The 144,179-nt window shown below is 36.2% G+C and overlaps 1 protein-coding gene and 1 pseudogene across 3 annotated transcripts; both read right to left on the bottom strand.

The window, feature by feature from the left end:
- Positions 1-11,753: 11,753 nt before the first annotated feature.
- On the bottom strand, positions 11,754-13,418 carry LOC308562064 (60 kDa heat shock protein, mitochondrial pseudogene; annotated as a pseudogene). The gene has a single exon. The product of its transcript is annotated as a 60 kDa heat shock protein, mitochondrial pseudogene (transcript).
- Positions 13,419-44,754: 31,336 nt separating this feature from the next.
- ASZ1 (ankyrin repeat, SAM and basic leucine zipper domain containing 1) lies at positions 44,755-140,630 on the bottom strand (the record flags this gene model as incomplete). Of its 2 annotated transcripts, none has more annotated exons than XM_081146829.1 (13): positions 44,755-44,907; positions 48,220-48,333; positions 63,029-63,134; positions 76,864-76,973; positions 77,937-77,993; positions 79,236-79,311; positions 80,073-80,197; positions 82,268-82,402; positions 82,933-83,044; positions 134,283-134,394; positions 136,260-136,382; positions 140,052-140,151; positions 140,514-140,630. In XM_081146829.1, the coding sequence occupies 13 exons, from the start codon at positions 140,628-140,630 to the stop codon at positions 44,755-44,757; spliced, it is 1,440 nt and encodes a 479-aa protein (XP_081002955.1). The 2 variants fall into 2 exon arrangements, with proteins under 2 accessions (XP_081002955.1, XP_081002956.1); XM_081146830.1 differs by having other exon boundaries at positions 48,220-48,306; positions 140,514-140,618.
- Between the last annotated feature and the right edge of the window lie 3,549 nt (positions 140,631-144,179).

Here is a 144,179-nt window from a genome sequence, read left to right as displayed (position 1 = left end):
AAAGCACACTGAAGTCTGCCTCTGCCTACAGGCGGATTGATCTGATTCTCTTAATGAGCTTTAGGTATAGAAACTTCACAGGGTGGGGCAGCTGATTGTTTTGAGTCTCTTCATGAGTCTTAGGCTATAGAAACTCCAAGGGGTAGGGCTGGAGGTTTTCCAGCTGGGTGGGCAATTGCTTCTCCCTCAGGCAAAAGCTGCTTGGAAGGTAAATGTCTGCCTCTGCAGTATGGGGGAATGACTCAGCATAGGAATTCAGAGGGGTGCCCCCTGAGCTCTATCTCCGGATCCCACAACCCCAGGTTCTCCCCACACAGCACCAGTCCTCTTTGCCCTCCCTCTGCTTGAACCCAAGGTGAGTGGTTGCACATGAAACTTTGTGTGTTGGCTTTTTAAGAGCTGTATTTCCAGCCATCTCTCCCTGGCAGACAGAACCCCGGCTGTTTTTCACAGCCAGATATTAGGTGGGCACCCTTCTCAGTTCTGGTGCTCTTGGCCTTGAAGCCCAGCTTGAGATTTAGGCCCCAGAGTCCTTAGTGGGAACCACCCACAGCTGATATATCCCTCAGGAACTTCAGTTGCTGCCTGTGGGACCCCAGCCATCCCTCTCGTGCCTCCACACTTGCTACCAGTCTCTATGTGGTCTCCACTTTTCCTCCTTGCTTATGAGGCTGCTCTCCAGCTCGTCTTCAATTGCAGTTGATTATTCAGGATGTTTTTTCTATATTTTAGTTGTAATTCCAGTTTGGTCCTAGGAGAGTGTCAGTGTAGCTTCCACTCAATTTGCTGCCATCTTTAATTTTCCTATATATTTATTGATTTTAGAGAGAGAGAAATATAGATTGGTTGCCTCCCATACACACCCCTAGCAGGGACCAAACCCACAACCTATGTATGTGTCCTGATTTGGAATTGAGCTCACAGTCTCTTTTTTTTTTACTTTTTAAGTCATAATCTTTTTTTTTTTTTAATTTAATTTAATTTAATTTAATTTTTGGAACTCACAACCTTTTATGTGTACAGGATGATCCTCCAACCAACTGATCCACCCAGCTAGGGAGGGAATTTCTTTTTACAGTCCTTCATTTTCAGCCCGTGTTTGTCCTTAAAGCTGAAGTGAGTCTCTTGGAGGCAGCATATATCATTGGGTCTTAAGAAAAATATAATAAAATAATCCGTTCAGCCACTTTACTTCTTTTGCTGGAGAATTTAGTCAATTTACATTAAAAGTAATTATTGATAGGTATGTGTATTTACTGCCATTTTGTTCAGTGTTTTCTGACTGTTTTGAAATTCCTTTGTCCTTTCTTCTTCTCTTGCTCTCTTCCTTTGTGATTTGATGATTTTCTATAGTGGCATGTTTAAATTCCTTTCTCTTTACCTTTTGTGTACCTACTACTACAGGTTTTTGCATTGTGGTTACTATGAGGCTTACATAAAACATATATTTAACAGTCTATTTTAAGTTGATAACAACAAGTTCAAATGCATCATAAAGCTCTATATTTTTCTTCTCTTTCACCCATGTTATGCTTTTTATGTCACAATTTATAGCTTTTTATCTTGTGTATCTATTAATAAATTATTGAAGTTATAGTTATTTTTACTACTTTTATCTTTTAACCTTCATACTAAATTAATAAGTAATTAACCCACAACTATTGCATTAGATTATTCTGAATTTAACTGTATATTAACCTTTACAAATGATATTTATACTTTCATATGTTTTCCTGTTACAAATTAGCACCATTTCATTTCAGCTTAAAGAAGTCCCTTTAACATTTTTTGTAAGGCCAGCCTAGTAGTGCTGAATTCTTTTAAGTTTTGCTTCTCTGGAAAATTTGTTGTTCCTCTAATTCTAAACAGTAACTTTGTTGGGTATAATATTTTTGTTGGCAGTGTTCCCCCTCCCCTTCAGCCCTCCAGCAGTTTGAATATATTGTGTCACTCCTGGCCTGCAAAGTTTCTGCTGAAAAATCTTCTGATAGTCTTATGGGGGTTCCCTTTTATGTAACACATTGTATCTCTCTTGCTTTTAAGTTTCTCTCCTAGTGTTTAACTTTTGATAATTTAATTATAATATACCCTTGTGTTAGTCTCCTTGAATTCCTTTTATTTGGAACGCTCTAGGCTTCCTGTATCCAGATATTGGTTTCCTTTCCCAGGTTAGGAAAGTTTTCAGCCAATATTTCCTCAAAAAGTGTTCTGACCCCTTCTCTCTCTTCTCCTTTTTGGACCCCTATACTGTAAATGTTGGTCCCCCTAATGTTGTCTCATAAATCCTTTAAGTTATCATCACTATTTTTCATTCTTTTTATTTTATTTTATTATTATTTATTTTAGAGAAAGAGGAAGGGAGAGGGAGAGGGAGATAGAAACATTGATAACAGAGAAACATTGACTCTCTCTTACATGCCCCCTACCAGGGATCCAGCCCACAACCTCGATATGTGCCCTGACCGAAATCAAACTGGCAACCTCTTGGTGCATGGGACATCAGATCAACCACTGAGCCATGCAAGCTGGGCTCCCATATGACTCACATGTCTGGCATCTCTGTAATCATCTATGTGGCCTGGACTATGTATATACTGGCTTAGGGCTCCAAGTCAGAAGAAGTAAAAGTTATCAACCCAGTTAAGAACTACTTCAAGTCTTACCAAAGCAGTCACAGGACCCACCCAGATTCTAGAGCATTAGAAATAGACTCCATTTCTTCATAGGAGAATAACAAGGTAATAATACATAAGAACATGTGACAGGAGTTGATACTGTAGCCATCTCTGGAAAATATAATCTTTCACAGTCTTCCCTATGGCCGCAATTCATATTCCTTCTGCATGCAAAAACAAACAAACACAAACAAAATCTCTCTCATCCACAAGTTCTCCAAAGTCTCATCCCATTATGGTAATGGCTTGAAGTCTAGGACCTTATCATATAAATCAGTTCCATGCAGATAAGGCTCCTCAGTGCTGACTCTATAATGTATATGAAAATCCAACAGGCTTAAAACAGTCATGACAATTTTGTCCAGTTGAAAGATTTACACTATAAGATACCATCTTACTATTGTAAATAATGCGGCAATGAACATAGGGGTACATATACTCTTTTGAATAGTGTTTTGGGTTTCTTTAGATAAATTCCCAGAAGGGGGATTGCTGGGTCATAAGGCAATTCCATTTTTAATTTGTTGAGGGAACTCCATACTGCTTTCCACAGTGGCTGTACCAATTTGCATTCCTACCAACACTTGGTGTTGGTTGATTTATTGATGATAGCCATTCTGACAAGAATCAGGTGATATCTTATTGTGGTTTTAATTCACATTTCTCTGGTGGTTATTGATGTTGAACATCTTTTCATATGTCTATTGGCCTGTATGTTCTCTTTGGAGATTGTCTATTCAGGTATTTTGCCGATTTTTTAATTGGATTGTTTGTTTTTTTGGCTTTGAGTTTTATAAGTTGTTTATAGATTTTGGGTATTAACCCCTTATCAGATCTATCATTGGTGAATATGTTCTCTTATTCAGTGGGAAGGTTTAGAAGCAGCTCATGTCCATCAGTAGATGGGTGGACAAAAACTGTGGTACTTTTACACAATGGAATATTACTGTGCTGCAAAAAGGAAGAAAATTTTACCCTTTACAATAGCATGGATGACCTGGAGAATAGTATGCTAAGTAAAATAAGCTAGAGGAAGATGAGTATCATATGATTGTACTCATCTGTGGAATTTTATGAACAAACAGAACTACCAATCAAAATAGAGACAGACTTATAGATAGAGAGCAGGCAAACAGCTATGGGATGCTGGGGGTATGGAGGGGTTGAGCAAAAAAGAACAAAAATAGAGAGAGAACTCATGGACATAGACTATAGTATGGTGATTGTGGGAGGGGGAGTGAGTGGGTGGAGGGGGAGGAGGGCAGAGAGAGGATAAATGCTGATGGAAAAAGAAAATAAATTTAAATGAATAAATATGTACTATATATAAATAAATATGTAAGTATATATGTATTAAGTAAGTTTATATATATCTATATTTATATCTATAAACAACACAAATCTATAATAGGGCAATGTTATATTGTTTATGAATAGTCAAACAGACAAATTTAACATAATACAGAGTTTAAACATAGAACCCTACTTATAGAGCCAACTTGATTTTCGACAAAGGTGAAAAACAATTGAATGGGAAAGAAAGGTTCTTTCAATATTTGGTGATAGACAATATGGATACTTGAATAGACAAAATTAATCTAAGCACTACCTCCCATAATATGGAAAATTATTTGAGATGGATCATAAATCTAAATGTGAAAGCTAGAAAACAATAAAGCTGCATGAATAAATCACAGAACAACACCTTAATCAACTTTGCATAAGCAAAGATTTCTTAAACAGAACATAAAAAGCACTGTGAAGCGAAAAAGAAACATATTAAACTTATTTAAAATTAATAACTTCTGTTAATCAAATATACCATTAAGAAAGTGAAACAACAAACCCTAAACTGAGAGAGAATACCTGCAATACATATATTCAATAAAGGACTTTTATCCTCAATACTTAAAAAATTCCTACCAAATAGAAAAAAGGTAGACATTCCAATCATAAAATGGACAAAAGACTCGAATAATTACTTCATAAAATAGGATATCCAATTGTCTAATAAGCATACGAACAGTGCTAAGTAAAACAAAAGGAGAATAATCAGAGTTAAGGTTTTCTGGATTCTAATTTTAAGGGAAAAATAGAGCTACTGGTTCTCTTTAGCCTTTCCATCTGGCATTATGTTAAAAATTTAAGGATAATCACTATAAAGAATAAAAAAAAAGAATGTACAATGTACAATCTAGTAGGGAAAGAGGGGGATTAAGAAAACTTCATAAATTACTGGACGGTAGAAAGGAGAAAAGCTTTTAAAAAGCAGAAGGGATGGTAGAAATAAATACAAATATACCAATAATCACAATAAATGTAAATGAGCTAAATTTTCCATCTCTTTTTAAAGACAGAGATTGGCAGATTCATTTCCTTTTAGGGCACAGAAAGAATGAAAGTATAAGGATGGTAAAGGACATAACAGGGAAATAATATATATATTTAAAATTATATCTCTATTAGTTCCAGTCAAATTAGATTTTTTAAGGCAGAAACATTAGGGATAAGAAAGTTGATTACAGGGGGTGGGCGAAGGTAGAGGAGGGTATAGAAGGGATAAATGGTGATGGAGAATAATAAAAAGTAGCTGTTAAAAAGATTTTTTAAAGGTTGATTACATATTGGTGAAAGATACAATCCAACTGGAAGGCAACAATAATTTTGCTTAAATTCACCAACAATATATTCTCAAAACTTCATAGCAAAAATTAATAGAAGTACTAGGTTATACTGACAAATACATACTCAGACATTCTAACCCATCTCTCTCAGTAGTTGTAAAATTTGCTTTTGTTGTGTATCACCTAGCTTAAAACAACCACTAAAATTTAGACGCTTAAAATAACAGCCATGTATTAATTCACTACTTTGTGGACCAGCAATTTAAATTGCATTCACCAGTGCATTTGTTGTGTGCCTAGCATAGTCTCAATTGGGGTCATACACATCTGATGGCTTCACTCACATACTATAAATATACTGGAATGAGGGATAACTTGGCCAAGTTTATCTCATCATCTTCTATATTTTCCTGAACTTGTTCGTGTGACAGAATATCAGAAAAGCAGCAAGAGAGCAAACCCTAATGCATAAGTATTATTCAAGCCTTTGCTTGCATCACATTTGCTAATGTCCCATTGGACCAAAAAAAAAAAAAGTTACTTGTCCAATCTGAACACAGGGATTAGGAAAAGAGACTCCACTTTTTTGATGGACATGCTGTCTCACTGCCAGGGCATGGATGCGAGGAAGATAATATTTTGTGGCTATTTTTACAATCTATACATTGATAGAACAAGAAGACAAAGATCATTAAGGTTATAAGATTTGAATAATACAGAAGTTTTATATGATTGATATTTAAAAACTTGTAGTCAGTTTAAAAATACCAAATCTTTTAAAAATTTTTTTACTGTAGAATTTTAAACTTGTTTTATTATTTTTTATTATTTTTTGTCTCTTTATTGTTGAAAATATTACAGATGTCCCCTTTTTACCCCCATTGATCCCCTCCACCCCTCATCCACCCCACCTCAGGCCTTCCCCAGACCAGTGTCTGTGTCCACGGGTTATGCTTATAAACATCTAAGTTCTTTGATTAATCTCTCCCTGTCCACTCTCCCCTCCCCACCTTCCCTCTGAGATCCCTAAGTCTGTTCCGTGCTTCTATGCCTCTGGATCCATTTTGTTCATCAGTTAAATTTGTTTATTATATTTCACATATAATTGAGATCATGTGGTAGCTGTCTTTCTCTGACTGGCTTATGATTCACCAAATCTTTTAAAGCAAATGTGATACACTTACAAAAATCAATCACATACAATGTTACAAAACTAGTCTCAACAGAAAAACTAAGAACTGTCTTTTATAAACCTCATTTTCAGGTCAAAATTCAATAAGCTAATTTTTCCAAGGACATGCTTGGAGATTTAAAAATGTTTCTAAATAATTCACTGATTAAAGAATAGTTCATAGATATTAGAAAATATTTTGAATGGAATAACAAATACTATGACATAACTTATGAGATGTAGCTAACATGATATTTAGATGAAAACTTTAGATTTAAATGCATATATTATAAAAGAAGAATTATGTTAAGTAATGATCTCTATCGGTGTCCTCAAATTAGTAAAAGAATGACAGAATTAACTCAGAGAAAGCAGAAGGAAAGGAATATAAACTAATGAAATAGAAAACATGGGTTAATTAGAAAGGTTCAGCAAAAGCAAATGCTAGTTCTGTAAAAAGATTATAAAATAGACAAGTCTATTTCAAGATGGACCTCCCCCCCAAAAGACAAAAGCATATGCTATTTTGGAAAAAAGGGGAGATAATATCAGATTCAGCAAGATTTTTAAAATAGAGAACTAGAACTATTTTTTAAAACTTTTTAATCCTCACCCAAGGATATGTTTTTATTGATTTTTGAGAGGGGGGAGAAACATCGATGTGAGAGCAAAACATGGATCAGTTGTCTCCTGCAGGTGCCCCAACTGAAACCACATCCTAGGTATGTGCCCTGACCTGGAGTCAAACCTGCAACTTTGTGGTGTATGGAATGACAATACAACTAACGGAGCCACAACTCACATTTTCAAAACGATGTTATTGATTTTTACAGAGAAAAGAAGGGAGAGAAAGATAGAAACATCGGTGTGAGAGGTGAAACATTGATTGGCTGCCTCTTGCACACCCCCTACTGGGGATCAAGCCCACAACCCAGGCATATGCAGTGACCCGGAATCAAACTGGCAACCCTTCAGTGCACAGGATGACACCCAACCAACTGAGCCACACCAGCCAAGGCTACAACTCATTTTTATGAGGCAACTGTAACCTTGATAACAAAACTAGTTGGGAGCAATACAAGAAAGGAACTAATGTTAATATCACTTATGAATATAGATGTAAATAGCATAAATAAAATATTAATGTGTGTCTGTAAATCATAACCAATAAATGCAAGAATACTTCAATATTTTAGAGAACTGTCAATGTAATTAACCACATTAACACATGAAATGGAAAATACAGGATTATCACAAAATAAGCAGAATTTTTTTTTTATAAAATTCAACAGTTGACATGAATTATATTGAATAAAGCTTTTTTATACAAGAGCAGTAGGAGAAAATTTTTTTAACTAATTGAAAAGAATCTACTAGACCTACAGCAAATATATCATATTTAATAATGAAATAGTAGTAATCCCCAAAGTAACAAAACAAGAACATCTATTTTCACTATTATTAACCATGAGACTGAAGTCTAAAATGTTCTGATAAGATAAGAAAATAAGAAGTATAGGGCCCAGCTGGGTGTGGCTCAGCGGTTGAGCATCGACCTAGGATCCAGGAGATCAGGGCTCGATTCCCAGTCAGGGCACATGCCCGGGTTGCGGGCTGCAGCCAATCAATGACTTTCTCATCATTGATGTTTCTGTCTGTCTGTCTCTCCCTCTCCTTTCCTCTCTCTGAAATCAATAAAGATATATTTTTTTAAAAAAAGGTATAGGAAATGGAAAAAAAGAGATGAAATTTTCATTATTTGCGGATCTACATAAAAAATCTAAGACTATCAATGGAAAAAACTATTAGAATGAATATGACAGTTAAGCAATTTGGACTCTTATCTAAATTCATGACCAAATACAGAATTAACTTATATTTCTAAGTCAGCAAAAAAACAAATTAAAATGTAATACTAATTACTATTATGCTACTAGACATATTATGAAGTCCTAGTATTTACAACAGTGTGGTATTGGCCATAAACAGATAAATAGAATAGCACACGAAAGTCAGATCCTTAAGATCATTAAAAATTAGGCATGAAAATACGCAGCATTTGAAATCAAGAAAAACATTATAGATTGTTGAATAATTGTACTGTGAAAACTGTTTCACTATAAGGAAAGAGATGCTGTTAGACTCCTATTTCACATTGTGTACAAAAACAATTATCAGTTATATTAAAGACTAAAATATGGAAAAACTAAAACAGAAGAAAATATAGGTAGATTTTTAAATGGTAGTGAAGAACACCATAGACAAAAGACAAGCAATAGGTAGGAGATAGTCCAGCATGTTACAGTTAAAGAATTAGTATTTCAAATATTTAAAGGGCTATAAGTCAAGAAAAAGATAGCCTAGTAGAAAAATAGGGAAATGATAATAAAAAAACAACTTATAGGGAGAAAAAATGGCCCATAGACATAAACAGGTGCTCAATTTCACTAGTTATCAGAGAAGTACAAAATAAAATAAAAACAATTCTATTGAATCCATCAGATAAGAGAAAATATATGTCAGTTCATATTAAGCACTAGTAAGGCTGTGGGGTAATGAACACTCATGCATTGCTGATAGGTCTGTAAATTAATATAGGCTCCTTGAAGAGCAGGATAGCAGTGATTCAGTCAGGCTGTTACCTGGAAAAAGATGGCAGGATAATTCAAGGAGTTTGATTTATAAAGAGACTATTTTTGAAGGTGTGGGCAAAGGAGCTATTACCCAGCCCCCAACAAACTGGAAGGGACAGAGGGACAGAGTAAAGGTTCCTGGGACCCAGAAGAAACAAATCTTGTAGAGGTTGTCTTGAGAGGAGGCGTGTCCTTCATTTGAGGAACACATGTATCAATCTTGCAGAGAGTAGAGCACGGGAATACCTGGATCTCAGGCTCCCTCAGATATTCTGTTGGGGCTCCCTATTGGATACATCCTCTCAGGAGCTGCAGGATCCATTGATCTAGTTCATAATTTCAGCTTCCCAGGGAGTAGTTGGGTGGAGAGGGGATCTTGAGGGGGGGGGGGGGGGGTAGGTGCACAAACAGAAATATCTCACACATCAATAGTTAATGAAATTGAAAATATTTGTGTCCTACAACTAGCTATTCCATTGCTAAATATAAAGAAAATTTGTCACATGTACACACGGACAAAAGTACAAGTATGTACAGTGCAATATTATTGAGGAGAATAAGTCAGAAATAACTCAACATTTTATCAGTGGGAAAACAGGCAGGTAAAATGTGGGATGGACATATGACAGAATATTATAGATTAGTTAAAAGGAATTAGTTACCTCTTTACTTTTTAACCTGAATGCATCTGAAAACAGTGTTGAAGGGAAAGAGCAAATTGCAAAATGAGGCAATAGAACTCTATACTAGTTGGGAATGCCTCTGGCACCATAAGCAGAAAACCCAAGCATAGTGGTTTAAATGAAACAGGGGTTTGTTTTTCTCATATGGTAGAGTTAGACAATCCAGAGCTGGTGCAGCTGCTCCAAGATATATACAAGCAGGGTTCTTTCACTGTTCTTCATGTATAGTTCCATCTATGGTTTTCATGTATTTGTAGCAACCCCCTTCTGTGATTAAAATTGAATTACTTCAGGTTATTTAGCAATTCAGTTAACACTGACTTTCCATCCCTAACTTTAGTACTAGTTCTAGTGTACATGCCGTAGATAAATATTTTTTAAAACCAGAGGAATTTAATGAATAAAAAGCTGAGAAAATGTGTACCTGCCAGATGGATAAACTCTGGTGCTCCACATGTTGTGTAAAACATTTCAGGGAGATGAGGTCCTCTCTGTGACTTGAGGAGGTGAGAGTGTATTAGGGAGGTTATCAGCAGAGAGTCTGACCAAGATTGAGTCACACACCTCCTAACACCACCACCAGTCTTCTTCTATGGAACAATTAGAATGCAAACTCTAGCTTTCTGCACTACCACATGCGTGTTTAATAAGTCTGACTTTATAGACAAGTGGTTTCTGCTTCTAACCTGTGGCTGATTGCACATCTCTGCATTTGAGTGTGGTACATACAAGCTGTTAAAAAGGGAGAGGAAAAATAGAGGGAGCCTTATCAAATATTTATTGTCTGCTTGACCTGGTAACTCTTCTTACCTTAGGGATTGTGAATACATCTGTTTCAGGTTAGAGAATTTAAGTATTTTTGTGTCATTACACAATAGAAAATATTACCCTTAAAATACAGTCCTGGCAATTAGAAACATCTGACTTTTTTCTCATGTAGAGTATCATTTTTGGTGCAAGGCACTGTAATACATGTTTTATGATGAATAACAACAATAAAAATTATATACTGGCTACAATTTATTCAGTGTATGCCACATACAAGACATTGTAGAAAACTTTTTATGCCTTAGTTCACTTAATCCTTGTAACAACCTTATAGATTTGATTAAATTTATTCATTAGAACATTGGTTTTGTTGGACTAACTAAATAACTGGCATACAGTAAATGCCCCATTAAAGATAATTATTTGTAGTATGATTATCATTGTTATTTTCATATTATAGATGAAGAGGCAGAGTGTGCTTAGGTCTAAAATCTGCACAGCTAATAAATGGCAGAACTAAAATTAGATCTTAGGTCTGTCTGGCCACGAGTCTGCATTAATTATAAAACTCTATAACCATTTCTAAGTCATTGCATTTAACACTCTAACTAAAACCCAATCTCAGGATGATTTTTATCTTTCAGATTAGGATACTTAATTAGGATACTAATTAAGTTTCAGAGAAAATTATTATTAATAATAATCATATATTTCAAGACTTTTGTTTTTTAACTTTAACCAAATTTTTATTACACAAAGGTCATGTAATTAGATATTTCTCTACTTTGTACACAATTATTCTTACTCTCCACAGAGAGGCTGCTTCTTAACTTCTCATTCAGTGATGGCAAGCACTAAAATCCTGATTTTAACAAAATAGTAGTAAAAATGTTTCAGTGGTTTAAGTTGAAAGCAGTACATTGGTACATGACTCTTGCAGTTATCAGGAATGTACAAATGTATTTTTATTCAAAAATACAAAATAAATTATCTGTAGGCATGGACAATAACAGCAATAAACCATTGTATGTTGTCAACTGAAACCAGTAACTGATGGTTGTGGTGATTTTCTTGAACACCAGGCAGCCTTTTCTTCAGTCATCTCCTTCACTTGACTTCTCTGAAGTTATAGGTGAGGAGCACTGCCTTGGGCTTCCTCTCACAGTTCTCATTAATAATGGTAAAGCACTATTCTAGGATTAGAACATGCCACCTCCCATACCACCTCCCATTCCACCCATCCTGCCTATCCCAGAGTCTTTCTCTTCTTTAGAAATTTCTGTGACTACAACTTCTGCTGTTGTTAACACAGAGGCTACTCCAGCAGCATACAATAAAGCAGTTCTTAAAACCTTAGTCAGATCAATGATTCCTTTATCCACCATATTCACAAAATCTCCAAGCACAGCATCATAACCAACTTCTGAGGAACTTTGCATAATTTTCTCAACTATCAATAATCTCTCAACACCTGCATTCTTAGCAATGGTCACTGCAAGAATTTTGTGTGCTTTTAAAATAATTTCTATACCAATTTTTTAATCTTCATTAGCTGGAGTTAATGAGTCCAAGGCTGGAATGCACTGCAGCTGGGCACAACCCCTCCCAGAACAACGCCTTTCTCAACAGCAGCTTGTGTAGCATTGAGGGCATCTGTTACTCTGTCTTTTCATTCACTTCCACATCACTTGTCTCACCAACCTTCAGCAGAGCTACTCCATGTGAGAGTTTTGCCAGACATTAATTTAGTTTTATCTTTTTAATAGTCACTAATTGCGATATCTAATTGCTTGATGATTTTCTAAATACGTTTTTAAATTTAGAGCCTTGTCACCTTTTCCTTTCAAGACCATGGCATCATCTTTGGTCACAATGACCTCTCCAACTTTTCCTGTCATGAGGCTGAACATCTTCAAGATCTAGAATCAATCCTTCTTCTCCAAACACTGCACCACCAGTAGCAATAGCCATGTCTTTAAGCTGGTTCTTTCTATTTTCACCAAAATCTGGAGCTTTGACTGTTACAACCTGAAGATCAACTGTTAGCCTATTCAAAATGAGTGTACTTAGAGCTTCTCCATCAACATCTCCAGCAATTATGACCAAGGGCTTACCGTGAGCAATGGCAATTTCAAGAGTACGTACAATGGACTCAACACTAGAAATTTTCTTTTCACTCAATAGAACATAGGCATCTTGGAATCCACATTTCTGTATTAATAAAGTATGGATAAACATAACCTTGATCAAACTTCATGCTTTCAATAATTTCTAATTCATCATTCAGTGTTTTTCCATCCTTTATTGTGATGAGCCCTTTCTTCCCTTTTCATTGCATCAAAAATTATGTTGCCAATTTCTTTGTCTCCATGTGCAGAAAATATAGCAACCTGAGTTATTTTTTCAGGGGTTGTCATAGGTTTAGACTGCTTCTTAACACCACACCTCTCCTGATTTCCACTGGATTAGCACCTTTAATCTTCTCAAAGCCTTCCTTGGCAATAGAGTGTGCTAGAACAGTAGCAGTGGTGGTACCATCCCCAGCCTCTTCATTTGTATTGTTGGCAACATCTTGAACGAGTTTAGCACCAATATTTTTATATTTACCTTTTAAGTCAATGGATTTTGCAATGGTCACACCATCTTTTGTTACTTTGGGACTTCCCTAGCTCTGTTCAATAATCACGGTTTTTCCCTTTGGCCACCTAGTAATGGCTACAGTATCAGCTAAAAGGTCTACACCTTGAAGCATCAAGGCTCAGGCATCTGCACCAAATTTTATATCTTTGGCGTAAGCCTGAGATGAGGACTGGTGCCCTGGACACTGGCCTAATCCGGCGAAGGACTTTGTATAATTGAAACATATTTGTGGGTCAGCAGCAGGGCATGTGAGCAATGAGGCAGGCCATCAGTGGTGAGTGAGGGCTATTTTGTGTCTCTTAAAGGGCTGCTGGTAAGGGACAGAGGTAGCTTCCCTGAGAAGCAAGTACAGAGATTAAGATTAGCATGCGGGATAATTATTAAGGAGTGCTCTGGATAGCAACACCTGTGCAAGGAAACGGAAGGAAGCAGGATTGGGCAGGGGGAGAAGATGGGCTGTGATACACTGTCAGTGAAGGCCTCAGCCAGTCCCACCAGGAGCTCTGAAGCAGGATGGTCTTCCAGAGTTATTGTGCGTTGGGAGAATGGCCCCTAAAATTGGGACCTTTAAATTCCTATATTAATTAGTCATTACTGGGAATAGGATATGATTTTGGGAAAGCAGCTTTCTTTAGTAGAGAAATTGCACGAAGAGTGCTGTCTGATAGGTGCACTTCCAGCAGCCGGGGGAATAAGTTCTTTATTCCTGAAGGGAGATCTGGGAGCCACATCACAGCATCCACTTCAGGATACAAAACCTTACTAAGAAGAAAATTCACAATTTTTCTTTCATTCTGTGATGCCATTCCTTTTATATTTTATCTAGAAACTGATTTATGGACTTTGCATAATAACTAATCTTTCATTTCCACATTTTAAATTCACTCTTGGTAAGCCAAGCTAACCATGAGTTCTATTGTAATATTGCCACCAACATGACAATTAATTGAAATATTACCACTAACACAATGGTTAATTGTAATAGTACCACTAACTGGATAGCAACAGTATTACTGAAAAAAGTTCTAGGTGTCTTATTTTAACACCTTACATTGGGGGCAGGAGAAATTGTACATATGCAACTCCAAAAATTGGTTTAACACTAGTAAACCTTGAATCCATGATAAGTAGTTTACTTTAAATCTTGTCTAAATTTCTTCTAAAAGATTTTGCACATTAGGAACTTTGTCAGTTTTCCTTTTGTAGCTGTCTTTTTGTAGAAGGCATTGGTTGAGGTTGAGTCCTATTCCCACAAGGAAAGATAAGTGACTATCTCAGCACTCTCAACTGTAGAAAAAATTTTAAACTGCTCAACCACACCCTGACCTATGAAAGTCTTAAAAGTGGTTTCACCAAAAAAAACCAAACACAACCCCACCTCCCTGTCAGGAATCCCATTTCCTTTCTTAACAGTAGCCAAAATATTTAGGTTTTCTAATCTCAAATAAAATAAATAATGTATGGGTATAGTCTCTTAAGTACAGGGTTTGGCAAAAGTAGGTTTATGGTTGTGAGTGCACAAGACACAGTCTATTCTTGCATTATTATTTATTAATTATTGTGTTATATATTTGTATTACAAACATAAACTTACTTTTGCTCACTCCTATATACTAAGCACTTAGTAACTGTTTTTTAAATGTATCTTAATTGTTGAAAGTATTACAGATGTCCCTTTTTCCCCCCACTAACCCCCTCTAGCCTGCATCCACCCCCAGACCTTCCCCATACTATCGTCTGTGCCCATGGGTTATGCATATATGCACGAGTTCTTTGTTGAATCTCTCCCCACCCACTCCCCCACCTCACCTTCCCTCTGAGATTTGTCAGTCTGTTCCATGCTTCTATGTCTCTGGATCTATTTTGATCACCAATTTATTTTGTTCATTATATTCCACATATGAGAGATCATGCTATACTTGTCTTTCTCTGACTGGCTTATTTTGCTTAGCATACTAGTCTCCAGTTCCATCCATGCTGTCACAAAGGGTAAGATATCCTTATTTTTACAGCTGCATAGTATTCCATGGTGTAAATTACCACAGCTTTTTTATTTACCATCTACTGATGGGCATTTGGGCTGTTTTCAGATCTTAGCTACTGTAAATTGCGCAGCTATGAACATAGGGTTGAGTATATTCTTTCTGATTGGTGATTCGGGTTCCTTAGGATAGATTCCTAGAAGTGGGATCACTGGGTCAAATGGCAGTTCCATACTTAAATTTTTGAGGAAACCCCATACTGTTTTCCACAGCGGCTGCAACAGTCTGCATTCCCACCAGCAGTGTACTAGGGTGCCCTTTTCTCCACATCCTCACCAGCACTTGTTGATTTGCTGATGGTGACCATTCCAACAGGTGTGAAGTGATACCTCATTGTGGTTTTAATTTGTATCTCTCTGATGATTAGTGATTTGAGCATTTTTTAATACGTCTCTTGGCCATCTGTATGTCCACTTTGGAGTAGTGTCTATTTGTGTTCTTTGTCCATTTTTTAATTGGATTGTTTGTCTTCCTTTTGTTAAGTTGTATGAATTCCTTATATATTTTGGATATTAACCCCTTATCAGATGTACCATTGGCAAATATGTTCTCCTATACAGTGGGCTCCCTTTTTGTTTTGTTGATGGTTTCTTTTGCTATGCAGAAGCTATTTTTAAAAAATACATTTTTATTGATTTCAGAGAGAGGAAGAGAAAGGGAGAAAGACAAAAACCTCAATGATGAGAGTCATTGATCAACTCCCTCCTGCACCCTCCCCACTGAGGATCAAGTAACCAGGGCATGTGCCCTGATGGGATCGATCCTCAATCTCCTACATCATCGGTTGATGCTCAACAGCTGATCAACGCTGGCAGGGCATGTGCACAAGCTTCGAATTTTGATATAGTCCCATTTGTTTATCTTCTTCTTTGTTTTCTTTGCCCTAAGAGATGATGTATTGGCAAACTATTGCTATGAGAGATGTCTGAGATTTTGCTGCCTATGTTTTCTCCAAGGATTTTTATGGTTTCATGACTTAAAGTCTTTGATCCATTTTGAATTTATTCTTGTGTATGGTGTAAGTTGGTGGTCTAGTTTCATGTTTTTGCATGTACCTGTCCAATTTTTCACAACACCATTTATTGAAAAGACTGTCTTTACCCCATTGTATATTCTTGTCTCCTTTGTCAAATATTAATTAAGCGTAATGGCTTGGGTCGATTTCTGGGTTCTCTGTCCTGTTCCATTGATCTATATGCCTGTTCTTGTGCCAGTACCAGACTGTTTTGATTACAGTGGCTTTGTAGTGTAACTTGATATCTGTATTGTGATCCCTCCAACTTTGTTCTTCTTTCCCAAGATTGCTGAGGCTATTTGGGGTTTTTTTTGGTTCCATATAAATTTTTGGAGTATTTGGTCTAGATCTGTGAAATATGCCATTGGTATTTTAATTGGGATTGTATTGACCTCTAGATCGCTTTGGGTAGTATGGACATTTTAATAATGTTAATTCTTTCAATCCATGAACACAATATATTCTTCCACTTGTTTATATCTTCCTCCATCTCTTTTTTCAATGTCCTGTAGTTTTCCAAGTACAGGTTTTTTACCTCCCTGGTTAAGTTTATTAATTATCTTAAAGTTTTTTGTTGCAATGGTAAATGAGATTGTTTATTTAGCTTCTCTTTCTTACCGGTGTATAAAAATGCCATTGATTTCTGGGTGTTAATTTTATATCCTGCTACAGTGCCGAATTCATTTATTAAATCTAGTAGTTTTTCGGTGGAGTCTTTAGGATTTTCTATGTACAATATCATGTCATCCGCAAATAATGACAGTTTTACTTCCTCCTTTCCAAATTGGATGCCTTTTATGTTTCCTTTTTGTCTAATTACTGTGGCTAAGACTTCTAGTACTATGTTGAATAGGAGTAATGAAAGCAGACACCCCTCTCTTGTTCCTGTTTTTAAGAGAAATGGTTTTAGTTTTTGACCATTGAGTATGATGTTGGCTTTAGGTTAGTCATATATGGCCTTTATTATGTTCAGGTATGATCCTTCTATCCCCACCTTGCTGAGAGTTTTTATCAAAAATGAGTGTTGAATTTTGTTGAATGCTTTTTCTGTGTCTATTGGTAGAATCGTATGATTTTTGTCTTTCGATTTGTTTATGTGATGTATCACACTTATTGATTTGCAAATATTGAACCAGTCTTGCATCCCTGGTATAAATTTCACTTGTTCAGGATGTATGATCTTTTTAATGTATTGCTGAATCCGATTTGCTACTATTTTGTTGAGGATTTTAAGATCTATTTTCATCAAGTATTTTGGCCTCTAATTCTCTCTCTAGTGTCATTATCTGGGTTTGGAATTAGGCTAATGCTGGCCTTATAAAAAAAGCTTGTAAGTGTTCCTTCCTCTTGGATTTTTTGGAATAGTTTGAGGAGGATAGGTGTTAGTTCTTCTTTGAATAATTGTTATAACTCCCCTGTGAAGCTGTCTTGTCTGGCCCAGGGCATTTGTCTGGAGTTTTTTTCTGTTACTACTTTAATTTTATTAGCTGTTATTGTGCCATTCAGGTTCTCTGATTCTTCCCAACTCAACTTTGGAAGATTATATTTTCCTAAGAATTTGTCATTTTTATTCAGGCTGTCCAGGTGTTTGCAAATAATTGTTCACGGCATTTTCCTACAATTTTTGTATTTCTGTTTTATCAGTTACTGCACCTCTTTTGTTTCTGACTTTATTTATTTGTGTCCTCTCTGTTTCTTAATGAGTCTGGCTAAAGTTGCATCAATCTTGTTTATCTTTTCAAAGTACCAGCTCTTGGTTTCATTGATCTTTTGTATTTTATTGAGTCTCTATGTCATTTATTTCCACTCTAATCTTTATTTTATTCTTCCTTCTACTTATCTGGGTTTTTATTGTTCTCTTTCTAAGTCTTAAGATGTAGGGTTAGTTTATTAAAAGTTTTTCTTGTTTTTTCATATAGGCCTGTAGTGTTATAAACTTCCCTCTCAGGATTGCTTTCTCTGTATATCATAGATTTGGGGTTGTTATGTGTTTATTTTCATTTGTTTCCAGGACTTTTTAATTTCTTCTCTGATCTCATTGGTAACCAATTCATTGTTTAGTGTCAATAGTGAAAAAAAATGGACATCAGTAACATTTTGAACAATAAAAAATAAATAAATAAATAATAAATAAATAAAAACATGCTATTTAATTACCATGTGTTTGAATGATTTGGGGTGTTTTTATTGTAGTTGATTTCTAGTTTCATGCCATTATGATCTGAGAAGATGCTTGATATGATTTCAATCTTCTTGAATGTGTAGTCACTTAGTTTGTATCCTAACATGTGGTCTAGCTTTGAGAATCTCTCATGTGCATTTGAGAAGAATGTATATTCTGCAGCTTTGATGTGAAAAGTTCTGTAAATGTCAATTAAATACATCTGAACTACTGTGTCATTTAGGGTCGCTGTTTCCATGTTGATTTTTTTTTTTAAATCTAAAAGCTCTATCTTGTGATGTCAGTGGGTGTTAAAGTCCCCTACTATGATTATATTGCTGCCAATCTCTCCCTTAAAGTCCTCCAGATGTATTTTTATATACTTGGGTGCTCCTATATTGGGTTCATATATGTTTACCAGGGTTATACACTCTTGTTGGATTGATCCTTTTAGTATTCTGTAGTTACCTTTATTGTCTCTTGCTATGGCCTTCAGTGTGAAGTCTACTTTGTCAGATATGAGTATTGCTACCATAGCTTTTTTTTTTTTTCATTTCCATTTTCATGAAAAATTATTTTCCATCCCTTCATTCTCATGCTGTGTGAGTCTTCTGAGATAGGTCTCTTGGAGACAGTCTACATTTGCGCCATGCTTTCTTATCCATTTAGCTACCCCCCATGCCTTTTGATTGGAGCATTTGATCCATTTAAGGTTATTATTGACAGCTGCTTTATGTATTGCCATTTTAATTCTTTATGCCTATGTTTCTCTCTCTCTATATATATTTCTACTTCTTATTACTGCAGCCCCTTTAACATTTTTTTGCCAAGCTGGTTTTGTGGTGATAAACTCCTTTAGCCTTTCGTTGTCTGGAAACCTCTTTATTTCACTGTCTATTTTGAATGATAGCCTTGCTGGATTGAGTCGTCTTGGTTTCAGATAGTTGTTTTGCATTACCTTGAATACTTCATGCCATTCCCTTCTGGCCTGTAGAGTTTCTGATGAGCAATCAGCTGACAGCCTTATGGGAGCTCCTTTGTAGGTAACAGATTGCTTTTCTCTTGCTGCCTTTAAAATTTTCTGTCTCGAATTTTTGGCATTTTAATTATGATGTGTCTGAGCATGGGCCTCTTTGGATTCTTCTTGGGAATCTCTGTGTCTCCTGAGTTTGTGTGAATTTTTTCTTCAGCAGGTTAGGGAAGTTTTCTGCCATTATTTCTTCAAACATGTTCTCTATCCTTTGCTTACTTTCTACAACTTCTGGTACTCCTATATGGTGAATACTGTTACATTTCATGTTGTCCCACAGCTCCCTTAGACTGTCCTCATGTTTTTAAATTGGTTTTTCTTTTTGTATTTCTGATTGATTTTTTTCTACCCTGTCTTCTAATTCACTGATCTGATCCTCAGCTTCCATTAATCTGCTGTTTATCCTTTCCAATGTATTATTTCTGCTATGTAATTCTTTTAAATATATATATGTATATATGTGTGTGTGTATATATATATATATATATATGCACACATATATATATATATATTGATTTCAGAGAGAGGAAGAGAGAGAGAGAGAAACATCAATGACTAGAGAGTTGTCATTGATTGGCTGCCTCCTGCACATCCCACTGGGGATTGAGACCTCAACCCAGGCATGTACCCTGACCAGGAATCGAACCACAATCTCCTGGATCCTAGGTTGATGCTCACCTGCTGATCCCTGCCCTGCCAGGGGTGCTATGTCATTCTTAATTTCCTTCATAGTTTCCACATCTTTTTTCATACACTGGAGCAACCTTACAGTCAGTATTCAGAACTATAGATCTGAGAGAATGCTCATCTCCATTTCATTTAGCTCTTCTTTTGGGTAATTCTTTTTATTTATTTACTTGGGGCTTGTTTTTTTCTTTTCCTATTTTGGCTGCCTATTTGGGCTTGTTTCTATATAGTAAATGGATCTGCTGGGACTCTCAGTCTTTTTGGAGGATCTCTGGTGCAGGCCAATATCAGATGCTCTGTCTGACTGGCCTTGAGTACTCTGTTTGGACCTTCTGACAATCCACATCTTGTGGCTCCCTCTGCTGAGGTTGGTTGTGTTTGGAAAGGACCAAGATGCACACCAAAGTCTGCTTTTCCATGCCCCAGTTCCAGGAGCAGATTAGGCGAAGACTCAAAGCACACAGTTATCCACCTATGCTTGCAGGCTAGTTAATCTGAGTCTCTTAATGAGCCTCAGGCTGTAGACCACAGCAAGCCACAAACTCCACAGGGTGGGGTGAGAGGTTTTCCAAAGGATGGGCAACTGCTTTCACCGAAGGCAAAAGCTGCCTGACTGACAAAGGTCTGCCTGAGAAAGATATTCTCTGTAGTATGAGGGAATGATTCAGCACAGGAATCCAGTTGCTGCCCTCTGAGCTCTAATCTGAAAGCCAGCACACCCTTGCATTCTCCTCATACAGCTCTAGTCCCCTTTGCCTCCCTCTGCTGGAGCCCAATGTGAGTGGCTACACATGAAAATTTCTGCCTAGGCTCTTTAAGAGTTTGCCTTCATTTCCAGTCACCTCTTCCTGGCTGACAGAAACCCTGCTGCTTTTCACAGCCAGACATTAATGTGGGCATCTTTCTCAGTTCTGATGCTCTGGGCTGGGGAGCTCAGATTGGGGTTTAGACCCCAGAGTTCTCAGTGGAAACCCCCACAGCTGAGATATCCCTCAGGAACTTCAGCCGCTGCCTGTTGGAGACCAGCCAGCCTTCTTGTGTCTCTGTACTTCATACCAGTCTCTATGAGGTCTCCACTTTTTGTCCTTGGTTATGAGGGTGCTTTCCAACTAGTCTTCAGTTGATATTCAGTATGGTTTTTCTATATTATAGTTATAATTCCAGTTGTTCCTGAGTGTCAGTATAGCTTCCACTTAATCTGCCATCATATCACAGTAATTATTTAATGAGTTGAAATGTTATTACTAGAAAGTTTCCCAAAACATTAGAAAATATTGGCACTAACTGAACATTAAGAACAGTTCTCTCCCAGCCGGGTGTGGCTTAGCAGTTGAGCATCAACTTAGGATCCAGATCACGGTTCGATTCCCGGTCAGGGCACATGCCCGGGCTGCAGGCAGCCGATCAGTGACGACTCTCTCATCATTGATGTTTCTATCTCTCTATCCCTCTCCTTTCGTCTCTCTGAAATCAATAAAGATATATTAAAAAAACAAAAGAACAGTTCTCTTGTTAGATCTCCGAATGTGAAAGCAAAGACAAAACCACATAATGAGGGATAAACTTGTCTAGCAAGCACTGATGCTCTTACATAAAGCTCCTAAGGTTTTGTTCCAGTTTCAGAATTCCAAATTGGATCCATTTCTGAAGATGGCATTATTCTGATTGATTAAGTCTTAGAGATAATGTATTTTTCAGAAGAGGATGTGCAAGTTATTGACAGCAAGGCTAGAACCTAGCTACCTTCTGCTCTATCTGTCAGCAGAGAGGTGAAGGGCAGATTAGGGATAGAGAGGGAAAAGATTCATGTAACAGTAGACACAAACTTCAAACTGAAAATAAGATAATTAAAGTGTTAGAAAGATTCCAAGAAGGAAGAAAATTCATGGAAACAATTATGAAAGATCAGTTGAGAATAAAATGGTGAATAATACTGTCTTATTGAGATAAGTCCAGAGATGGTGTGTCTCCTGAAAATGTCCTTATTTTATTTACTCCTGCCAAAAAATGTTATACAGTAATAAAAATGTTCATTTTGTTTAGAATTTTCATATGATTATATAACCTTACAGGTAGAGAAATATAATAGAGCACTGCTCAAATGTTTTAGAATTAGTGTTTCTAATAACTAACAAATGTGTCATATAAATCCAGTATAATATTTTTATTGGCACTTGAAATAAATGCATTACTCACTAGTAGATGTGCCAAAAGGAAAATCCCCACCCTATTTCCACCCCATAAAGCTACAAATGATTATTTATTAAGTAGTGACAGAATGACTTGTACTGCAAAACAGAAGTCATCATGGTTATCTGTGTTCTAAATTATTAACTTTTGCTGTGTTAAGATTAAAAAAAGGTTGGCAATATAAAATAATCCCATAAAAAAACCTCAGTTTTGATCTGGTGCTTAAAATTGTAGCTGGGTTAATTTTTGAATGATATCTTTTTATACTTATAAATATCCTATTTTCCATATTTAATAAATAGAAATAATTAAAATTAAGTGTCAGCTGAAACACCTTCCACATAAAAGCTTTCAAAATTAAGAGTGTAGCCTTGCTTTACCCATCATTTATTTAGTCCTAATATACCCTGGTCTAACCTAGGTGGTTTTTGCCTTTTGTTTCTAATAGACATTAGTTAATCTTAGAATTTCAACATCCTATGATATTAAGCTTGAGCTAGGTAATGCTTACATGAAAAGTATTTACCTAATGATTCTAGTTTTAAAAAAGTCTTGCACTGTTCTGGACCAAGCACTACACTAAGCACATAGCATCTACCCTAGACATATTGGTTAAGGAGTTTCACTGCCAGAATGAAAGTGTGAGGAACTCCATGAATTACTATCTAGAGAAACAAGCAAAGTTAGAGACTCGTATAAAAATAAAACTTTTGAGGAGTGATGTCAGAAGAATGGCAGTGGGAGAGATCCCCTTGGCCTCTCCTCCCGAAATTTCAACAACTTAACCAACTATAATTCAATAAAGAATTCCATGGTGAGAGACAAGAGCACTGAAACATCTAAAGGTGGGCAACTGTTAATAAGCAGGAAGACAAGAAGGAAAGAAAGCTCAGACAGCCCTCAGACTCAGCCCTGAAGCTGAGAGCTTGGGAAGCAGCTGGAAGGGGGGGGGGGTACACTTCCTTCAGCCAGTCAGAAGGAACAGAGAGATGCAGGGGGCAGTTCACCAGGGTGAACAGAGCCAGCAGTGACTGAGCCAGCAGACACCTAACTGAGTGCAGGATTCAGCCATATGAATATCCACTGTCAGGCAGTGATGTTTCTGACAAAGAAATGGAACCACAGAGCCCTGTTCTTACCCCTGGACTCCCAAACTCACCTCTCATTGCCCTCAGTGTTGGGACAAGGAGCATATTATCTGTAAACCAAGAGCTACTGCAGTAGAACCACTGCTACCCTCTGTGACTGATCCCTAGGATTAGTGCTTGAGGTGGGACCCCATGGAGCTCAGGGTTACCATTACAGTGAGGGCAAGACAAACCCCACCCACAAGCCTCGAGGTTATACAGTCTTTCAGAAGCCATGGAGGTCAAGTCTGGGAGATCAAACAGGTAAAAAAATCTTGTGATTCAGTGCCATCTACTGGAAAATAGTAGAAAGATCTCTTCAGAGAATGCTGCTATAGAACTATTAATGCCTAGACAAAGAAGAGTAGCAAATACCATAAACAACCATGATAATGAGGATGATCAAAAAGAAAATGAAAAATTCCCAGAAAGCAAGCTGGAACATATGGAAATATGTGATATAAATGAGAGAGATTTCAAGATTGCAGTTCTGAAAATACTCAATGAGATGCGAGGAAATAAAGAAGTCAATTCAGTGCACACTGAAAACAAATCAAGGAACAAAACAAGTACGTTACCAAAGAGATTGAAATTTTAAAAAAGAGGCAGTCAGAAATTCTGGAAATGAAGCATGCAATTAAGGAAATTAGGAATGAGCTACTGAGCATAGAAAACAAACCCAACCAGATGGAGGAAAGAATTAGTGATATCAAAGATAGGAATCCAGAAATGACACAGAGAGAAAAGGACACCTAAGCATAAAGAAAAGTGAAAGAGCTCTACAAGAAATATCTGACTCCATCAGAAAAAGCAATATTAAAATAATAGTATTTCTGGAAGAAGAAGAGAGGGAGAATGGAACAGAGAGTTTATTCAAACAAATAGTGGATGGGAACTTCCCAACCTTATAGAAAGAACTAGATCCTCAAATACAAGAAGCAAACAGAACACCTAGTTACCTCAATCCAAAGAGGCCTTCTCCAGGGCACATTGTATTAAAATTGTCAAAAATTAATGACAAAGAAAAAAATTCTCAAAGCAGCCAAGGAAAAGAAAGAAGTGACCTACAAAGGAAAACCCATCAGAATTTTATCTGACTTCTCAGCAGAAACTCTACAAGCCAGAAGAGAGTGGAACCAAATATTCAAATTAATGAAAGAGAGAAACTACCAGCCATGAATAATATATCCAGAAAAATTATCCTTTAAATATGAAGAAGAAATAAAGATGTTCCAAGACATACAGAAGCTGAGATATTTTATCACCAGAAAACCTTCACTGCAGAAAATATTCAAGGGAGTTATTCTACCTGAAACAAGGAACAAAAGGTAACAACATTCAAGGAAAGTCACCAAAAAATGTATAGCATAAGTGGATAATTTGTGACAGCAAAAACATAAAGGGGAGGGGGTAAAGTTCTGAACTGGCAAAGGAGGATGAACATCAGGTGCATGCAAAAGAAAAACAACTATTGTATATATACAACTTTATTTTTAAAAAATCTAGTGGTAACCATACACAAAAATCCCCAAACTGGACACATAGCTTAAAAAAGAGGGCACAGAGGAAAGAAGTGTGGGATACCACCAAACAAAAATAGCAGGCAGAAGGTCAAAGGAAAATAATCAATGGATACACAGAGCCACCAGAAAGCAGAAGATAAAATGCCTATAGGAAATCCTCATACATCAATAATTATCCTAAATGTAAGTGGTCTGAATTCACCAAGAAAGAAGCACAGCATAGCAGAGTGGATCAAAAAACAAAATCCAACCATATGCTACAGTACTACAAGAGACACATCTAAGTTGCAAAGACAAAGTAAAAGGATGGAAAATTATTCTCCAAGCAAATAACATCCACTGAAAACCAGGTGTAGCCATACTTATATCTGAAAAAATAGATTTCAAGATAACAAAGATAACAAGAAACAAAGATAGACACTTTATAATGATAAAAGGGACACTACATCAAGAAAACATAACACTTCTCAATATATATGCATCCAACCAGGGAGCACCAAAATATATAAAGCAATTACAGAACTAAAGGGAGAAACAGATCAAAACACAATCATAGTTGGAGACCTGAATACTCTATTGACAGCTCTGGACAGATCAACCAAACAGAAAATCAATAAAGAAATATCAGCTTAAATGAAATGCTAGACCAAATGGACATAATTGACATTTACAGAGCCTTTCATCCCAGAACATCAAATTATACATTCTTCTCTAGTGCACATGGAACATTCTCAAGGATAGACCATATGTTGAGGCACAGAACTAGCATCAACAAATTAAAAAATACTGAAATTACACCGAGCATGTTCTCTGACAACGATGCCTTGAAGTTAGAAATCAACTGCAAAAAGGAAGTGAAGAAACCCACAAACATGGAGATTAAACAATATACTACTAAAAAATGACTGGGTCAAAAAATAAATACATAAAAGATGTGATCAAAAGATATATAGAAACATGACATGAGAATGACACTAAAACATGTTAAAACTTTGGGGATGCAGCAAAAGCAATAATAAGAGGGAAGTTTATATCATTATAGATATATCTCAAGAAGTATGAGAAATCCCAAGTAAATAACCTAACATCACATCTTAAAGAATTAGAAAAAGAAGAACAAAAGCAACCTAAAATCAGCAGAAGAAAGGAAATCATGAAAATTAGAGCAGAATTGAAGGAAATAGAGAACAAAAAGACTATACAAAATTTTAATAAAATAGCAGGTTCTTTGAAAAGATTAATAAAATTGACAAACCCCTGGCTAGACTCAATAGGGATAAAGGGAAAAGACCCATATAAACAAAATCAGGAATGAGAGAGAAGAAGTCACCACAGACATCACAGATATACAAAGGATCATATTAGAACATTATGAAAGTCCATATGCCACCAAATTCAATAATTAGGAAGAAATGGATAAGTTTCTAGAAATATATAACCTTCCCTAGACTAAATCATGAAGAATTAGAAAACCTAAATAGACTGATCAGCTGCGAGGAAATTGAAACAACCATCAAAAATAAAAGTCCAGGACCAGATGGCTTCACCAGTGAATTTTACCAAATGTTCAAAGAAATTTAAAACCTATTCTTCTCTAACTCTTCCAAAAAACTGAAGAAGAGGCAATACTTCCTAACACATTTTATGAGGTCAATATAACACTGTATCAAATCCTGTCAGGGACAACACAAAAAAAGAAAACTACAGACCAGTATCTCTGATGAATGCAGATGCAAAAATCCTAAACAAAATACTAGCAAATCGAATACAGCATTATATCAAGAAAACAATACATTATGACCAAGTGGGGTTCATTCCAGGGGCACAAAGATGGTTCAATGTATGTAAATCAATCAATGTAATACACCACATTAACAAAAGAAATGATAAAAATAGTATGATCTTATCAATAGATGCAGAAAAAGCATTTGATAAAATACCCATTTATGATTAAGACATTCAATAAAATAGGAATGGAAGGAAAGTATCTCAACATAATAAAGGTCATATATGATAAACCCTGAGGTAGTATCATACTCAATGGTAAAAAACTGAAACATTTTCCTTTAAGGAACAAGACAAAGATGTCCACTCTCACCGCTCTTATTCAACATAGTTCTGGAAGTCCTAGTAAGACACTAAGGCATGAGAAAGAAATAAAAGGCATCAAAATAAGAAAACTTGGTGGCAGACTAAGTGGAAGCTACATTGACACTCTCCCAGTACCAAACTGGAATTACAACTAAAATACAGAAAAACCATCCTGAATAATCAGCTGCAACTGAAGACGAGCTGGAGAGCACCCTCATAACCAAGGAGGAAAAGTGGAGACCACATAGAGACTGGTAGGAAGTGTGGAGGCATGAGAGGGCTGGCTGGGGTTCCACAGGCAGCAGCTGAAGGTCTGGAGGGATATCTCAGCTGTGGGAGGTTCCCAAAGAGAACTCTGGGGCCTAACCCTCAAGCTGGGCTTCCCAGCCAAGAGCACCAGAACTGAGAAAGTTATCCACATAACATCTGGCTGTGAAAAGCAGCAGGGTTTCTGTCTGCCATGAAGAGATGGCTGGAAATACAGACACCCTCTTAAAGAGCCAACACACAAAGTTTCATGTGCAGCTAATCGCCTTGGGCTCCAGCAGTGGGAGGGCATGGTGCACTGGAGCTGTGTGAGGAGAGTCAAGTGTGGTAGGCTCTGGAGATAGAGCTCAGAGGGCACCCCTCTGGATTCCTGTGCTGAGTCTTCCTCCATACTGCAGAAACAGACAATTACCTTCCAAGCAGCTTTTGCCTGAGGGGGAAGCAAATGTCCTACCCTGCTGGAAAACATCTAACCTTACCCTGTGGAGTTTCTATAGCCTGAGGCTCATTAAGAGAATCAGATTAATCTGCCTGTAGGCAGAGGCAGACTTCAGAGTGCTTTGAGTCTTTGCCTGAACTGCTTCTGACCTCGGAAAATCATGCTTTAGTGTGCATCTTGGTCCTGTCCAAGTGCACCCAGCCCCAACAGAGGGGACCTCAAGCCATGGGTTGTTGGTAGCTCCAAACAGGGTACTCAAGGGCAATTACAAAAAGTGTCTGATATTGGCCTGCACCAGAGACCATCCAAAAAGACTGAGAGTTCTAGCAAGCCTACCTTATACATAGAAACAAACCCAAACAGGCAGCCAAAATGAGGAGACAAAAAATAAGCCCCAAATGAAAGAACAAGGGAAGTTTCTAGAAAAAGAGCTAAATGAAATGGAGATAATCTATCAGATATAGCATTCAGAATACTGATTGTAAGGGTGCTCAACAGCATGAAAAAAGATATGGAAACTATGAAGGATGACATAGCAGAAATAAAGAATACACTGGAAGGAACAAACAGCAGATTAGAGGAATCTGAGGATTGGATCAGTGAATTAGAAGACAGAGTAGAAAAAAATCACTCAATCATAGATCCAAAGAGAAAAAACAATTAAAAAACATGAGAACAGTCTAAGGGAGCTGTGAGACAACATGAAATGTAACAATATTCACATCACAGGAGTGCCAGAGGAGGTTGAAAGTACACAAAGGTTAGAGAACCTGTTTGAAAAAATAATGGCAGAAAATCTCCTTAACCTAGTGAAGGAAAAAGTCACACAAGGTCAGGAGGCACAGAGAGTCCAAAACAAGAAGAATCCAAAGAAGCCCATGCCTAGACACATCATAATTAAAATCCCAAAAATTCAAGACAAAGAGAGAATTTTAAAGGCAGCAAGAGAAAAGCAATCTGTTACCAACAAAGGAGCTTCCATAAGGCTGTCATTCTACTGCTCATTAGAAACTCTACAGGCCACTCGAGAATGGCATTAAGTATTCAAGGTAATGCAAAACAACTATCTGAAACCAAGACTACTCTATCCAGCAAGGCTATCATTCAAAATAGACAGTGAAATAAAGAGGTTTCCAGACAACAAAGGCTAAAGGAATTTATCACCACCAAACCAGTATTGCATAAAATGTTAAAGGGACAGCTGTAATAATAAGAAGAAATAGAGAGAGAAACATAGGAATGAAGAATTAAAATGGCAATAAATAAAGACCTATCAATAATAACCTTAAAGACTTTAAAGGAGAGATCAACAGCTATGCAGTTGTTGTCGTGGAACTGAACAGCCCACTGAATTCACTGGATAGATTTTCCACACAAAAAGTCAACACAGAAACAGTGACTCTAAATGGCACAGTAGGTCAGATGGATTTAACTGATATTTATAGAACATTTTATCCCAAAGCTGCAGAGTATATGTTCCTCTCACATGCACATGGGTCATTCTCAAAGATAGACAACATGTTAGGACACAAAACAAGTCCCTACAGGTTCAAGAAGATTGAAATCATATCAAGCATCTCAGATCACAAGGATATGAAATCAGAAATCAACTACAGTAAAAACACTCAAGAACATTCAAACACATGGAGGCTAAATACCATGTTATTAACCAATGAATGGGTTACCAATAAGATCAAGAAATAAATAAAAAGCTTCCTGGAAATAAATGAAAATGAACATACAACAACCCAAAATCTATGGAACACAGTGAAAGTAGTCCTAAGAGAGAAGTTCATAGCACTGCAGGCCTATCTCAAAAACCAAGAAAAATTTTTAGCAAACTATCTCACCCGACAACCTAAAGAATTAAAAAGCTCCCCAGTGAAGCTGTCCAGATCAGGGTTTTTGTTTGCTGGGAGTTTTTTATTACTCCTTCAATTCCATCAGTTGTTATTAGCCTATTCAGGTTTTCTGATTCTTCCTGGTTCAGTTATACATGATCTCACTCATATGTGGAATCTAGTAAACAAAATAAAATGATAAACAAATAGATCCAGAGACATAGAAGCATGGAACAAACTGATGAATCTCAGTGGGAAGGTGGGGGTGGGGAGTGGGTAGGGAGAAATTAAGCAAAGAAATTATATACATATATACATAACCCATGGACACAGACAGTAGTGTGGTGAAGGTCTTGGGTGGGGGAGGGTTGGATGTGGGGTGGAGGGGATATCTGTAATACTTTCAGCAATAAAGATAAATTAGAAATAAAATAAAATAAGATAAAATAATAAAATAAAATAAAAGGCATCCAAATAAGGAACCAAGAAATAAAACTGTCACTTTTTGCAGATGACATGATTCTGTATATAGAAAACTCTGAATACTCCAAAATCCACTAGAAACAATAAAAAAAAAATACATTAAATTTGTAGGATACAAAATCAATATACAAAAATCTATTGACTTTCTGTATACTAACAACAAAACTTAAGAGAAAGAAATGAAAAAATAATTCCTTTTGCAATTGCAACCAAAAGAATAAAATACTTAGGAATAAATTTAACAAAGACCGAAAGATCTACAATTCTAAAAATTGTAAAGCATTATTAAAGAGATTGAAAAAAAAACACAACAAGATGAAATAATGTCCTGTGTTCATGGATTGGAAGAATCAACATAGTTAAAATATTACCCAAAGCAATGTACAATTTAATGCAATCCCCATCAAAATCCCAATATCATTTTTAAAAGAAATAGTACAAGAAATCTTCAGGTTTGTATGGAATCACAAAAAAAACCTCAAACAGCCAAAGCAATCCTGAGAAAAAAGAATAAAGCTAGTGGTATTATGCTCTCTGACTCCAAATTATACTACAAAGCTACTACAATCAAAACAGCATGGTACTGACACAGAATCAGAGACACAGATCAGTGGAACAGAATAGAAAACCCAGCTATAAAACCACAAGTATATGGGCAGATAATTTTCGATAAAGTAGCCAGAAACACACAATGGAGTAAAAACAGTCTCTTCAATAAATGGTGCTGGGAAAACTGTAAAGTAACATGCAAAAGAATGAAACTGGATTACAGTTTGTCCCCAGGTACAAAAATTAACTCAAAATGGATCAAAGATCTTAACGTAAAACCTGAAACAATAAGTTACATTGAGGAAAACATGGGTACCACACTTGTGGATCTTGTTCTAGAGAGCATTTTATTAACTTGCCCCAAAGTCAAGGTAAGTAAAGGTACAAATAAATGAATGGGACCATGTCAAACTAAAAAGCTTCTACACAGTAAAAGAAACTGGCAACAAAGCAAAGAGGAAGCCAACCAGATGGGAGATGATATTTTCAAACAGTAACTTCAACAAATGTTTAATTTCCAAAATTTATAAAGAACTCATAAAACTCAACACCAAACAAAAAACCTAATCAAATAGCGGGCAGAGAACCTGAGCAGACGCCTGTCCCAAGAAGACATACTGACAGCCAACAGATATATAAAAAGATGTTCAACCTCACTAACAATTAGGGATATGCAAATCAAAACTACAATGAGGTACAACCTCACAGCTGTTAAAGTGGCTAATATCAACAAGACAGGCAATAACAAGTGTTGGAGAGGTTGTGGTGAAAAGGGAACCCTCATTCACTGCTGATGGGAATGTAGACTAGTACAACCACTATGGTAAACAGTCTGGTGATTTCTCAAAAAATTAAGAACAGATCTACCATATGACCCAGAAATTCCTCTCATGGCTATATCCCCAAAAACATGTATTTGCAAAGATATATGCACCCCTATGTTCATTGAAGCATTATTTATGGTGGCCAAGACATGGAAACAACCAAAGTGTCCTGTGACAGAGGACTGGGTAAAGAAGATGTGGTATATGTATACAATGGAATACTACTCAGCCATAAGAAAGGATGAAACACTAGCATTTGAACAACATGGACAGACCTTGAAAATATTTTGCTAAGTGAAATAACTCAGTCAGAAAAAGCTAAGGACCATATGATTTCACTCATGTGTGGGATATAAAACTGAAACTTGTGGACACAAACAGCAGTGTGATGGTTGCCAGAGGGAAGGGGGTGGTGGGTGAAGGGGGTCTTAATATATGGTGATGGGAGAAGATATGACTTTGGGTGGTGGGTACACAGTACAATATACAGATCTTGTAACATAGAAACCCACACCTGAAATCTATATATTCATATTAGCCATTGTTACTCCAATAAATTTAATAATTAAAAAAAAAATTAAAGGCAAAACCAAAAAAAAATACAACTTTCACTTAAAGTGTCTGGAAAGACTCCTAATGGCTCAGAAACACACACACACACACACACACACACACACACAGAGTTATTCAAGAACATTTACTAATACTGAGCCATGATCCATTTCCTCCCTCACTGCCAGCCAGCCCTCCACCTCCAATCCAAACCTGGCTCAGCTTCGCAGAAGCTCCATTCTGGGCATAATATGGTCAATAATATGGTGTTCCCTCTCCCCTCAAGTCCCAAACAAGGGTTATCATAGCTCATCTGAAGGGCAAGCAGAGAGCACTTCATATCTCTCCCAAGCTTACATGGCTGAATTTTGGTGACTGTGTCTGAGAGGTAAAGGTCTCCTTCCACTGAGCCCATTAGGATGAGGGCTACCCAGGAATGGCAGGCCAGGATACTGGACCCTGACCTCCTTCATCCCAGTCCACTCAGTGAGAAGCAAACCCAGGGCACAGCAGTGAGAAACAAATGCAGAAGATCAGAGGCTACTGCCCTACCTAGAACCCAGAGTAGTGGTTCAGAGATTTTTCCCATAGTGAGAAGCAGCTCATGAAAAAGGAGAGCATGTAAGTTCTCCCCAAAGGAACTGACTGTTTTTGAAAAAGAATGTGAAGAAAATTAAACCTAAGGGCTCACTTGGAGACAAATCTTTTAATTAGGAGCAACAAGCTAAACTATAGGTCAATTAGTTTGCCAGAGAAAATCAGGAAAAGAGACAGCTAAGAAGGATCCTCCCCTGGTCAGAATAAACCTCAAAAAGTAGCCTCACACAGCCAGTGTAGTATAGTATTTGAGAGTCAACCCATGCATCAAGAGGCCGCTGGTTGGGTGGTTGGATTCCCAGTCAGGGCACATGCCAGGGTTATTGGCTCAATCCCCAGCAGGGGATGTGCTAGACAGCCAATCGATGTTTCTCTCTCATTGATGTTTCTCTCTCTTTCTCTCTCTCTCTCTAAAATCAATAAAACATTTTTTTAAAGGTCACCTTAAAAATAACCCCTACCAAAATTTAATTCTATCAGACTGCTGAGCAATTCATGCCAAAAACAATGTCAAAAACAATAAAGCAAGTAATCAGTAATTAGTGGAACTAGAGGGTGGGGTGTAATACCAAATGAGGCAAACAGCCTTCCAAAGAGATCAGGGAAAATATAGTTAAAAATAGTCCTATTAAAATCACTATCACCCAGCCCAGTGTGGCTCAGTGGTTAAGCATCGACCTAGGATCCAGTAGATCACAGTTTGATTCCTGGTCAGGGCACATGCCTGGGTTGCAGGCTCCTCGATCCCTGGTCCAGGGCTTTGCGGGAGGCAGCTAATCAATGGCTCTCTCATCAATGACTCTCTCCTCCTTTCCTTTTTGAAACCAATAAAGATATATTTAATAAATAAATGAATAAATAATAAAAAATAAAATCACTATCATCCCAGTATGACTGTGTGCTTACCCAAGAGTATACCCTCTGAGAAATGACATCAGGCTCTTTATATTTTAGGGGAAACAGACTTTACTATAATAGTCCAGCCACGTCATTCAACAAATAAATGTGCAAACAACAATAAACATGCCTTGGGGGGAGGAATAGAGAAGTCACTTTCCTATCCCTTTGACTAGAAGTCACTTTGCTATATTATCTAAAATATCTAGTTTTTAACAAAAAGTTATAAGATATGCAAAGAAACAGGAAAGTGTGATCCATACACAAGGAAAAGAGCAGGTAACAGAAACTAACTGTAAGAACACCAGATATCATATTTAATGAATTCTTCAAAGAAGCCATAATAAATATGTTCAAAGGCCAAAAGTAAACCATGCTTAAAGAAGGAGGTACGAAGAAAATGTCTCATCATAGAGAATATCTATAGATAGAAATTATGAAAAAAGAACTAAAAGGAAATTCTGTAGTTGAAAATTACAATAACTAAAATTTAAAAATCCATTACAGTGGCTCAGTAGGTTTGCATTGGCAGAAAAAAGAGTCAATGAATTTGAAGGTTTTTTTAAAAAAAGGAATAGAAAACACATGCAAAGAAATAATGGCTGAAAATTTCCCACATTTGATGAAAAATCTTAATGTACATATATCTAAGAAGCTATATGAAATTCAAGTAAGATAAGGACAGAGATCCACATCCAGACAGGGGATGGTAAGAATGCTGAGAGACAAAAGACAAAGAGGAGATCTTTAGAGCAGCAAAATAACTTGTCATGTACAAGGGAACCCCAATGAAGTCAGCAGCTGAATTCTCATAAAAACATGGAGACTAGAAAGCAGTAGGATGGCATATTTAAAGTACTGAGAGAATAAAAAACTGTTAACTTAGTATTTTATATTTAGCAAAATTTTCTTTAAAAACGAAGGCTAAATGAAAAAGAAATTTTCAGATAAAAATATACAAAATTGCTAGCAGATGCACCTTACAAGAAATACAAAATAAAGTTCTTTAGACAGAAAGGAAGTAAACCTAGATGGAAATCTAAATACACACATACACACACAGCAGTGGTAAATGTAATTAGGTAATTATGAAAGAATATGAATGTATCATCTCCTGCTTATATATATGATTGTATTGTAGGGCTTATGACTGATAGAAATGTATTATATTTTAGAATAACAGCAGGGGATTCCAAGATGACAGAAGTTTAGGTGGAAGCTACACTGACCTACTCCCAGGACCAAAGCTTTACCATCCAGGCAGCATTAGCCTGGGGGGAAGCAACAGCTCCAGACATTGGAATCCCTTTCACTCCCCATTATGGAGCTTATACCCTGCTGAGGACTACAGCTGGAGGCTTATTAAGTGACTGAGACTAACAGGCAGCCTGCAGGTAAAGGCAGATTTCTGGGTGCTTTCAGTCTTTGTCTGACCAGCTCCTGGGCTCAGGTCTAGTAAAAGCAAACCTTGGTGCACAGGTTGGTCATTTCTATACAAACCCAGGCCCAGCAGAGGAAGCCACAGCTGTGGATTGCTGATAGCTCCAAACACGTTGCTCAGGACCAGTCACAGACAGTGTCTGACACTGGCCACACCAGAGTCCCTATGAAGAGGCACAGCATCAATACATCTAGTGGCCAGCTTCAAACAACAATAAAGAAGGAGCTATGAAGCTTTACAAGTAGCATATCCACCGGGAGATACTGGCAGGCACCAAATCCTGCTGAGTCAAATTCCACTATGTGTGCTCAATACCAACAAGCAGCCTGCATGCTGTGTCGGGGGTTAAGTCTCACTGTCAGCCAGTCTGAGGATCGATCCCACTTATGACTGGGCCAATAGCAATCAAGAATCAATTACAAGAGGCCCACACAATGCCCACAGGGTACATTCTCAGAGAACCCAGTTCTAGTGATTAGGGAGATTGCACCACTGGGTCCCACAGGCCACCTACTACATAAGGCCACCCTACCAAGTCTGAGAGCCATAGCAAATCTACCTAATATGTAGAATCAAACAAAAACAGGCAGCCAAAATGTGGAGACAAAGAAACAGGCCCCAAATAAAGGAACAAGAGAATTCTCCAGAAAAAGAGTGAAATGAAATGGAAGTAAGCAATTTATCTGGTATTGAGTTCAGAGTAACAATTATAAGGATGCTCAACAGCATTAAAAATATATAGAAACCATTTAAAAGGACCAGTCAAAAATGAAGAATGCAGTATCTTCATTGCAATATCACTGAAAGGAATAAACAGCAGGCTCAAAGAAGCAGTGATTTCAAGACAAGATAGATAAAAACACCCAATCAGAAAAAGATGAAAGACTTTAAAAAATGAGGATAGTTTAAGGGACCTTTGGGGCAACATGAAGCATAACAACATCTCTGTGATAGAGGTATCAGAAGGAGAAGAGAGAGAGCAAGGGATTTAGAACTTTTTTCAAGGCATAATGTCTGAAAACTTCATAACCAGGTGAAGAAAAAAAGACAATCAAGTCCAGGAATCACAGAGAGTCCCAAAGAAGATGGACCCAAAGAGGCCCACACCAAGATACATCATAAAAAAAAAAAAAAAAAAAAAAGCAAAAAACAGTTAAAGACAAAGAGAGAATCTTACAAGCAACAAGAAAAAAAGCAGTTAGTTCCAAGGGAGTTCCCATAAGACTATCAGCTGATTTCTTAACAAAAACATTTCATGCCAGAAGGCATTGGCATGAAATATTCAAAATGATGAAAAACAAAGATCTACAACCAACGTTATTGTAACCAGCAAGGAGGCTATCATTTAAAATTGAAGGAGAAATAAAGAGCTTCCCAGAAAGAAAAAGCTAAAGGTGTTTCTGACCACCAAACCAATATTACAAAACCAGCTGAAGGGCTTGCTTTAAGAAATGGAAGAAGAAAAAGAAAAAAAACAAAACAAATGAACATAGTTTAAAAAATAAAATGGCGCCTAGCCGGGCGTGGCTCGGCAGGTGAGCGTCGACCTAGGATCCAGGCGATTGGGACTCAATTCCTAGTCAGGACACATGCCCAGTTGTGGGTTTGATCCGTGACTCTCTCATCATTGATGTTTCTCTCTCTTTCCCTCTTCTTTCCTCTCTCTGAAATCAATAAAGATATATTTTAAAAAATTAAAATAAAAAAATAAAATAAAATGGCAATAAATATGTACCTATCAATAATCACTTTAAATGTAAATGGTTTAAATGCTCCAATCAAAAGACATAAGATAGCTGAATGGATAAGAAAATAAGACCCATGTATATGCTGTCTTCAATAGACCCATCTCATAATGAAAGATACACACAGACTAAAAGTCCAAGGATGAAAAAAGATATTTCATGCAAATGCAAAGGAAAAAAAGCTGGGTAGCAATACTTATACCTGACAAAAAGACTTTAAAACCAATGCTATTGTAAGAAGGGTACTACGTAATGATAAAGGGATCAATCCAACAAAATGGTATAACCCCTGTAAATATTGATGCACCCAACATAGGAGCACCTAAATATGTAAAGCAAACTTAGACATACAGGGAGATATGAACAGTAATACATTTAAAGTAGGGGATTTGGACACTCCATTGACATCAATGGATAGATATTCCGGACAGAAAATCCAAAAGGAGACAGTGGCCATAAATGACATACTGGATCAAATGGATTTAATTGATATCTTCAGAGCATTCCACCCAAAAGCAGCAGAATACATATTCTTTGTAAATGCACTTGGAACGTTTTTCAGGAAAGATCACATGGTAGAACACAAAAGAGTCCCAATAAATTTAAGAATATTGAAATCATACCAAGCATCTTCTCTGACTATAATGCAATAAAACTTGAAATCAATCAAAAGAAAAAACTGAAAAATACACAAAGACATAGACATTAAATAACATGATATCAAACAATGAATGGGTTAACAATGAGATCAAGGAAGAAATCAAAAGATACCTTGAAATGAATAAAAATGAGGACACAACAACCCCAAATCTGTAGGACACAGGGAAAGCAGTCCTAAGATGGAAACTTATACCATTACAGGCATATGTCAAGAAGCAAAAAACAGTTCTTTAAACAATCAAATTTTACACTTAAAGAAACTTGAAAAACAACAACAGAGCCCAGAGTGAGTAGAAGGAAGGAAATAATAAAGATCAGACCAGAAATAAATGAAATAGAGTTGAAAAATTTATATAAAAGATTAATGAAACCAGGAGCTGGTTGTTTGAAAAGTTAAACAAGACTGACAAAATTTTAACCAGATTCATCAAGAAAAAAGAGAGATGACCCAAATAAATAAAATCAAAAAGAAGAGAAGTAACAACAGACACCAAAGAAACACAAAGGATTGTAAGAAAATATTATGAACAACTATAAACCAACAAATTGGACAATTTGAAAGAAATGGATAAATTCCTATAAACATACAACCTTACAAAATTAAATCCAGAAAAATCAGAAAATCTGAATAGACAGATTACAACTAGTGAAATTGAAGCAATAATAAAAAACACACAACTCTTAACAAACAAAAGCCCTGTATGGGATGGCTTTTCAGGTGAATTTAACCAAACATTCAAACAAGAACAAACACCTATCCTTCTAAAACTATTACAACAAATTTAAGAGGGAGACAGACTCCCAAGCTCATTTCAGGAGACCAGCATTGTCCAAATTCCAAAACCAGAAAAAGACACGACAAAGAAAGAAAATTGTAGACCAATATCTTTGATGAACATACATGCTAAAATCCTAAACAAAATATTAGCAAACCATACCCAGCAATACATTAAAAAGATCATACACCATGATCAAGTGGGATTTATTCCAGGGATTCAAAGTTGGTACCATATTCACAGAATAATAAATGAGATACACCACATAAACAAATTGAAGGATAAGAACCACATGATCATATCAGTAGATGCAGAAAAAGCATTTGATAAAATTTACCACCCATTTATGATAAAAACTCTCAGCAAAGTGGGAATAGAGGGAACATATCTCAATGTAATAAAGGCCATATATGACAAACCTACAGCCAACATCACACTCAATGAGCAAACACTATAAGCATCTCCCTTTTCATGGGAAACAAGACAGGTATGTCCACTTTCTCTGCTCTTATTCAACACAGTAATGGAAGGCCTAGCCACAGCAATCAGACAAGAAGAATAAATAAAAGGCATCCAAATTGGAAATGAGGAAGTAAAACTCATTATTTGGAGAACAAATAATATTGTATATATAGAACCATAGAGATTCTACCAAAAAATTACTCGAAATGATAAATTCAGTATATTAGGATACAAAATAAATATCCAGAAATAAGTTGCATAGAGAGTCCCAAACAAGGGGAACCCAAAGAGGCCCACACCAAAACCCATCATAATTAAAATGCCAAAGGTTAAAGACAAAGAGAGAATCTTAAAAGCAGCAAGAGAAAAGCAATTAGTTACCTACAAGGGAGCACCCATACGACTGTCAGATGATTTACTAACAGAAACTTTGCAGGCCAGAAGGGAGTGGCAAGAAATATTCAAAGTGATGAAAAACAATAATCTACAACCAAGACTGCTCTACCCAGCAAAGCTATCATTTAGAATTGAAGGTCAGATAAAGAGCTTCACAGATACGAAAAAGCTAAAGAAGTTCATCACCACTAGACCAGTACTACATGAAATGTGGAAGGGTCTTCTATAAGAAGCTGCTAATGAACAAAAGAATCTGATGAACTAAACAGATCCAGAAACATTGATGCATGCAACAGACGGTAATATTTCAGAGGGAAGAGGAAAGGAGGGTGGAGGGTGGGAAAAAATTAACCAAAGAAGTTATATGCATATATGCATAACCCATGGACACAGTCAATAATGGGGTGAAGGCCTGGGGAGGAGGTGGGAGGGAGTCTCAAGTTATACTACAAAGCCACTGTAATCAAAACAGCCTGATACTGGAACAAGAACAGGCTTATAGATCAATGGAACAGAACAGAGAACCCAGAATCTGACCCAAGCCATCTTTTTTACAACCATGTAGTATTCCACTGTATAAGTGCATCAACAGTTTTTTACCCACTCATCTACTGATGGGCACTTGGGCTGTTTCCAGATCTTAGTTATTGTAAATAATGCTGCTATGAACATAGGGGTGCATATCTTCTTTCTGATTGGTGTTTCAGGATTATTAGGATATATTCCCAGAAGTGGGATTGCTGAGTCAAAAGGCAGTTCAACATAGTACTGGAAGTTCTAGCCACAGGGATAAGACAAGAAGAAAAAATAAAAGGCATCCAAATTGGAAAGGAGGAAGTAAAACTGTCATTATTTGCAGAAGAGATGGAATTGTATACAGAAAATTCTAAAGACACCACAAAAAACTACTAGATCTAATACATGAATTTAGAAAAGTTGCAGGATACAAAATCAACATCCAGAAATTGATGGCATTTTTATACACCAATAATGAACTATGAAAAATAGAAACTAAGAAAACAACCGCATTTATTATTATAACAAACAATAAGTTACCTAGTAATAATTTTAACCACGGAGGTAAAAGACCTATAAGCAGAAAACTCTATGACATTGAAGAAAGAAACTGAGGAAAATATAAATTAGTGGAAGAGTATACCATCTTGATGGTTCGGAAGAGTTAATATCATTAAATGTCCATATTACCCAAAGGAAACTATAAATTCAATGCAATTTCTATTAAAATACCAATGGCATCTCTCACAGATCTAGCAAAAATATTCCAAAACTTTATATGGAACCAAAATATACCACTAACAGCCACACTGTGCAGGGGTTGCCCACTGAGTTGGGGTTGTTCTAGCAGGGTCTGGAGCCTTCCAGGACCCACCTTTAGATTGTGCCTTTTGTGTGTCTAGTTGAGTTGAGCTCTGGTGTGGTCTGAAGCTCTCTCTTCTGGCTATATATCCTAATTACTTTATGTTGTTTTTTAGCCTTGTGATTCCTGTTAGCAATTACTCTGTACTGGTTCTGTGTACTTTGAGGTGGGTTTCAGATGCAGATTGCTATTAGATATTGTGTGTAACTGGCCTTGGGCTACCTGTGTGTAGCTACCACCCTGTTCATTGTTTATTTCTGCATCTACTAGACCTGTATGCATGTGGGGAGGACCAATGTGTGTACATGGGTTGTCTTTATTCACTTAGAGTAGGGGGCAGATCTGTGGTCAGACCAGTCTCCCTGAGGTCCACCTCCACCTGTCAGCTATTCTACTTCCTCCATGAGGTTGCCTGGTCTTTCAGAGCCTTCCAAAGAGAGTCAGTAGCATGGACCAAGGTTAGCCTAGGTTGGGATAGTTAGCCTGCTTGGACATTACAGAGTTAGGCACTCAATGAGGGAAAATTAGTCTCTGCTTCAAAGCCAAACTCCTCAGTCTCTACCAGTGACTCCAAATCTAGTTTCCCCTAGGGGGACTTGCTATAGGATCAGGTTAGGTACAGTCTGAAGTCTTCTCTGCAGAAGCAGTTTCAGTAGCCCTGGGCTCAGGGGGATTATCTCAAGAGTTTCTAGTTGGGATGCTGCCAGCCCAGCTCACAGGAGGGGGCTAAACACTTCTTCCTGGTCCCAGACAGTAGCCACTGAGGGTCTCACACTTTGAATGTCCTGCTCTGAGCTGCTCTCTTGTCCCCCAAAGAAGCCTCTCCAGGGGATGCAGTCCAACAATCCCAGCTCCGTGTGGCACTGGCACCCTTGCACCACCAGACCAAGCAGGAATGGGTAGAAAAATCAGTCCCGTGTAGGACTCTGGCCTCTCTTCATGGTCGGTCTCAGCAAAGCAGGGGCAAAATTTCCCAGCTTTGATTGGGCTCCCAAAGCTGTAGTGCGGGCCAAAAATCCCAGACCTGTGCCACTGCCCGTGCTGCCAGTTCAGCAGTACGGAGCAACCCAGGAGGCTCCCTGGGCAAGGGAAAGGGTTCTATTTGCTTGAGGTGGGAGAGACCTTTCCCATTTCCCCAAGCCAAACAATTTAGTCACTGATGGGGCTCCCTGTGATGCCTTTCAAGAAAGTAGAGGGTCCCTCAAAGTTACTTTTGGGTACAGCCCATAACACTGGACCCAAACACAGCAGCATAGACTCTCCAACAGTTAGAGCCAGACGCAAGCTTCTCAGGTGGAACTGCTAACAATAGAAGCACTTACTCACTGGGAAGGTGCACCCAAGTCTCCCAGGTAGAGTCCACCTTGCTATGCAGGCTCTTCTTCCTGTCTTTGCTGCTCTGGTTTGGAATCCCTGCATGGAGTTGAAACCTCACACTCCCATGGGGAGAGAGTTTTGCATCCAATATCCCTTGGGTCTCTCAGCCACCACACCTGCTTGAGGGGGGCTCCCATCTGCGACACCTCTCCTCTTACCAGTCTCTACGCGACTTCTTTAGTGCTCCTTAGATATATTTCCCATCAGCTATATTTCATTTGGTTTTTCAAGTTGACTGCACAATATTTTAGCTTTAAATCCAGTCTCTGGCTGGGAGCAAGGGCACACAACTTTCAGCTACTCTGCAGCCATCTTGATTCCTCTCGATTTCTTTTGACATCGTATTGATATGTATTAAGAAACCTTGAGAAAGTAAATGGAAACTCAAACAGACTATTAGACTTGCCCCTTCAATTGTCCCCTTACCTTCAGTAGCATTTAAATACCTGCTAACCTACAATTTCTGGAATTCCCATACATGGTTAGTTCCTTTCTAAACAACAATTAAGAAGCTCCTAATTGTGAGAACCTATCAAATTTTGATGCCTCCCTCTCTTAATTTCATAGTGCTGTAAGAATTTTTTCTCTAGTTTTCTCCTCGTTGGGTGTTCACAGATTCAGTCCAGCCTCCTGGCTATATGTCCTAATTACTTTGGGTTGTCTTTTAGCCTTGTGATTCCCACTGAGCAATTATTCTCTTCACTAAACTCAGAAATTCTCCTGGTATTTCCTCCTAATGAGAATACTGTCAAGTCATAAAAAATTTCTTGCAAAATTTTCTATATAATAAAGAAAAGTGGCAAGTAAGTATGCTTCTCTTTCAAAGATACCTGCATCCCAACAGGGGCTTATAATGGATTGAGTTCCCAAGTTCATTCCAAAGCTATAAGAACACTTCTGACCCCAAGTAATTAAAATTAAATACCAATTAAAAAAAATGTTTTACTACCTTCAAGTGCATAGAATTAAAACTTGGTTTACAGTATTTTTGTCTGTGGTTTTAGAGAGATCTCCATGGAACTTGTTTTAAGACAAGAATAAAAATAATTCATATTGAACTATCTTGTAAAAGAATGAATATTCCAGGAGTGATAACCCCCTCTTAAGTAAAGCATTGTAACCAAGTCAAATAATCAAAATAGAAAGAGACTTATATGCTAGATAAAATAACCAATACCAAACCATTTGGATAATCTTATTTATTCTATTGATACTTTGCCAATGAAGATACAATTTAATCACAGTAAATGTTGCCCTACTTATTCTCAGTCTATAATCTGAAAATTATACTGTGTGTCAAGGGAATAAAAGTATACACAGAATACACAGATGCAATGGACTTTACAGTATTTCTTTCCCCCTAACTAATTATAGTTGAAGTTCATTATTTTAAGGAATTCAATGATAAATCCTTTCAGAAAGCAAATACTTTGTTGATTTGCATTTTAACGTTTGTCCTAGTACTTGAGAGATGCATATGTTTACTTTGGCTAGAGAAAAAAAATAGTGACCCACCAGACAATAGAAGAAAAATGATCACCTTTAAGAAGAACTGAGGTGAAAGAATATTGTAAGCAGACAATCAGTAGTATGTCACTTTCCTACAGTTTTTAAAAATCAGTCATCCTATCCTTTCCTAGTTTTTTTTTTAAGGAACCTAAAATTAACATTTATTAAACACCTTCTATTTATTTAAGTACTGTGCTAGTAGTGAAATGTGTTAAAAGAAGTAACTATTCTATTCATATTCCAGTTTAGTTTTAAATCTTGACCCTATTTAAATGAGGGATATCAGAAAAAAATATGTCTTGCTATGACACTTAGGTTAAAATTTCAGACACTGGTTCTTTATAACGATATATGATTGAGTATATTCTTAGAAAAAGATTGATGATTCAAGTCTTATTGCTTTGGTATAACTAAAGCAGAAATTGCTACTAATTATTGTTCCTTATACTGTTTGTTCTTCCTTTCCACAATTTTTTCCCTTTGCTCGATGTCTACCTTTCGAAAGTTGTAGATCAAGTGCATCTTTTCTAAATCAAACAAGATTTAACTACTATATTCCCTGTTAATTTTGGCCTGCCCTTTGATTAACATCACTACTAATATCTGAATATGCCCTGGCCAGTGTTGCTCAGTTGGTTGAGCATAGTATGATGCACCAAGAGGCCACCAGTTCAGTTCCTCATCAGGGCACATGCCTGGGTTGCGGGCTTGATCCCCAGTATGGGACATGCCAGAGTCAGCAATCTATGTTTCTCTTTCCCTCTCTCTCTAAAAATCAATAAAAACATTTAAAAAAAATCTGAATGTTTTTGAAAAAAGGAAAACTGTATTACTTATTTAAATTGATACGAGAAATTATATGCCAAATGCGTTAACATCCTCAAGAATGTTACACGCAGTACATGTCACATGTTCCCATTAAGTACATTACATAAATTTTTTTTTTTACTTTACATTTAAAATATTTTCCCTAAATTTTTAATCTATAATTCAAAACTATTACATTTTCTTTTATCCTTTAAGTTCTCTGGAATACTTTCAAAATTAATAATTTCCTAATAATGTTACATAACTACAAAATTAAATATGAAATTCGTTATTACATAATAAGGTGAAAAATAAGGACTAAAAGAAAGCTACTGATTAATGTACACTACAGATTTTTTAAGATTCACTGTGACAAATAAACACACTTTTTAAATGTCAAAGAATATAAGACAAAACTTTTATTTTGAATGTGATTTAGAGTCACAGGATCAAACTTAAGAATCACTTATAACTTACTGCTTGATCAAAATTAACATAAAATGTAACAAATTATATTTTAACTCAAACTGACAAACCACTTCCTAAAGAAAAACTTCCTGTTCTATGCTATCATAATTTTTCCTGTGGAGTACTGGCAAAGAATATAGTTATATTGGGCCACAAATGGTTATAAATAACATTTTAAGGTAATTTAAATAAAATATACATACATTACTCAAAATAAATATTTGGATTATTTTCTTTGGAAAGTTAGCTTGCAAATGAAAAGAAGCAATCCAAATCCGCATACTGTAATAGCTGTCCTCTTCAAAATTCTACTATTCCATGTAGATTCTTCTTCTATTAATGGAATATGAGTTGGATCATTTTCTCTTTCATTTTGCAACTAATATTTGGCATGGGAAAAAAAGAGTTAATGTACATACAGTACTTTGAAAATAGAAATATATTTGATTTAAAAAATATTAAAATTATATCCATGTTAGTACATAATTTAGATGTAGCCAGTACAAGATTCTTATGTAAGATTTAAAGTGACCACATGTCTTTCAACAGTCTTTCTTTCACCAGGATTCCATTACAGTAAATCATTAGTTTCACATTAAAAATAAACGCTCTTATAGTTATTATATTTTAACATCATGTTTTTATGTCACAAGATAAAGTTCCTTTAATGTTAAAGTTCCTATTTCTACCTAAGAAATGACAATTATAACTTTTTTCCTTCTGTATTAAATATCAATTGACTTCTTACAAAAAAGTTAACCATTCTTATACCTACAATATGTAAAATTTAACAAAAGCTGTAAGATTTTATGCTAATGCTAGAAGTTTAATTCTTTACTTAAATACAATTAAGGAATAAACGTCAATAAAACCTAAGTGGTTCTCCCAGTACTTTTCTGCAAGAAACTACACTACATGACCCAGTCAGTTTCTCAGGTACTATACACAGAACTTTCTAGCTAAAGGTCCCTCAAATCGTGTGTGTGTGCGCGCGCACGCGTGTGCGTGTGTGTGTGTGTGTGTGAGAGGAGGTGGGAGAGGGGAAAAGGGAGGGGGAGTGAGAGGGGGACTAAAAAGGGGAGAAGAGAAAGGGAGGGAGAGGGGGAGAAAGACGGACAGTTGTTGGGCAAGGAGTAGGAGAGAGAGAATGACCAGAAACCGAAAGACCTTTGAAAGATAAAAACAATCAGGCACGTTTATAGTGAGTGACATTTACTAGAAGCATCCTGTGCTGGAGTGGTGACAAATACTTTCATCATTAGCAAGAGTAACTACTTCTAAAATCTACAATGTAAATATTTAATTTAAAGAGCCTGCAAAAGTAATTTTAAATTTATAGTAGAAATGGACTTTAGTGTCAATCTCATTAATACTGTATTCTTGGTCTAACTTCCAAATGGCTTCATTCAGCAACAGATTCCTTTTTGACACTGATGCTCCATTTACTGAATCCTGAGGCAGTCATTCCTTTTATTAACCAATTATTTAGAATGACCCTTTCTGACAAGAGCCTGTCAGTGTGTTGGTTTGAGAGAGAGTGATGTGGTGCTAAAGTCCAGCCTTGACCTCTCCTACCCTCTCTCTTTATCTCCATACACTTATGATAACTCATACGGTTCTTTAAAAAAATTCCCTTCACTTATTATTGGTAAACTTTGAAATATCATTAAACAGGCATGATAGCATATTTCCAAATTTGGAACCCCTTAAGTTCTTAAAATAAAATTTCACTATGGTGATTGCTACTTGTTTAAGACTAATCCAGAAAAACCAATGCACTAGCTTGGTCTAAAACTAATACTTTCCTGTCCAAAGAACTGTATCTGCAATTATTATAAATCAATAAATGTGTTTTCAAGACTAGTCCTCATATAGAAATGTAAAGACTTAAGGTAAAGAGGGTCACAGAAAAAAGGTCTTTCATTTAGCTAAAGAAAGTTGAAATTTCTGTTTATAGTACACATTATTAAAATAAATATAATATCTGATTTGATTATTTATGTTTTAGAGTCAGAGTCAACCCTAGAGCAGTGTTGCTTAATTTTATTCCTTTAAGAAAAATCTGGTCTCTCTCTAATTTCATCTCAATCCTCCATCCCCACATTCAAAATGTTTTTATTTTAAAGAAACCAAATAATTATCAATCTGAGGCAATAATATCTTAGGGAATTTCCCACACTAAACATTAAAGGTTGATGCTTTATAGGACTATTTTTACATAAATCCTTCCCAATGTCCCTTGGATTCCCAAGAGATACACCATACTAGGTAAAATCAATACCATTTTCCTTCAATTTTCCTAGATGATGCAGGTAGTGAAGATAAATAGTGTTATAATTTTCATGTTTTTAGCAAGTCAGTCTCTCTCCAGCCTGTGTAGCACAATTTGCCTGACATACAGAAGGCATTCTTATGTTTGTTGAATGAATAAATGTGAGCAATAATACAACTTCTATGGTGCGTCTTTCCCTGGTGACTTAGCTTCTTCAAGAATTTTGAAATAAATTGCTTATTCGCACCATTTTGAAATATCTTTATTTTCCTACTTTTTTGTAGAATTTGCTTCTCAATTTTCTGCTCATTTTTTAAAAAGACTCCTTTTCACTGAACATATATATGTTAATAGCTAGAGTGACAAATTACTTGGAACATGTATAAAATTTATTTTGAGGATAAAATTATTTTTTTCATTTAAAAAACTTTAAAAATGAAAATATTAAATAATTTATGACTTGATGCTATAAAAATTTAATGCATAATCTAATGTTCACATCATATATTTAAAAAAACTTTATAGATATAAAATGTATTTATTATACAGACATGAAGAACTCAGAAGTAAGTTCTTTAGTCAGATAAAAGTGTTTTCCTTTATTAACTAGCTTCAAAGGAGTTCCCAATTTTAGCAGCTTAGGTTTTGTCACAGACTATTTTCTGAAAGGGGGAAAATCACCTGTCTTTGAATCCAGATATATACTTCTATGTGAGTACAGAAACAAGGACAACAACACAAAAGCCCACACTTTTTAAAAAAAATAGTTAAATTATAAAAGATATTATAGAAAGTCTAAAAAATAGAATGAATATTTTATCCACAATCCTACTTCATTATCACAGCTAATAAACTTTCATTTTAGTAATTTTTTATCTGCATATTTACATATAAGTAAAACTTACAAATACTAACTTCATATCTTTAACAAGTTGATATTTGATTTTCATTAATTTTTCAACTGGCTGCATATTATTATAATAAATAAGTGTACCGTAATTTATTTAATCATCCTGCTAGTATAGGACAGTCACAGTACATACAATTTTGGAATCTTTAAACTATTATTGAAAGATACAAATATTTTTATGATTCTTAGCACATCTTGCCAAACTATTTCTGAAAAAGGTTATGATACTTGTATCACATGAGACTATCAGTTTGGTAAACTCTAACCAGAAATGGGTAGAGCAATACACTTATCCATGCTAATTTAAAAGATGAAAATGATGTATCATTTTTCTTTTAGTATGCATTTCTTTAATGAGTGACAAAGTTTCCTATGTATACTTCTTTCTTTGGAAACTGTTCTCTTTCCAATTGTTTAGTGGGAGCTTATGTAGCTCTTGTCAGAATTACTTCACTGTCTAACATACTATGCTGCAAATTATTTCCTCCATTTTTATGTTAAATATATACCTTCTGAATTAAGTCTTTTAGTTTGCAGACCTCTTCATTCAAGTCTTCGACATTGCTAACCAGTTCTTCACAAACTGAAGTAAAATTCCGAGGAGAAGCCCATTCAAGTACTATCTGTTAATATTTTCAAAAGTTGCATGTTAAAGAACAGAAAACAACTTTCACAACTTCATATCCACAAAAATTATACAACATTAAATTAACGGAAAAGCATTTTTGTCCAGGATAAATCCTCACACCAAAAAAAAGTCAGTAATATTATACAGTCAAATCAAGTTTCTTGAATGAATTTACTAAATATATACAGTATATATAACTTTATGGAGACTAATATTAGTAATAATATTTATGGTACAAAATAAATTCATAAAAGTTTAAAGAATGACGATTCCCATATTAGTGTTATAAAAAAATCACATGAAAACAATCAGGTTAAAATTTTTTCATTATAAACAAACAGCTAAAGCCAAATCACATGAAAAACAACAAAATGAGTTTGCTTTTATGGATCACTTAAATTTCCTCTAAAATTTCCAGCCTCCTTTTGCAACCATATCAAAATTACAACTAAACTATAGAACCACCAACATTTAGAACTCCCTGATATCTGGCTGAATGGAATCTCTACAACTAGGGAATTAAAGAAGCCACATGGAGACTGGTAGGAGAGGGGGAGACGTGGAATGGAATGGTCCCACACTCATGTGTAGCAGACAAAAATCAGGAGTGATATCTTGGCTGCAGAGGTCCCCTGAGGAGCGAGGGGTCTTAGCCCCACACCAGGGCCCCCAGCCCAGGGTTCCAGTGTCAGGAAGAGAAGTCTCCATAACTTCTGACTGTAAAAACCAGCAGGGGCCCTGTTGGGGTAGCTGAGTTGGTCAGAGCATCATCCCGACATGCCAAGGTTGCAGATTCAATCCCCGGTCAGGGCACATACACGGATCAACCAGTGACTGCATAAAATAAGTAGAACAATAAATTGATTTTTTTTTCTCTCTCTCTTCTCAAATCAACAAGTAAAAAATAAAAAATAAAAATTTAAAAGCTGGGTTGAGGCTGAGGGAGACAGAGGTTTGCTGCAGTCCCAGGTAGTTTCTCTTAAAGGGCCCACACACAGACTTACTCAGACTCACTCTGAGCTCCAGCACTGGGGCAGCAGTTCAAAGGGCACCAGAGACATACAAGAAGGAACTGAATTGTCCAACATCAGGGTGAGAGCTAGTGGGGCAGCTTTATCTCAAAGAGAAGTGCTGGCAGAGGCCATTGTTCCATTGATGAGCCCACCCTTTTCAGAGCTGGTAGGTAGGTGCCATATTTGAGACTCTATCAACCTGCCTCACCAGTTTACCCAACCCTCGTGATTCTGAGACCCCGCCCCACTCAACTTTGGGGCTCACCCAGTCTGTTTCCAGTGGCTTTTCCAAATGAATGACCTATTCTGGCTAATGCTTTAGATTTTCCTAAAATCTCTCAAACAAGCAGCATCTGATCTCAGCAAGCCCCTAACCTCTCGATAAGTGGCCCTAGGCCCAACACTAGCCACAGCTTGCCTTGGCTCACAGTTTGGCCTCCCCTGGGCACCTCTAAGCTCAGCAGAAGCAGCAGCCATCTGTAGATTGTTTTGTAGCTTGTGCTGGTTGGAACCAGGCAGAAAAGAGGCAGTGGCTAACCTTGGCCCGCACCTCCAGGAAGGCCTCAGAGCCAGCACCCAGTGGACAGCTTCAGACAGCATTGAAGCACCTCCACTCAAACACCCCAAGTGACACACTCAAGGGGTAGACTCAGCAGGCACCAGAGCCAGGCTGAAGTCAGTCCTGCTGGGTGGGGTGGGCCCCTGCACAGCTGACCCTCCATGGTGGGGTGATCGGAGGTCAGTGGCTAGAGTTCGTGGTTAGTTCATGCAGCTGATTGGCCTGGGGGTACATCCCTCCCACTGATGTGTCAACAGCAATCAAGGTTCAACTACAAAAGGAGGCTATATACAGCCCACACAGGAGATGCACCTCGAGTGTCCTACTTGGGTGATTGGGAGGCTGTGTGCCATTGGGCCCTACAGAATACCTACTACATTAGGCCACTCTACCAAGCGTGGGAGACATAGCAGCTCTGCCTAATAAGTAAAAACAAACACAGGGAGGCTGCCACAATGAGGAGACAAAGAAACATGTCCCAAATGAAAGAACAAAACAAAATTACAGAAAAACAAGTAAACAGAATGGAGACAAGCAATCTATATAAATGCTGAGTTCAAAACACTGGTTATAAGGATGCTTAATGAACTTAGTGAGAGCTTCAACAGTATAAAAATGGACTAGTCAGAAATAAATGCTACACTAAATGAAATGAAGAATAATTTATAGGGAATCAACAATAGAGTAATAGATGAAGCCAAGAATCAAATGAGCAATTTGGAATATTAGGAAACAAAAAACACCCAATCAGAAGAGAGAAAAAAAAGAATCCAAAAATATGAAGATAGTGTAAGGAGCCTCTGAGACAACTTTAAGCATACAGTAAAACCTTGATATAAGCGACTAATTCAAACAAGGAGGTGCCCGTTAAAGCTGAAAGTCTGTTGTATAATAAAGTAGGTTTTCCAAATGTGTATCTTAAAAAATTGATAAATTAGTTTACCTGTTTTTACTTACGTAGACACATTTGTGTAATTAAAATTATGTATGAAAAGTTTAATTTCACAGAAAAGCTTTCTATATGTATTATGGTTATTTTACATTTATACTGAATAGGCCTAGTAAATGTATGCATTCACCAAGCACCCTAAGTAAACACATGCACACGGCTGGGGTGTAGCTTAGCACACATCAGAACATTAGCCAGCACATGTTAAAACTGCTGCAGAAAGTTGACACACACAACAACAGCATCAATTACGTTCTGCAAGCGATGTGGTGTGATCACGTGCTAATCATTTACCAAACATTGTTTATGAGTGGTGACTCTTGGATTTAAAGACTGTAATTGTAGACATGTAATATTTATGTTGGCAAAATTACTACAGTGTTTTTCTAACATATGGTGTATTCACTAAAATTTGTTAAAAATAACAGTGAATTAACAAAAAATTAACTGCTGTTTTAATTATAAGCAAATTTTGGTTAAAAGGATTTTAAAATTAACAAGGTGTTAATTTTCACATGACATATGGACTGGAAATTTTGTCCATTAAATAAGAAGTCCATTAAATTGAGGTCCACAAAATTGAGGGTTTATTGTACTAACATTTGCATCATGAAGTTGCTGGAAGGAGAAGGAGAGCAAGAAACTGAAAATCTATTTCAAAAAATGACTAAAAACTTCCCTTACCAGGTGAAGGATATAAACACACAAGTCCAGAAAGCACAGAGTGCCAAACAAGATGAACCCAAAGAGGTCCACAACAAGATACATCGTAATTAAAATGCAAAAGATTAAAGAAAAAGAGACACTCTTAAAAGTAGCAAGAGAAAGACAGTTAGTTACCTACAAGGGAGCTCCCATAAGGATGTCAGCTGCTTTCTCAACAGAAACTTTGCAGGCCAGAAGGGAGTGGCAAGAAATATTAAAAGTGATGAAAAGCAAGAACCTATAACCAAGATTACTCTACCCAGCAAGGCTACCATTTAAAATCAAAGGATAGATAAAGAGCTTCCCAGACCAAAAAAAAAAAACACACAAGGAATTCATCACCACCAAACCAGTATTACAGGAAATGTTAAAGGGTCTTCTTTAAGAAGAAGAAAAGATGAAAAACATGAACAATAGGCACTAAGAGAAGATTGGAAGATTGGGGCAGAGTAGGTGGATCTTCCTCTTACCTCCTCCCAGAATCTAACTGGAATTAAAACTAAATTGGGGACTAGTCACCCTGAAATACCAGCTGACGACTGGCTGAAGCAGAGACATTTAAACAAGGAAGCACAGAAACCACCTTAGATTGGCAGGAAGGGCAGGGATGCAAGAGGCACTGGCCCAGATCCCTGGAGTGGCGGGCCAAGGATGAGAAAGGTTCCCCCAGAGAGGAGAGAGGCCTGGACCCCAGGCAGGGCTCCCCAGCCCAAATGGCGAGAGCCAGGAACAGCCATCCATGCAGCAACCAGCAAAGGGGCTTCTATCAGCCAGGGAGTTGAGCTGCCCAGAGACAAAGCTGATATGGGCTGGCGAACAGAACTTTCATACTGCAGGTTTAAGTGGAGGGAGGAAAATGCAGAATAGAGTCACCTAAGAAGAGACGGTTGGGAAGAGTTGCGGGGATGGAGGATGCTAAGATACCTGTGTTGAGTCATCCCTCCCACCGATATAGCAGTAGCCATTTTTCTCCAGAGGCACAAGCCCCTCCCAACAGCAAAAACCAGGGAAAAGGCAAACAGCCTGACCCCTGGTATACAGCTCACTCCACCCTAAGGAATTCCATTCTCCCAACCCTGTGGAATCCAGCATGCCCCGCCCTGCATCTTGACCCCTGTAGAGGAGGCAGTAGTCTTAGGGAACAGGAGTCTCAGGGAACATCAGTGGCTGGCTTTGGGGTGGGGAAATTCTCCCCATATTCTAGCGAACCTGGCTGGTACTTCCCTCTCAGGGGAGAGTTGACAGAAACCTCTGGCTTCCAGCACACCCCAAGGCCTGACTAAGAGGGACTCCACCCAGTCAAGGATGGGAAATAGTCTGGGTACACACCCACCATCTTTCCCAGAAGTCTGAACGTTTTCTGGCACACCAATGGGCCCTCTGCTGCAAAGAAAACAGCCTAGGAGCTCAGCTTGGCCCCTCCCATGGGCAGCCAAGCCCAGTGGAGGTAGCTACAAGCTGTGGATTGCTTTGAAGCTTTGAACAGGGCACTGAAATCCAAACTTGGACAACTTCTGACATTGTTTAGCAAAAAAGTACCTCCAGGGAGGCCCAAAATCAGCATACAAAAAGTTAGCCCCAGACAACATAACAGCAAGATCCAAAGGAAAATCCTCGCAGACATTAAAATCTCCCAAGATGAGCTTCCAACTACCCCTAACTGGTTTTTTTGGTGTTTTTTCTCCATTATTTTCTTTTTTATTGCTTTAGTATTATTACTGTTATTTTTCTCTTTTCTCTCGTTTCTTTTATATCTCTTATTTGCTTCTTTCCTTTTCTTACTTTTTTTTCTTTCTTTCATCTTTCTCTTCTTTTTACCTTTTCATACATTTTTTTCTTCCTACTTTTTTACCTTTTTCCTTTTCCCATTCTATTTTCTCTCCTTTCTTTCCTTTCAGAATCTTTTTTCTTCCTCTTTCCTCTTCTAGTATTCTTTTTACTTTTATTATTATTTTCTTTCCTTCTTTTTCATTTATTCTTCTTACTCTCTTCTCTCTTTACTAATTCTCTTTTCTCCTGTGTTTGTGTGTTTTTTAAAAATATGTTTTCCTGACTGTCGAGAGAGAGGAAGGGAGGGGGAGAGAAACAAAGATATGAAGAGAAATACAGATCACCTGCCTGCTGCACACTCCCTACTAGGGACTGAGCCCACCACCGGGGCATGTGCCCTGACCAAGAATCAAACCGGCAATAACCAAGAATCAAATGGTGAACGGAATTATGCTTAACCAATTGAGCCATACTAGGCAAGGGCTCTTTTGTAGTTCTATTTGTTATTATTGCTGGGTTCTTTTATATGTTTTTGGTTGTTTGCAGTTTTGTTATGTCCTGTAAGCACATGTACAACAGCTTGCACAAGTTGGTTGGGGATGAGCCTCAGAGTTAGCCGGCCTGATAGGAAATTCCACCCATGCACAGGACAACAATCAAGACCCAATTACAACAGGAGAGTCCAAATAACCCACAAAAGGGTCACTCCTAGAGCATCCAGCTCAGGAGTTAAAGGAGACGGCCCCACTGTGTCCCACAAGACATTTACTACATAAGGCCATCCCACAAATACTGGGACTAATAGCAGGTATATCTAATATATAGAAACAAATAAAAAGAAAACTAAAATGAGGAGACAATGAAATAACCCCCAAATGAACAAAAAGGAGGAATCTCCAGGGAAAACCCCCAAAATGACATGGAGGTTAGCCATGTATCAGACACAGAGCTGAGAATCATGGTTATAAGGGTACTCAAGAAACTTAGTGAGAACTACAAGGAAAGTAATGGGGTCTTACAAGGAACTTAGAGCTAACTACATTGGCATGAAAAAGGGCATAGAAACCATAAATAAGAAAGAGTCAGAAATGAATATTATATCTGAAATCAAGAATACACTGGAAGGAATTAAAAGCAGGCTTGATGAAGCAGAGGACTGAATCAGCGATTTGGAAGACAAGGGACAAAAAACAATTACAGATGAAAAAGAAAAAACACTTAAAAACCATAAGGAGAATTTGTTCAGGGCAGTGAGAGGGAGACAATAACCTACAAGGGAGCTACAATAAGACTTTCAGCTGATTTCTCAAGAGAACCACTACAGGCCAGAAGGAATGAAGTATTCAAAGTTATAAAAAGCAAGAATCTAATATCAAGACCACTCTATCCAGCAAGGATATAATTCAAAATTGAAGGTTAAATAAAGAGCTTCATGTTCGAAAACTGAAGCATTTACTTCTGGGTTTACAGCATTTGTAAACTGAAATGTTCGTCAACAGAGACGTTCAAACTGAGATTCCACTGTAAATAAGTACCTACCAATGTACTTAATTAAATGCTCTAATAGGGTATTTGAATAGATAGGGTAGTTCAATGGATACAAAACATGATCCACATATATGCTGTCTACAATAGACCAACCTCAGAACAGAATACTCACACAGGATGAATGTGAAGGGGTGAAAAAAAGTATTTCATGCAAATAGAAATGAAAAATAAGCTAGGGTAGCAATGTTTATATCTGACAAAACAGACTTCAAAACAAAGTCCATAAAATGAGACAAAGGTCACTATGTAATAATAAAGGGATTGTTCAAAAAGGTGATATAACCGTGGTATAAATATATGCACCCAATATGGGAGCACCTAAGTATATAAAAAAAAATCACTTTAAGGATTTTAAGAGAGAGATACAGTCATAGTAGGGGACTTAGACTCCCAACTGATATCACTGGATAGGTCTTCCAGACAAAAAACAAACAAGGAAACAGTGACCAAAACAACACATGTGATCAGATGGATTTAACTGATATTTATAGAACATTTCACTCCAAAACTGCAGAATATACATTATTCTTAAGTACACATGGGACATTCTCAAAGACAGACCACATGTTAGGACACAAATATCTCTATAAGTTTATAAACTTAAAAATCGTAACAAGCATCTTCTTGAATCAGAGCACATGAAATGAGAAATCAACTACAAAAAAAAAAAACCATTGCAAAAACATTCAAACACATGAATGCCAAATAGTATGTCATTAAAAAATAAGTGGGTTATTGTCCAGCCAGTGTGACTCAGTAGACGAGCATTGGTATATGAACCAGGAGGTCATGGTTTGATTCCTAGTTGGGGCACATGCCTGGGCTCAATCCCCAGTAGGGGCATGCAGGAGGCAGCCAATCGATGACTCTCTCTCATCACTGATGTTCTATTTCTCCCTCTCCCTTCTTCTCTCTAAAATCAATTAAAAAAAAACAAATTTAAAAAAAAAAAAAGGGTTATAAATGAGGTTAAGAAAGGAATAAAAAACATCCTGGAAAAAAATGAATATGAACACACAACAACCCCCAAATCTATGGTACACAGCAAAACCAGTTCTAAGAGGGAAGTTCATTGCATTACAGATCTACCTCAAGAAACAAGAAAAATCTCAAATAAATGATCTAAACCTACAACTAAAAGAAATAAAAAGAGAACAAGAAAAGCTCACTGGAAGCAGAAGGAAGGAAATAATAAAGATCAGAGCAGAATTAACTGACAGAGAGACTAATAAAACAGTACAAAATATCAATGAAACCAAGACTAGTTCTTTGAAAAGATAAACAAGATTGATAAACCTTTAGCCACACTCACCTAAAAACAAAGAGAGAGGACCCAAATAAACAAAAGCAGAAATGACGTGGTGAAGTACCAACTGACCCCACAGAAATAAAAGGATTTTAAGAAAATACTATGAACATCTATATGCCAACAAACTAGACAACTTGGGCGAAATGGACAAATTCCTAGAAATACACAATCATCCAAAACCCAATCAAGGAGGAATCAGAAAACATGAATAGGCCAATAAAAACTAATGAAATTGAAGCAGTATTAAAAAAAAAAAGGCCCAGAAAACAAAAGTCCTGGACCAGACAGATTTACAGGTGAGTTTTACCAAACATTCAAAGAAGAACAGGAACCAACATTGCAGAGGGCAAGTCCTGAGTAAGGGTGAGAGTGTGAGTGGGTCAGTGTGTGTGAGATAGAATCTAGGTGAGTGTGAGTGTCGGTGGGCATCTGTCTGTTGTGCAGGAAATCCCAGCGGGCAGTTCACGCTCTCCTAGTAGAGGAGCTGTCAGCCTCCACCATGCGCTGCTCGGCTGGGCACTTCTCTTTGCTCCATTTTGGAGGATCTGCAGGGTCCTCCTTATGAGGAGGCGGCATGGTGCAGCTGTGTTCCAGCCCGCCTAGGACATGTGTGCATGGCCCCAGTACTGAGACCCAATGCCCTAGGACACATGAACCTGATGGGGTGACCCGGCACACCTGAACTGTGGCCCCTGGAAGACAGGGCCCACCACTTTGACGTGCGCACCTCTTCTATACCACGGCTTTGATGCACAGTGTGCCCTGATGCACAGACCAGCAACCTTGACCCAGAGCATCCAACCTGGCACCCCTGGATGACTGGCCCCACCACCTGATTTAGCACCCCTGGCCCTGACACCGTGACCCACTACCCCCAGACTCGTAGATCTGCTTCTGCAACCAGGCGCCTGACCCACTGCCCATGGAAGACGGGACCCCACTCTGCTGTGATGTTCCAGTATGCATGGACCTTTCACCATGACCGAGAGTACCTAACCCCAAGCCACAAGAAGATCAGACCCACTGCTGCAAACCAGCAGGACCTACTGCTCTGGACGTACAGACCTACCCTTGCAACCAGGCAATACTAGCCTGGTGCCCAGACTACAGAAACACTAGAATGGGGAAACAGAGAAACAACCCCCAAATGAACAAATAGGAGGATGAGCCCCAAAAAGAACTAAGTGAAGTGGAGGCAAGCAATATGTCAGATAAAGAATTCAAAGTAATGACTATAGGGGTACTCAAAAACTTAGTGGAACTACAAGCAGCTTAACAACAACTGTAAGAAACTTAATGAGAACTACAGCAGCATGAAAAAAAAGGTAGAAACCATGAATAAGAATCCATTGGAAATGAATAATGACATAATTGAAATAAAGAATACCCTGGAAGGAATCACAAATAGACTTAAAGAAGCTGAGTACCAAATCAGTGAATAAGTACACACGGTAGGAAAAAACACCCAATCAGAGCAGCAATTGGAAAAAAAATTAAAGAGCACGAGGAGAGTTTAAGGTAGTTTGGGACAACATGAAATGTAACAACATCCACATCACAGGGATGCCAGGAGGAGAAGAATCTGAGCAAGAAATACAGGACCTGTTTGAAGAAATAAAGACAGATAACTTCCCTGACCTGGTGAATGATAAAGTCACATAAGTCCAGGAAACACGGAGTCCCAATCAAGATGATCCGGAAAAGACCCACATCAATACATATCATAATTAAATGGCAAATGTTAAAGACAAAGGAAGAATCTTAAAGGCAGCGAGAGAGAGAGAGAAAATTACCCGCAAGAAAGCTTCCATTAGACTGTCAGCTGATTTCACAATAGAATCATTTCAGGCCAGAAGGGAGTGGCATGAAGTATCCAAGGTAATGAAAAGCAAGGATCTAAAACCAAAACTACTATATCCATCAAGGCTACCATTCAAAATTGAAGACTAAATAAAGAGCTTCCCTGATCAACAAACAAGAACTGCAAGAAATGCTAAAGGGACTGTCATAAGAAGAAGAAAGAGAGAGGAGAACACAGATACAAAGAATAAAAATGACAAGTAAATACCTATGAATAACCTTAGATGTAAATAGATTAAATACTCCAATCAAAAGACATAGGGTGCAAAATGGATAAGAAAACATGACCCAAATATATGCTGTCACCAAGGGACCCAGCTCAGAACAAGACGCACACAGGATGAAAGTGAAGGGATAGAATATACTTTCCATGCAAATGGAAAAAAAAAAAAGCTGGGGTAGCAATACTGATATCTGACAAAGTAGACTTCAAAATGAAGGCCATAATGAGAGACAATGAAGGCTAATTCATAATACTAAAGAGATCGACACTACAAGAGGATATGATCCTGGTAAACATGCACCCAATACAGGAGTACCCAAATATATAAAAATACATCTGGAGGACTTTAAGGGAGAGACTGTCAGCAATACAATCATAGTAGGGGACCTTAACACCCACTGACATCACAAGATAGATCTTTAAGATAAAAAAAAAAATCAACATGGAAACAGTGACCCTAACCAACACACTAGTTCAAATGTATTTAATTGACATTTACAGAACATTTCACAACAAAGTTGCAGAATATACATTCTTCTAAAGTACACATGAGACATTCTCAAAGACAGACCACATGTTAGGACACAAACTAAGTGTCTATAAATTCAAGAAGATTGAAATCATATCAAGCATCTACTCAGATCACAATGGCATGAAACTAGAAATCACCTACAATAAAAACACCCCAAATCATTCAAACACATGGGAGCTAAATAGCATGTTATTAAACAATGAATTGGTTACTAATGAGATCAAGGAAGAAATAAAAAATTCCTGGAAACAAATGAAAATGAACACATAATGACCCCCAATCTATGATACACAGAGAAAGCAGTCCTGAGGGGGAAGTTCACAGCACTACAGGCCTACCTCAAGAAGTAAGAAAAACTTCTGATAAACTATCTAAATCTTCAACTTAAAGAATTAGAAAGGGAACAAGAAAAGAACAGAGTAAGTAGAAGGAACAAAATAATAAAGATCAGAGCAGAAATAAATGACATAGAGACTAAAATAAATAAATAAATAAATAAAAAAGATCAATGAAACCAATAGCTGGTTCTCTGAAAAGATAAACAAGATTGATGAACTTTTAGCCAGACTCATCAAGAAACAAAGGGAGAGGAATCAAATAAATGAAATTAGAAATGAAAGAGGTGAATTAACAACTGACACCACAGAAATACAAAGAACTACAAGAAAATACTATGAACAACTATATGCCAACAAGCTAACAATGTGGATGAAATGGAAAAATTCCTAGAAAAATAAAATCTTCAAAAACTGAATCAGGAAGAGTCAGAAACAAGTGATGAAATTGAAGCAGTAATCAAAAAACTCCCAGCCAACAAAAACCCTGGCCTGGATGGCTTCACACGGGAGTTTTAACAAATATTCAAAGAAGAACTAACACCTGTCCTCCTCAAACTATTCCAAAAAATCCAAGAGGAAGGAACACTTCCAAGCTCTTTTTATGAGGCCAGTATTATACTAATTCCAAAATGTGATAAAGACACTACAAAGAAAGAGAATTACAAGCCAATATCTCTGATGAACAGGGATGCTAAAATCCTCAATAAAACAAAGGCAAACTGGATCCAGCAATATATTAAAAAGATCATGTACCATGACCAAGTGGGAGTTATTACAGGGATGCAAGGCTGGTATAACATTCACAAATCAATAAATGTGATACTACACATAAACAAACTGAAAGACAAAACTCACATGATCATATCAATAGATGCAGAAAACGCATGAGATAAAATTCAACACTCAGCTTTGATAAATTCACACTCAAAGCAAAGTGTGAATAGAGACATCATACCTCAAGATAATAAAGCCATATATGACAAAACTACAGCCAAAATCATATGCAATGGACAAAACTAACAGCTTTACCCCTAAGAACTGGAACAAGAGAGGGGTGTCCGCTTTCACCACTCTTATTCAACATAGTACTGGAAGTCCTAGCCACAGCGACCAGACAAGAAGAAAACATAAAAGGCATTCAAGTTGGAAAGGAGAAAGTAAAACTGTTATTTTTCTCAGATGACAACATATTGTACATAGATAACCCTAAAGACTCCATTAAAAAACTAGATTTACTAAATCAATTTGGCAAAGTAGCAGGATACAAAATTAGTTCCCAGAAATTGATGGCATTTTTATACAGCATTAATGAACTCTCACAAAGAGAAACTAAAAAAACAATCCCATTTACCATTGCAACAACAAAATTAAGATACTTAGGAATAAACTTAAACAAAGATGTAAAAACTGGTACTCAGAAAACTACAGGATGTTGAAAAAAGAGAGGAAGATAGAAATAAGTGGAAGAATATACCTTGTTCATGGATTGGTAGACTTAACATAATTAAAATGTTCATACTATTCAAAGCAATCTACAGATCCAACTCAATCCCTATTAAAATACCAATGGCATATTTCACAGATCTAGAACAAATACTCCAAAAATTTATATGGAACCTAAAAACACCCCAAATAGCCTCAGCAATCTTGAGAAAGAAGAACAAAGTTGGAAGGGTCACAATACCAGATATCAAGTTATACTATAAAGCCACTGTAATTAAAACAGTATGATACTGGCACAAGAACAGGCATATAAATCAATGGAACAGAACAGAGAATCCAGAGATTGACCCATGCCATTATCGTCAGATAATATTTGACAAAGGAGGCAAGAACATACAATATAGTAAACACAGTCTCTTTAATAAATGGTGTTGTGAAAATTGGACAGGTACATGCAAAAAAATGAAACTAGACCACCAACTTACACCATACACAAGATTAAACTCAAAATGGATAAAAGACATAAATGTAAGTCATGAAACCATAAAAATCCTCGAAGAAAACTTAGGTAGCAAAATATCAGACATTTTAAGGAACAGAATTTTAACTGAAACATCTCCTAGGGTAAGAGAAACAAAGGAAAAAATAAACAAATGGGACTATATCAAACTAAAAAGATTCTACACACAGGAAAAGAAACCTTCCTCAAATGAAAAGAGAACCCATTGTATCCAATAAGGCGGTATTTTCTAAAATATATAACGAACTTATACAACTCAACAAATGGAAAGCAAACAATCCAATGAAAAAACGGGCAAAGGACCTGAATAGACATTCTCTAAAGAGGACATACAGATGGCCAAAAGACATGAAAAAATGCTCAAAGTCACACCAATCATCAGGGAGATGCAAATTAAAACTACAATGAGGTATCACCTCACACCTGCCAAAATTACTACCACCAATAAATCAACAGACAAGTGGTAGTGAGGATGTGGAGAAAAGGGAACCGTAGTGCACTGCTGGTGGAAAAACAGTATGGAGTTTCCTCAAAAAGTTAAAAATGTAAGTGACGTTTGATCCAGCAATCCTACTTAGGAGAATATATTCTGAGAATGTCAAAACATCAATGAAAAAGAACATATGCACCCCTATGTTCATAGCAGAATTATTTACAATAGCTAGGATCTCAAAACAGCCCAAGTCCTCATCAGTAGATGAGTGGATAAAAAAGCTGTGATACATTTACACATTGGAATACTATGCAGCTGTAAAAAATAATCTTACCCTTTGAGACAGTGTGGACAGACCTGGAGATTACTATGATAGGCAAAATAAGTCAGCCAGAGAAAGACAAGATCACATGATATCACTTATATGTAGAACCTAATGAACAAAATAAACTGAGGAACAAAATAGATTCAGAAATATGGAAGCATGGAACAGAGTGACAGATCTCACAGGGAATACGGGCAGGGGTTGGGGGGAGGGACAAGATTAAACAAAGAACTTATATGCATACATTAATGGCATACAGACACAGACAACAGTGCAGTGAAGGTCTGGATTAGGGAGAGAGCTGGATGGAGGGTGGCAAAGGGGAGAAGATGGTGGAGATCTGTAATACTCTCAACAACAAAAATAGATTTTAAAAAATAAGACTGCACTAAAAATAAAATAAATAAGAACAATAAAATGGCAATAAATACATATCTATCAACAATTGAATCTAAAAATCAAAATAAACGAACAAGCAGAAGAGAAACAGACACACAGATATAGAGAACATTTTGATGGTTGCCAGATGGGAGTGGGGCTTGGGGGGCTGGGTGAAAAAGGTGAAGGTATTAAGGAGTATAAATTGGTTGTTACAGAATAGTGATGGGGATGTAAATTACAGCATAAAGAATATAGTCAATAATATTCTAGTAACTTTGCATGGTGTCAGATGGGTGCAAGATTTATCAGGATGGTCACTTAGTAAGTTATATAATTTCTAATCACTGGGGTAGTACACCTGAAACCAATATAATAATATATGTCTTCTTTGAGAAATAAAAAATGATTTAAAAAATAAAATTTCCTTCATTAAAAAACCTTAAATTGATATGGTTTTTAATAACACTCAACACACTGTTTTGTTTCAACTTCCACTTTGGTCTCCTATCACTTTATATTTTAAACAATTAAATTTCCTTAAGAACAAATGGTAAGTTCAGACTCATTTTCCTTTTCTTGAGAGCTAGAAGACAAAGTTTTCCAATTAATTAGTATGTAAAGGAGTAATATTAAACATATTTACTTATTTAGATATGATATGATTTTGTAGAATAAAAATACAATTTTACCATAGCACCACTGTTTACTGAATTATCATTGACTTATCTGAAATGTTCTTCAGCATTCATACTTTTTTTCACTTGACAACTTTTGTAGAATACCTTGTGAGAATGTACAGGCAACTCAGTGATGATATTCTGTACAGCTGTTATTAAATGGCCACATTGTTTGTTTAATTTCAGAAGAAAGTTGAGGAACTCATCACCACTAAAGAGAGGAAACAAACAGGAATCACTCATATAAGCCATTTACTTCATTCTACTGGGCTACTTAGTGTCTAGTCATAACATTTATTAGATTCTCTAATATGTATTTATAGAATAGCCAATATGTATCAGCAACTGAAATAGACATTGAGTATACAAAGTAAACCAAATCTCTAATCTTGAGGATCTCCAAGTTCAGAATGAGAGGCAAATATACAATTATAACATCATTACTCACAGTCATATGAAGAAGGAATAAAAAAGTACTTACTTGGGGTATCTACTATCTAAAGGCACCACACTAATTATTTTACAGTTATTCTTTTAATTGCTCCTAACTACTCCTTTAAGGTAGATGCTGTTAAGCTAAGTTTATAGTTGAGACATCTAAAACACAGAAACAATGAATTTAGTATAATGGGAATAGGGAATTAATAGTGCTTCATAGAAATGATAACTTGAACTGAGTCTGGAGCTTTAGAATAAATTTGTAAGGAAGGAAGAGAAGGCAATGAAGATAAGAAGGAATTAACGGATAGAGAGAATAGCAGGTGCATAAGTACAAAAGTAGGTCACCAAGATATAACTGAAGCATAATTATGGTATAGTAAGAAAAGAGGATCGACATAATCATTTATTTAAGGAACTTTTGTGATATGCTAAGGAACTCAATTTTATCTTTTTTACAAGGTAGAGTTATTAAAGGAATTTAAACAGGAAACTAGAAAAATCGTATTTTTGTATAAGAAAGTTTATGTGAGGAGTGGTGTAGATTAAAGGAACACGAAAGTGAAAGTAGAGAGAATAATTAGGAGACCAATAGAAACATCCATATAAGAGCGATTTTCAAGAGGCACACGGGTGTGCATTTTAAAACATGCAAAACCTGACTATTCAGTCAAGGGGCACTGACCTCTTTTCCCTTAGATTGTCAAAAAAATGACAACAGCCAACACATCAGTAGCCATTGGTGTGAATGAATCAAAATTATACCTATTTTTTTGTCAGATCAGAATTTTGGTAATTCATTTATGCGTACCATGAGATGAAAAAGGTTGAAAATCGCTGATCTAAGAGATGATGAAGAAAAGCTTAATCTAAGGATCTGGCAGTGGCAGTCTGATTGGGGGAAGGGGTAGAATTGTGTTTTAAGAAACATTTTGGAGAATAAACTGAAAAACTTGGTGAAATGTTGCATATAAAAGAAAAAGAAAGTCTAGGATGATTCTGTTGTTTGGTTTCAATGGAAGGTGGTGGAACCAAGTAGGGAACTAAATCTAGGGGTGGGTGGTAGAGAAGAAAGTGGGGTGGAGATAAAACATTATGACGTAATAATTAAGGACAGGGACTCTAGAGTCAGAAAGACCTGAGTTTGAATTCAGTTTCCACATTTATGATCTTGGGTAAGCTTAATCTTCAGCCAAATATTTCCATATCTCTAGAATTGAGATAATAGAACTGTAAGGATGGCTGAAGGAGATAATGTATGAAAAAGCACCTAGCATTTTATCTAGCATATATATGGCATTGAAATAAACTTAATTATAATAATGATATCAATGATATGAGATATGTAGGTGAAAATGACCAGTAAGCAATAGAAAATGTCAATCTTGCAGGGGTAATTATCCTGGCGTCCACAAACTCATGAGACTAAATAGAATTCAGGGAGCTGGTGAACTTAGATAGGAAAAAAATTACATGCTTATTTTTACTAACTCTAACAGAAGTTCAGTCTTTCCTTCAATTATGAATGGAGACACAAACTATAGTACTATCAGTATATATTGTGAAGAGGGGTGAGCTTACAGAGGTAGGAAAAAAAAGCTATGAAAGGAAAAGTAGCCTGAGAAGAAGGAAATCAGGAGTTAAGGTGTGTTATGAAAAGCAATGAAGGGAATGGATTCAAGAATGAGGAAAATGTCAAGCATGTTACATAATTAAGATAAATCCACTGATTATGGAAATGAAGAGACACTGATGACTAGATTAGTTTCAGTGACAGAAGCCAATTTACAGTAAAAGCTACACAATCCAATACAAAAGTAGAGCAAGGGTATGAATAGGTAATTCAAAGAAAAATAAAAAATAAAATTTTAATGGATAATATACAAAGGATTACAATAAAATAAGATGTTACCTTCTTGTGGAATGACAAAAATTAGGATTATTAATATCAAGAGTTGACAAGTGTGTGAAATAACCTTCTGCAATCATTTAGAAGTATGTCCTATAATAAAAATGCACACAACTACTACTATGGGACCAAAAGGTACTTCTGAGTGCAACTAAAATTCTTATAAGGTAGAAGTTTTGATTATACACTATACAAAGTTTCCTTCATATTATTTCTGGGAGAAAAGGTTATAAACAGCAAGCAAGGTCTGCCTCCAATGAAACTTAACAGCAAACTTTTCTCTAAGACACACTGCTAGAACTTATATAGTATTTTAATTTAAAACAAGTCTTTTTTCTTAACTATTAGGTTGAAAAATAAACAGTTTATATAAAATACTTTAAACTTTATGAACAAAATGACACACTAGATCAGATGGATTTAACTGATATCTTCTGAGCATTTCAACTCCAAAGCTGCAGAATATACATTCTTTCCAAGAGCACATGGAGAATTTTCTAGGATAGACAACATGTTAGCACATAAAACAAGTCTCAATAAATTTAAGAAGACTGAAATCATATCAAGCATCTTCTCTGACCACAATGATACAAAACTAGAAATCAATTACATGTTACTAAACAATGTATGGGTTAACAATGAACTAAAGCAGGTGTGGGGAATGTTTGACCTGTGGGCCATATATGGCCAGCAAAATCATTTGGCCTGGCCCTGCCAAGGCAACCACCACAGGAGGGACTCGAAATTCAATAAATCTAGGAGTTTTTTTCATATCTAATTTTTAAGTTTACAATTTTGTATGGCCCGCAAATGATGTTATAAATATCCAAATGGCCCTTGGCAGAAAAAATGTTCCCCACCTCGGAACTAAAGGAATGAAAAATTAGCTTGAGACAGGAAAATGAAAACACAACCCAAAATGTACAGAGCACAGCAAAAGCAGTCCTAAGAGGGAAATTCATACCGCCACAGGCCTACTTCAAGAACAAACAAATAAAAAAGTTCAAATAGCCCTAGCCGGTTTGGTTCAGTGCTTAGACCCCAAGGACTGAAGGGTGCTGGGTTCAATTCCAGCCAAGGGCACATACTTCAGTTGCAGGCTCAATCCCTGGCCCTGATTGGCACTTGAGAGGGAGGTAACCAATTGATGTATCTCTCACATAGATGTTTCTCTCTCTTTCCCCCTTCCACTCTCTGTGAAAAGCAATGGAAAAAATATCCTCAGGTGAGGATAAAAAAAAAAAAGAAAAGCTCAAATAAACAACCTAACCTTACACTTAAAGGAACTAGGAAAAAACAACAAAGCTCAAAGTGAGTAGAAGAAAGGAAATAATAAAAATCAAAGCAGGAAATATATAAAATAGACTACTAAAAAACAATACAAAAGATCAATGAAACCAAATGCTGTTTTATTGAGAGACAAACCCTTAAGCAGACTCATCAAGAAAAAAAAGAGAGAGGACCCAAGTAAAATCAGAAATGAGAGGGAAGCGTAACATCTGACACCACAGAAATACAAAAGATTATAAGAAAATATTATGAACAACAATATGCCAACAAATTAAACAATCTTAAAGATATGGATAAATTCCTAGTAACATAAAATCTCCCTAAATTGAATCAAGAAGAAACAGACTATCTGAACAGGCTGATTACAACTAATGAAATCAAAGCAGTAACAAAAAAACTTCCAACAATCAAAAGTCCTGGACTGCATGGCTTCACAGGTGACTTTCACCAAACATTCAAAGAACTAACACCTATCCTTCTCAAACTATTACAAAAAATTCAAGAAGAGGGAAGACTCCTAAGATCATTTTATGAGGCCAGCATTATCCTAATTCCAAAACCAGATAAAGACACTACAACGGAAAAAAGTATAGGTCAGTATCCCTACTACACAGAGCTGCAAAAATCCTCAGCAAAATATTAGCAACCCAAATCCAGCAGTACATTTAAAAAAATCATACACCATGATCAAGTGAGATTTATTCTGGGGATGCAAGGTTGGTACAAAATCTGCAAATTTCGGTGATATATAAACAAAATGAAGGATAAAAATCACATCATCATATCAATAGATGCAGAAAAAGCATTTGACAAAACCCAGCACCCATATATGATAAAAGCTCTCAGCAAAGTGGGAATAGAGGGAATATACCTCAACACAGTAAAGGCCATATATGACAAACGCATGGCCAACATCAGGCTCAGTGGGGGAAAATTAAAAGCACTTCCTTTAAGATCAGGAACAAGACAAGGATGTCCACTTTCATTACTCTTATTCATCATAGTGCTCAAAGTCCTTGCCACAGTAATCAGACAAGAAGAAATAAAAGGCATCCAAATTGGAACAAAAGAAGTAAAACTGTCATTATTTGCAGATGACATGATACTGTATGTACAGAACCCTAAAGATTCTACAAAAGTTTACTAGAACTGGTAAATAAATTCAGCAAAGTAGGAGGATACAAAATAAATATCTAGAAATCAGTTGCTTTTTCTATATACCAATAATGAACTATCAGAAAGGGAAACTAAGGAAACAATCTCATTTACAAGTGCATCAAATAAATAAATATAGTGGAACCTTGGTTCTCAAACTTAATTCATTCCAGAAGGCTATTAGAGAAGCTATTTGTTGGAAAACCAAATCATTTTTTCCCCTTAGAAATTATGTAAATTGAATTAATTCGTTCCAGACCCCCAAATAATTCTGTCTTAACCTTTCTTATATATAGTACATGTCTAATCTACTGTTTAATCTATAAAAAAACATGTTTTTTCTTAAATTTATTGAGCCACTCCCTACTAGCCTTAAACGAATCACTTTCAGCACTCATTCCAGGGGTGTGTTCAGGTCAGCATGTAGCATCTTCTCTTTTTCACATATAGTGAAATGTTGTCACTGGCTAACTGCTTTTCATTTATCCAAATCCACAACAGTTTTTCTACCACTTCAACTGCCTGTGGTCATTGTTTCTTTCACACCTTTAACAACATTAGCACTGTTGATGGCCTCTTTATGTTTTAAAATAGTGCTAATTGTCCATTTTGCCAGTAACAAAAGCAAAAAACACCCCCCAAAAACCCATAAAAATATTCACAACACAATTTCTAGAGATGTTAACAACACAAGGTTTAGCAGTAAATTGACTTGCATTCTCTCCTTTGTTTGTAGCTTTGAGACATGCTTTTTGTCTTGCCGATATATCAGCATGAAAAGGGTGCCAGGCAGAGAACTGAGGTTTGGCTAAACAACCAAGACATTTTTTCTGTTAACAACCTGATGGAGAACTGAGTTGTTTGAGATGGGACATACTTGAGAATAACAACTTGATGGAGAACTGAATTGTTTGAGATGGGACATATTTGAGAATCGAGGTTTGGGTGTAAATAAAATACCTAGGAATAAATTTAACCAAGGATGTAAAAAACCTGTACTGGGAAAATTATAATACACTGAAAAACGAAACTGAAGAAGATTCAAATAAGTGGAAGCTTATACTGTGTTCATGGGTAGGAAGAATTAATATAATTAAAGTGTCCATACTACCCAAAGCAATCTATAGATTCAATGCAATTCCTATCAAGATACCTAGCTGTGGAATATTTCCTACAACTAGAACAAATAATCCTAAAATTTATATGGAACCACAAAAGACCCCAAAGAGCCTCATCAATATTGAGAAAGTTGGAGGTATCATGCTACCTGACATGAAACTATACTACAAGGCCACAGTAATCAAACAGCATGGTACTGGCATAAAAACAGACATAGAGATCAATGGAATAGAATAGAGAACTCAGAAATAAGCCCACACCTATATGGTCAATTAATATTTGACAAAGGAGGCAAGAACACATAATGGGGTAAAGGCAGTCCATCCAACAAACAGTATTGGGAAAATTGGACAGATATATGTGTGGATGAAAAGGGGCCACAAGCTAAACCTGACAAGCTCAGGGAAGGTCTGCATGGTAGCCTTGCAAACTCAGAGACCTAAAATAACCACAAAGGATGGTTTGAAATTAAAGCTTTTTAACTAAAAGCAGTCTATGGTGGATTGTCACGCCCTAAGGCAGTATTTTTCCTTCACAAAGGTTAATCTTCACCTTAACTAAGCCTGTCAGTTGTCTTTTGTATCTGAGATAACATATCTGATTAACACATGCCTTTGCAAAACAAAGTAATTTTTCCTCAATGCACCAGAGTAGAGACCAGGAATCTTCTCATTGTTATTGATATCTTGTTAATGGTTGACTGTTAACAATGCTCTACCCACACCTATATAAAAGCAGTATGCACCTACCCTTTGATTTTTTTATCCAATCCCAGAGGTTTCCCTGCTTTGCTTTCTCCCAACTCCCTAATCTATCACCAATGGATAACCCACTTACCTCTCCCCCTTTGATTGTAATCTATAAAGCAAGGTGCAAAACTACCACTCTCCGGAGCATTATCTCAATCTGTTGAGGTTTTGGCTTCCCAGCAATTGTCGACAATTTGGCTCAAATAAACTCAAAAATTCTTCACAGGTTTGACTGATTTCTTACGTTAACACATGGAAAAAATAAAACTACACCGACTTCTTACCCCATATACAAGGACAAACTCAAAATAGAGTTAAGACTTCAATGTAAGATTCAAAACCATAAAAGTCCTAGAGGAAAACACAGTCAGTAAAATCTTGAACATTTCTCTTTTAATATCTTTCTGACTTACTTCCTTGGGAAAAGGAAACAACAGAAAAAATAAACAGCACTACATTAAACTAAAATGTTTTTGCACAGCAAAGGAAACCATCAACAAAATGTTTAGACAACCAACTGAATGGAAGAGGATATTTGCAAATAATACATCTGATAACGGGTTAATGTACTAAATTTATGAAGAACTCATACAACTCAACCTCAAGAAAATCTACAATCCAATTAAAAAAGGGGCAAAGGACCTGAATGAACACTTCTCCAAAAAGGACATATAGATGGCCAATAGACATATGAAAAGATGCTCAATGTCACTAATCATCAGCGAGATGCAAATTAAAACCACAACAAGATATCACCTCACACCAGTCACAATGGCACCATCAATAAATCAACAAATAACTGTTGCCAAGGTTGTGGAGAAAAGGGAACCCTCATGCACTGTTGGTGGAAATGCAGATTAGTAGTCCCTTCAGAAAACAGTATGGAATTACCTCAACAAGTTAAAAATGGAACTGCCTTATGACCCAGCAATTCCACTTTTAGGAACTTATCTGAAGAAACCCAAATACTAATTCGAAAGAATAAATGCACCTCTATGTTCACTGCAGCAGTATTTATAATAGCTAAGCTATGGAAGGAACACAAGTGCCCATCGATGGACGAGTGGATTAAAAAAACCTGTGGTATGTATATACGATAGAATATTACTCTGCCATAAAAAAACCACCTTATTTCTAACATGGTTGGACATAGAGTATATTATGTTAAGTGAAATAAGTCAGTCAGAGAAACACACATACCATATGATTTAACTTATATGTGGACTCTAAAGAATACAAATGAACAAGCAAAAGAGAAACAGTCCCATAGATAGAACAGATTGATGGTTGCCGGACAGGAGGTAGGTAGGGGAAATGGGTGAAAACGTGAAGTGATTGAGAAGTACAGATTAGCAGTTACAAAACAGTCACAGGGATGTAAAGTACAGCATAGAAAATATAGTCAACAATACTGTAATAACTACGTATAGTGCCAGGTGGGTACTGGAAATATCAGGGGAAATTCTTTGTAAAGTAAATGACTGTCTAACCAACTATGCTTGCTGTACACCTGAAACTAATATAAAATAATATTGAATGTACTCTGTAATTTAAAAAATTAAATTAAATTTAAAACCTTAATGAAAAGAATATATATAACCAAGTCACCAACAATCAAAAGTGTCTGATGGCTACTTTATAAAAGCAAATTAAAATAAAAAATTTAGATAAGCTCTTTTTATATTTAGCAAAAGTGATATTTATAAAGGCATTTTCAAAACAAATATAATTCTTCTTCATTCCATTTTCTTTCTGATCTTTACTCAAAACTAACAGCAGTCATTACTTCTATCAATTTTGTTTCCATGTAATATTTATATAAGGTACACTTAGTGCTCTTAAAATAGTTAAATTTATTTGTTACCAATGAAAATAATTACTGGAAAAGTAATACATTAATGCCCTGTATATTTTTTATTTAATGAGCTCAAGGAAATGAAGATCCATTGAGAACTGTCATTCAAAATATCAACCGAAAGCAGGTATATACTTCTACATAGGCACTTCACACACATATATGTGTAATATAAACTTATAAGTGCTTATTCAGGTGAAAGAATGACAAGAACTCAGTTCAAATAAGGAAGTTAAACAATGAACAAAATTACAGTCTTAATGAGTAAAAGAAAAATATATACCATTCTTGTGATGTATAATGTTCAGAGCTACTGAATATAGATAGGTAAGCTGTAAAAAACACCACTTTATGGGCATTCATCATACACTATGTGAATGGATGCCCCCCCTCCTCCCCACCACAGAGCTCTACAGGATGCCACCTATATATCTTTACATGTCAACCCTGATAATTCTGTACCTATTTAAATAATTATAAATAAGCAGATACCGCTTAGGCATGGTAGACTGTATTACTTGATAAAATTATCATGTATTTTCTACTGTGCCAAACACTACCCTGCCTCTCTCTGCCACAGGATTATACTTCATGTCGCAGTGACATAAGGCTGGCCATGTGGCTTGCATTGCCAAATAAAATGTGACTGAAAGTGACTGTTCTGAACAGAAATTTTAAGCTCCTCCTGGTTCTGTCAACTCTCTTTCCCCTTTGCCACAAGAGCAGCATGTCTTGGTTGGAGCTGTTTCCCTAGTCTGTTCTCAGAATAACAACAAGGAGGAGAGCCACTGGCAGGGGACCCATTATATAGGTGATCAAGCTGCTGGTGGGAATGCAGACTGGTACAGCCACTATGGAAACCAGTATGGTGGTTGCTCGAAAAATTAAAAATGGAACTGCCTTTTGACCCAGAGATCCCACTTCTAGGAATATATCCTAAGAATCCTGAAACACTAATCAGAAAGAATATCTTTACCCCTACATTTGTAGCATCACAATTTACAATAGCTAAGATCTGGAAACAGCCCAAGTGCCCATGAGTAGATGGGTGGATAAAAAAGCTGTGGGACATTTATACCATAGAATATTATGCAGCTATAAAAAAGAAGAATCTCTTACCCTTTGGGACAGTATGGATGGACCTGGAGAATATTATGCTAAGCGAAATGAGCCAGGCAGAGAAAGACAAATATCACGTGATCTCACTTATATGTGGAATCTAAAGAATATAAGAAACTGATGAACAAAATAGATTCAGTGACATAGACCAGGAAACAGACTGATGAATCTCAGAGGGAAAGTGGGAGTGAGTGGGTAGGTGGGGAGAGATTAACCCACAGACACATACAGTAGTGTGGTGAAGGCCTGGGGCGGGGAGTGGGTGCAAGGTAGAAGAGGTTAATGGGGGGGGGAGAAAGGGGACATCTAATACTTTCAACAATAAAGATAGATTAAAAAAAAAATAGCTGCATAGTATTCCATGGTGTAAATGTACCACAGCTTTTCATCCACTCATCTACTGATGGGCACTTGGGCTGTTTCCAGATCTTAGCTATTTTAAATTGTGCTGCTATGAAGACAGGGGTGCATAAGTTCTTTCTGACTGGTGTTTCAGGTTTCTCAGGATACATTCCTAGAAGTGGGATCACTGGGTCAAAAGGCAGTTCCTTTTTTAATTTTTTGAGGAACCTCCATACTGTGGTACATTTGCACCATGGAATACTACGCAGCTGTAAAAAGAAGGATCTCTTACCATTTGGGACAGCATGGAAAGAACTGGAGAGTTTTATGCTAGGTCAAATAAGCCAGTCAGAGAAAGACAAGTACCACATGATCTCACTCATATGTGGAATATAATAAACAAAATAAACTGATGAATAAAATAGATCCAGAGACATAGAAGCATGGAACAAACTGAGGGATCTCAGAGGGAAGGCAGGAGTAGGGGAGTGGGTGGGGAGAGATTAATCAAAGAACTTATATGCTTATGCACATAACCCATGGATACAGATATTGATATGGGGAAGGCCTGGGGGTGGGATGGATGCCAGCTGGAGGGGATCAATGGGGGAAAAAGGGGAACATCTGTAATACTTTCACAATAAAGATAAAATAAAATAAAAATAAAGCCATTTACTAAAAAAAAAGAAATAAACTTTGTTACTATAATTCAGTTTAGAAGTTGATACTGCAGCATAACACAGTGTTAAGCTGAGTAAAACAAAGGGCTGTATTTTTAAAATGTGAAGTCAAATTTTAGGATAAAATTTATACTTTCAATAAAGATACTCCAAATGAATGTAATGTTGTGCTCACTGTCGAATATCTAAAAAAGTTAAAATTACCAATGCTCTTATCATCCAAAGATAATGACTGATACTATTTTCTTATAGTACACATTTTCTTCCAGTATTTTTCTTATGCATATATACAACTAGCATTATACCTCACACTCCATTTTACATTGTGCTTTTTATACTTAGTGTATTTTCTCATGACATTAAGTCTCAAAGTAATATTAATGACACAATAATTATATTGATGAAATATAATTAAACAATTCCCCTGATGTTAAATATGTAGTTTCTGATTTGAGAACATTTATAAATAATACATGTGAACAATACATATTTACATAAAATTTTCTATCTACACAGATTTTTCCTTTTGGAGGAGAAATAGTTCTTTCTTTCTCCTTCTCCCCTCCCTCCCTCCCTCCCTCCCTCCCTCCCTCCCTCCCTCCCTCCCTCCATTTATCTTTACTGTTGAAAGTATTACAGATGTCCCCCTTTTCCCCCATTGATCCCCTCTGTATCACTTCACACCTGTCAGAATGGCTACCATCAACAAATCAACAAACAACAAGTGCTGGTGAGGATGTGAAGAAAGGGGAACCCTAGTACACTGCTGGGGGGAATGCAGACTGGTACAGCCACTATGGAAAATAGTATGGAGTTTGCTCAAAGAGTAAAAAACTGAACTGCCATTTGACCCAGTGATCCCACTTCTAGGAATATATCCTAAGAAACCCAAAACACCAATCAGAAAGAACTTATGCACCCCTATGTTCAAAGCAGCACAATTGACAATAGCTAAGATCTGGAAACAGCCCAAGTGCCCAGTAGATGAGTGGATAAAAAGCTGTGGTACATTTATAACATAGAATACTGTGCAGCTGTAAAAATAAAGGATCTCCTACCCTTTGGGACAGGATGGACGGAACTGGAGAGTATAGTATTATGGTGGGCGAAATAAGCCAGTCAGAGAAAGACAAGTATAAATGGACATAATTTTGAGATTCCTTTGATATATTCAAGTAGATGTCAAATAGGCTCAGAGAAAAGGTCCAGACGGGAAGTAACTGTTGAAAATGTCAAGACACAAATGAATACAACTATTGCTGTTCAAAATATCTCAAAGTAGTGATAGAATGCATATTAATACTAGTAAATTACATTTTATAAATCTGCAAACATACTAAGGCTAAGTGTAGAAAAAGGTAAATGTACTGTGCATTTGTTCCTAGAGGAGACTATTTTAGAAAAGTTAACACAGAAAGTATCTTAAAATACATCAGTAGCTAAATTGTTAAAATCACATTACCAGAAGATTATAATCAATCAGTTCAACTTTTCTTGCTGTTAGTTTTCTTATGACTTAATGACTAATTTCTTCTTTAAAGAATGATTGTGAACAAATGAGAAGTAAAACCTTTTCCTTAACAGCATGTAAACAAAGTCTGTGATTTAATAACAAGGTCAAATTCCTGAAATATATGTCTGCCAGTTTTATTTTTTAAAAAGTTCAACAGCTTTAATAAGTAAACCATTCCGGATTCTGCACATTCTTTAAGTGTATTAAATCCACAAAATAAATTCACCCAGGCAATTCTGCCATCATACAAATAAGTTATATCAAAACATTTAATTTGCAAGTAAGCATGTAAAACTTAGAATATTCCTTCATAGAAGCAATAAATTAAACAAGAAAATGAACAAAGTAATTCAAGGTTTGCTGATTTTAAGCCCTCACAACTGAAATCCTTCACAATGTGTTTAAATATTTAAGAGCTATAAAGTTATTTTGAAACAGTTATGAGGCATTATTTTGAAAATATATCTTCTTGTTATAAGGAGATATAGTAAGAGAAAGGAAAATAATTTAACTTTGCAATAAAGGTTTTTTAAAAAACCTCGATCATCTAAATAATCCCCTGGAAGATGTTTCTAAATTTTAAAATAGTGTGGAAATCTATTATTCAATGTGTTTAATGTTTATCATAGTTGCAATGTTAGTTTTAGGTAGACTAACTAGTGATACTACTACTGCATTTGTAAGTATTATATTCTATAGGATATAACTTGGATTATATCCAAGGAAATTAGGCTGACTGAAAAAAGCCAGTTGGAAAAGGATACCTTCTGTATGATTCCATTTATATAACATTCATAAAATAACATCATTATAAAAATAGATAACAAATTTTTGGTTGCTAGGGGTTAGGGATGAGGGGAGGGAGAGGTGTGGCTATAAAGGGGTACTATGAGGAAGCCTTGTGGTAATGGTATGTTAGGTGTATTGATTATGACAGTAGTTACATGAAGCTACTACGTAATAAAATTGCATAGAGCTATATACATACATACAAATGAGTACGTGTATAACTGGTGAAATATGAATGAGCTATGTGGATTTTACCAATATCAGTTTTCTGGTTCTGATATTTTGATATTGTAATATCTTGTTAAGCAAGATATTAACACTGGGTGAGACTGGATGATGAGTACATGGGGCCTCCTGGTATATCCTCCTGTAAAATTTCCTGTGAATCTATAATTATTTCAAATAAAAAGTTAAAAGCCTTTATTGCTCCATAATATATTAATAAAAATAAAATGTTCTTTTCAAAATAGCTTTTAGATTACTGTTATTAATAATCAGTGCTTAACAAGTTTGTAATATTGAAAATGAACTTTATATACTGATAACACAATTTCTTACAGAATAAAGCTGAAGATAGAGCTGAGCTACATGAGAAACAGTTTCTTATTGTCCTCAGTGAAAATATCACTCTTTGCATTTTTAATTTGATACTTATAATGATTTAAAGAGAGTAGGAGCTATACTATGAAAAGCATGAGATCTCTTACATAGTTCTTTTAACAAAATGCAATAAAGAAATAATAAATGTTTTTATATAAGTTACCAAGAAGATGAATTGACTTGCTTCTTGGTAAAATAACTTTTTCAAAACTGACTTTATAAAGTATCTCCCATTTTAGAACACGGTATTGCAAAATGAACTACCTGTTTCCTTGGGGAAATGATGGCATCAAGTAAAATGACTGAGACATTATCAAAATTAAACTAAAAAAGAACAGTTGGTTCTAAACGATATTAATGTAAACCAGTAAGTTAATTTTACCTGATTTCCAACTTTGCTACTTCAGGTAATTCTCCAAATTTTATCTCTTCTACTTCTAGTTCTTTAAGAGCAGCCAGAATTTTCTGCTGATCTCTATTGGTAATTCCATTCTAAATAGATATAATTTTAAAGTGCAATAAGATAGTCATATTGAATAATATTCAAAATTACTAAAGAAGTTTTCTACTTGATTAATTCACATCTTGAAAAAAGACACACACTGAAAAAATACCACTGAAAAATATATGATTTGCTTGTAACTGTGGCTAAGAAGCTTACATCATTAAAATATTTAGATATGTAGTAATTTTAGTAAGCTTTTTATAATACATAATAGTTGTGATGGATTCTAAAAATATATTGCTAAAATAAATGACTAAATTTCTAAAAAAAACCCAACAGTAATACAATTCCTTCAAAATATTATTTAAAGTATCAGTGATTAAGTAAGAACTCTCTTATGTTTGTATTCTACCCTTAGTACTAAATTTTCTATCCTGAATTTAGCTAATTAGTATGTTTATTTTGATTTTCAGTGATAATAAAAGTTTCAAGTTTCTAGAGTGTTTATGTCAATGTGTTCCAATTTGTTCAGAAAGATCATTACTCTTTAGGTGTCTTATTTATTAAAGTAACTCTCATATTTCCCATAGTATTTCTGCTTAATAATACTAGATGATAAAATAACAGGTCTTGATCACTGTGAGAATCCAGCAAAAGGCAGTATTTGGATGACACATGTTCATACTCACACACAAAAACACCTCTTATTTCTAAGTAACTTGTTTTAAAATTTTAATTGATATTTAGAAATGAAGCACAAGTTTTAATTGAAATGTCATGACTAATCGATAGGAAAAAAAAAACAACTCTTAAGATTTTAAATGTTCTTAAAGCAACTTAATACTGTAACAGAAGATGTTGGTTATCTATATTCCTAAGTAATCAAGAGCCTAGCAAAAGGTCACTCATAGTCTATAGACCTAGGATTTTTAAAATAGAAACTAAAAGGCTACATCCACAATTTTAGAAATATGAAAGACAATGTCTGCAGTTTTTGAAATTGATACTACCTTTGTAAACTCATCTTTCCTCATGGTCAAAAGATGTCTTAAAGTTATATCCCTTTCCTGTAGAAAAGGAAAAAAATGTCACCTTCCAATATAAATAAAAGAGTAGAAGAGGAAATAGCCACATGTACGTAAGTTAGTCAGTTAGACGTTACCCTCCCAAACAACTTCCAACTTTCTAGAGGGGATAGGATATGCAGGTATAAAATTATACTGCTGGGTAGATAGTAATGAATGTCATGTACAATTACCTTAAAAAGTATAAACATAGTTTTCCAGATTCAAAGAAAATGATCACAACTTATATTTGCTCTATAAAATTGGATAGAAATTATGTTTTAAAAATATTTAAAATTCCTATTTGTATCATATTAAACCACCAATAACATTTAGTTTTACTCAATATAACTCAAATAAGAAGTTTCAAGATTGTACAATGCAGTCCAATTCTGAACTACCTAAACAGAGTGGGCATATTCCTAAGGACAGCCTATCTTAAATAGCGCTTTAATGGTTCAGTATCAGCTAATTGGCTGATAACTGTCATCTATTCAAATCCCATAATGCATGCCAAAAATAGCTATAACAGTACATATGTGAATTTAATCTTTTTTAAAAAAATACGATTTTATTGATATCAGAGAGAGGAAGGGAGAAGGGGAAAGAGAAAGAAACATCAATGATGAGAGAGAGTCATTGATCGGCTGCCTCATACATACCCTCTGCTGGGGATCGAGCCCGCAACCTGGGCATGTGCCCTGACAGGGAATTGAACTGTGACCTCCTGGTTCACAGGTCGATGTTCAACCACTGAGCCAAGCCAGCAGGGCTGAATTTAATCTTTATGACAACCCTACACTAGGCAGTGTCATCCTCGTGAAAAAAAGAGATTTAAGTAACATATTTCAGTTAATAATGATTAAAGCAAGAATCTGATACCAGGTTTGTTTGGTATAAAATCATTTTTCTTCCAATATTCTATGCAGGAAGATTAGCAACTGCAAAAACAAAATAAGGGCTTAGATGTACAAGCAGAAGTTCTGTGAAGCTTTAGGAAGTGGGTAAAAGCTGTTTAATCTAGCCAGATTCTAATTTACAAAAATTTCTAGAATAACATTTTCTAAATGTTTATACGTAAAAATTTTTGAAACACTTATAAATATAAATTTTTTGAAATGCTTGTAAGTACAAAATACAGAGAAAAGTGCATTTGGGACTCTTTCATAAGCATGCTTATGAATATTTAATGTATATTAATCAACAAATATACATACGAAACTCGTTGTTTATACAATATCTTACCTTTAATAAATCTGTCATATGTTCAAGTCCAAGACCATGTAAAAATACTTCCAGGTCTCCAAATGCTGTATATGAACTATATATATTTATAGCAATGTCAATTTCAGAAAAAGACTATAAATGCACAAACAACAAATAAGTATTTATAATGCAGAGAAAGAATGAGAAAGAGTAAAAATGAATATGTGTAAAATATATTTGCATATTTACACAACAGATCTATGTTACATCAGGAATAAGAAAGGTTTCTTGAGTGAAGATATAAGTAAACATGTGATAGTAAATGCTAACAATAAAATGTAGATCATTTTTCCTAAGAATGAAAATACCTGCTGATGTGTATACGCCTTGTGAGATCTCATACATGAAAAACTCTAATTGCAGAAAGTAAGAATTTAATAATAATTTTAAATGTGGGTAAACAGATAAAAATTTTGTGGCCTGTTCAGGAAAGAACAATGAATAACGGTGTTCAGGAAAAATATGTATTTTTAATTTTAGCTTATAAAATCAGAAATCTGCTAAAAAAATTATTGTTCAAAAAAATTGAACACTAACAAAAATATAATCTTAGAAACTTTTAGAAATAAATTTTACTGTGGATATTTTATTTAAAGTGAAAAATTATTCTCATTATTGTTGGTACACATATATAAAATTTTTCTAAAATTCTGGAGAACAAAAGCACTTAAAAAACCAGACATTTCTAAGTGATATTTTAAAATGCTCGTAAGTTTAAAATCGTGTATTTTAAGTGACATTACATTTACTAGAAGTACCAAAAACAAGCACAATTTTTAAATTATAGGTATTCTGTTGAACAAAAAAAGCTTTTACCTAAATATGTTATCTTTTTCTTTATCAGAATCCGCTGTCAATAGTTTACAAATAGTCTCTTCTTTAGTTAGCTGTTGAAGCTTTCCTTTCAACGGATTTAGAGTCAAAGAAAGAAAGCTGAATATCTGAAAAAAGTTGAGCCAATCAAATATAATTAACAATATTATACACTATTACTTACACTTAAAAGAAACTGAACATGTGATTATTTTATATCTAGAAAGAAATTTTTTCCAAGGTTTGAGAGGGACAGAACTTTCACAACTTACTATCCTGAGAATAATTTTTAAAAAATCAAGTAAATATTTCCTTGATTAAAATAATAATCAGAAAAAAAAAGAAAGTACATCTAATTAAAAATAGTAAAAACTAAAGGAATATAGTAATTAAAATTTTCCATATGCTTTAAAACAAAACTAAAAATTCCATTTTAGTAAGTGACTCAGACTGAGTACTAAGGTAGCACTTTAAATACATGGTTAAGTAGGGAGGAAGTAATAAGAATGGCTAAATGTATATAAATCCCAACTCTACACCTCAAAGAGATATGGTGAAATTCTTTAGTTTTAAAATCTTACTTTTTAGTAAGTCAAGGTTATGCTACATAATCAGCCAAAATAAAAAATTAAATCTCACTTTAAGAAGCAATTTAAAACTCAAAATAATCTTTGATGTTCATATTGTTATTTTTTTAAAAATCTTTACTCAAGGATAGTTTTTCCATTGATTTTTAGAGAGAGTGGAAGAGAAGGAGGATGAGGAGGTAAGGGGGGAGAGAGAGAGAGAGAAAGAGAAAAAGAAAAACACTGATGTAAGGAGAGACAAAGTGACTGGTTGCCTCCCACAAGTGCCCTGACCAGGGCGGAACCCAAAACCGAGGTACAAACCCAAACCGGGTTTGATTGGGAATCAAACCCATGACCCTTCAGTTCAAGGGCCAATGCTCTAACCGCTGAGCCAAACCAGGGCTCATATTGTTCTTTGATGTTCTTTAATGTTCTAATTCATTGTCATGTACCCTAGATTTAAAAATGCAGTAAACTAATAAAAGGTCTTCAAATTTTCAAAGCTTAGAAGAAAAACTACAAATTTCTTCTTGAAGTTTCACAGAGTTCTAGTGATCGGCATTTACGCTAGAATAATTTTGGAAATGTAGATTTGAGTTAGAAAATGATAGGCATGTTTATCAGATTGCTTTAAAAATAGAGAAAGTTATGTTACATGTAGTAAGAGTGGCATGGTCTGGTTATTATATGATGGAACCTTTGAAATGTCACAAGCTTTCAAATTTAGAAACTCAGTTTTAGAAGCTTTTGAATGACATAACAGTTTTACAGTTGTACTGTGTTTGATCTTTGCTTACAAATGACAGACCTTTGGCCAAAAGTTTTCATATTCAGAACAAAAGTTTATATCAATAAAGTAATTTAATGTATGGCAAATATTTATTATTGAATTTAACATGTGAACAACAGTAGATCATATACCCAAGTATGCTATCACTTTATTATATACCTTGTTACATGTATAGGAGTAAAGGTAGCTTAAAGAATTTAATTTTTAAATTTCCCAATACCTGTTAGTTAAAATTTAAAAATATTTTCATTACATGTTCAAATTTTTAAAATTTTACTAGCTTTCTCAGTACACTAATTTTTAAAAATCTAGACCAGTTTGAAATGTTTAAATAGTCTATTATAGTTTTTTAAGAAGTTTATTGATTTTTAGAAAGAGAGGAAGGGAGAGGGAGAGAGAGAGAAACACTGATGTGAAATAACAACATTAATGGGCTGCCTCCTGCATGCCCCCTATCGGGGATTGAACCTGCAACCCAGGCATGTGTCCTTGACAGGGAATCGAACCATCAACCTCCTGGTGCAGGAACGACGCACAACCAACTGAGCCACATCGCCAGAGCTATTATAATTTTATTTCTAGGGATAGAATACAACTTTATTATGCCTTTATACAGCTTTTAAATTACCACATTATAAACACCTTATATTTAGTAAAAGATGAATACTCTAGTAAAATAAAGTTTTCCTTACCTGATCGAAGGAAAATTGCATATTTAAATACTTAATAGCCAGATACACTATTTTTACAGTTGTGAATTCTTAAAAAATAATATAAAATTCCTACAAATGACAACATAACATGCCATAGAAAAATTAGTTTAATATATAGAAGAATACCTCTAGATGTTTATTTCTTTTTGCAATTTCGCTTGGTGTATTTCCATGTTTGGTTTGTAGCATTTTATTAGCTCCAAGTTCAAGCAACTTCAAAACTACATTTTTATGACCCTGACGTGCTGCCCATGTTAAAGCCTGTAAAAGTGTGTGGGAAGGAGATTGTTTAAAAAAGAGGGACTGTATATGAGAAAGAACAGTATTTATGGCACAATAAAAAAGTGAATGTGGTTAATTAATGAAACAATGCAATCTCTTCATTTCACAATTTAATGTAAACATATTTCTAAAGTTGTAATTGGAAAGCAGACTTCCAGTACTCAGTGATTTTATAAAACCAAATGTTTTACACACTCAAATGATGTTACATAATAAAATTATTTATCTGCCAATTACTGAACTGTTTTCTATAAAAAAGAATTCTAAGTGTATTAATGGAGCCCAGGCTTTGTTGTGTGTTATAGCTTCTGTGTCAATGGTGAAGATCAAGAGAATCAGATAATTCGTTTTTTATATTTCAGCTGTTGCTTTTCTTCACCAAACAGCAATTATATCCTAGCCCTTCCATAACTTTTATTTCTTAAAAACCTTTTTGTGGTCGACTACTCATAGTAACAAGATATCAATGTCTTAGACATAAAAAGGAACATTGTACAATCGATTCTCACAGTATAGCCATTCTCATCCTGGGTATTAACTTCTGCTCCATGAGCAACAAGGAGAGCAACAACCTGAGGGTGACCATCTCTTGCAGCATACATGATTGGAGTCATAAGTCTCCTAAAGAGGAGGAAGAAAAGAAACATTTGTGTTAATGCTGCCATTAACAGTTACTCAAGTTCATGAATTTTACCATGCACGACACCATCAGTATTGTTTTGAAAGCAAAAAAAAGAAAGAAATGAAGGCTCTTAATAAATCAGGTTATTTAAAAATCCAATCTCATGGCAAATAAAAAAATGAACACTTTAAAGCATCGCATGCTTACACAGCACCCTCTAGTGAAGAAACATGTTTAAGAAAAAAATCACTAAATAAACCACACTTTCTAATTTGAAGTTTCATTAATTTACATCTTCATGTAGGAAAATATCAGAGTACCCACACTATGCTTATGCTGGGAATATAGTGATGAATAACACAAAAAAGGTTCCTATCCTCTGAGGATTGCTCAAACTAAATGCTTATTATATTTTATTTAGCAGTGTGCTGAAATAAAAATGTAAATTTAAAACTTCCTCTATTTCTTAAAGTATTCTATTACAATTCCACTTTAGTTTACAACTGAAAGAATTTTACCCTGACTTGGGGGCTTACTCTAATCAAGAAAGAGATCAATCTAATAGTTTAGGCCAAATTCTCTGAGGCTATTTTCTCGGAGAGCACAGTGTATCATTTTCCAAAATTAGAGATTCAATCCCTCTACTTTTGGAAGTTGGTCATCTTCTGAACCTATTATAAAGGACACCAAAAAGATTCTATCAGTTCTACTAAGGCTGAACTTAGTATCGAGGTCTGTTTTAAAGGAGGTCCGGGATTCTGTGCCTCATCTTCCTGAGTCACCTCAAATATCTGATTTATATACAAAGAACTTCACAAAAGAACAAAAAATTTCAGAATTCTCTATTTTGATCTCCTTAAGGAAGTTCATCTTGGTTACTCACATTACATACACTACCTATGAATACACTAAGCAGAATATTTTTTATTAGGTTTGTAAATATAAGGTACATACTAACTGATCGCTTCATACCAATGTCTTTAGCACAAAAAGATTCACACATTTATCTGTTTCTATTTCCTAGTATCTTACAATTTCAATGTTTTACTGGAAATTATATGCTAAGGTAGTTGTCAAACATTGCTTCTTTTCCCTTGAATATCTCCTATAGAATGGCTTCATTAGATAGACAATCTTTACAAGATGAAGAGTTAATTTCCTGGATAACTTAAGCAAACAGAAAATACATACAATATAAAAAATCATTTGAGTCAACTAATCATTCAAAATCTCCAATATGTATAAATCAGATCTCTTTATGCCTTTCCTCCACCCTACTTTCCCCACAGTAGCCCAAATCTGCTCCTTCCAATCTTCCGTTTCACAAAGCTATCATTAACCACATAACTCGGGCTTAAGACTAAGCATTATTCATGACTATTTTCCATGACACCATATACAAGTCATCAGCAGGTCCTCTTGGCTTTACCTCATAATATATTATGAATCTAACCACTTCTCACTACCTTGTTAGCTATTATAAGCAATTCAAGCTATCATTATCTTTCTCTGATCTATATTATTGCAAAAGTCTCATAACTGTTCTCCATGCTTCCTCTTTTGGTCACTTCCAGTTTATTCTCTATGAAAGTGCCAAGCTATTCCCCTTTCAGAGGCCGTGCAAGTGCTGTTCCCTCTGCCTTTCCCTAAATCTTCATATTGTACATTTCTTTATCTTTAATCAGATTCTTATGAAGAGGAAAAGATCAATAAAATTAAGAAACTTATAGCCAAACTGATCATAATAAAAAAGAGAGACAATACAAATTACCAATATCAGGAATAAGAGAGGTGATATCACTACAGTCTCTCCAGATTTTAAAAGTATAAGGGGATATTTTGAACAAATTTATGCCAATAAATTTAAAAAATTATTTATTTTTAATTGAATTATTAGTATATTAGTATTCTGTTGCCACATAACAAATGATCACAAAGTTGGTGGTTTAAAACACCCATATATTAATTCAGAATTCCGTAGGTCAAATTTTCAAGCATGGCACATGACTGGGTTCAGTGCTCAGGGTATCTCAGAAGAGATTATCATCTCTAGGAAAGAAACTCATTACAAGCTCATTCAGGATATTAGCAAATTTTAATTCCTTGCAGTTGTGGGACTAAGGTCACCATATTCTTTTTAGCTATCATCTGGGAGCTGCTCTAAGCTCATAGAGGCTGCCTATTCTCTGTGCCATGTGGTAGAGAATATCCCTCATATTAAATTTAGCCAATAATAGAGAATATCCCTCATATTAAATGTCTCTTACGATGCAATTTCTAAATTACACAATTTAGGTGAAATGGACAAATTGCTCAAGGCTCCAAAGGTTAAAAGACATGCAAAATAAGTAACTTGAATAGTCCTATATTTATTTTTAAAATTAGTAATTAAAAACCTTCCACAAAGAAAACAAAAGGCCCAGATAGTTTCCCATGTAAATTCTATCAAACAGTTAATAAAAAAAAATACTGATTCTATACAAACTCTTCCAGCAAGTTGAAAAGGAGAGAGTGCTTCCCAATTCATTCTTTGAAGCAAGGGCTAATCTAATGACATAAGCAGAGAGCAACATTATGAGGTAAGAAATCTACATGTAAATAATCTTCACTGAACATATATGCAAAAATTCTAAAAAATGTTCGGTAAATAAAATCCAAAAATACGTAACAAGGATATATATCATAACCAAGTGCAGTTATCCTAGAAATGCATGGTTAGTTTGACATTTAAACTAAAAAAACAACAACACCTGATTATCTCAATGAATGCAGAACAAGTATTTTACAAAATCCAACATCTATTTCTAATTTTAAAAAAACCTCTCATCAGTGTAAGAATAGAAGAGAAATTTCTCAACCTGATAAGGACATCTATGAAAAATTTACAGCGAATATCATAATGCTGAAAGAGTGAATGCTTTTCCCCTAAGATCAGGAACAAGACAAAGATGTCTGCTCTCATCACTTGTATCTAACATTGTACTGGAAGTTCTAGCCAATGCAATAAAACAAGAGAAAAAAAGGCATCTAGATTCAAAAAGAAGTAAAACTGTCTTTATTCACAGCCAGCATGATCTGTCTATGTAGAGAGCCCAATGGAATCTACAAAAAAAGTACTAGAACTAATCAATGAATTTAGCAAGATTGCAGGATATAAGATAAACATAAAAATACCAACTGTATTTTTATATACTAGAAATAAACAACCTGAGATTGGAATTAATAAAATAATATCAATTATAATAGCAAAAATATGAAAACAGGGAAATCTATTTATTAAAACCACACCCAATATTAGCATAAATCAGTGATTTTTCAATCTTTTTCATTTCATGCCACATGTAAACTAATTACTAAAATTCTGTGGAACACCAAGAATTATATTTTGTGTTGATCTGACAAAAAAATAGGTATAAGCCCTGGCCGGTGTGGCTCAGGGGTTAGAGCACCGGCCCATTCACCAAAGGGTTACGGTCACATGTTCGGTTCCTGGTAAAGGGCACGTACCTTGGTTGCAGGTTTGAACCTTGGCCCCAGTCTGGGCCCGTGCAGAGGCAACCGAACAGTGTCTCTCTCTCATATTGATGTTTCTCTCTTTCCCTCTCTCCCCCTCCCTGCCTCTCCTTCCCTCCACTCTCTCTAAAAGTCAATGAAGCCCAGCTGGTGTAGATCAACAGGTGAGCATTGACCTATGACCCAGAAGATCATGGTTCGATTCCAGGTCAGGGCACATACATGCGTTGCGGGCTCAATCTCCAGTGGGAGGTGTGCAGGAGGCAGCTGATCAATGATTCTCTTATCAATGATGTTTCTCTCTCTCTCCCTCTCCCTTCCTCTTTCTGAAATCAATAAAGATAAATTTAAAAAAAAGTCAACGGAAAAAATATTCTCTGGTGAGGATTAACAACAACAAAAGATATAATTTTGATTCATTCACACTGAATGGCTACTGTTGTGTTGGCTGTTTTCATTTTTTTAATTTAACAATCTAAGGGAGAAGAGGTCAGTGCCCCTGACTAACTAGTCAGGTACTGCATGTTTTAAAAAATCTTGCAACACACCAGTGTGCCATGGCACACGGGTTGAAAATCACTGGCATATATACATAAACACAGTAACATATTTGTATGTATCTGACTTATAATTTGGATTTAGAAGTCTCTAGCCTAAACAAAGGACTTCAGATCTTGATTACAAGAGGAAATATAGTATAGAGGTTAAAAGCATGAGTTCTGGACTCAGAATACCTGACTTCAAATTTTAGATCTAATATTAGCTGTGACACTGAGCAAATTACTATCTGTGCTTCAGTTTCTCCATCTATAATTTGGAGATAACAGTACATACTTTAAGAAGTTGTTATGAGGATTAAAAATAATTTAATACATATGAAGTGCCTAACACATAAGTGTTTATCTTTCATTCATTTAAAACACATACATTAAGCACTTATACAAGCCATATATTAATTTTAAGTGGTGGAGGTACAGCAATACACAAAACCAAGTCACTGCCCATTTGGAGCTTCCATTCAGGAAAGCTGCTGCTACTGCTGTTTTTGCTGATTCAACTACAGAAAAATATAGACCAAAGATGGATAATAAACATGAACATCTTTTACATAAACTGTAAATTTTATGAATATGAATTCTGTTGTAATGCTAGCATATATCAATGAGGTGTATGGAGATATGACAAGTTAGAAGACTGCCAAAGTCCTGTTTTCATGTAATAAAATATTTTCTGAATATATGACTCAGTAATATGGCACAATCTCTCATTTCTAAGAAGTCAGAATAATATACTTTTTTCATCCTGAGTAGAATGCCATCTCACTGAAATGGAATTAGAGTGTTTGAAACAAGTTTACCAAAGCTTATCAAGTCTTTCCAAATAATTATATATTTACTTAGTTCTAGATTACTTTAACCTTGTCATTTATCTAGAGTAACAGGTATTTTATTTATAACTAAGTAAAATCGTTTTGAGTGACCTTTCAATATTTTAACATGCCTACTGCTGTTGAAATTTTTAAACTTGATTAAATACAATATAATAATTTATGCAGTAGTTCTTTTCTATCAAAAGCTGGTATTATCTAGGGAAGTGATTTTCAATCAATGTGCCCCAAGAATTTTTAAAACATGCAATATCTGACTTTTCCCTTAGATTGTCAAATAAGAAAATGACACATCCAACACGACGACAGCCAGCTAGTGTAAATGAATAAAAATTATACCTTTTTTGTCAGATGAACAAAAAATATATTTTTTGGTATGTGCAGAATTTTAGTAATTAGTTTATGTGTGCCAGATGAAAAAGGATGAAAATTGCTGATCTAGGATATTTATTACGGAATACATACAATATTATTTACAATTATTTCAACTTCCCAAACACATGATTAGCCATAACTGCATAGATTTTAAAAAATCAAAAGGGCAGAATCTTTTCTTCATGATTTATGCAAGTCTTGTTCATATTAGTTCAACTCATATAAAAACCAGCTACATGAAAACACCAATTGAGAACACAGAATCATCAAAATTTTGTAACCATAGCATTCAAAGCCCATTAATTTGAAGAAACAAAAAAACTGTACTGTGCTAGGTAGTTATTTATTGCTCACAACAACCTTTGAAAATAGATATTCTTGCTTTAGAGTTGAGAAAACATATGTTCAGCAATAAGTAATTTTGGCTGAAGGATTACTGTTGGTATGTGGTTAAAGTAAGATTTTTCTGAGCATCTATCCTCCAAAAGAATCTCCTAGGAATTCTTTTTTTTTTTTTAGTAATCTATCCTGATATGGGGGAATTTAAAGTTCTCTTTCTCTAATTTTTTATGTATTTGATTATGAAACACAGGATAAATTTCATAAAGTGATTTCACAATATGGCAAAATTGGGAACCTAAATAAAGTAAGCTGGCTGAAGTATAATCTCAAGGAGGTGACACTCTTTGGCAGAGTATCCGAATAAGGTGACATTAAAGTGTAAGTGTCCCATTTGATTGAAAGTTATTACTGAAAATTATAACCAAAATTCTCTGAATTTGAACTGAAATTTGTTCTGAAATTGTACTGAAAATTGATGTTCTTCTAAATATCAATTTCTCTTAAGAATCTCAGAAGGCAGCAGGGATACATTTTCCTCTCTGTAAATTCAAATGGACATAAATGGCTTGTTGTAGATGCTTATTTCCTTTTAGAGAAGAAAACTACTAGACTTGTACAGCTTGCTTACTAAAAGCTTAGTGTTCTGAAGCTTTTTAGTAAGCAAACTATACAAGTCTAGTAGTTTTCTTCCAGGAAAAGTTGAATTTACTGGATGGAACAGCAAACTCTCAATAATAGGATCTAGATTATATAAAAGGTATATTACTCAACTTCTAAATAGTTATTTTTTTCCCTTTTTTATTGAATTTATTGGGGTAACATTGGTTAACAAAATTATACAGGTTTCAGGTGCACAATTCAACAGCACATCATCTAAATACTGTATTGTGTGTTCACCACCCCAAGTCTCTGTCCATTACCACTTATCCACCCCAACACCCTCCTCAACCACCCCCTGCCCCCTCTCCCCCTGCAATCACCACACTGTTATCCATGAGTTTTTTCATTTTTTTCATTTTTGTTCAATCCTTCTACTCCTCAACTAGCCCCGCCCCAAGAGCTGTCAGCCTGCTCTCTTATCTATTTTGCTTGTTCATTAGATTCCACATATGAGTGAAATTATATGGTACTTGTCTTTCTCCAACTGACTAATTTCACTTAGCATAATGCTCTCCAAGTCCACCCATGCTGTGGGCAAAGGGTAAGATTTCATTCTCCTTTAACTGCTGAGTAGTATTCCACTGTGTAAATGTACCATTACTTTTTTATCCACTCATTTACTGATGGACACTTGGGCTGCTTCCAAATCCTGGATATTATAAATAACACTCCAATGAACATAGGGTTACATATATTATTCTGAATTACTGTTTTGGGTTTCTTTGGATAAATTCCCAGAAGTAGAATCAATGGATCATCATAAGGCAGTTCCATTTTTAATTTGTTGAGGGAACTCCATACTGTTTTCCATAGTGGCTGTACCAAACTGCATTTCCACCAACAGTGCACAAAGGTTACCCTTCCTCCACATCTGCAGGAATAGTTGTTTGTTGATTTACAGATGATAGACATCCTGACAGGTGTGAGATGATAACTCCCTGTGGTTTTAATTTGCATTCCTCTGACGATTAGTGACACTGAGCATCTTTTCATATGTCTATTGGTCATCTGTATGCCCTCTTTGGAGCAGTGTCTATTCAGGACATTTGTCTGTTTTTTAATTGGAATGTTTGGTTTTTTTATGTTGTTTTATACGTTCTTTATATATTTTGGATACTAACCCATCAGATGTACAATGGCAAATGCTCTCTCATTCAGTAGGATGTCTTTTCATTTTGTTGATGGTTTCCTTTGCTGTGAAAAAGCTTTTTAGTTTGATATAGTCCTATTTGTTTATTTTAGTTTTCCTTTGCCAAGGCAGATATATCAGAAAATATATTGCTACAAATAATGCCCAAGACTGTACTGCCTATGTTTTCTTCTAGGATTTTTATGGTTTAGAATCTAATATTTAAGTACTTAATCTATTTTGAGTTTATTCTTGTGTATGGTGTAAGAAGGTGGTCTAGTTTCAGTTTTTCCATGTATCTGTCCAATTTTCCCAACACCATTTATTGAATAGACTATTTTTACCCCATTGTATGTTTTTGTCTTCTTTGTCAAAAATCAATTGCCTGTAAAAGAGTGGGTTTATTTCTGGGCTCCCTATTCTGTTCCTTTGATCTATATGTCTGTTTTTATGACATATCATGCTATTTTGATTACTATGGCCTTGTAGTATACTTTTATTATCAGGTAGCATGATTCCTTCTAATTTAATCTTCTTTTCTCAATATTGCTGTTACTATTCAGGGTCTTCTGTGGTGCCATATAAATTTTTGGAATATTTGTTCTAGTTCTGTGAAATATGCCTTTTTAAAAAAATCCTCACCCAAGGACATGTGAGAGAGAGAGACAGAGAGACAGATAGAGAGACAGATAGAGATGAGAAAGAAAGAGAGAGAGGTGAGAGAAACATCAATCAGTTGCCTTCCATACACAATCTTGTTATGTACCCTGACTAGGAAGTGAACCGGCAACCTTTCAGTGTGCAGGATGACAACCAACCAACAGGGCCACTTAGGCTGGGACACCATTGGTATCTTGATAAAAATTGTGTAGAATCTATAGATTGCTTTAAGTAGTATGGACATTTCAATGATATTATTTCTTCTTATCCATGAACACAGTATATGCTTCCACTTATTTGAGTCTTCTTCAATTTCTTTCTTCGATGTCATAATTTTCTGAGTGCATATCTTTTATATTCTTAAATGTAAATCATTTAAATAAATTTAAATCTTTCACATTTTTTCCTTGGTATTTTATTTTTTTTTGAAGCACTGGGAATAGGATTGTTTTCTTAGTTTCCCTTTCTGATAGTTCATTATCGGTGTATAAAAATATTACTGATTTCTGGATATTAATTTTGTATCTTGCTACTTTACTGAATTAATTTATTAAATTTAGTAGTTTTTTGGTGGTCATGTCATTTGTGAATGACAGTTTTACTTCTTCCTTTCCAATTTGGATGCCTTTTACTTCTGTCTGTCTGATAGCTATAGCTAGGTCTCAATACTATGTTGAATAAGAGTGGTGAAAGTGGACACCCCTATCTTGTTCCAGATCTTAAGGGAAATGCTTGTAGTTTTTCTCCATTGAATATGATGTTGGCTGTGGGCTTATTACATTGAAGTATGTTCCCTTTCTTCCCACTTTGCTGAGAGTTTTTACTGTAAATGGGTGATGGACTTTATCAAACATTTTTTTCTGTGTCTTGATATGACCATGTGGTTTTTATCCTTCATTTTCTTTATGTGGTGTATCATGCTTATTGATCTGCAGATACTGTAACAATCTTGCATCACCAGAATAAATCCCAGTTGATCATGATGTACGATCTTTTCAATGTATTGCTGGATCCGATTTGCTAATATTTTGTTGAGGACTTTAGCATCTTTGTTCATCAGGGATATTGGTCTATAATTTCCTTTCTTTGTGATGTCTTTATCTGGTTTTGGAATTAGGATAATGCTGGCCTTGTAAAATGAGCTTTGGAGTCTCCCTTCCTCTTGAATTTTCTGGAATAGTTTGAGAAGGATAGGTATTACTTCTTTGAAGTTTCGTAAAATTCACCCATGAAGCCATCAGTACAGGGCTTTTGTTTCCTGTGTTTTTTTGTTTGTTTGTTTTTTTACTGCTTCAATTTTACTAATTGTAATCTATTCAGATTTTCTGATATTTATTTAGTTTTGGAAGGTTGTATGTTTCTAGGAATTTTTCCATTTCACCCAGATTGTTCAAATTGTTGGCATATAGTTTGTCTGTAATATTTTCTTACAATCTTCTGTATTTCTGTGGTTCAGTTGTTATTTCTTCTCTTTCATTTTTTATTTTATTTGGGTCCTCTCTTTTTTTTGATGAGTCTGTTTAAAGGTTTGTCAATCTTGTTTATCTTTTCAAAGAACCAGATCTTGGTTTCATTGATCTTTTTCACTCTTGATTTTTTTACTCTTTCCTTTATTTCTGCTCTGATCTTTATTATTTCCTTCCTTCTACTCACTTTGGGCTTTGTTTGTTGTTCCTTTTCAAGTTCCTTTAAGTGTAAAACTGGATTGTGTATTTGAAATTTTTCTTGTTCTCATTTCCATTTTTTTCAGTGCATCTTTTGATTTCTTCCTTGTGCAAACTGTTAATCCATTCATTGTTTAATAACATGTTATCTAGCCTCCATGTGTTTGTTTTTCAGGGTTTTTTCTTGTAATTCACTTCTATTTTCATATGGTTAAGGTCAGAGATGTTTGATATGATTTCAATCTTCTTAAATTTACTGAGACTTGTTAAGTGTAGTAATGTGGTCTATCCTAGAAAATGTGCCATGTGCACCTGTAAGGAATGTATATCTGCTGCTTTGGGGTGAAGTGATCTGAAAATATCAATTAATCCATCTGATACAGTATGTCATTTAAGGCTGCCATTTCCTTGCTGATTTTCATTCTGGAAGACCTATCCATTGATGGCAATGATGTGTTAAAATCTTTTTTGGGACCCTGTGCTTCCTGAACTCACTAGGCAAGGGAAGTTTTTGGTCATTATTTCTTCAAATAGGTTCTTGATCCCTTGCTCTCTCTTCTCCTTCTGGTACCCCTAAGACACAGATGTTGTTACACTTCATGTTTTCCCAAAGGTCCCTTAAACTATTCTCATTTTTCAAAAGGTTTTTTATTGATTTTTAAAGACAGGGGAAGGGAAGGGGAGAGAAAGAAACATTGATGTGAGTGCAAAACACTGATTGGCTGCCTCCTGCCTGCCCCCTAAGGAGGATAGAGCCCACAACCCAAGCAAGTGCCATGACCAGAAATTGAACCGTCAACTTTTCAGTGCATGGGATGATGCCCACTCTACTGACTGACACCAGCCAGGGCATATCCTCATTTTTTTAAATTTCTTTTTTGTTTTTGCTGCCCTGATTGGGTGTTTTTTCCCCCCTACCTTGCCTTCCAAATTGGTGATTCGATCCTCTGCTTTATCCAACCTATTGTTTATTCTTTCCAGTGTATTCTTCATTTCAGATATGGTAGTCTTCATTTCTGAGTGGTCATTTTTCACACTGTTGATCTTCTTTATAACCATTACTCTGAAATCTATGTCTGATAAGTTGCTTGCCTCCATTTCATTTAGCTCTTTTTCTGGGGATTTCTCCTGTTCTTTGATTTGGGGCCTGTTTCTTCATTTCCCCATTTTGACTGCCTCTTTATGTTTGTTTCTACGTATTAGATAGATCTGCTATGACTGCTAGTCTTCACTGGGTGGCCTTATGCAGTAGGTGTTCTGTGGGGTCCAGCAGTGCAGTCTCCTTGATCACCTGAGCTGGTGCTCCAGGAATGTCCCTTGTGTGCATTATATGGCCCTCCTGTTGTAACGGTGTCTTGATTGCTACGGGCCAATTTGTGTGTGGGATCAACTCTCAGGCTGGCTGACTATGAGGCTCAACTGTGACCATAGCATGCGAGCTGTTGACCACACAAAGTGGAATTCTCCTCAGCAGGATTTGGTGCCTACTGAGATCTCCCTTTGGATATGCTGCTTGTAAAGCCTATAGGATCCTTCTCTGATGTTGTCTGAAGCTGGCCACTGGGTATGTTGGCTCTGGGCCTCTTGGGAGGGAGTCAGGTGCAGGCCAATGTAAGACGCTACCTGTGACTGGTCCTTGCCAGCCTGTTTGGAGCTACAAGTGATCCACAATTTGTGGCTGCCTCTGCTGGGCCTGGGTGCATGTGGGAAGGACCAAGCTGTGCACAAAGGCCAGCTTTTACCAGCACCACGCCTGGAGGCATGTCATCAAAAGTCCCAAGGCACCCCGAGTTCTACCTCTGCCTGCCTCTGCCTGCCAGCTACGTGTTAGGCTCAGTCTCCTGGCTGAACTCCTCAGCAGGGCATAAGCTCTACAGGGTGGAGCGAGAGGGAGTCCAGATGGTAAGGCTACTGCTTTCTCCAATGCTGATGTAACACAAGGGGAGTGCTCTACCCAAGAAATATGGCATCTGCAGTATAGGAGAATGACTCAGCACAGATATCCTGGCAGCTGTCTCTTAAGTTCCCTCCCCAGAGCCACAAACCCCAGTTTCTCCTTACACAACTCCAGTCCACTCTCCCCTCCCTTCACCGGATCCCAGGGTGAGTGGCTGTGAATGAAATTTTGTGTGTTGGCCTGTTAACAGGTGGCCCATGTCTCTAGCAGAGTACCGTCTCTCTGTGGTGGACAGAAACTCTGCTGCTTTTCAGAGTAAGATGTTATGTAGGCACCTTTTCAAGGCCCTGGTGCTCTACGCTGGGGAGCCTAGCTTAGGGTTTAGACCCCACACTTCTCAGGGGGAATCTCAGCTGCCCCTTATGGGTACAAGGACAGCCCTTTTCAAATCTCTACCCTTCCTACCAGTCTCTCAATGTGGCTTCTTCTCTAAATCCATGGTTATAAGAATTCTCTTCAGCTAGTTTTCAATTGGTTATTCAGGATTTTTGTTCTATAATTTAGCTGTAATTCCAGTTTGGTCCTGGGAAGAGGTGAGTGTCACCTCTACCTACTCCTCTGCCATCTTGCTAACAGTTATTAAAGTTACTGATACCATCAATAATGTTGCATGACAGTTTTGAAAGGGGAGATAATAATCCTTCCAGTGATTTTGCATCTATAGAAACTTGTAACTTCTGTAATTTTCTGCCTGTTATAGATTAATGAAAACTAAATAAATTCTTCGATCTTACAAATGCTTCTCCATTTATGACAATCTTATGAACTCTCAAGGGAACATATAAAACTTTGTAATAACTGATCTACTCAAGTCACATGGTAACTATTTGTGGTACTGATTACTTCCAATATTAATTTCCATATTATTTATTTCCTGAGATTGAAAGTAAAGAATTCTCTACTTCCGATTTCTCTTTAACTCATTGCAATTTTCTTTGCCTGCTACTTCTAACACAAGATTGCTTCGGCAAAGGTCAGTTACTTGGACTCCTTTTATTTTTCTAGCACTTAAAACTATGTATTTCAGAGGTTTCTGTCCTCAATACTATTCCCTTTTCACTACATGAACACCATGCCTGAAGGATTTCACCTACTCTTATGACTTTATTCTCAACATACAGTTGACTGCTGAATCTTTATCTCTATCCCAGGCTCTGCTCCTGAGCTACAGATCTTATCTGTCATTATTACCTGGGTACTCCGAGATACTCAAAATCAATATATATCCAAATCTGAAGTCACCATCTTTGTTCCCTTAAGTAATTGACTACCCCAGAGGATTGGTTTTTTGGTTTTTTTTGGTCTTGGTATCTACCTGGTATAAATATTTGCCAAATGAGTAACATAATTTCACTAATTTTATTTTCAGCCATTATGTTTATTTTTGGTTATGACTTCAATGGACTTGGTTTTAGCTAATATGAGTTACTATGTTTTAATCAGTGAGCTTTACCAATTATATTACTTTCCTTTTTTATTATCATGGTTAGACATATTTCTGACATTATTTTTGTTTTTATATACCACGTTCTCATGGTAATTACATGCTCCCATGTCTCATTTTCTGCCTTGTCAGAATGATCAAGTTCTATTTGTTCTAGCAAATCCCTACCCCTACCCTGGCCCTTTGATCTTAAAGTTTATAATGTCCTTATTTTCTTTTAGTATTTACTTTTCAATCCTTCTCACCTTCTTCCCAACATTGCTAACCTTGCCATTTAACAAAGACTAAAGTTAGTAACAATGGTCTTATCTGAAGAGAGTTGTTTCCTTTTATTTTGCTTCATTCTCTTCTAGCCACCCAAATTCTAAAACTGTTACCATGGAAATTTGGTATAATTATCATGTTATCATAAATAACATTTTAACAACCAGGAGTAATTTAAATTTACCAATATATTTATTAATTTGTTTGTTCAATATTTCTTGCATCCCATTATTTCTATGTTTATTTTTCTTTTTGTAGCAACCTTTTAAAATGTGTGGGTTGTTGTGCTCTCCTGTTATAGTTGGACTTTGATTTCTGTTGGCATGTCAGTGGGTGGGATTGACCTTCAGGCTGGCTGGCTGTGAAGAATGGCCACAACTACAGCAGGCTAGCTGTTATGCTGGCCCCACAGAGCATGATTCACTTTAGCAGGGCACTGGTGTCTGCCAAATCTACTTTTTGGGTATTGTTTGTGGCACTAACTGGGTGGTGCTCTGGTGTGGTCTGAAGCCATCCACTGGGTATGTTGGTTCTGGGGCCTGTTGGGAGGGGCTCTGGTATAGCTGACAATTGTTGACTGTGCCCAGCCCAGAGCCAACCACATGGTAGGAGGTACAAAGTGATCTGCAGTTGGTAGCTGCCTATGCTGGGCTTGAAGGTACCTGGGAGTTGTGAGGCTCTGAACTGAGGCTGGCTGCCACTAGTGCTGGGCTTGTGGCTCCTTAGTTCAGAAGTACAGGACATACCAAGGCTAACCACTGCCTTTTTAGGGTTTATGGACCTTTGACAGACTTTAGTAAAGTCCAGACTGGCAGCTTGTGTGGATTAACACCTGAAAGAGGTTCGGGCAAGAGGTGTGAATTGGGTGAGGCTGAGTCTTAGACAATCACCAGGGTGGGGCAAGAGCTGTACTAGCAAGGTTAAGGAGATTCAGATTTGGTACCTACCTGTGCTTGCAGGCTGGGAGGGGGGTGCTCAAGAAAGGAATAATGGTGCCTGCAGGCACTTAAATTCCTGAAAGATTTGCCCCCCAGCCCTTGCCTTGAAGCCAGACAATTCAGTTCTTCCCTATATGTCCTTGGTGCTTTTCAAGCTGCTGTCCCTTCTCTGGAGCTTAGGGTGCTTTATGAATGAGTGAATCTGTGCACAGGTCCTTTAAGAGGACACCTGGGTCTACAGAAGCCCTCTTTCTCACCTGGACTGAGTCCCCAATGATTTTCACAGCCAGCTGTTGTGTGGACTCCTCTTCCTGGAATTGATGCTCTGGGCTGGGGAGCCCAGTGTGGAGCTGGGACTCCTACTCAATGGGGACTCCACAGCTGAGATTCCCCTCCCAATTCTTACTGTAGGTGGGTATGGGACCAACCTGTTTCAAGTCTCCACCCATCCTACCAGTCTTGATGTGGCATCTTCTTTATATCCTTAGTTACATTAACTTCTGTTCAGCTAGTTTCAGGTAGTTCTCAGGGTAGCTGTTCCATAATTTAATTGCAATTTTGATGTGGTTGTGGGAGGAACTGAGCATAAAGTTTACCTACTCTCCTATCTTGACCAGAAGTCTCAGTGTCCTCTTCTACACTCACACATTTTGGGGGGCTGGCAGAACTCTTGGAACTCTTCTTAGGCAGGTGTTAGAACTTCTGGTAAGGTTTTCCATGCTTCTTACTTTTTTCCTTTATAATATCTTGTGTTGTATTTGGAGATTTCCTCACATCTATCTTCCAGTCCACTAATCAGCTCTTTAGTGGAGTCCCATATGCCATTCTTCATATATACTTAGCTTTAATATTCAACAATATTTTTTTATAATTCACTGTACTTGTTTTATAATTTCCATTTGTAACTTTGTGGAGACACATCCCTCTTTAATTGGTCAGAGAAATAACATCGTGTTTAGATATTTCTGTTGTTTTCCAATTTCTCTAGTCTGTTATTCTTTTGTTAAATTTGTTGTTCCTGTTTTATAATGTTTACATTCTCTAGATTTTGGTGATTTGTGGCTGTGCACTCATCTTCATCTTTTGGCCCTCCAGGCATGGAAGGTTCAAGACAGTAACCTTGGCCTGGCCTATCAGTAATGCAGTTCTTACAGATTGCCAGAGAGGGTTCCTGTGTTTCTTTCTATAGAGAGTTATTTTTTTTCCATTCCAGAGATAATTCCCTTTCTGTTTCAAATAGAATTTTATTAAAACTTTATGGATGTCTAAAATTTGCTGTGAAATGGCAAGACTTTAGCATACGTTCAATTTAACATCTTGAAATCATAAACCTATTTTTCAGAAAATTCCTGGCGTTTTTGGGTCACATTTTTTCTCTCAGAAGTTTGAGAATCATTTCAAGTTAAAACAATCCCCTTGGTACTCTGAATAAGAAGTCTAATTTCACGAACTAATTTGGATAAAAAAACAAATGCCTTTTTAAATGCCGAGTTCTCCTAGCCAAGATCTTTAATGTGTCTAGTTATTCAATCTCTTTATCAACTCATTGCAGTTTTAAACTTTTCTTGACTTGGACCCTTCACATTTCTTGTATACTTACTTTCAGATATATATGTTTTTTGCTCTTGAGACTGGGATCTATTATCTCATTGTGTTTTCAAGCTGTTTATTATTTCTAAATTGGAAACCAACTGAATTTTGCATATTAGTATTTTTAAAAACTATCATACTTTATGATTACTATTTCTAACAGTTTCTGAGTTGATTATCTTAGGTTTACCAAGAATTTTTTCACCTAATTTTGCTCCCCATTTCTTAATAAAAAACACTACTAGTTTGATCAAAGGTAACATAGCTCAATGGTTTAGAAGAGGGGTCAGTAAACTTTTTCTGTAAAGTTTTTTTTCTCTAAGGTAAATATTTTAGGATTTATGGGAATACAGTGCTGTGTCATAACCACTCAACTCTGCTATTATAACACAAAAATACCCATAACAATATATAAACAAATGAGCATAACCCTGTTCTAATCACATTTTGGAGGTTTAAAAACTCCTAGTTTAGAGTATAAGTGGTATACTTGTAAGTATAGTCAGTCTGCCTAAATTAAATCTAGTCCTCAGCACTTAGTGGCTGTGCAACCTTAGGCAAGTTTCTTAAAGTCTTATTGTCTCAATTTCTACAACTTTATATAGTCATAATAATAGTTTCTACATTAGTGGCATCTATTTGTGATATTATCATAATTTGTGGTAATGAGATAACAATGTTCAATAATTAGAAAAGTACTAGACACAAAGTAAATGCTCTGGTATTATTACCTACTTGTATTATTTTGTATCTCGTTTTCTTCTTTTACTTAACTGAACTGCCTTACAGATACCAAAAAACACACACGTAAAGACAAAAAAAAAAGAGCATATAATAAGCATCGTCTGGTTCTTGGATTAATGCAAATGCTGCTAGTGTTTCTCCTAAGCATATGACTTGTTTTGGCTTCAGATATACACTTATGAAATTAAAGAACAATTCAGGTTACAAAAATTGGACTTGGACTTTAACTTTTATTAAAACACCCTTCTGGCATCTATTATATGATAACTCACTTTTAAAAAAAATCTCGACATTTTTTTATAAAATTTATTTCCCTAATATTGAACCATTTCTTTTTTAATCCTCACCCAAGGATATGTTTATTGATTTTGGAGAGAGAGGAAGGGAGGGGAGGAAAGGGTGGAGAAAGGGGGAGAGGGGGAGGGGGGAAGAGAGAGAAAGAAAGAGAGAGAGAGTCATCAATCGGTTGCCTCCCATACATGCCCTGACCAGGGACAGAACCTGCAGTCTTTCTGGTGTACAGGATGACACTCCAACCACCTTACCCACCAGGCGGGAGTGTTTCATTTTTTCATAGTTAACACGCATTCCATTTGAAAAACTGGATATTATTCATTTAATTTGCTGGTAACATTCATTTTGCTGATTTATTCATTATGCTCTGATCATTCATTATGCTCTGCAACTATCTAAATTATATTAGTGTAATCTATTCCTTGGAAGTTTAAAAGAAGTAACCTGTTAAACTCTCTGACACCAGGACTTTATAGGAAATTAGCTTCTGACAATTTTTCTCAAAAGACAGATGGAAATCACACCATAAAAATTAAAAAACAACAAACTAGAAATAATCATTTGACACATATAACAAACTAGAAATAATAATTTGACACATAACAAAAGCTAAAAGATCCATATATACAAAAAGGTCTTATAAATTACTAAGAAACATGCAGACCACAAAATAGTAAAATGGCAAAGGCCACAGAGAATTAATATACAAAGAAATATAAACAACTAACAAAAACATAGAAGACATCAATTAAGTACTACTGAAAACTATGCAAATTAAAATGAAGTATCATTATTTATAAATCATATTGGAAAATTTAGAGCATCAAAAATATCCAGTGATAGCACTGTGTGGGTCCTCTCAAATACTTTGGAGGTAGTATAAAGTGATTCAACTTTTTCAGAAGGCAATTTGGCAGCACATATCACAATTCTAAATATACATATATTAGTGAGTCAGCAACCCTACTTTAGGAATGTGTTCTATAGAAAACCTACACAAATTGGCAGAAATGCTCACTGTAACATTTTTTGTAATAATCAAAACCTAAAAACAATCCAAATGTTCTTCAGTAAAATATGAGGTTAAGCAATGATTTCACATCAATACAGTGGAATATTATGCACCCATTATAAACAGAGAACTATATCTATACATACTAGGAAGTATGGCGCCCATGAAACACTGATCAGTTGAAAAAGCCAACTGCAATACAGTATACAGGGTGGGACAAAAGTAGGTTTACAGTTGTTTGTATGGAAAATAATAATAAATAATACAAAAATAAACTCTGTTTCTCCAACTCACAACTGTAAAACTACTTTTGCCCCATCCTATATACTGTATAATACCATTTAAAAGCAAAAGAAAAATGCTAACACATGGAAGAAGTTCTGCAAGAATATATAACAACCTGCCATAAGATCTAAAGAGTAGGGAAAAAAGACTTTTCACTTTCTAAGACACAAATTTTTCAAAAATTTTAACAAAAACCTTGTATGGTTAGAATTTAAAATAAAAATCAATTTTGAAAACCATCTTGAGGTACATTAGAACTAATGTTCTTCAAATTCAGGCAAAATTACTTGCTATTTTCAATTCTGAATACGTAGTCCATGGCTTTGGCTAGAATAATAGCCTTTTAACTGGACCTCTTGGCTCCAATTTATCCTCAACCTGGTGTCAGAATAACCCTTACAAAATAATATGTTTATTCTTCTTAAAATTGTTCAATAGTTTTCAGGATGAAATTCCTTTTTTTAAGCAATAGATTATACAGGTTATTATCTAGCCACTGCTAAAGTCTGCTCATTTTCTGCTATCATTTCATATGATCTGTTTACATAACTTATAATTGCTTGAATGAAATGGGCTCTTTCTCTGCCTGAATATGCACTTTCATTGAATATTCTTTTTTCTTTTTTAATTTTTTTTTTTTTTTTTTTAAGTTTAGAGGGAGACAAAAGGAGAAAGAGAGAAATATCGATGAGAGAGAAATGTCGTTCAGCTGCCTTTTGCATGCCCCTACTGGGGATCAAGCCCACAACCCCGGCATGTGCCCTGACCAGGAATTGAACCAATGACCTCTTGGTGCATGAGGAGATGCTCAACCAACTAAGCCACCTGGCTAGGGCATGAATATTCTTTTCTAGTATATTTAGTTGGCTAACTTCTATTCATTCTTTAAATCTCAGTTCAAAGGATAAACCTCTAGGAAGCTTCTTCCATTTGTCATCCTCATCTCAGTAAAATTCTCAGAATTTCTATTCCTAGAGACACCCTATACCACCTTTAATCTTACTATGTTGTAAATGCCTTAATGTTTTGTAATCTGCCATACCATCAAATTCTTCAGGCAGGGACTGGATCTTTAATCTTGTATCCTCAAGTGTTTAGCATACATTGTTTAACAAAACCCAGTTGAATTTAGTAGTGATACTAAGTTGGTTTTTTTTTGACATCAACCAAATTTCCTCAAAATTATTAATGGCTAACAATGGGTTAAAAAGAATAAGGTTAATACATATTACCATAATTTTTAACATTATTTTTGGATGATACAGAGCCTTTCATTCATCTTGCTTTCTTGTTATTTCATTTCAATAAAACCTCCACTAGATGGCATGCATGAAAAAGTAGAAAAAAAAATTTCAACCTGACAGGGAAAACAATGTATCTTCATAATGATGTATTTATCACTGTTCTGTACCAACGGTAAAATAGTTGTTTTGTCTTCATGTCACATTTTTACTGTATAGTTCAGTATTATCTACTGTTTTTAGTCTACTAATCAGCTTTTAGCTGGGAGATTTACAAAAACTACGATAAAGAAGATTTTGACAATGATAAAATGCTATAAATAGGATATCTATTTCCAACTATCAGAGTAGTTTTAGTAGAGCAACCCTTCCACTAACAAAGGTTATAAAAGCTGATAAAATACAAACTATGTTTGAGGGCACTGTAGAAAAACTAAGGCAGGCAAAACATGAGAAGCCAAGATCCTGGGTAGAAAGTAAGCATTTGTTGAGTCCTACATTCTCTGCCACTTGTACCCTTTAGGTTGACATTTGCCAATTTCTGGGTAGCATAAACAGAAAGCTAGGGCCTATACCACAGGCCTTCTTATAGGGCTGTAGATACAAAACTTGGAATTCAGGGTTACCAACCAAGAACTCCAAGAATTAAGTCTAGAAAAAAGGAATAGCAGAAAAGTGACCTAAGATACACAAATATGTGTGGGAAGGGAGGGAGGAAGACTACAAGCCAGTTGTTAAGAGGCTGAAAAGCTAAGAAGGGCTTTATTTCCATAAAGGTGAGGAAACAAATTTTGGCATTCATAACCCTGAGGAAAGAGTGAAGACAGAGAATACAGAAAATGGAGTTGCTTTATCCAAGCTGCTAAAATTAACATTATGAAGGTTGAGGCATGAGGAAAGGTTCTATTCTTATTCTAACTAGCCTGGGAATTTAGTTTTTTGAACTTTCCAGTTTTGTATCAATGCCTGGATATACGGCTGGACCTCCATGTAACCCTCTAATTGTCCCCGAAGGACTCATGTATCCAAACCACCTGACTTCCACCTCACATCCATTACTCAGACCACTCATTTACCTGAGTGGTTCAGGTAAAATGCCCCAAGTTTGAGTTGAGAACACTGAAGGGCTATTGGGAAAATAACACTAATCCCCAAACACAGCCTTAAAGCATTATAATCCTTAACTAGGTCAAGAGTCTAACTGACACTCAGAAGAAAATTAAATATTTTCTGGAGGCAAACAGATCTATACAAATGTTTATACATAATTTCCAGCATTTCATAAAAACTTACTGAGCATTCTAGGAGATAAAGCCAGTTGACCAAAACAAAAAAGAAAGGCAATAAGAACGGATCTATTTATGTTATCATAAACAAACTTTAAAATAAGTGTGAAAGAAAAAATTTAGAAACTGGAATTTTGGGGAAAAAAGAGGTTCTACAACTGAAAAATAGGATTATTGAAATTAAGATGTTAATGACTGGGTTTAATAGCAGATTAGCTATAATGAAAACAATTAATAATCTGGAAGATAGGCCATGAGAAAACACCCAGGTGAAATATGAAGAGGAAAAAGGATGGAAAATAAAGAAGAGTGTGAAGAAACATGTGATAGGGATGTAATGGTCTAAATCCTAGTTGGAGAGAAGACGGAGAATGAGGCAAAAGAAATATATGAAAATATACTAGCTGAAATATTTCCCAGACTCCTGAAATATATCAAAGGAATTCTATGAACTCAAAGATGAACAAATTCAAAGAAAATTATATCTAGGGATATCACAGCAAAGTTACCCAAAACAAGATAAATAGAAAATCTTAAAAACAACCACAGGATAAAATACAGTATCTTCAAAGAGTCAAAAATAAGACTTAAAAGCTGGTTTTTCAATAGAAACAATGTAGGCTAGGAGACAACAAAATGACAGTTTACAAAATACCAAAAGGAAGTAACTTCTAACCCAGAAGTCTGTACTCAATGAAAATAAATTCCAAATTATAGTGAAATAAAAAGGTTTTCAGACAAAAACAGACTTTGTCACCCTAACAAAGGTTTTCAGAAGAAAAATAATCCCTAACTGAAACATGAAAATGTAGGATGGACTGAAGAGTACCAAGTAAGATGAATATGTGAGTAAACCTAAGTAAAAGTTGATAATAAAAACATAATAGATAATAATAAAATGATTTTAATAATGTATTTTGAGGTTTAAAATACATATAGATTTAAAAGTTATGGACAATAGCACCAAGGCAGGGGTGGGATGGGAAAATGGAATGAAAATATTCTAAGGTTCCTGCCACTGCTCAGGAATTGATAAAAGTACTAATTTATAATAGACTCTAATAAGTAAAGAATACATGTTAAAATCTCTAGAATAGCCACTCAAAGAATAATAGAAGAATGAAAAACTAGAAAGACAGGAAACTGAAAAAAGGGATGAATCCAAAAACAATCTTGGAAAAAAGAGCCCTAAATAAATGAAACAGATATATCAGTATGCACCCTAAGTACAAATAGACTAAATATTACAATGAAAAGAAACTACTGTTAATCTCAACTTAAAAAGGGGATCCATATGTTGCTTACTTTAAATAAAAGCACACAGAAACTTGAACAAAAGGATGAAAAAAGATATACCATAGAAACAAACAAAAAAAATGAACTAAAAGACAGCTGATATAGTCATTCTAATATTAGACAAAGTGTATTACAGAAAAGAAGTATTACCGGGCACTGGAAACAAGATGGCAGTATAGGTAACCGGGGTTTCTGCTGCCTACCACAACCACATCAAAATTACAACTAAAATATAGAACCATTATCACTCAGAACCACCTGAAATCTAGCTGCACAGAAGCCCTACAACCAGGGAACTGAAGAAGCATCGAGTCCGGTAAGAGGGGTGGAGATGCAGGTGGATCAGGGCTGAATCCCAGAGACTCTGCTGTGGGCCCACATGTGGTGCTACGGGGTAAAACTGGGAGGGATATCTCGGCAGTGGATGTTTCCCGGAGGAGTGAGGGGTCCCAGGCCCATATCAGGCCCCCAGCCCAGGGTTCCAGGGCCGGGGAGAGAAGTCCCACAACTTTGGGCTGTGAAAACCAGTGGGGATTGTCTCTGAGTGAGCAAAGGCTGCGGGAGTCCCAGGCAGGTCCTCTTAAAGGGCCTGCACAGGAACTCACTCAGATGGGTTCCCTTTGAGCCTATGCACCGGGCAGCAGCTGGAAAAGAACCTGGGACATTCAGGGAGGAAATAACTTGCCTGAAATTGGGGTGAGAGGTGGAGGGGCAGCTTTCTCCCAGACAGAAGAGCTGGCAGAGGCCACAGCTCCTTTGGCGAGCCCTCCCCCAACAGAGCCAGCAGGCAGGTGCCATATTTGAATATCCAGCACCTGACTCACACCTTTGGCCCTGCCTTGGTGATTCCCAGAGACCCAGCCCCTTCCTACTTGCAGGCTCATCCAAGCCATCTCCAGTGGCTTTTCTGTGCAAGTGGCCTCTGGAGCCTCATGCTTTGGACTTTCCTAAAATCTCTCAAACAAGCAGCAGCGTGCCCCATACAGCTTGATAAGGGGCCCTAGGCCAGGCACTAGTGGCAGCCTGCATTGGTTCATAGCTTGGCCTCTCCTGGACGTCTCCAAGCCCAGCACAAGGAGCAGCCAACTACGGTCTGCTGTGTAGCTCATGCTGAGTGGTCTTGGGCAAGGCACTAGCAGAGGCTGACCTTGTACCTACTGGGAGGCCCCAAAGACAGTGCACCTGGTGGTCAGACTCAACCACACTAGATTACAACCCTACCACATCCATGAGTGACGCACTCAAGGGGTGCACTTGATGAAAGCTCCACTGAAGTAAATCCTGCTCCATAGGGGTGTCTCCAGTACAGCAGCTCTTTGGCTGTAGTTGCAGCTGGTCCTCACAGCCAACTGGCCTGGGGATCATTTCCTCCCAGTGATGCAAACAGCAACCAAGGCTCAACTACAACAGGACAGTCCACACAGGGGAGCACCTAGAAGGCCAAGCTCAGGTGACTGGGGAGGCTGAGACACTGGACCCTACAGGACACCTACTACACAAAGGCACTTTACAAATTCCAGGAGGCATAGCAGCTCTACCTAATACATAGAAACAAATATCTGGAAGCAGCCAAAATGTGGAGGCAAAGAAATATGTCACAAAGGAAAGAACAAGAAATCTCCAGAAAAGAAACTAAATGAAATAGGATCGAGCAAGCTACTAGATACAGAGTTCAGAATTATGGTTATAAGGATGCTCAAGCATATTAGGAAGAGTATTACAAAAACAAGTGAGACCACTGATGACATAATAAAGTACCAATCAGAAATGAAGGCTACATGAACTGAAATGAAGAATAATTTACAGGGAATCAACAGTAGAGTAGAGGACTCTGAGAATCAAATCAGCAATTTGGAACATGAGGAAACAAAAAACACCCAACCAGAAGAGCAAAAAGAAAAAAGAATCCAGAAATATGAAGATCGTGTAAGGAGTCTCTGGGACAACTTCAAGTGACACAACATTCGTACTTTTGGGATGCCAGAAGCAGAAGAAAGAGAGCATGATATTGAAAACCTATTTGAAAAATAATGACAGAAAACTTCCACTACCTAGGGAAAGAAATAGGCTTACAAGTCCAGGAAGCATAGAGAGTCCCAAACAAAAGGAACCCAAAGAGGCCCATACCAAAACACATCATAATTAAAATTTCAAAGGTGAAAGACAGAGAATCTTAAAAGCAGCAAGAGAAAAGCAATTTGTTACCTACAAGGGAGCACCCATACGACTGTCAGATGATTTCTCAAAAGAAACCTTGCAGGTCAGAAGGGAGTGGCAAGAAATATTCAAAGTGATGAAAAACAAGAACCTACAACCAAGATTACTCTACCCAGCAAAGCTATCATTTAGAATTGAAGGTCAGATAAAGAGCTTCTCAGACAAGGAAAAGCTAAAGGAGTTCATCACTACCAGACCAGTACTACATGAAATGTTGAAGGGTCTTCTTTAAGAAGCTAATGAACAAAAGAATCTGACAAACTAAATGGATCCAGAGACACTGAAGCATGCAATAGAAGATAGTATTTCAGAGGGAAGAGGGAAGGGGGTGGAGGGTGGGAAGAGATTAACCAAAGAAGTTATATGAATATATGCATAACCCATGGACACAGACAGTAACGGGGTGAAGGACTGGGGAGAGGGTGGAAGGTGGAGGGGGTCAATTGGGGGGTAAAATGGGACACCTGTAATACTTTCAACAAAAAAGATAAATTTAAAAAAAAAGGAAAAAGAAAAGAAGTTTTACCACATCTACAGAGAATCACACTGCGTAAGAATAGAAAGTCATTGTATCAGGAATATGGTAGCCTTAAAACATATAAGCAAAGGTTGACCAAAATATGTATTACAGTAACTAACAGGAAAAGCAAGCAAAAAAATTATTAGGCATCTAGAAGATTTGAACAACAGAACTAATAAATGTGGCTTAATTAATACACATAGACCATTACACACGACTATTGCCAGATTACATTCTTTTCTTGTGTAAAAACTGACCATAGACTGGGCCATAAAGAAAGTCTCGACAAATTTCAAAGATCTGAAATATATAGAACATGTTCTCACACCTCAGTGAAATTAAGCTAGAAATCAGTAACAAAAAGAAAGCTAGAATTAAGAAAAATTATAATATATTCAAATGTTAGAAAATTTTCAGCAATAAAAAGAAATGAAGTGCTGATAGAAAAATATGAATTTATCTCAAAAATATTAGGCTGAATGAAATAATTCACACACTAAGCATATAAGTATATAATGTACTAAATAAAACAGTAATCCAGGGTAAAAAATAAAAACAAGAGTTGTTGCCTCTAGGGGATTGTCTTAGAAGGGACCTAAGGAAACTTCCTAGGGTACTGGAAGAAAGAATGTGAGCTACATGGGTGTATTTACTTGTCATACTTCAAACTGTACACTTAAGATCTACACATTTTAGTTTGTAAATCACATCTCAATAAAAACATAGAATAAAAAATATGCCAAGTGATATTATATAATGTTTACAGATAGATGTATGACGATACATATGAATATGCAGATGGATGATGTCATATATACATACATATATATATGGCTAATGGTATCATTAAAATAATAAATGTTTAAAGAAAAAGAAAACATATACTTATTAGTTTAGTTTCATACATCAATCAGAAATGTGCATTTTAGAAATTGTAACCCTCAACACAACACAAAACATATTATCAGTTTAAGTAAATGTAAGATTTGGTAAACAGCTACTATGAAATGGCAGCATGTTAAGTATCTTCACATTCATTATGTTGCTTTAATTCTCATAGACACTCTGCTTGTTAGCTAGGTATCATATCTGTTAATCACTGAAAAACTAAGCCTCAAGGTTTATGAAAAGATAGTGTATTAGCTTGGACAAGTTATTAAGACAAGTACTTGGACAGAGATCTTCAGGCTCTAAGTCATGCTTCATACTTTCCATGGTATAAATGGATTAAAAAATTAATTCACAAATTATATGTTTCAGTTAAGTTATGCAAATAAAATAGACAAATAATCATTCTACTTCAAATCTATTAAATTCAATAAAAACTTGAGAAATTTCCCATGAAAGAATTGTGAAGGAATAAAAAAATATGTATGGTACCATGGTAATCAAGTGGCTCACAGTGAAATCAAGACATTTTCATACATAAAAACAATGAGAGAACAACACAGAAGATGTATAAAAATGTGCTAAACAAGCTAATCGCCCACCCCAAATACTTACAAACAAATAGGGCTCTTATGGAAAGCTTAATGGACCATTAATTTGGCCCTGGAAGGAATAATTTAAATACATAGTGAGGGGAAAACAAAAACACAGAGGCAGAAATGACCATGTATTTGAGGAATGATTATATAAATGAAATAAAAGTTAGATATTAGGAAATAATAAGTCAAAGGAGGTGATGTCAGAGGAATGGTGGCATGATATATCCCTTTGGTCACCCTCCTTGCAGTTTCAACAATTTGAACAGTTATAACTCAACAAAGGATTCCCTGCTCAACACACAAATACACCTGAGAAAGCCACACACTGAAACATCTAAAGGTGGGCAAGGGGAGCAAAAGAGGGAGGTGAAAAGGAGTGGGGCTGATAAGAGACAGGGATGCAGCTGGGAGCTCATGGTGGAGCTCTGCTGGAGAGAGGAAGAATTCAGTTGTGGCTGACACACCCTTCAGCCAAGAACAGAGACTTGGCAGGCACTCCTGCAGGAGTGAGCAGCACTAGCTGTAGCTGAACTAGGAAACCTGGGCAAGAATATAGCACAGGAGTGCAACTGAGGTTGTCAGGCAGTCAGCAATTCAGACAGAGAAACAAAGCCACAAAACCTGCCCACCTCCCCTTAACCTTCCAGAGATTGCCCTTTTGCCTTTGGTGTTGGGTTGTGGAGCACATTAACTGCAAGCCTGAGAACTAATATTGCAGGATCACATTTCTCCCCTGAGTAAAGGGTATACTCTGTGACCAGTCCCAGGGTTGGCACACAAGGGGAACCCTGGCAGAGGACTGAGATTACCATTATCAGGAGGGCAAAACAACAAAGAAGCTGGGGGATTCCCGCAGCCTACCCCTACCACACTTATCATGGCTCCCCTGACTGCAGATCCTGTAGGAGACAGCACAGGGATTTGAGAGTTAAATAGACCTAAATAGAGAAACAGACCAAAGCACAGTGATAGTTGGGGACCTTAATACTCCATTGACAGCTCTAGACAGATCATCCAAACAGAAAATCAACAAAGAAACATCAGACTTAAATAATACATTAGACCAAGTAGAAATAATTGACATCTACAGAGCCGTTCGCCTCAGAACATCAGATTATACATTCTTCTCCAGTGCACATGGAACATTCTCAACGACAGATCATATATCAGGTCACAAAACTAGCCTCAACAAATTTAAGACTGAAATTATACAAAGCATATTCTCTGACCACAATGCTTTGAAATTAGAAATCAACTGCAGAAAGGAAGCTAAAAACCCCTCACATATATGTGGAGATTAAACAACATACTACTAAAAAATGACTGTGTCAAAGAAGAAATAAAAGGTGAGATAAAAAGATATATAGAGACAAGATCCTTTATGGCTACAGAGTGGGCAGAACCTCCGACCACTTGCTCCCAACACCACACAGATTTGTGGCTTAACTGCAGGGCAACTGGCATGAAAAACCAGTTAAAGTGAAGCTGATAAAAATACTGTGAACAGGGAACACAGAGAAAAGACAGGAGGAGATGTGGAGAGGGTAAGTCAACTCACACAGGTACACAGGTGGGAAGTTGGAGATATACTGTGGCAGTGGAGCCCAAACCCCTTGGGAGAACAGGGTCTAGGCACCACTCAGGGATCTACAACTCAGAAAAAGAGAAAAGGGAAGGGGAACTTGTGTAGCACCAGGTGGTATTAAGCAGTGGAGATTCCCTCTACCTTGGAAGAGCACATCAAAACACCCCCGGCAAAGAGTGATCTCTTTGTTTCAGCACCAGGGACAATCACTCTAATCTGGGACTGGAGGAGGGGCCAAGTGGCAAAACTCCATACCACAGAGCTAGGCTGCAGAAGAAGCTGACTGGTATACCCAGCAGTGACTCTGAGAGAGCCTCCATTCCCTAGCAGAACACTGGGCAGAGCTGGCCAGGGACTGGTCTGTGTGCCTAAGGGAAAAAAATAAGAGATGGGACTTCCCTACTTCCTACTCAAACACACTGGAGATGCACTGCCCCCAAACTGCAAATCTGCTAGATTCACCCCATTCTGCTGGGTTCCAAGCCAAAGGAAAACAGCACAGGCATAGAAATCTGCACCCATAAGGCTTGATCTCACTACGTGGGGACCACCAACAGCTGGCCAGTTGCAGCCTGGGCAGAAGCCATGCTCAAGGGCGGCCAGCTCTGCAGAAAGATTGAAGTGCCAAGAGGGATTGAATTTTATATTTGCTTTTTGTTTGTTTTGTGTTTTGATATCCTCCTACTCTGAGTGGCAGCAAGGGACTTCCAGGGAGCCAGATGGAGCTGAGGTGTTGCAACAGTGTCTCCTGGGTGAGATTCTGCCTGGGTGGGTTTCTGTACGGGTGGATTTCTGTCCAGGAGGCAAAGGGGTGTGAGCTGGGCCCTTCAGCAGCATTACAGGGTAGCAAATCCGAGCTTCCCAATGAGTAGAGCCAGCCAGCCAGTTCATCCAAGGGAAAAAGAGGAAGCACCCCCCCACACACTCTTACAGATTACAAGCACTACCCCCAAGAGGAGTCTACCTGAATCACCTCGGTCAAGTTCCCTGATATCCCCGCAAAGTGAAGATCCATGGGGGAAGTGGGAACAACACAGATCAGGGATATTTAGGGTCAAGTCCCGAGGCAGGCCCAGTCTCTAGGATTCAGGGGACCCACCTACTGGACTACTTGGGGCTCTTACCTGCCAGACTAGTGGCCGAAAGCCAGGGTGGGATAGCAACTGATGTTGATAGCACCAGAGAACCTACTATGGGCCTATGGACAGCACATCAAGGGGCTGGTCTTAGACAACATCTGAGCAACATCCAGCGAGAACCACAAATAGCAGATCCAAAGGGTCTGAAATCTGTGGAGCCAACTTCATTTGATTTTCTTACTCTTCTTTATATTTCTCAAATATTATTTTGCATATAATCTTCTCTTTATTTACTTTAGATTTCACTACATTTCTTCTCTTTTTTTCTCTCTGTCCCTTACTCTCTGTTTCCTTTCCTCCATTTATTTTTTCTTTCTCTTTGCTTTTTAGAAGTTTTTTCCCCATTTTTCTTTTCCTATTCCATATACTATTTTACTCAGTAATTACCTTTTTATATTAGTATTATTTCACATATGCACATACATACTTTTCTTCTTCTATTCTTATTTTTTCTCTCTTTTATCCACTTTCTTTTCCTTCACATTCTCATCTTTCATTTCCTTCTTTCTGCTCTAATTCCCTTGGTCTCTTGTATTATAGTATTCCTTTTTATTTCCCTTTCTTCATCTGGGAAATAAAGGGTTGTTTTGGTTCTTGCTATTAGTTATGATTGTGTTCTCAGTTTGGTCCTGTTTTAACTTGTCTTTTTCTGTCAGTACCAGTATAAGAGCTACCACAATGCGGTTGGGGTGGAGCTTCATAGACAGCAGCCAGAGGACCAAGCTGATCCTTGAAAGGGACAACAGCAATTAGGAGCCAATAACAATAAAAGGGCCCACATAACTCATGTTAAGGGACATTTCTAGAGCATCCAGCTCAGAAGATCAAGGAGGTGACACCACTGGGTCCCACAAGACACCTACTACAGAAGGCCAGCCCACCAGAACTGGGAGCCATAGCAGATCTACCTAATAAAGAGATATAAGCATGCAGAGGCAGCCAAAATGGAGAGACAAAGAAAAAAGCCCCAAATGAAAGAACAAGATAATTCTCCCAAAGAGGAGCTAAATGAAATAGAGGTAAACAATTTAACAGATAAAGAGTTCAGAGTACTGATTATAAAGATGCTCGACAGCATGAAAAAAAGGCATAGAAACTATGAAAACAACCAGCAGGAAATGGAGAATGACATAGCAGAAATAAAGATTACATTTGAAGAATTAAACAGCACATAAGAGAAAGTCAAGGAAAGAATTAGCGAATTAGGAGACAGGGCAGAAAAAATCAATGAGAACAAAAAAGAAAAAACAATGAAAAATCAGGAAGACAAACAGATTAAGGGAGCTGTGGGACAACATGAAACATAACAATATATGATTCATAGGAATGCCAGAAGGAGAAGAAAGCAAGAGATAGAGAACCTGTTTAAAGAAATAATGGCAAAAACTTCCCTAATCTGGTGAAGGAAAAAGTCACACAAGTTCAGGAAACACAGAGTCCCAACCAAGAAGAACCCAAAGAGGTACATGCCAAGATATATCATAATTAAACTGCCGAAAATTCAAGACAAAGAGGGAATCTTAAAGGCAGCAAGAGAAAAGCAATTTGTTACCAATTTGTTACAAAGGAGCTCCCAAAAGGCTGTAGGTTGATTTCTCAATAGAAACTCTACTGGACAGAAGGGAATGGCATGAAGTATTCAAGGTAATGAAAAGCAAGGATCTGAAACCAATACTACTATATTCAGCAAGGTTATCATTCAAACTTGAAGGTGAAATAAACAGATTCCCAGACAACAACAACAAAAAAGGTCTGAAAGAGTTTATTACCACCAAATTAGCATTGCAAGAAATGTTAAACAGACTGCTGTAAGAAGAAATATAGAGAGGAACATAGGCATAAAGAATAAAAATGGTAATAAATCCCTGTCAACTTTAAATATAAATGTATTAAATGCTCCAATCAAAAGACATAGGGTAGCTGAATAGATAAGAAAACAAGACCTATATATATGCTGTCTACAAAAGAACCACCTCAGAACAAAAGACTAACAGGATGAAAGTGATGTGATGGAAAAAAAGTTCACATGCATATGAAAATGAAGAAAAAGATGGGGTAGCAATACTTATACCTGACAAAATAGATTACAAAGCAACGGCCATAAAAGAGTAAAAGAGGGTCACAACATAATAAAGGGATCAATCCAACAAAAGGATGTAACTTGGGTAAACATATATGCACCCAATACAGAAGCACCTAAATATATAAAAAAGACTCTTAAGGGAGGGATCAACAATAATACAGTCATAGCAGGGGAATTTAACACCCCACTAATTTCACTGGATAAATTTTCCAGACAAAACCATCAACAAGGAAAGAGTGACCCTAAATGACATACTAGATTAGATTAATTTAATTGACATATACAAACATTTCACCCCAAAGCTGCAGAAGATACACTCTTCTCAAGTGCACACAGGATGTGTTAGGACAAAAAATAAGTCTCTGTAAGTTCAAGAAGGTTGCAATCATATCAAGCATCTTCTCAGATCACAATGATATGAAACTAGAGACCAACTACAATAAAAACACTCAAAAACATTCAAACATGGAGGCTAAATAGCATGTTATTAAACAATGAATGGGTTACTGAAGGGATCAAGGAAGAAATAAAAAACTTCCTGGAAGCATTTAAAATGAACATTAAAAAAACTCAAATCTATGGGATGCAGTGAAAGCAGTCCTGAAAGGGAAGTAAGCTACAGGCCTACCTCAAGAAACAAGAAAAAATTCTAAGAAACTATCTAACCCTAAAACTAAAAAAACTCGAAAAAGAACAAGAAAAGCCCCAAGTAAATAGAAGGAAGGAAATAATAAGATCAGATTGGAAATAAATTACATAGAGACTGAAAAAACAATACAAAAGACCAATGAAATTAAGAGCTGGTTCTTTGAAAAGATAAACTCATCAAGGAAAAAAGAGAGGACGCAAATAAACAAACTCAGAAAAGAAAGGGGTGAAGTAATAACCAATACCACAGAAATACATAGGATTTTAAGAAAATAATATGAACAACTATTTGTCAACAAATTGGACAACCTGGGCAAGATGGACAAATTCCCAGAAAAATACAATCTTCCAAAACTGAATCAGGAAGAATCAGGAAACCTGAATAGACCAATAACAACTAATGAAACTAAAGCAGTAATAATAATTAAAAAACTCCCAGCAAACAAAAGTCCTGGACTGAACAGCTTCACAGAGGAGTTTTAACAAACATTCAAAGAAATAATACCTATCCTCTGCAAACTATTCCAAAAAATTCAAGAAGAAAGACTTCCAAGCTCTTTTTATGAATAGAGGTCAACATTATCCTTATTCAAAACCAGATAAGGACACAACAAAGAAAGATATTAAAGGCCAATATCCCTTACGAACATAGATACTAAAATCCTCAACAGAATAGTAGCAAATGGAATCCAACAACATATTAAAAAGATCATACAAAATCACCAAGTGGATGCAAGGCTGGTAAAATATTTGCAAAGCAATATATGTAATGTAATACATCACATAAACAAATTGAAAGATAAAAAATCACATGAGCATATCAGTAGACGCAAAAAAAGTAGTTAACACAATCCTACACTCACTTATGATAAAAACTCTAGGTAAGGTGGGAATAGAGTGATCATACCTCAACATAATAAGTGCCATATATGACAAACCTACATCCAACACCATAATTAATGGGCAATAGTACAAGACAGGGATGTCCTCTTTTATCACTCTTATTCAACATAGTACTGGAGGTCCTAGCCACAGCTATCAGACAAGAAGAAAAAATAAAAGGCATCCACTTTGGAAAAGAGAAGTAAAACTGTCATTATTCACAGATGACATGATATTGTACATATAAAATCCTAAAGGTGCCACAAAAAAACTACTAGATTTAATAAATGAATCTGAGAAAGTGGCAGGATACAAAATTAACATCCATTTTTATAAACAAATAATAAAATCTCAGAAAGAGAAACTAAAAAAACAATACCATTACCATTGCAGCAATAAAAGAAATAAGATAATTAAGAATAAATTTAACCAAGGAGGTAAAAGACCTGTATTCAGAAAACTATTAAGACACTGAAAAGAAAATAGAGGAAGATACAAACAAGTGGAAGAATATATCATGCTCATGGATTGGAAGAATTAACATCATTAAAATGTCCATACTACCCAAAGCAATTTATAGATTGAATGCAATCCCTATTAAAATATACCAATGGCATATTTCACAGATCTAGAACAAATACTCCCAAAATTTATGTGGGACCAAAAAAGACCATGAATGGCCACAGCAATCTGGAGAAAGAAGAACAAAGTTGGAGGGATCACAATAACAGATATCATATAATACAAAGCCACTGTAATCAAAACAGCCTGGTACTGGCACAAGAACAGGTTTATAGATCAGTGGAACAGAACAGAGAACCCAGAAATCAACCCAAGCCCTTATGCGAAATTAATATTTGACAGACAAGGCAAGAGCATTCAATGGAGTAATGACAATCTCGTCAATAAATTGGGAAAACTGAACAGGTGCATGGAAAAAAATAAAACTAGACCACCAACTTACACCATACACAAGAATAAACTCAAAAGTTATAAAACACTTAAATGTAAGTTGTGAAATCATAAAAATCCTAGAAAAAAATACAGGCAGCAAAAATCTCAGACCTCTCACATAGCAGAATTTTAACTGAAGCATCTCCTAGGGCAAGAGAAACAAAGGAAAAAATAAACATATGGGACTACATCAAACTAAAAAGCACAGCAAAAAAAAATCCTCAAAATGAAAAGGGAACCCACTATATGGGAGAACAATTTGCCAATAACACATCTGATAAGGTTTAATCTCCAAAATATATAAAGAACTCATACAACTCAACGAAAGGAAGACAAACAATCAAACTTAAATATGGGCGTAGGACCTTAGCAGACACTTCTCAAAATAGGTCATACAGATAGATGGCCAAGAGACGTATGAAAAAGTGCTCAAAGTCACCAATCATCAGAGATGCAAATAAGGCGACAATGAGGTATCACCTCACACCTGTCAGAATGGCTACCACCAATAAGACAACAATCAACAAGTGCTGGCAAGGATGTGGAGAAAAGGGAACCCTGAGTACACTGCTGGTGGGAATGCAGACTGGTGCAGTCACTGTGGAAAAACAGTATTGAGTTTCTTCAAAAAATTAAAAATGGAACTGCCCTTTAACCCCACTTGTGAGAATGTATCCTAAGAATGCCAAAACACTAATCAGAAAGAATATATGCACCCCTATGTTCATAGTAGCGTTATTTACAATAGCTTAGATCTGGAAACAGCTCAAGTGCCCATCAATAAATGAATGGATAAAAAAATAGCTGTGGTACACTTACACAATGGAAAACTATTCAGATGTAAAAAAAAAAAAAAAGGATGTCTTACTCTTTGAGACAGCATGGAGGGATCTGGAGATTATTATGGTAAGTGAACTAAGCCAGACAGAAAAAGTCAAATATCACATTATCTCACTTATATGTGGAATCTAACGAAAAAAATAAAACTTAAGAACAAAATACATCCAACAGCATAGAAGTATGGGACAGACTGATGAATCTCAGAGGGAAGAGGGGGAGGAGTGGTGGGAAGAGATTAACCAAAGAACTTATATTCACATATGCATTGCCCATGGACACAGACAATAATGCAGTGAAGGCCTGGGCTGGGCAGGAACTGGTTGAAGGAGGGACAATGGGGGAAGAATAAGTGGAGGACATCTGAAATACTCTCTACAATAAAGAATTTTTTTAAAAGATATATAAAGACAAATGATAATGATAATGCAACATATCAAAATTCCTGGGATGTCCTAGCTGGGGTGGCTCAGAGGTTGAGCATCGACCCATGAACCCAGAGGGTACCAGTTCGATTCCCAGTCAGGGCATATGCCTGGGTTGCTGGCTTGATCCCCAGGAGGGGGCATGCAGGAGGCAGCCAATCTATGTCTCTCTCTCTCATCAATATTTCTATTTCTCCCTCTTCCTTCCTCTCTCTAAATCAATTAAAAAATACACACACACACACACACACACACACACACACACACACACACAGCTGGGATGAAGCAGAAAGAGTAGTAAGAGGGAAGTTTATAACACTGCTGGCATATCTCAAGAAATAAGAAATCCCAAGTAAAAAACCTAATCTTACACTTTAAAGAACTAGAAAAAGATTAACAAAAGCAACCCAAAGTAAGCAGAAGAAAGGAAATAATAGGAATTAGGGCAGAACTGAATGAAATATAGAACAAAAAGACTATACAAAAATTAATACAACAAATAGCTGGTTCTTTGAAAAGATAAATAAAATTGACAAACCCTTGGCTGGACTCACTAATGAAAAAAGAGAAAAGAATCACATAAACAAAATTAGAAATGAAAGAGGAAAAGACACCACATACATCACAGATATAAAAACATTCATACTAGGATACTGTGAAAGACTGTATGTGACCAAATTCAATAATCTAGAAGAAATAAATAAGTTCCTAGAAATATATAACCTTCCTAGACTGAATCATGAAGAAATGGAAAATATAAATAGACCGATATACACTGAGGTAATTGAAACCACCATCAAAAACTTCCCGAAAATGAAAGTCCAGGACCAGACGGCTTCACTAGTGAATTCTACCAAACATTCATGGAAATTGGATACCTATCCTCAAACGCTTTCAAAAAACTGATGAAGAGGCAATACCCCCTATGGCATTTTATGAGGCAAACATAACCCAGATACCAAAATCTCTCAAGGATAACACTAAAAAAGGAAACTAGAGACAAGTATCTCTGATGAATATAGATGCAACAATCCTAAACAAAATAATAGCAAATCGAATACAGTACATTAAAAAAATAATACCTCACAATCAAGTGGGGTTCATTCCAGGGGCACAAGGATGTTTCAACATATAAAAATCAGTCAGTGTAATACACCACATTAACAAAAGCAAAGGATAAAAATCATATGATCTAATCAATAGATGCAGAAAAAGCATCTGATAAGATATAACTTTCATTTATTATTAAAACGTTCGATAAAATGGGTATAGAAGGAAAGTATCTCAACATAATAAAGGCCATATATGACAAACTTTCAGCCAGTATCATAATTAATGGTGAAAAACTGAAATCTTTTTCTCTAAAATCAGAACCAAGACAAGGATACCCACTCTCACCACTCTTATCAACATAGTAGGTCCTAGCCAGAGCAGTCAGGCAAGAGAATTAAATAAAAGGCATACAAACTGGAAAGAAAGAAATAAAAGTGTCACTGTTTGTAAGTGGCATAATTCTGTATAGAGAAAACCCTAAGGACTCCACCAAAACATTCTTAGATAGAATAAACAAATACAGTATAGTTGCAGGATACAAAATCAATGTACAAAAATCCACTGCTTTCCTATATACTAACAATGAAACTTCAGAAAAAGAAATGAAACAAAAATTCCCTTTGCAATTGCAACCAAAACAATAAAATACCTAGGAATAAACTTAACAAAGTATGTGAAGGACCTATATATTTTATTGTATCTTTTTCAATCTCGTTTATTAAACGAGATTGAAAAAGATACAATAAAATGGAAAAATATTCCATGTTCATGGATTGGAAGAATCAACACAGTTAAAATGGCCATATTACCCAAAGTACTATACAGATTTAATGCAATCTCTATCAAAATCCCAATGTCATTTTTTAAAGAAATAGAACAAAAAATCGCCAGATTTTTATGAAACCACAAATGACCCCAGATAGTTAAAGCAATCCTGAGAAAAAAGAATGAGGCCAGAGGCGCCACACCACCTGACTTCAAATTATATTACAAAGCTACAATAATCAAAACAGCATGGCATTAGCAGAAGAACAAATATCCAGGTCAATGGAACAGAACCGAAAGCCTAGATATAAAATCATAGGTATACAGCCACATAATTTTTGACAAAGGAGCCAAAAACACACTATAAAGAAAAGAAAGCCTCTTCAATAAATGGTGCTGGGAGAATTGGAAAGCCACATGCAAAAGAATGAAACTAGATTATAGTTTGTCCCCATGTACAAAAGTTAATTAAAAATGGATCAAAGAGACTTAAATATGAGATCTGAAACAATAAAATACACTGAAGTAAACATAGGTCCTAAACTAAAGCACGTTTTATGACTTTGACCCCAAATGCAAGGGAAGTAAAGGCAAAAATAAATGAATGGAACTATATCAAACAAAAGCTTTTGCACAACAAAAGAAACCAACAACAAAACATAAAGGCAACCAATCAAAAATGGGTGATGTTATTTACAAACAACAGCTCCAAGAAGGAGTTAATATCCAAAATATTAAACTAACTCATACAACTCAACACCAAACAAATAAACAATCCTATTAAAAAATGGGCAGAGGACCTGTACAGATACCTATTCCAAGAAGACATACAAACAGCCATCAGATATATAAAAAGATGTTCAACTTCACTGGCAATTAAGGAAATGCAAATCAAAACTACAATGAGATACCACCTCACACATGTTAAAATTGTTACAGAGGTTGTGGAGAAAAGGGAACCCTCATTAACTGCTGTTTGGAATGTAGACTGGTTACAGCCAGTATGGAAAACAGTATGGTGGTTCCTCAAAAAACTAAAAATAGGGTTACCATATGACCCAGCAATCCCTCATCTACCCAAAAAACTCTAAAACGTTTATTCACAAATATATATGCACCCCTATGCACATTTCAGCATTATTCATGGTGTCCACAATATGGAGACAACCAAATTTCCTTTGATAGAGGACTGTGTAAAGATATGGTACATATATACTACAGAATACTACTCAGCCATAAGAAAAGACGAAGTACTGCCACTTGCTACATCATGGATGGAATTTGAGAATATTATGCTAAGCGAAATAAGTCAGTCAGAAAAAGCTAAGAACCATATGATTTTACTCATATGTGAAATATAAAACTGAAACTCAGAGACAGACAACAGTATGGTGGTTACCAGAGGGAAGGGTGTGAAGAGTGGTAGAGGGTAAATGGGGCCAAACATATGGTGATGGAAGATGATGTGACTTTGGGTGGTGGGCTCACAATGCAATATACAGATCATGTATCACAGTAATGTACACTTGAAACCTATTTGACCCTGTTTACTAATGTCACCCCAATAAATTTAACTTAAAAATATGTCAAAGGGAAACAAAGGAAATTAGGGAGTATATAAGAAGTAAATAAGATGGAATCAAATTATGGAGAGTTTTAGACTTCACCTAATAAACAAAAAGAAGTGTGTTCTACAGGTAGGAGCATACAGGACTGACTAAAATACATGAGTGCAGTCAAAATTGTCAATTAGAAGGCTATAAAATTTTCCCCTAAAGGATTAAAATATCAAAATTGCAATGAATCTAAGAGACATTACAAAGAAAGAACTAATTAGGGACAAATTATATATAAAAATTAATGAAACATTTTGAGATAAATAACAATTTTTCTTGGTGAAAATTTTATGTTCAAAATTCAAAATTAGTTATTGCTTTAAGTATACAGTAAAAAGGAAGTACAATTATTGTGGCCATGAAGAAAATATATTTCGGTGGTAAATAATCAGGCTGTCCACCATTATTGCTGATTCTACCACTGTGAAAACAGTAAGATTATACTTCCTCACTCCCTTGAAGCTATATATGCCCATGTGACCACAATTAAGTAGAAGAAATATCAGCACACAACTTACCACTGGTGCCAGACACCAATAAGACAAAAAGTCAAGTCAGAATCTGGAAGGTAGTTTTGTTCCTTTTTTAAAATTTTAAGTCTTTGCTTCTGTGCCTGTATCAAGGACTTCCTTTACGTTCATTCTGTGCTTTCAAAAGGACCAACTAGATTTCCAGGTATATAAATACCAATATTAATGCTACCTCCTATTCATGCAAAGTAACACTAAAATTATTTGTAATTGTCTGCATACATGTAAAACTGCTAACAAAGATACGATCAGCTTCTAAAGGTACATAAAGAAAACTCAGATAAATTAAAAAGCAGGAAAAATACACAAAACAACAATTTCTAGCAATGTTTTCTAAATAAGCTATGAACAAACTTTCTGAAAATATTTTTGTGACTTCAGTAAAGATCTATCACTTATTTCCCCATAACTAAAAAACATGTCAATATTGTAATACAAAATTAGATCTCAATCTATCAAACTGCTTCAGTTACATTTACAACTCAATTTATATTCTGAGAAAGAAAGCAACATTCTTCCCAGAGTACGTTCTACCTATTAAAACAGGCAATAGCATTCAACAAGTTAATGATCACACAATGATTACGTCAAAACCGTGGACATTAGTTAATGTGTGCTATCTTATCAACAGTAATAAAACACCTACTGAAATTAAAGTGTCACATCATTTTACAAAACCTTTACCTCATGACTGAGCAACTGCAATAGAACACCTTCTTCTGCCAGAAAAATTGCCTTCTAAATGTAATACTTTTAAATTTTATTTAAGAAAATGTTTCAGCAAACTGGGAAGAAAACCCACATAATTCCAAAATACAGAAATGTCTATTATATATACTTTTTAAGACAATCTAACAATAAAAATGTCAACTCTAAATTTAAGGCAAGACAGAAAAAGGTTTTAAATTTTATCATGCATTTAATAATCTAATATAAATCTTTTAGAGTTTCATAATTTATAATATATTTTGTTACTATATTATCAATACAAATAAAAAAGGAAGGTTGTTAAGTCCATACTTTGGCACAATTGCCAAGTTCCAATTAAGTTGATTGTAGGCCATCTTGTTTTCAGGGCTAAATATATCAAGCTGAATTAAAGTAATAATATTTTTCTGTTCATATAGTACACTTCCCTTTGCAATCTGTGGACTTTTTAAATAAAAATATTCAACTACCTACAATAATTTAGGGAAAGAGAGAAAAAACCCCAAAGATATAAGGCAATTTAACACAAACGTGTTTTGCAAGTTAGAAAAGACATAATATAATCCCAAACATACACAAAAAGTGGAACATAAATGCATTCCAATGGTAGATCCTGTTCAGATTAAACCTCTCCTATGTTCAAAGACAAACATTTTGGGGCGAATTTTCTGTCCTGTACAAATAACATAGCATCTACCTCTAGTTGTAAGGAATATATTAAATAACACATTTAAGAGCAATTAACACAGTAACTGGTACACAAGAAACATTTGACAAATGTTTCCCTTAAAAACAAAATAAAAAACCTCACCCCAGGAACAAATTCTAAGGCCCAAATAAATAAACTAGTATTAAATTCCCATATTTGCTAGACAAAGTACAGTAGCAAGATCCAAGAGAAACATGTGATTTGTATTAATTTTAAAATGGCTTTCAAACTGTCATGTTTTGACTATTTGTCCCATAGGAAGGACAATAAAAAAGAATTTTTAAAAATAAGAAAAAAAGAGAACACGATAGATCTTTATGTACTAATATAGAAAGCTAATCATTAAATATTAAGTTAATGCTATTTTCCACAAGATTAAAAAAGTCTACATGGAGTAGGAAAAATTAAAGAGCTAACAGAACATATATAAATAAAAAACAATTAAAAAATTCAGACAATACTAAGATATACACAAGAAACCATGACTAGATAGGTAGGAGGAGCAGAGACGCAGAAGAGGCTAGTCCCACACCCATGTGTGGTGTTTAAAATTCAGGAGAAATCTCACATGCAGACGTCCCCCTTGAGGAGTGAGGGGTCTCAAGCCCACACCAGGTCCCCCAGCCCAGGGTTTCAGTGTCAAGCAGTCATAACTTCTGACTGTGAAAACCAGCAGAGATTGTGACTGAGACAGTGGGCTGCTCTAGTCCCAAATGCTCCTCTTCAAAGGCTCATGCACTTACTAACAGATTCACTAACTCTGAGCTCCAGCACTGGGGCAGCAGTTCAAGGTGCCAGGGACATACATGGAGGAACTGAATTGTCTGGATTCAGGGCAAGTGCTGTAGGGATCCTTTCTCTGAGACAGAAGTGCTGGGAGAAGCCATTGTTCCTTTGCTGAGCCCTTGCCCAACCCAACCTGCACACACAGGTGGGTGTCATATCCATTAGAGTCTCCATCAACCTGGCTGACAATATTCGTCTCATCCTGATGATTCCCTGAGACCCCATCCCACCCAGCTTTTGGGCCCACCCAAGCAAATTCCAGTGGCTTTTCTATACAAACATCCTGTCTTGGCTCATGCTCCAGCCTTTCAGAAAATCTCTCAAAGGTTTACAACCCCCAAACAGCAGCATCTGGTCTCAGTGTGTCATACCTCTTAACAGAACTCAGTCGACGGCAGAGTAATATTCTGGGACACTCTCAGAGAAGTAGCTCTGGGAGAGGTCAAAACACTCACCACTTTCCCTGAAAACTGAAGAGCATTGCCTCCTTACAGGACACCCAGAAGTCTATACTCTTGCTTCTGCATAAAGCCCTTTGAGGAACAGACTTTTGAGTGATTAAAACTGACAGCTGGCTGGCAATGCAAGGCGGGTGGAGGCAGACCTCTGGGAACCTGAGGAAGTTTGCTGACTCAACCCCGTGCCCCATGCTGCTAACAAACTGGCCTTAGAATGCAGCTTAACCCCTCTCTCATGCAGCCAAGTCCTGTAGAGACAGACACAAACTGTGGATTACCTGGAGCTCCAAAAAGGTTTCTGAAAGCCAAAGGACGACAGTTTCTGACAGTGGTTAGGACCTAAGTAACTCTCTGGAAGCCCAAAATTGGCAGACAGATGATTGTCAGCCACAATCATCAGAAGAGCAGGATCCAATGGGAGTTTACAAGAGGCACTAAATTATGCTGAGACAAACATCACTTTACTTTTTTAAAATTTACTGTCTTTATCTGCTTTATTGATTTGTTATTATTTTAGTCTCTATTGTTTCTTGAATACATAGGATTTTTCTCTTCTCTTTTCCTACTCTATTTTTTTCCTCCTGCTTTCTCATCTTTTGTCCTTTTCATATTTTGGGTCTATCTGCTTTCTCCTTGTTTTCCTTTTCAAACTTCTTATTCCTCTTTTATTTTATATCATTTTCCTTCCCCTATTCTTTATTCTTATTCTTTATTTCATCTCTGCTCCTTCATATTCCTTTTACTACCCTCCTTTTTTCCCCCCTTCATATTTTTTCTTTCTTTCTTTTCTTCTATCATTCTTGCTCTCTTTTCTCTTTTGTAATTCTCTCTTCTTTTGTGGTTGCTGTTGTTGTTTTGGGGGTCTTGTGTATGTTTTGTTTGGTTTCTCATTTTGTTTTGCTGTATTTTGTTCTGTTCTGTTAGCATCTCCACACAGCTCACACAACATGGTTGGGGGTAAGCCTCATAGCCAGCCAGCCTGAGAGGAGATTCCATTCATGAATGGAACAACAACATTAAAACCCAATTACAAGAGGAGAACCCAATTACAACAAAATAACTCAAAACAAGGAGCATTCCTAGAGCACCCAGCTCAGGAGATCTAAGAGACTGCACCACTGGGTCCCACAAAACACCTACTACATAAGACCACCCCAGGAAGTCTGGATGGCATAGAAGTTTGATCTAATACATAGAAACAAATAAAAAAGGACAGCAAAAATGGGGAGACAAAGAAACAACCCCCAAATGAACAAGCAGGAGGAATCACCAGAAAAGGAACTAAATGAAAATGTAGGCAAGCAACTTGTCAGATAAAGAATTCAAAGTAATGGTTATAAGGGTGCTCAAACAACTTAGTGAGAACTACAAGCAACTTAATGAGAACTACACCAGCATAAAAAAAGAGGTAGAAATCATGAATTTGAATTAAGAAGAAACAAAGAGTGACATAGATGAAATAAAAAATTCCCTGGAAAGATCAATGGTAGACTAGAATAAGCTGAGGACCAAATCAGCGAACTAGAATACAAGGTAGAAAAAAATTCGTTCAGAACAACAACTAGAAAAAAAAATTAAAAAGCAAGAGGAGAGTTTAAGGTAGCTTTGGGACAACATTCACATCATAGGGATTCCAGAAGGAGAAGAATCTGAGCAAGGAATAGAGAACCTCTTTGAAGAAATAATGATAATTTTCCTAAACTGGTGAAGGAAAAAGTCACTCAAGTTCAGGAAACACAGGCTGTTTCAATCAAGATGAACCCAAAAAGACCCACACCTAGATACATCATAATTAAAATGGCAAGCATTAAAGACAAAGGAAGACTCTTAAAAGATGCAAGAGAGAGACAAAAAGTTACCTACAAAGGAGCTCCCATTAGACTGACAGCTGATTTCTCAATATAAACACTTCAGGTCAGAAGAGAGTGGCATGAAGCATGAAAAGTAATGAAAAGTAAGGGACTGAATCCAAGACTATTCTATCCAGCAAGGCTATCATTCAAAACTGAAGGTGAAATAAAAAGCTTTGCAGACAAAAAAAGGCTAAAGAAGTTTATTACTACCAAACCAGCATTGCAAGAAATGCTAAAAGGGCTGGTGTAAGAAGAAGAAGAAATATAAGATAGAGAGGAACAGAGACATAAAAAGAGAAAGGCAATAAATAAGTACCTATCAATAATAACCTTAAATGTAACTGGATTAAATACTACAATCCCTAAGATGAATGGATAAGAAAACATCACCCAAATATATGGTGTCTACAAGAGACCCACCTCAGAACAAAAGACTCACACAGTATGAGTGAAGGGATGGAAAAAAATTTCCAAGCAAATGGAAATGAAAAAAAGCTGGGTTAACAATATTCATATCTGACAAACTAGACTTCAAAATGAAGGCCATAACAAGAAAAAATGAAGGCCACTTCATAATACTAAAAGGATCGGTACAACAAGAGGATATAACCCTGGTAAAAATATATGCACCTAATACAGGAGCACCCAAATATATTAAAAAAAAAACTTCTGGAGGATTATAAGGGAGAGATCAACAGCAATACAATCATAGTAGTGTACTTTAACACCCCACTGACATCACTAGATCTTCTAGACAAATAATCAATAAGGAAATAGCAACACTAAACAACACACTAAATCAGATGGTAATAGCTGACATTTACAGAACATTTCACCCCAAAACTGCATAATATACATTCTTCTCAAGTATACATGGGACATTCTCAAAGATAGAACACGTCAGCACACAAACTAAGTCTCTACAAATTCAATAAGACTGAAATCATATCAAGCATCTTCTCAGATCACAATGACATGAAACTAGAAATCAACAATAAAAACACACAAATCATCAAACACATGGAGGCCAAATAGCATGTTATTAAACAATAAAGGGGTTACCAATGAGATCAAGAAGAAATAAAAAACCTCCCTGAAAACAGATAAAAAAGAACACACAACACCCAAAATCTATGGGACAGGGCAAAAGCAGTCCTGAGAGGGAAGTTCATAGCACTATATGCCTATGTCGAGAAACAAGAAAAACTTTTAATAAACTACCTAACCCTGCAACTTAAAAAATTAGAAAGAGAACAATAGAAGTCAACAGTAAATAGAAGGAAGGAAATAAAAAAGATCACCATGAAAATAAATGACATAAAGAACAAAACAACAACAACAACAAAAGATCAATAAAACCAAGAGCTGGTTCTCTGAAAAGATAAACAAGATTGATAAACCCTTCCCCAAACTAATCAAGAAACAAAGAGAGAGGACCCAAATAAACAAAATCAGAAATTAAAGAGGTGAAAAAACTGACTCAACAGAAATACAAAGGATTGTAAGAAAATACTATGAACAGCTATAGACCAACAAGCTGGACGATGTGGATGAAATGGACAAATTCCTAGAAAAATACAATCTTCAAATATTGAATCAGGAAGAAGCAAAAAACATAAACAGGGCAATAACAACTGATGAAACTGAGGCAGTAACAGAAAAAACTCCCAGCAAATAAAAGCCCTGGTCCAGACAGCTTCACAGGGGAGTTTTACCAAATATCCAAAGAAGAACAAATACCTATCCTCCTCAAACTATTCCAAAAAGTCCAAGAGGAAGAAACACTTCCAAACTCTTTTTACAAGTCCAGCATTATCCTGATTCTAAACTACATAAAGACAATACTAAGAAATCATAGGCCAATATCCCTGATAGACATACATGCTAAAATCCTCAATAAAATAGCAAATCAGATCCAGCAATATATTAAAAAGATCATACCCCATGATAATGTGGTATTTATTCTGGGGATGAAAGGCTGGTACAATATTCACAAATCAATAAATGTGATATATCACTTTCACAAATTGAAAGACAAAAAAACACATGATCATACCAACAGACGCAGAAAAAGCATTTGACAAAATCCAACACCCATTTTTGATAAAAATTAGCAAAATGGGAATAGAGGGAGGATCATACCTCAACATATAAAGGCCATATGTGACAAATCTACAGCCAACATCCTCCTCAATGGGCAAAAACTAACAGTATTTCCCCTGAGAACAGACACAAGACAGGGATGTTCGCTTTCACCATTCTTATTCAACAGGGTACTGAAAGTCCTAGCCACAGCGATCAGACAAGAAGAAAACAAAAGGAATTCAAATTGGAAAGGAGAAAGTAAAACTGTCATTATTTGCAGATGACATGATATTGTACATAGAAAACCCTAAAGACTCCACCAATAGACTACTAGGTTTAATAAATGAATTCAGCAATGTAGAAGGATACAAAATTAACACCCAGAAATTGATGGCATATTTATACACCAATAATGAACTCTCAGAAAGAGAAAACTAAAAAAAAATCCCATTTACCACTGTAACAAAAAAATTAAGATACATAGGAATAAACTTAACCAAGGAGTTAAAAGAACCTGTACTCAGACAACTATAGAACGCTGAAAAAAGAGACTGAGGAAGATGTAAACAAGTGGAAGAATACACTTTGTTCATGGATTGGTAGAATTAACATCATTAAAATGTCCATACTATCTAAAGCAATCTATAAATTCAATGCAATTCCTTTTAAAATACCAACGGCCTATTTCACAGATCTAAAACAAATACTTCAAACTTTATATGGAGCCAAAAATGACCATGAATAGCTGCACAATCTCAAGTTATACTACAAAGCCACTGTAATCAAAACAGCCTGGTAGTGGCACAAGAACAGGCACATAGATCAATGGAACAAAACAGAGAACCAAAAACTGACCCAAGCCATTACACTCAATATTTGACAAAGGAGACAAGAGCATACAATGGGGTAAAGACAGTCTCTTCAATAAATGGTGTTAGAAAAATTGGACAGGTACATGAAAAAAAATGAAACTAGACCACCAACTTTCACCATACACAATAAACTCAAAATTTATGAAATACTTAAATGTCAGTTGTGAAATCATAAAAATCCTAGAAGAAAATGTAAGCAGCAAAATATCAGACATCTCTGCCCGGCCAGGAGTGGCTCAGCGGTTGAGCGTTGACCTGGAATCCAGGTGATCGGGGTTCGATACCCGGTCAGGGCACGTGCCTGGGTTGCGGGCTGCAGCCGATCAATGACTCTCTCATCATTGATGTTTCTATCTCTTTCTCTCCCTCTCCTTTCCTCTCTCTGAAATCAATAAAGATATATTTTAAAAATATATATATATATATATATATATATATATATCAGACATCTCACACAGCAGGATTTTCACCAATACATTGCCTAGAGCAAGAGAAACAATAAAAAAATAAAAAAATGGGACTGTATCAAAATAAGAAGCTTCTACACAGCAAAAGAAACCATCAGCAAAATGAAAAGGGAACCCACTGTATGGGAGAACATATTTGCCAAGGACACATCTGATAAAGGGTTAATTTCCAAAATATATAAAGTACTCATATAACTCAACAAAGAAAAACAATCAAATGAAAAAATGGGCAGAAGACTGGTATAGACACTTCTCCAAAGAGGACATTTAAATGGCCAAGAGACATATGAAAAAATGCTCAACATCACTAATCATCAGACAGGTGCAAATTAAATCAACAATGAGGTACAACCTCACACCTGCCAGAATGGCCATCATCAATAAATCAACAAACAACGAGTGCTGGCAAGGATGTGGAGAAAAAGGAACACCAGTACACTGTTGGTGGGAAGGCAGACTGGTACAATCAGTATGGAAAACAGTATGAAGTTTCCTCAAAAAATTAAAAATGGAAATGCCACTTGACCCAGTGATCCCACTTCTAGGAATATATCCTAAGAATCTTGAAACACTAATCAGAAAGAATATATGCACCCCTGTGGAGCAGCATTATTTACAATATCTAAGGTCTTGAAACAGTCCAAGTGCACATTAGTAGATGAGTGGATTAAAAACATGTGATACATTTACACAATGGAATACTATGCAGCTGTAAAAAAGAATGATCTCTTACTCTTTGAGATAACATGGCGCTACCTGGAGAGTATTGTGCTAAGTGAAATAAGCCAGTCAGAGAAAGACAAATGTCACATGATTTCCCTTATATGTGGAATCTAATGAACAAAATAAACTGAAGAACAAAAAAGATCCAGAGACACTGAAGCATTCAACAGACTGATGTATTTCAGAGGGAAGGGGTTGGGGAAGACATTAACCAATGAATTTATATGCACATACGCATAGTCTGTGGACAGACAATAGTACAGGGAAGGCCTGGAGAAGGTGTGGCACCGGGTGGAGGGGGTCAAAAAAAATGAAACTACAACAACTTCTTACACCGTATACAAGAATAAACTCAAAATGGATTAAAGACTTAAATGTAAGATTCAAAATCATCAAATCATAGAAGAGAACATAGGCTGTAAAATCTCTAACATTTCTCTCAGGAATGTTTTTTTCTGATGTATCTCCCTGGGCAAGGGAAACAAAAGAAAAAATAAACAAATGGGACTACATCAAACTAAAAAGGTTTGCACAGCAAAGGAAGCCATCAAGAAAACGAAAAGACAACCTACTGAATGAAAGAATATTTTCGTCAATCACACACCTGATAAGGGATTAATATCTAAAATTTATAAAACACTCATACAACTCAACACCAAAACAAACAATTACCCTGGCCAGTGTGGCTCAGTTGGTTAGAGCATTGTCCAGTGCACCAAAAGGTCATGGGTTTGATTCTCACTCATGGCACAACCCAGGTTGTGGGTTCAATCACCTGCCAGGGCATGCATGGGAGGCAACAGATCAATGTTTCTTTCTCACACTGATCTTTCTCTCTTTCTCTCTCTCTTTCCTCCTTTTTTCCTCTGGATCAATGAAAAACATATCCTCGGGTGAGGGTTAAAAGAAAAATACAAAAGAAACAAGCAATCCTATTAAAAATTGGGCAAAGGACCTGAAGAGACACTTCTCTAAAGAGGACATATAGATGGCCAATAGACATATGAAAAGGTGCTCAGCATCACTAGTCATCAGAGAAATGCAAATTAAAACCACAAGAAGATATCACCTCACACCTGTCACAATGGCTATCATCAATAATTCAAATAAAGAAGTGTTGGCAAGGATGTGGAGGAAAGAGAACTCTCCTGCACTGTTGGTAGGAATGTAGATTGGTATAGCCACAAATTAAAAATGGAGCTGCCTTATGACCCAGCAAATCCACTTCTGGGTTCATATTTGAAGTAACCCAAAACACTAATTAGAAAGAATAATGTTTCCTTATGTTCTCTGCAGCATTAATTAAAACAGCTAAGATATGGAAGAAACCCAAGTGCTCATCAGTAGACAAGTGGATAAAGAAGAGTATTTATTTTAGTTGGGCACATACTAATCTAAATCTTATGCTCTTTAAAATTCAAAAGCTTTCCTTGGTTTTCAGTTTTGAAATTGTGTGGTTGCCTTATAGTTTTAGCTTGAGATATTAACCTTGTATTATTTTAATTCAAGTGGAGTATGTTTTTTTCCACTTATACCCTATGCATTTAAAAGATGCCTTCTAGTTCTTAAGGAAGCAGAATAATCTAGAACCTCTGACACTGGCTTGCTTGACTTCTCATCCAGTGTGTTCACAAGGTAGTAAGTGATCTGGAGGGTAAAGACTTTGTTATCTATACCACTTTATAGAAGTAATAAAAATAAATCTTTTTTTAAAAAAATATATCTTTATTGATTTCAGAGAGAGGAAAGGAGAAGAGAGAGAGAGAGAGAAACATCAATGATGAATCATTGATTGGCTGCCTCCTGCACGCCCTTGACTCGGGATCGAGCCCAAAACCCGGGCATGTGCCCTGACTGGGAATCGAACCCCGATTGCCTCAACCGCTGAGCCACGCCAGGCTAAATCTTTTTTTGAAGAGGAACAGCAAAAAACAGCAAAAAACAATTTTCCATTGAATCCAAAGAGGCAAATTTTATCATAAGCCACTTCTAAAGGTACAAATGAAAATCACAGCACCCATCAAAGTTTACTTCAGGTAGGTGTCCTGGAGCTCCCAATTCCAAGGTACAATCAAATCCTAACTAGGGAGTATACCATATATGACATAAAAAAGTTCCTGTGCATTGGTGTGCTAAAAATTTGCAGAAAGTTCCTTTCCTACAATAAATCTTTTTTTAAAATAGTGATTATCCACTCTATGAGCCTTGACTTTTCTCACATCAATTTCTCAACTTTGGCACTACTGACATTTTGAGATGGTTCATTCTTTGTTTGAGGCAGTGTTCTATGTATTGTAGGATGTTTAGCAGCATTCCCAGCGTCGATCCATTAGATTCCATTAGCTTCTCCCAGGTGTGAGAATCAAAAATGTCTCCAGGCATTGCCAAATGTCCACTGGGAGCAAAACAGACCTTGCTTCAGAACCACTTTACTAAATCAAAGTCTTTGCATCTCAGAAAATATCTTGGGATTATCTAAAGCTGTACGGTACCTTCCAAAGTTGCTGTCCTAAACTAAATGTTGCAGTACCTAAACTAAATTAGAAAAAAAAAAACTTCTAGCCTGGCAGGTGTGGCTCAGCGGTTGAGCATTGACCTATGATCCAGGAGATCACGTTTTGATTCCCGGTCAGGGCACATGTCCGGGTTGTGGGCTCCATCCTCAACAGGGAGCATGCAGGAGGCAGCCAGTCAAGGACTCTCATCATTGATGTTTCTCTCTCTCCCCCCCCTCTCCCTTCCTCTCTCTGAAATCAATAAAAATATATATATTTTAAAACATTTCTAGAGTCAAGCATAATTCCTATATATTAGGCACTAGATTACCATTATTTGAATTAATGAATTATGAATAATTATTCTATTCATTCTAGACATATTTCTGTTGGATGGGCTACTTCCTACTCTCTTCATTTTGATGATTAAAACAGAAAGAGATTTAACAGGAAAATGGAGTCAGAGAAGAAGGAAGTCAATGACAGAAATTTTAAGCAATCTGGTTCATTTTTTAAAAATTACTGACATTTCAAAAGATGGAAGATACATTTTACCATTTGTTTTCTACGCATCTAGGCAGTTACATATAGATATAACATAATTAATTGGAAAGTCTTAGGAAAATGGTAACAGTTTGATATATTATTTTGGATATCTATCTTAGCATTTATATAAAATTGTTTAGTGGATTTAAGTGTTAGAGAGAATACTAAGTTAAGAGGCTTACTATTATACCTCAATCATATTCTTTTGAGTATATAATCCACAGGAAATAATACAGTTTACTGTCCTTTTGTTTTCATTTCAAATTCTTAGGACATTGTTCTAAAAATTAAAAACTAAAAGACAACCTTCATGATATGCCCTTCCTTTGACAATCTTATATAATTGGAACCACAACCTCAGAACCTGTTCTCACTCATCAACTATATAACCAAGTAGATACACAGTTTATGATTTTTAAAACGTAATGCTATGAGCCCTTGTGGGGTGGCTCAGTTGGTTGGAGCATTGTCCCATACACCAAGGGCACAGGTTTGATTCCCAATCAGGGCACGTCCCTAGGTTGTGAGTTTGATCCTCAGTCGAGGCTTGAACAGGAGACAACTGATCTATGTTTCTCTCTTCTGTCTCTCCCATCTTCTCTCAATAAACATAACTTCGGGTGAGGATTTAAAAAAACCATGTTATAAAATTTTTAAGTCTGATAATCAAATAAAAGTATCCATCATTTCTGAACAGAGAGTAAGGCTCTTACCTACAAGCAACATTTGGATCAGCATTTCTTGAAAGTAGCAGCTCTACACACTTCAGGATCTGTTCCTCTGGGCCACGAGCAGAACATGCAGTTATCAAAATAGTCTGCTTATCTACGGTGAATAGAAAAATGAGAACCACCCTGAACATCAATAAGTATATATAACTGACTTATTTTACCATTCAAAAGATAATAAAAAGTACTGCACTCTTAAAATTCTACAACTTATTCCCAAATCTCTTTCTCTTAGTAGGTAACTTTATGTCTTCCTTCATCAACAAATAACATTAGGGCTGAATTGCCTTAATCTCCAAATTATACCTATAATTCATTTCTTCATTTCCTTTCCCTACTCCTATTTCTTCAAGAGAATAGGAAAGTAGGGAAGAGCATAGATTCTGTGTAGAGATACTGCCCAGAGTTGAACTTTTTGGTTGATTAAAATTTGCCTTGCTGAAATCATGGTTGAAAAACAATGATTGCTATTCTCTGATTTCACATCTTCTCATTCACTTGACAATTCACTGAAATCTGGCTTATGCCCAAACCATCCTATTGAAAATGATCTTCTTAATCCTTTTCTACTTGATTTCTCTGTTCTCACCCTACTTACTAAAACTCTTCTTCCCTTGGGTCCTATGGTATCAGCACAGATCAGGGTAGATTAAAAAAACAAAAACACTTCTTAAGTAAAAATTGAGAAATCAAAATAGGTCATGGCAGTCATGGTTTACATTAGTGGCTCAATATTGGCTGAATATAAAGATATATAGTCCCAGTTCTGCCATTAATAAGCTGTGTCTATAGTGATATCTTAGTATCTCAGTAGATCTAATTTGTAGATAGGAAACTAATATCTGTCCAGTTTACCTGATGAGGTTGTTGTTGACTATATAAAAGAATTTATGTGAACATTTTATGAAAAATATCAATATAAAATGCTAGATTCTAACTGTAAGGTATTCCTCTGATTACAAAAAGCAAAGAAAGAAAGCTATTACTTTTTTTGAGAATATTTTATAGACTTTCAAAAATCTCATTCCTGAATTTACCTTTCACTGGGTGATATTTTAAAATGACACAATAAAAAGAAAAACTCATCACAGCAACTGATTAAACATAAAACTGTTAAGGTGGGAATTCATATAAAATGAGGAAACAAAATATAAATGGTATTACAAATACCTAATGTAGGTACAAACTTAATGAAAATTTAAAAAAACTTAATGTGAAAATTAATTCTAAAATAAAATCTATACCTGAATTATGAAATGAATATAATTGCCCATTTGAAACATGTTAAAGACAAGTAATCAGTAATTCAATATAGTAATTAAACTAGACTTGCACATATACTCTTATTTTTCAAAAGCACTCAACAAAGTATTGAGTGGAAATTATTTAATAAAAAAGAGAAAAATATGGATTTAATAAACTATCTTTGAAACAACTTTAGTATAATTCAGAGTTAAGTTTTAAATTCCAAGGACTGATTTTCAAGTAATTTTCCACAAAATTACAAGCTTTTTGACGTTTTCTTTCAATGCATTTTCCATTATAAAAATAACCCAAACCCTTTAGCATAGAAGCTAAAGATATATAATAACACAATCAGTTATAAAAATAATATAAATGGAATTTACCTCTTTGGAAAGAGAGTTTTTCAAAATTTCTATGGTTTCTAATTTGATTTTGTATATCATTCACCTAATATAAGTTTAAAAAGAGGTTTTTTAAATTGCTTTAATTTTTTCACTTTGCTTAATAGCTGCAAACAGTAAACATAATCAGTTACATGATCTCAAACACCTTACCCTTATTTTTTTTCAAGGATAAACGTTTATTTTAAAGTGAATATATAAAAACAGAGCATGGTAAGTGTATATTATCACCCCTAAACACAATATAATAAGGCATCTAAACTGAGAAATATACAAAGTAAATTTTCACATATGTTAGATATTTAAAACATCTTACCCTTATCAAAACTTGCATTAGCACCTCTGTCCAAAAGGACCCGAACCAGCTCTACATTGGAAACACTAGCAGCATACATAAGGGGAGTCCATCCATACTGAAAGCTGGAATCTACACTAATGCCTGTCAAAATAAAAACAAGCTTTTAAAAAACACCACACCACACATTCCAAAAAAAAATTCACTGTCACCTTAACATGCTTCAAGTACTGGGCATGTGGCATCACCATGTATACTTTATAATAAGAAGGAATTTCTTGGTAATAATGTCTTCAGAAAAACAGAAAATGGTTATATCTAAACTTTAATAAAATTAGCTAATTTCATTTTCACTGTGGGCGCTATGTTTCAGGACACCTGATCTGACAAGTTTTTTTTTTTATCATAAAACTGCTATGTTATAACAGGTTTTACATACTATAATTTTCTGTGTAGGAGAGTTGGAAAAGGTTTCACAGAGGTAAACTGTTTTTTTAAATTAGAATAGTATACATTTCTATAGTGGTGAACACCACATATATTCTTCAGATTCCCTTAATTTCCTTCCTAAAACAAAATTTATCCATGGGTGACTGGTCAAACCTGAGGCAACAAAGATAGAGGTTAGGGTTAAATTATGAAAGCTTGATTAAGAAATGTTGACGGTACTTTGTGATCCAAGAATGGACACCATTATTTCTGTATTATAAAGACAACAAAGGTACCACTGTTGAGAGTAGAACAGAAAGGCAGGGAGGCCAGTTATGAGACTAGAAGCCTATGTAAAAGTTACAGCAAGGGAAGTGGGGAGAAAGAGGATGGAATATAAAAGAACATTTCAAGCACAGATTCATCAGAATTTAAAATTACTTTGAAGAGAAGAAGTGATAGAAAAGAACAAGTCAAAATGACCATCAGGTTCTGCCTTGGACAAATTAATGACAAACAATGTGCTAGAATTAGAAGAAGCATAGATCAGATATCAGGCCTGAGGAACAGGATCAGGTTTTAAAACCATTATCCAGAATTCGACAAGAAAGGACAGATAATAACTATTTAGCAAATATGAGAGCCAGCTGAGCCAGCTGACCTTAAAATTCTCAAGTCATTAATGGTAAAAATCCTTGGAGTCATCTGATTTTATCCAATAGCACTGACTAATTTGATCATATAAAAATGGGAGAAAAATGGTTGAACTGATCTAGGTTTGGATCTAGAACTGGGGAAGAACATAGAAGATGTGATACAAGAACAAGGATACAATGAGGTAGTGAACATAGCCTATTCAATGTATGTAAAGCCTTTTCTATAAAAAGATCAAGATTTAACTGGCAGTCTCTTTCTTCAATCTAAGAAATATTTGTTAATGTTAAGAAAAGAAAGAAAACAGAATGTTTTTCTCTTTCGAAGAAGGAAAACCTGTATGCAAAAACCACTGACTATAGGCCTGCCTTTAACATCTTTTTATAGATTTACAGTCTCTGGCTATAAAGGGTTCCATCCCCAAAGAGGAAGATCATATACACACTAAGCTGCTAACTTTAATTGATATAAGGTGCATGATAATTACTGAGAGAAAACAACATAAAACGTTCTTAGTACATATATAGACCGTTGGCCCAACCTGTCTTCTCTAACAATTTTTTTTCCTTTAAACAGCTGCAACTGAAAGCATATGAATAAGATCAGAGAAAAAAATTACTTTTTGTCATTATTGTTTCCCTACTGACATTACTGCTCAAACCTGACTGCATATATAAAAAGGAAACAATGTGAAGAAAAAGATAAGCAAATGTGGCATGTTAGTATGAAAATTCTTAATCATCACCTCTAATACTTAAATAATCACCTCTAATATTCAAAAAAGCATCTATTATGCTCTAGATATAGTATAAAACCAGTAAGTTTAAGAAGATTGAGACAATATATTTATGTAACTCAAAGGCATTCAAAGTAACAGGATGTTGTTTTGGGATATACACATATAGAGTAAAAGTCTAAAGATTTGCATAGGAAAGATAAATACCAACTATAGTAGAGTGGTAATCTCCAGGGGGAAGGAGACAAGTCTCCATACCTTTCTGAATGTCTGAAATATTTAATTACTTAAAGAGAACTGAAAATAGTACATAGTAGAATAATAAAAACAGATATCTTTGAACTGTTAAAAGTGGCAGACTCAAAGGAAGCTTTCATTTTTATTAAGCTTTTCAACTGGTGCAGAAATATGTATAAAGACAAGAATGACTTTGAAAGGCAAAAAAATAAAAAAATATTTTAAGAAGCGTTAAGTAATAACATCTGGAAAGAAACAAGGAAACACTAAAATAGGAATTACCTGTGAAAGTGAGAATTCAGAGGTAATGGGGGTGAAAGGTATCTTTCTATTCGTAACTATATACTATTATTGGTTGTTTTAAATGAACTTTAAAAATTTTTGCCATTAAACAACTTTAAAAGGTTGACTAAATTCGTATTTTACTGGTAGGCTCTTTTCAAGTCCTCAGCCTTCAGGAGCTTCTATCACTTCATTGCACCTAGTTCCACTACTCCTAAGGCAAACTCTTCTTTTCTAAAACAAGTTTCTGCCTATTACATCACTTCCAACACTCCTGCATGTGTTTATTAGGTATTAGGCATCACTTAATTATTCAAATTTTATCCAACTTCATTTGTCAATTACAACTCAAGTTCCATTGTCCACAAAGTCACACAATTTCTTTTTTTGTTATAACAGCTAATATTTACATGCCTATATGTTCTAATAACTTTATTAATGTATTCTCTCATTTTAATTCCTCTAAAATTACCTTTGATATAGTGCATCCCATTTAAAAAGGGGGGAAATTGAAGCTTAGGAAGGTTTGGTAACTTGGTCAAGAGTACTAGCAGGACTAGTATTCAAACCCAGAACTGTAATGTTTCCAAAAGATTTACTTTCCACTAAACCATGAGGCATCACTAGCACAGAAGACAAACATTTTTCTATATACAATATCATTTAGCTATTTTGTGTGTGAGTTTTTTTTCATTTTTTATTTTTTTCCATTACCATTTATCCCCTCTATGCCCTCTTCCGCCTCCTCTCCTTCCTCCCCAATCACCACACTGTTGTCCATGTCCATGGTTCTCTCTTTGCTTTCTTTTTTTTGCTCAATCCCTCTACCCCTCCAACACCTCCTCCCTCCAATGGTAAATTCCTGTTATTTATTTGGATAATTTCAATCATTATTATCAACAAGTCACATTTCTATGTCAAGGTAATATTTTAAAATAATATAATATTTAATTTGATCCACAAAAAAAACTAATCATGGGACCCAGGCCAGAATTTACATAAAGAAATTGATGCTCTGGAAGTTTAAATGTCATTTCCAGACAACCACAATGAGTAGGCAATAAAGCTGAAATAGATACCCAGATATTCTGATTCCTACCTCCCACATCATTTTACACACACACACAAATGCGTGGAAGAACAAAACTGAGATGTACATAACAGAATCAACTCTTGAGAAACATAGTAATATATCACGGAAATGCTGAGAAAAGTAAGAGTTACCATAGTGGGGTAGGATTAGTCAGAATAAGCCTCTTGAAGGAAGTGGAAGAACTAACGGAAGGTAATAGGGTGGCATTCCAAATTAGAGGAAGAAAAGGCAGAGAACTCTGAGTCAAGAAAGATACGTAGGACACTTGATATATTAACATTCACTGTGATTCCATTAGAAAAGTAATTCAAACTTTTTAAAATAAGAAACAGTTGTGAACTTAGACAATTGCGTTGGGTTGAAACTATCCCTTATTTCTCACCAGAATTTAGGAGCTCTTGGACCAATGAAATATCTCCCGTGGTCAATGCTTTCTTAAATATTTCATTCTTTTCTTCGGTGGGTAACGGCCCTTTTAATTTCTAAAAAGGCAGAGTTTAAAGAAAATAGTTATACATATTTTCATTTCCACTGCAGCAGGAAACAATGTTTGGTTTTAGGTAACTTTTTTTTTTTTTTTTGAACAGGGGTGGGGGTGGGGCACAGGTAATGGCGGCCCAAACCCAAGTGAAGAGCTACAACATCAACAACCTAAACAAGTGCAGTCAATGAAAAATACAATAAGGAAAGACGATTTGTTTGTTTCAAATCCAAAAGCCTGTCTTTCCACTGGAAAAACAAGCTAGGGAAACAGGTGAGGAAGTAAAAGGTTGCACGAGGTCGGGTCTTCGAGGACCAAGGGAGGCCGACCTAGGCGCAATGAAGAAAAAGCCTCCTCTGCTACCTGAGATGCCCGATCGAGATACCCAATCTCCCAGCCGTCATCCTCGCTCTCGCTACTCTCGCCTCCACCGGCCACTGCCAAGCTGCGAAACATGCCTGCTGCCATACCCGCCGCCATGCCCTAAGGCCCCTCCCTACCCGCACGGCCGCGCGGTCCGCGTGCGTGCGCGCCCCCCTTCCGCCTGCGCCTGCGCCTGCGCCTGCGCCTGCGCCTGCGCCTGCGCCTGCGCCTGCGCCTGCGCCTGCGCCTGCGCCTGCGCCTGCGCCTGCGCAAGCCCGGGCTGCGAGGGAAGGCGCGAAGTGCGCGACCGCTGGGGCCTTGCGCCCTCAGGCACGGGTGGCGGGGCGCCGCTCGTCCCTCTAGGCAGCCCCACGGCTGTAAGAGATGAAAACCTGCGCCTTGCGGAGCTGATGGGTTTGGCAGGGTACTGGTTTGACGAAGTTCTTGCTGTTTAAGGATTGCCCCACTTGTAGCAGGAGCAGAATTGTGATTTCTATGCCAAGTACGACTATGCTTTCACCCCCATCCCGTTCAATCGCCGCCTCCTACCCCGTCCAGAGCCACTGTCAAACGTGTACCCTGGGAGAGGGACTGCTCTTAGCCAGAATATATCCCTAAGGAGCACCACCCATGCATTCAAGAAGCCATCAAACAAATGGGAGCTCACGAAGGAGCCAGAAGAATCCTTCCTTTAAATTTCATGTGATCTGAGGTCTCTGCGTAGATTCAGAAACTTCAGAGCATCAAAACACTTGCCCACCTAGATGGTGTAGACGCAGTAAAAGAAATAATCGTCAGGAAAGGAAGGGGAGACAGTGGATCAAAAAAGTTGGGAAGAAGAAATGAGTTAAATTTTCAGAGAGCAAGTAAATAATTCAAACAACTCCAGGTGAAAGCAGTCAGACTCACTTTTCTGCATCTAACCTCTACGTGAAATACCACAAAAAACCAGATCCAGCAAGAATCGCGCATATTTATGTATCTCAAGCTGACTTAAAAGGAATGTAACCATGCACTATTCTTTGAAAGTTTTGCAATTTTTTTTCTTAAGAAATCTTTGATGTAAGAGTTTGAAGTTATTTACTTCAGAGATTTTCACAGATAACTATTTTTAGGTAGTTTGGTTATTTTGGGGCCATGCCTGTCCTTCTAAATGCAGTCCTTCAGTAAATGTTATGGATAATTGGCCACAGCCAGGCACAACTAGGTTTGGGGAGACAACATTAAAGACAAACCAAGCTGTCTCTTGGAGCTCACTTTTTTTTTTAACCCTCAGCCGAGGATATGTTTTTACTGATTTGAGAGAGAGAGAAACATTGATCCATTGCCTCCCATACCTCCTGATTGGGGATCAAACCCTCAACCTAGGCATGTGCCCTGACAAGAGTCAAAGCCCCAACCTTTGGTATACTGGATGCTGCGCCAACCGACTGAGCGACACCGGCCAGGATGGAGCTCATATTTTAACGAAGAAAGACAATAAGCAAGTGAATAAGGAAGACTACTGCACATCGTAGGTTACCCAAAGGAAATCAACAAGTGCTCAGTTTCTGGGGATCAAACCCTTTAGGTGGTTTCCAGGCCAGATCACTTACTATCAGTAGTTGTATGCCCTTGGGCAATTTACTTAGCCTCTTCTGCATAAGTTCCCTTATCTGTCAAATGAAGATAATGATAGGACCCAACATATAGAATTGTTTCCAGGATTAAATAAAGGAACGGTCTTGTAATAGGGCCAGTCCCGATGTAAAGGGTAAATAAATATTAGCTAATAGTATTATCATTGTGTTAGAGTAGTTGGACTTGAGTAGAGTCATGAACAACAAGAAGGAGCCAGCCATAAACAGTGGGAGAGCAGAGCTTTCCTGGCAGAGGAGATGGCTAGTGCCAAGGCCTTAAATCAGGAAAAAAGCCTGGGGCAGGTGAGGCCCCAAGGGAGCAAAATATAAGAGGCACTCCGTTTCGGGGTTCTGTAGGCTCTTACATTTTGCACCACAGGCACCTCACTTGTTTTACTTTGTCCTTGTTCTGCTTGGACCAGAAAGGAGGCCTGGAACTGGAGCCTCATGAAGGAAAGGATATGTGATGAGAGGACCTCGAAAGCCTTAAGTAAGGAGTTTGTATTTTATTTCAAGAGCGATTAAACATTGAAATATCATTTTGCATTTCTTAATAATTTTTATTTTTCAGTTACAGTTGACATACAATGTTATATTACTTTCAGGTATATAACCCAGTAATTAGGCATTTATATAACTTATGAAGTGATCACCCCAATACATCTAGTACCCATCTGACACCATACATAGTCATTAAAGTATTATTGACTATATTGCCTATGCTATACTTTACAACCTCATAACTATTCTTTAACTATCAAATTATACTTCTTAATCTCTTCAACCTTTGCGCCCAGACCCCCAACCCCTCTCCCATCTGTCAACTGTCAAAATAGTCTCTGCATCTCAGTCTGTTTCTGGTCTTCTTGTTCATTTATTTTGCTTTTGAGATTCCACATAGAAGTGAAATCCTATGGCCTTTATCTTTCTCTGTCTGACCTACTTCTCTCAGCACAGTACCCACTATGCCCATCCATGCTGTTGCAGATGCAAGAATTCATTCTTTTCTTTTAAGGCTGAGCCATATTTCATTGTATATATGCACCATTCTTCTTTACCCATTCCTGTATTGATGAACACCTAGGTTGCTTCCATATCTTGGCTATTGTAAATAATGCTGCAGTGAACATACGGATGCATATGTCTTTTCGATTTAGTGTTTTGGGTTTCTGTGGATAAATACCCAGAAGTGGAATTGCTGCATCCTCCATTGTCTCTTGTTATAGACTTTATTTTAAAGTCAATTTTGTCTGGTACAAGAATTGCTACCCCACTTTTTTTGTTTGTTCCCACTTTCATGAAATATCTTTTTTCCATCTCTTTACCTTCGGTCTGTGTGTGCCTTTTGATCTGAAGTGAGTCTCTTGTAGGCAGCACAAATAAAGGTCTTGTTTTGTTATTCACTTAACCACAGTATGTCTTTTGATTGATGCATTTAATTCATTTGCATTTAATGTAGTTATTAATAGATATGCATTTACTGCCATTTTATTATTAATATTTTTTATGTTTTTTCTTCTTCTTAAAGAAGATCCTTTAACATTTCTTGTAAGACTGGTTTGGTGGTGGTGAACCTCTTTAGCTTTTTCTTGTCTGGAAAGCTCTTTATCTCTCCTTTGATTCAAAATGAAAGATTTGCAAGGTACAGTAATATTGGTTGTAGGTCCTTGCTTTATATCACCTTGAATATTTAGTCAATCCCTTCTGGCCTGCAAAGTTTCTGTTGAGAAATAAGTTTATAGTCTCATGGGAGCTCCCTTATAGATAACTAAGTGCTCTTCTCTTGCTGCTTGTAAGATTCTCTCTTTGTCTTTAACCTTTGGCATTTTAATTATGATGTGTCTTGCTGTGGGCCTCTTTGGGTTCCTCTTGTTTGGGACTCTCTGTGCTTCCTGGACTTGTATGTCTATTTCCCTCACCAGGTTAGGGAAGTTTTCAGTCATTATTTTTTCAAATAGGTTTTCACGTTCCTTATTCTCAGTCTTCTCTCTCCCTTATCCCCATGATGCAAATGTTGGTATGCTTGAAGTTGCCCCAGAGGCTCCTT

This window comes from Miniopterus schreibersii (assembly GCF_964146895.1).
Source record: "Miniopterus schreibersii genome assembly, chromosome: 9".
In the NCBI taxonomy this organism is placed as follows: Eukaryota; Metazoa; Chordata; class Mammalia; order Chiroptera; family Miniopteridae; genus Miniopterus; species Miniopterus schreibersii.
This window is presented reverse-complemented; position numbering and strand designations above follow the sequence as displayed.